Genomic DNA, 144,179 nt, shown 5'->3' with positions numbered 1-144,179 from the left:
AATAAAAAAATATTTTCTGTGTTTGTGTGCGCTTTAGCCGCACGTATATATCAATATAAAATAAATGGAGGAACAAACTTTCTCCGATAAAAATAAAATAGGGAAAGATCAAGAACCACTTCCTCCTAGTGCTGTTGCTGCTGCTGGGAGTTGTTCATCATCCCAGAGAGGAAGTAGGAACATCACTACTTTTACTAAACAATTGACCCTCCAACAGTCCCTAGCGATGAGGATGAAGTACGACAGCAGTCATCCTGAAGCAAAACGTATAACTGAGGCCTTGACTGCTATGTTGGTGTTAGACGTGCGTCCGGTATCCGCCATTAGTGCAGTGGGATTTAGACAATTGATGAAGGTAGTGTGTCCCCGGTTCCAAATCCCGTCTAGATTCCACCTGCATCCTCAAAGCAGCAGCGACAAGCGTGCGTCTGTCTGTTAAAGGATGGTGTAACCCTCAAAGTGCGCTCCCCAAACAATAAAAATATTCTTCTTCTTTTTTCTGTCTTTGTGAAATGTGTGGGCTGTTGCCGCACCAGCATCCTTAAAGCAGCAGTGACAAGCGTGTGTCTGTCTGTTAAAGGGTGGTGACACCCTCAAAGTGTGCTACACAAACAATTAAAATATTGTTCTTTTTTTTTCTGTCTTTGTGAAATGTGTGGGCTGTAGCCGCACCTGCATCCTTAAAGCAGCAGCGACAAGCGTGCGTCTGTCTGTTAAAGGGTGGTGACACCCTCAAAATGTGCTACACAAACAATAAAAATATTGTTCTTTTATTTCTGTCTTTGTGAAATGTGTGGGCTGTAGCCGCACCTGCATCCTTAAAGCAGCAGCGACAAGCGTGCGTCTGTCTGTAAAAGGGTGGTGACACCCTCAAAGTGTGCTACACAAACAATAAAAATATTCTTCTTTTTTCTGTCTTTGTGAATTGTGTGGGCTGTAGCCGCACTTGCATCCTCAAAGCAGCAGCAACAAACGTGCGTCTGTCTGTTAAAGGGTGGTGTAACCCTCAAAGTGCTCCACAAAATAAAAAACTATTTTTTTATGTGTTTGTGACTTGTGTGCAATGTAGCCGCACGTGCATCAACATAGTAGCAGCGCCAAGCGTGCGCCTGTGTCATAAGTCAAAGGCTGGTTTGGACATCTGGTCCGGACTGAAGGACGTGCCAACAATTTCTGACAAGTCTACTGTCACTGCATATGATACTGTCCTCAAAGCAGCAGCGACAAGCGTGCGTCTGTCTGTTAAAGGGTGGTGACACCCTCAAAGTGTGCTACACAAACAATAAAAATATTGTTCTTTTTTTTTCTGTCTTTGTGAAATGTGTGGGCTGTAGCCGCACCTGCATCCTTAAAGCAGCAGCGACAAGCGTGCGTCTGTCTGTTAAAGGGTGGTGACACCCTCAAAGTGTGCTACACAAACAATAAAAATATTGTTCCTTTTTTTTCTGTCTTTGTGAATTGTGTAGGCTGTAGCCGCACTTGCATCCTCAAAGCAGCAGCGACAAGCGTGCGTCTGTCTGTTAAAGGGTGTTGTAACTCTCAAAGTGCTCCAAAAAATAAAAAACTATTTTTTTTATGTGTTTGTGACTTGTGTGCGATGTAGCCGCACTTGCATCCTCAAAGCAGCAGCAACAAGCGTGTGTCTGTCTGTTAATGGGTGGTGACACCCTCAAAGTGTGCTACACAAACAATAAAAATATTATTTTTTTTTCTTTGTGAATTGTTTGGGCTGTAGCTACACTTGCATCCTCAAAACAGCAGCGACAAGCGTGCGTCCGTCTGTTAAAGGGTTGTGTAACCCTCAAAGTGCGCTCCACAAACAATAAAAATATTCTTCTTTTTTTTCTGTCTTTGTGAATTGTGTGGGCTGTAGCCGCACTTGCATCCTCAAAGCAGCAGCGACAAGCGTGCGTCTGTCTGTTAAAGGATTACATCAGTGACAGCATCCAAGTAGGCATGTCAGACAGTCCGTACCTGTACTGGCAGGAAAAAGGAGCAATTTGGAGGTCCATGTACAAACTGGCTCTATTTTACCTGAGTTGCCCCCCCTCCAGTGTGTACTCTGAAAGAGTGTTTAGTGCAGCCGGGAACCTTGTCAGTGAAAGGCGTAGGAGGTTGCTTCCACAAAATGTGGAGAAGATGATGTCCATAAAATGAATTATCAACTCTTCCAGGAAGACCAGCCTCCAGAATGTACAGAGGGACCTGTGGTTGTGGATTCCAGCGGGGACAAATTAATACTCTGTGAGGATGAGGATGTACACAACACTGAAGAGGGTGAGGAATCGGTGGATGAAGAGGATGAGGACGACATCTTGCCTCCGTAGAGCCAGTTTGTGCAGGGACAGATTAATTGCCAGCTTGTTTTGTGGGGGCCCAAATGAACCAATCATTTCAGCCACAGTCGTGTGGCAGACCCTGGCACTGAAATGTTTGGTTTGTTAAAGTGTGAATGTCCTGTTTATACAACATAAAGGTGGGTGGGAGGGCCCAAGGACAATTCCATCTTGCACCTCTTTTTTTTCTTTGCATCATGTATAGTTTGTGGCCTAGTTTTTCAAACTGCCATCCTGTCTGCCACTGTAGTGCCACTCCTAGATGGACCACGTGTTTGTGCCGCCCACTCGTATCTCTTAGCATAGTCATCCAGCTACCTCGGTGCAACATTTTGGACATAAAAACACTATTGTGAGGTGTGAGGTGTTCAGAATAGACTGGAAATGAGTGGAAATTAAGGTTATTGAGGTTAATATTAGCATAGGAGCAGAAAAACCCACAAATTCTGGATTTTAGCTGTTTTTATGCTTTCTTTCAAAAAAATACAGATCCAAAACACAAAACCCAGAACCCAAAACACGGAAGGGTGGTTTTGGCAAAACCAATCCAGATCCAAAACACGAAGAAAGATCCAGATCCAAAACCAAAACACAAAACACGAAAAGTGTCCGGTGCACACCCCTACTATGCATCCATACAAAATTACACTGCCAATATTGAATGGTTGTATGATGTTCTTACTGCTGTATTTGAGACATACTGGGACCCATTTTTTATTTTAAATGCCACTTTTGACTCATTTATCCATAGATTTTTTTTCCAATAACACATGTGGGTAATTAAGGTGGCTCTTGGAAAATGAGAAACAAGCATTTTTATACTTCTTGGGTGGCAGTGGTTTTTTTCTTATTATAATTTAAAAGCAAAACTAATCTGGACCTTTATCTCTATCTTCTTCTGTCATTTAGGAAGTTGCAGTTTATCTACATGATTATAAAATGAATGTATTGTGGAATGTATTCAAAACTCAAAACATGTTCCACTTGGTTAACTAACTGGCTGTTCTTCTTTTAGGGCCATCTGGTAGTCATTTGGATATCAAGTGACTTCTTTTGCTTTCAAGTGTTCTTCAGAAAAAAATAAAAAAATACATTTGTATGCCAAATGATGGTATATTAACCTCTTTTGTGCCAGTCACCTGTGATGGTCCTTCTGTTGTTTTATTTATTTACAATTCTGAGTACAAAAGAAGAAATTAGAATGGAATGATAGAGAATTTTAATCATATTTCTACCAAAAAGGTTTGAATTGTGCTGTTGAGATTCTAGTATTCAATATTTAAACATATGCTTATCTCATAATTATGAATAAATTGAATGTTATTCTTAGTAGCTTTAATACCATATAAGAAAAGTCTGCATAAATTACCATGTTATTTTGAATTGTTGTGACTGTCAAGCATTTGGCAGACGAGTCATTTCAATATCCTATAAAATATACTTTGTATAAAATGCCAGTACAAAGCAAAAAAAAGAATATAAAAAGCAATATTAAATGATAAGATTTCCTAATGATCTAATTCAAAATGTGTGATACCATATACTTTTGTTATTAGATATTTTGAATTATTTTTATTTTTTATTACTATAGTCTGTAGGTGCATATATATCTTGAGGATATGTTTTTCATATTTTTTTAGTTTGGTAATATTATAAATCTAAAAAGTTTTATTGGCAAATCAGTCATTAAGTTAAAATAAGTATACAGTAAGCTAAATAAAGACAATATAATAAGCGCAACTTTTCCTGACTTAATTTATAATATAACGAGGCTACCACAAGGAAGAACAGAGGTCTGATGATGTGAGAATTATCCTCCACAGATAATGGAAGGGAAAGGCTCTGAAGCATGACTGATGCATAAATATGCATGTTTATGCTAATTTTATCAAATTGGTTCTGTACTATCATTGGACCAATAAAGAGCAAGTGGCGGATAAGTATGGTTTAGGCAAAAGTTTGGAGTGCTTATTTACATGTGTATATACAGTGTGGTAGATTAATATTACCAGTGACCCTGGGTGTGCTGAAATCATGCTCACTCCCATACACAATTTTTATTCATGCTTGATCTCTTATTGAAATTTATATTCCTGATAACATTTTATTTTTAATGTTAATAATACAAAGCAAAGTACTAACCCCAAGTATGCTAATATGCATATCTTTCCTCTTACTCCTAGTATTTGGCAATAAACAACAAGAACATAGTGTTTTCCATGCACTTTCCTTTTGTTGAACAATACTCCATTAAATAGAGTACTGCTGAACATGCATTGTACAAAAGTAAATATAAAAAAATATACAAAATGCAGCAAAAGCTAAAAGTCTTTTCAGTCTGATTTAGTCTCTTTTTAATGAAATCATTTGTGTCTTGTACAGTAAGTGATGGCCTCTAGTCATCTTCCATACTTTGTTTAGAGACAAACCTCAGTTGTTATATATTCACTTGGTGTGGGGGTTCCAAATCAGAGTGTGCGGAATAATCCTATGAAACAATATGAGCTGGTAATTGTTTGTCTTTGTCTACTCAAAATGTCTCATAATTGGAGATTTCCAGCCTACTTATTGTCATCCCCAGATTTCAAACGATATTTGGAACAACACTTTCAAATAATGTAGATCATAATATTACACATTCGGATGACATTAATTTATTCTGGGCAGCCTCAAAACCCGTTTTACATGTCCACATTATAGCCTATATTTCCCACAAACAACAACATCTTACCTAGTGCTTTCAACAATTGAGTGTGGTTTTACCAAAATCATATCATTACCATGTTGAGGACTAACACTGATATTACTTGTCAGATTTATACTGACAACCAAGCAACTATATAACACTCTGTGTACTGAACATGATCAATATCATTTAGATTATCAGAAACATAGCTATTTCCACTGGGACAATAGGGTGAGTTAATTCTTGGCCAGTATTGTTTGTAACTCTTCCTGGTAGCTTCGTAATGCTTCTGACAAAGCGCCTACCTTTTTACTGTATTATGCTGATCTCTATGCACCCCAATAGATAACCTTGCTCTAAGTATACAGTTTCTTAGGGATTCATTAATGGCATAGGTGACTATGTAGATAATTTATGTCATTAAATAGTACTTGGCTAATAGGAAAATACCTGGTCATGATGGTCTCAGTGCCAAATAATATAAACTGTTATCACCACACGTACTTCCTTTTATTATTTAATCTTAGAGGGAAATGGTTCCCTTGTGGACTAATCAAGTTCGTATCATAATCTTGCCAAAACCAGGTAAGTACCCAATGTTGGTTCTATCCTATCATCCAATTTCTTTATTAAACCAATATTTATTGTAAAAATCATCACTAAAATCATTGCACAGTGTTTGCAGGTGGCTCTACTCCTATTTTAATTAACCTCTCTCAAACGGGATTTGTAAAGGATTGGATTTCAGATCACAATGTTCATACAGTGATTGCTGTCTTGTCCAAATCACATCAAACTCAAAATGTGTCTAAATACACAAAGTGCTAAATCACAAAGTGTATCAACAGAACAGTTAATCAAACAGTTGAACAAACATTGAAAAATATCTGAGAACAGGTCATTTCAACTTAAAAAAAATTAATTTCCTAAACTTCTGACCCTAAATAACTCATCTTTTACAATTTTTCATGAGCCACAAATGTATTTTCTTGATAACACTTCATTATGTTTCCACTCAGCTATAACATCCTTCACTCTCCCTGCATCTCACCCCTGTAGTCATTGCAGTCTTATTTATCCACTCCCCTATGATTAACACTCATAAGCTTTATTATTTTCTTCATACTGTACATTGACTATAACAACCTCATCATGTCACCATAAAAAGCTTTCACTCACCTCCTACAACTATATTTAACACTCTCTCCTTCTGCTTTAATTAGATGGTGACATATCATCAAATCCAAACAAAGCACACCTACAGGAGATTCACTATGAAATGAAAATCCTGCTAGCCCCATACACATCACGTCTCTCCCATCACCCTCCAAATCACTAAAATGTTTCTTCTGGAATGCACACTTTGTAACAAATTAACGCTATTATTTTTTTAAAAACTGTCCACCTTTCTGCAACATCTACTGTCACCAATTTATACATTCACTTCTCCTGAGACTGCAGTATTACACCTTAACCATACTTTAGAAATAGCCCTTGATGAATTGGATCCAGCTACCCATCAAATGCCAAGGAAACTGAGATGTCAACCATAGCATTCCAAAATAATAAGACACCTACAAAAACTGTCATGTAAAGTAGAATGCCACATTGTAGGAAGCCAAACCTACCAAATCCTAACCCTATGTCCCATGCTCACTGTCTACCCCATCTGTGTCACACTTGTCTGTCTACCCCTCCCCTTTAGAATGAAAGCTTTTACAAGCTGTGTCCTCTTCTCCATGTGCTTTTCCTACCCTTAATTTGCACAAACTTCACTATCTGCTACAGTACATCCGCCGGGTCGCTTACCTTGTTCCCAGCTTCATGATCTGGCTCCATGACAGACTTCCTCTAGCTACAGTTTCTTCTCATCTTCTGCAATCTTCCCAGTTTCCACATGCTGCATTCCCTCCAGTGTTTGTAGCTAGGCACAGCCATTACAGTCAAGATCAGGTGACCAGATATCCACCAACAGAAGACCAGTATGTGGTAACATGACACCTGTAGCCAATCCCTGCTCTTCCAGGGGTATATAAGGATTCTCCCTGCACACAGCACTTGCCAGTGCAATGTTGTATTCAGCCTTGCTGTAGTAGTATTAGAAAAAAAGGTCCCATGGATAGTCTATCCTACTCAGTGATTCCTGTGCAGATTTCAATCTTGCTGCACTCTTGGTTCAAGCATCTGGTTTCAACCCAGAGTCCCTGTAGCATTGGGTCCAGTCCATCAGTTCCAATCCGATATCTTCTACCATTGGTTCCAGTCCAATATTCTCTACTATTGGTTCTAGTACTATATTCCTATATTGTCTACCATTGGTTTCAGTCCAATATCCTTTACCATAATGTTCCAGTCCAATATTCTTTACCATCCGTTCCAATCTGATATCATCTACCATCAATTTAAGTCTGATATTCTATACCATTGGTTCCATTATGATATCGTCTAGTCCATTTCCTACCTGGAGATTTGGTCATCAGCTGCCAGTACAGGGAAACCCAAGCAGAGGACCGCAACCTGCATGTCGGGCACAGCTAAGACAAAACTCCCTTTTGGAGGTCCCTGGTGAAAATCACTGGCATGTTAGACTCTGCACCTCTGTTCAGGGTATCAGTCAGTTCCCCAGTACTGTTCAGCTCCCTTCAGCCTCAGACTACTTCACATGAGCAGTAACTATATTAGACCAGCCAGATTACAGACATCCACTTGAGAACCTACTCCTGTCAGACACTCGGGTCCGGATTCACAGACAAATCTGAACATGACAGGGGCACTTATACTATTACATACTCCTTACTCCCTACAGTGGCACCTAACCCTTGACTTATGCCACTTATGAAATCCTGCTACTGTGGCAGCAATGTTATATACCATGTACTTTTCTTTCAATGTATTGTACTGTAAAGCTGGGTACACATAAAATGAATTATGCATTGCCAGAGACTCTGATCCATATCATATGCTGAGTCCGGCAGTCTGCACTTCTACCAGGGTATCTTCCATTCCACCACCTGGAAAGACCTTCATGGAACCCAATCTGTGTAAATAACTTATTCTCTGGGCCCATGCTTACTAATTTTCCAGACATGTGGGAGCCAATGGTGGCTATCCTTGTAGTTTGATGGACAACCATTTGTTTTATCATGTGTAAAGTGTGCCCAACATGAGGTTTCATGTAAGAGTCCAGCAGGTCCTCTTCATCCTCTGTACATTCCAACTTGTCTGTGGACCCATCTGTCCTTGGACTTTGTGACTGATCTCCCAGCTTCTTGATGATACAATACGATCTGAGGTAATTGTAGACAGTTTCTCAAAAAATGGTCCATTTTGTCCTTCTGACCAGACTTTTTCTTCCCCCTCATCTGGCTCAATTATTATTTTCAGAAGTATTATATCTCAATGGACTTTCTACCGAAATCATTTCATACTGTGGAGTCCAATTTCTATCTAAATTTTGGAGGGCTCTCTGTTCATTGCTCCAAGTAAAGTTAAAATACTCCATGGGCTATCAACCCCAATCCAACAGGCGGACTGAACATGTGAATTAGGACTTGGAGAATTTTTTGTGCCTGTACATATCTTCCTCCCAGGATGACTGGGTGAATTTTCTGCCATGGTCAGAGTTCATCCATAATAACTCATATTTACTCTTCTATGCACTTAGTCATTTCCAGTCTGTCATGGCTGCCGACACTTGAGATTCCCGGAGGGAGGCAGGCCTACTAGGCACAATAAACTGGGGTGGTCTTAGGGTATACAATCGGGAAGCTGGCTGCCTTAATACCGACAGCCGGCTTCCTGACTGTCATATCCCGGCAAGGGTGAAATGCCGGGCATCTAGATGTAGACGCCTGACATTTTCCCGATGCCGGGAGACAGGTGCTCGGCATCCCAATTGAAGGGATGCCAGGAGCCATGAGTGGACAGCCATGTGGGGGGGGTTAGGATTGTACCAATTCCGGTCTTAGGAATGACCTTTCCATAAAACTCAGTAGCACAGGATAAAAATAAAATAGAAATTATTCACAAAAGAATGATAATCAGCAAGGTCTCAAATAAAGTCTCAAACAGCACAGAGGTTAACATATGCAATAATAATTATAGGAGAGAATTTCCAAATACATATATGCAGTCTTTAACATATAAGAACTAACATGGGAGGGAACCCCGAGTCCAGAATGAGGCCAACACCTCAGGATGACACTGAGGATCTTTGCCAGGGTAGAACCCTGTAGTAATGGAAATCTGGAGCAGAGCAGACCCTGCAGAATAATATAGTTCAAGGACAGGGCCGAGCCCTGTGGTGCAGTGAGAGATGAAGCAAAGTTGAGCCTTGTGGGGTAGTGAAGTTGGAGCAGGGTTAAGCCCTGTAAGGTGATGAGATTCCAGAACATGGTTGAGCCCTGCAGCATTGCTAGAGTTTGGAGCGAGTTTGAGCCCTGTGATGCAGAGAGGATTGTAGTGGGGTTGAGCCCCATGATGCAGAGAAGATTGTAGCGGGGCTGAGCCCTGTGATGCGGAGAAGATTGTAGCGGGGTTGAGCCCCGGGATGTGGAACAGATTTTAGCGGGGTTGAGCCCCGTATTGTGCTACGGTTTGGAGAGGGGTTGAGCCCTGTGATGTGGAGAAGATTGTAGCAGGGTTGAGCCCTGTGGTGTGGCTAGGGTTCGTAGAGGGGCTGAGCCCCTTGATGCGGAGAAGATTGTAGCAAGGTTGGGCCCTGTGGTGTAGCTAGGGTTTGGAGCGGGGTTGAGCCCCATGATGCAGAGATGACACTGTAACTGTGCAGTTGACAACTGTAACAAGGATGAGTTCAAAATCCACAGGAATGGAAAAACAACAGGCAAAGTAAATAGTTGAGCAAAATGGTGCAACTGCTGTGATGGAGCAATAAGCAATACTTAGGCAATAGGAATGCTGGGCCCTGTAGTGCAGCGGATGACTGACATCAGAAGTTCATCTGGAATATAACAAAGGGCCTGATTCAGAGCCGCTCATAAGCGGCCGCTCGTTTGCTCCAAGCGATGTTTGCCCAACTGCGCATGCGTTCGGATCGTAATACGCATGTGCGAATCAGTCAGTGAGGCCGAAAATCGTTTGTTCGCTAAATAGCGAATGCCTGCTATTTTGAGTGACAGAATGAGGTGTATATGGGTGGTAACATGGGAAGGTGCTTGAAAATATGGAGTGGAGATCCGAACGCAGGCGTGCTTAAAGGTCAAAACAGGCATTTTAAGGGTGTGCATAATTAATACAGCAGTGTCATTGACCACATCACTGGGTTATTTTATAGCCAGAACTGCTCGCAAAATTGTTGTAGCAAAAACAAACCACAAGAATAGCGAGCAGTTCATACCCTAGTCGATGTACTCGATTAATCTAATAAATAGCAGACATGACGTAGGATGCAAGCGGCCAGGGGGCGTATTTTTTCAAAAAACGACCGCAAGTTTTGTTTGCTTGTTCAGACATAGAGGCGTGAACAGACCGCAAAGAGCGAACGGTTCATTTGAATAGCCATCCCTATTTTCTGAACGAGCGAGTGCAAATAACGTCCAGCTCTGAATCAGGCCCAAAGTCCACAGCAATTCACAGGCACAACGGGGATCTGGCAGGAGTCCAAGAAAAGACCTGAAAACAACTTTGCACAGACATTGAGACACAGTTAGTAACAGGCTTTATACTAGAGGTCTGTGATCCATAGGAAGTTTCAGAACATGTGACCCAAATGGAATCAGGTTTGAAATAATGAGCAATCTAGGAATCCCACAACCAGACGACACCTGGGAAACAGATGATCGCTGTAACACTCTATCCTCTGAATGAGAAGCATGCCAGCAAGCAGGATAGCTCCTCCAATGACCACAATGGAACTTTGGCAAAAGTAGTCTATCTTTATGTACTAAAATAGTCGCAGTCCGGACATAGTCCCTTTCTACTTTCAATGTTCCACTGGCTAAAATTTCTCTTAAGAAGTTCATGAAGATTTGGAATATATATATATATATATATATATATATATATATATATATATAGTATATTCTGCACTGAAAGACATCTATTCATTATGAAAAAAAATTTCCGACAGGAAAAGAAGAGCTGCACATAACCTAAAAGTCAGAGACAGAGACTGGTTGTTAACATGCAACATACATTAATTGGACCTTTCTCCATCATTAAGGTCATCAAACCAGTTGCGTAAAGACTCAAGTTACCACTAACACTCCAAATTCCAAATTGTTTCCATATTTCACTTCTAAAGCATCTTATCCTCAATGGTTTCCAAGCTGCTCTTCTGAAATCTACTAAAGTCTGGACACATTGAGTATGGAATTAAAGGTTGAAAAGTCTCTTGATTCCCATATTTCCTATGGTTGCTTGCAATATTTGATAGACTGGAAAGGATACAGTTTCGAGGAAAGATCCTGGGTCTTCTTTGAAGATGTTCATGCTCCTTGGTTGGTCAGGAGCTTCCACTCTAAATATCCTCTCAAGTCCAAAAAGTGTCCAGCAGCCACTTCTAAAAAGGGTGTACTGTCACAAATCTGCTACAGCTGCAGGGTCACTTACCTGGTTCACCATTCCATGATTCAGCTCCATGATAGACTTCCTCCTGCTGTAGTTTCTTCTCATCTCCTGTAATTTATCCAGCTTTCACATGCACCATTCCCTTTAGTGCTGGGAGCATCCATGACAGTCTGTATCTGGTGACTTGATCTCTACCAACAGGGGGCCAGTATACAGTCACATCACACATTTAGCCAATCCCTGCTCCCCAGGGGTATATAAGCATTCTCTCTGCACACAGTGGACCTCATTCAGAGTCAGTTGTTGCGGCCACACGGTCGTACGGCCAACGACCGCAAATTCCGATTGTACGGCAGGTCGATCGTAAACAAAGTGACGCCCATTCATTAGCACAGCACCTCCTCTAGCTACCGACTGATCTGATCGAACGAATGAAACAATCATATTCAGGCGCTGTCAGTCGTTGTATGCTAATTATGTTCTGATGTTTGCGGCCGTATGTGTTGTTTTGATGGTCACATGTCATGTTTTCATGGACTGTCAATCAGCTTGTTATGAACTTGTTGTCAATTATCTAATTAAGAGTGTTTAACTCTTGCTGTTCTTTAAAACAAGTTTTTTATAATGTGTCAATAAACTTTATTGTTCATTTCGTGGCTGTTTTCTCCATTCTCTTTTTTTTCACACAATTTAAAAAACAAAGTAAGATTTATTATCTGTGAATGTACTGTTGATAAGTGTGTTAACTTTAAAAATACATGTGCATTCTGCATTAGGATCATTTGCACTCTTATGTTTGCAATTGCACACTGCGTGTTGTAGCCAATCAAATGTGACCTTATTTTTCGGGCCACGTGATTAAAGGATTGCCCAATATTGTTTTTTTTTTGGAAACTGTGTAAATATTTTAGCCAATCATCTTGTTTTTAGCCCATGTATATTTCATGTTTTCTGAAAAATCGGCCATTGCCATCATTAGAGCAACGGCCTTTACCAGGAGAGATTTGCTGATCCTGGTGAATATACTGGACAGGCGGATTATGTCTGCAGAGCCGCCCATTTCCAACCGCATAAAGTGGGCGGCCTATGTGGAGGTGAGGCGAGCCCTGAGAAGTGTGGGATACAGGCGCAATATTGCGCAATTAGAGAGGCGTTGGTCAGATCTGCGCCGCCGGTCACCTGGCCTTTTGATGAATTTGCGGGTGCAACTACGCAGATGTAAGTATTCGTTTGTATAAAAGTAATAATTAGTGGACTGTTAAATATGTATGTTCCTTTTCAAATTATTTTAGTAAATGTTAAAAAACCCTCCTGTATGTTGTCCCTATTGTCCTGAATGTGTAAAGTGTACTTGTATTGTGTAGGCGAAATTGAAAACTAATATTTTTTTTATTTTTATGTTTACGTTTTAGAAGCACAGCGGAGACAGAGAAGGGCACGCATAATTCAAAGAAATGCAGGTGCCAACCTGCGGCCCTCACCCTCACCTTCACCATCTGCTCAACCCAGCCCTCCCTCTCCACCACCATACTCCCCCAGTAACCCTCCCTCTCTCTTCCAATACTCCCCGAGTATTCCTCCTCCCCTGCCCACTCATCCCAAATATCCCAAATATCCCCTCCCTTGGATATTTCCAGCTCTATTTCCCCTCCCACCATTCCCCCAACTTCAGATTACTCACCATCTCTTGCAGCATCTCCGGCAACTTCGACATCTGGGGTTGTGCCAGACCACTCTGAGGGTATGTGTTTTGTAATATTTTTTAAATTTATTTTGGTGTTGTTGTTATCCATGTATTTGTAAACATTTTTGGGCTTTTTTTTTGGTAATTTCAGTATGGGTGTCAAAATCATTGCGCAGTAATGCTGTTTTTTAAAATTGCGACCTTATGTTTTGTGCCTGGGCCTTTTTTTTATTGGGTACCCCAAAAAGGTAGGTCTTTTGGGCTTTTAAAAATGTTTTTTATTTTTGGAAAAAAATTATTGCATTAGGATTAGTATTTTAGAATGTTAAAAAACATGTCACACAACTTGGCAAGGTGCTAGGAACCAGACTACCCTTGTTAATGTTGTGTACACTGTGTTTAAAATGTACTAAGATGTAACTTCATTAGGAAAAGTGATGTTTGCTATAGCAAACAAACACATTGTATTTTAGGATTATCAAGAACATTCTAGAAGTGAATACGTGCATTGTGTTTTAAGGATATGGCCATCATGACTTAAGAATACACCTCCCATTATTTTTAACATCATCATAGGGGTTTTTGGCTTATGCCACATAGTTAGGGTTTCCAATTATTTTTACACCATAAAAGTATAAACATATTAATAATGTTGTGTGGCAGAAACATTCAAACACACCCTAACATCATTTTGTTTACCCACTTTTGTTACATTGAATAATGTGTAATGTTCAAATGTTTGAAAATTTTATTAATTATTTAAACAAAAAAAATGTTTCTGTCCACAGATCTAACCCACATCCTGAGGCAAATAAGGGAGGAGCTGCGAAGCACAAGTGGACATTTAATGCAAGTCTACTGCTGCCTCCAATGAATTGTGAGGAGTTTGGAGGAATTTTAGGTTTTTTTTTCATATCTGTCCATTTTTCTCATTTATATTATCTTACATTAAAGTTTTTGTTCGTCAAACATTTGTCCTCTTTTTTTTGAAAATAGTAAAAGGTGTAATTCTGCATTTCAAATACTTTGTGAACAAAGCTGGGTGCCTTTCCATAGTGTAAGAACTGCAAAAATGTATTAGTAAACCTTAAGAACATTTGCAGTAATGTTGTATCATTTTATTTTAGGGGTTGGCATACATTATCCACCTCAAAATGGCTTTCATAAAAAAAAAAAATATTTGTATTTAATTGTAAAAATTTATTAAATAACAAACTTGTTGCTAACAGGCTTTCACTCGTAAAAAGAATTTCATAACAGAATCACACATAACAAATGTCCTCAGGGTTTTGCCAAGAAAACATCTGGCTTAGTCAGACATAAACAACAATAGTAAAAAACAAACAGATTTTTGAATGGAAAACATACAAATTAATAAAACAAAAGGCAAATTAACTAAACATGTTGGGGTATATCCGTGCAAAATTTGTTAGTTGTCCAAAAACATACAGGGTATTGCCATTGGGTTCCATTAGTTTTGCAGTGTTGTGATTTTGTTTGTAGGAAATGAAAAAAAATAGGTACACATTAAAATACATTTGCACTAAGTGTTAAAAAAAAAACAGGTAAATATTCTTACCTAAAAAAATGTGAAACAACATAATCGTGTCTGCCCCCCCCTGACAGCATCTCAACACCTTCCTCCGGGGGGCCATCCTCTGGCAAGGCCTCTTCTGGCTGCATGGGTACTCGACTCCTTATTGCAATGTTGTGTAAAATCCCACACAGGACCACAATGCGAGAAACCATATCCGGCGAGTATATGAGTGCACCACCAGAGTGATGGAGACACCAGAACCGCCCTTTAAAAGGCCGATACAGCGCTCGACCACCTACCTGGTGGCAGTAAATGCAGCATTATATTGAGTTTGTGGTCCTGGTGTGGGAGTCAAATATGGAGTCAGCAGCCATGGCGTGCAAAGATATGCACTGTCACCTGATGGAAATGGGACACCAAAAGATACATAAATTGACCATGAAAACATGTTTACAATATTACTATAGCTACATACTGGATTTTTACTTACCAAGAAGCCACGCATCACCAGCTTGCAGTGTGCTTAATTTTGGCCAAATTCCTGAATGCTGGATAATGTATGCATCATGGCTGCAGCCTGGGAATTTGGCATTCAGGGAGAGGATCTGGAGGGAGGCATCACATAGCACCATTACATTTAGGGAATGGAAATGTTCTCGGTTCCTATATATTTGTTCCCTGCATGCAGGGGGCTGAAGTGCTATGTGAGTGCCATCCACTACCCCTATGACGTGTGGAAAGCCTGCAATTTCAAAAAACCTCAGCTTTACCACATCAAGGGCTTCCGTATCCAAAGGCATACTAATAAAATGTGCTATATGATTGAAGAATGCATCTAGCACACGCCTCAGAATCTGTGAAAATGAGGGCTGGGAGAGGCCACCCACCAGCCCCACAGTGGTTTGGAAGGACCCTGAGGTGCAGAAATGTAACACCGCCAACAACTGTGTAAGTGGTGAGATTGCTGTTGGAATGTGAATCTGACTTTCTAGATCATTCTTTATTATTGAAAGAGTGTCTAGGATAATATCTGGAGGCAGGCGATAAGTGGTTACAACCACATCATCAGGCCTTCCAAAAAGGGTGACACATGTTCTATATATCTTGGCCATTGCATGCCTACTATGCCTACGCCCAGGAGGAGGCTGAGGAAGGTTGGTGGGGGGCAAAATGGACACTATTAGCTGTCCCACATCACTCTGTAAAGTTAAAATTTTTTTAAAAATTGGTTCTAGAGAATGGTTTTTGATTGTTTGTTCAAAAATACTTAGCTTTACAATAATAGTGCATATTCTTAGAGGGTCAGGCAGTGCAATCTTCGGAAATCCCTACAGGTGTATTTGTTGTACGGTTGATTTTTTAAGGGAAGAAAAAAATTGTTTTGAATTTTTTGTTCAAAACCACTATTACTACTATTATTGTTAAAACAAACCTTGACTTTTAAATTGGTCAATATTAATTGTTGTTAAATTTTGGAATTTACACTTCCCAAATACAAAAAAAGCATTATTAAATGATAAAAAAATAAAAAAAAACAATTAAAAAAACAAAATTTTTGGCTTGTATAATTAGACACTTACGTGATTCAAGTACAAAATGGACTGTGAAACACCTTTAAAAAATATAAAAAATAAAGATTACTTTTTTTAAAATAATGTAATTTTTTTAAGGTTTATAGAACAAAATTAAAATAAACAAAAAATGCAGTAGGCTGGCACACTTACTTGAGTCTTCTGATAATGCTGTTTTTTAAGGCTACAAAAACATGGCCACCCAAACACAAGTAACCAGGTCAAACACAACAAGTAACAGGGTTTTGTAAATGTCTGCACCAAACAAATTTGTAAACCAAAAACCCCACCAAAAAAAAAACTACAAACCCCCCCACCAAAAAAAAGGTACAAAAGAAAACACCACCAAAAAAAAGCTACAAAAAAACACCCACCAAAAAATAAAAACTAAATAAAACCACCACCAAAAAAAAAACTACAAAAAACCACCACCAAAAAAAAAACTAAAAAAAAAAAAAACACAAGACACAACCAACACTCAAACAACACACACAAGCACCTCTCAAACAACTCACACAAGCACCTCTCAAACAACTCACACAAGCACCTCTCAAACAACTCACACAAGCACCTCTCAAACAACTCCAAACAATGTAACCACTAACAATCCCTTCCTGCACCACAAATCACTCCAACTACAACCCACAAGTAAGGAAACATTTGGCTTTGCCTTGAATAAAGAAAAAAAAACACAATTATTAAATCATGCAGGAAAGGTGTGCATTTGTAGTTAGGCAAATAAGGATGCACGGGTAACCAATCCAGGGATGCGCTCACATCTAGCCCAACCCACGCAATGATTACGGAATGCAGGAAAGGTGTGCATTTGTAGTTAGGCAAATAAGGATGCACGGGTAACCAATCCAGGGATATGCTCACATCTAGCCCAACCCATGCAGTGATTACGGAATGCAGGAAAGGTGTGCATTTGTACTTAGGAAAATAAGGATGCACGGGTAACCAATCCAGGGATGCGCTCACATCTAGCCCAACCCATGCAGTGATTACGGAATGCAGGAAAGGTGTGCATTTGTACTTAGGCAAATAAGGATGCACGGGTAACCAATCCAGGGATGCGCTCACATCTAGCCCAACCCACGCAGTGATTACGGAATGCAGGAATATATGTGCATTTGTACTTAGGAAAATAAGGATGCACGGGTAACCAATCCAGGGATGCGCTCACATCTAGCCCAACCCACGCAGTGATTACGGAATGCAGGAAAGGTGTGCATTTGTACTTAGGCAAATAAGGATGCATGGGTAACAAATCCAGGGATGTGCTCACATCTATAAAATAAAGTCTGCACAAGCAGTATTCTGCATGCTCTCTCACAGGTTTGAAAAATGTCAAGCGAGGAGCATGGTGAGCAGAGGCCAACTGAGGCAGGTAAGTGCGAATCACATTTTTTAAACAACACAAGAACAGTTCATATTTCCAAAAATATACTTTTTTAATTTTATCTAATTTTAAAAATGTTGTAGGTGCTGGGAATCCAATTCCACCAGTAGAGGAGGAGAAGGCAGGCCCAAGCAGGCCAAGGCCAAGAAACCCTCCGTTTTCACGGATCGAGCTTGAGACATTGGTGACCATGACAATTGAGAACCTTGTCCATGCCCCAAGAAATATGGGGGCTGAAGCCAAAGACAGGATTTGGGAGGAGATATCCAGGGCTGTTAATGCTGTGGGGACAACCTACAGAAACATGAAAGTCGTTAAAAAATGGTAAGAAAATTATATTGTGAGTGTACTGAAGTCAAAAGCTTGATCTTATTTTAAAAAACTAACCCTTAAAAATTGCAAAATCACATTGACAGCTGGACAGATTTCAAGTACCAACTGAAGAGGAAGCTACGGAGTAGGGTGGACCATGCTGCGGGGACAGGTGTCAGAGACACAGGTCCAGATTCACAGACAAATCCAAACACAACAGTGGCGCTTATAGTATTATCTAGTCTATACTTCCTACCGGCGCTGTCGGTCGTAGCGGATCTCACGCATGCGCACGAGGGAGCCGGCTCCCTCGTGCGCATGCGCACTGGTAAAACATCGAGGAGGCCGTGCGGTGAGGTTAGTAATTCTAGAGAAAGGTCACAGCTTGTGCAAGTGAAACTGCATGCATTATCGCTATTGCAATTGCAGTTGCGATCAGTAATGAATCAGGCCCACAGTGCATACACAATGCAATTTTACCAATGACCAAATCATTCGATTGATAATGATATATTGTTTGCTTGCCAAAACACATCATGACCATCTTAAAGATTTCTGCTAAATTTAAAAATGTAAATTTAAATAGGGTCTGTACTATGAGACACAGATGCATGCACAGGTCAGTGAGATCAGGTGTACCTGTAGTACACCTGTAAAAAATATTAAAATAAATACAAGACACACACACCATGACAGTATAATTTTATGAAAACATACAGTCACACTCATGCATACTCACCTAGAATGTCACAAGGTCCTTGATTAAAACATATTAATACTAAACTGGGGATTTTATTTCAGGTCAACTCAATATGAAGTTTATGGGACACAGGGCCTGATTCAGAGCTGCTCGCAAAAAGCGAGCACTCGCTCTGAATCAGGGAGGCCGCTTTTTAAAAAAAAACCGGCCTCCTGGCTGCTCGCTAAGCTGTGGGTGACCACCCACAGCTTTAGCGAGTGGCCAGGTGATGGTCACAATGGTTGTGACCATCGCAACTATCGGGCTTGCGACGAGACCCTTGTGGTAGTGTCTCATCTGCCGCAAGCCCCAATGAGCTTCTGGCTCTAATAGAGCCGGAAGCTCACTACTGACATCACTGGTAATCCACACCACTGGTGATGTCAGTAGGGCTGCCCACAAATGGCAGGCGTTCCTTCAGGAACGCCTCCGATTGTCTTGCCACCCCCCCACCCCGCCTACAAAATGGGGTGAGCTGTCGAACAATATCGACAGCCACCCCATTTGTAGCGAGCCCCAGAGTGAGTGAATTTCTCACTCACTCTGGGGCTTGCACACACGCGCGCACTGCCTGGCCATCGACCCACTTGCGAGTGGGTCTGAATCAGGCCCATAGTCCCTTACCCTATATTTATTGTTGCCTAGAGTTTCTTATTTGTCTCATGTAGATTGGCTAGAAATGGCCATAAACAAAGAGAGTACAGCTTAAAATTATTTACTATTTTGCTCCCATATATACAGTCAGGTCCATAAATATTGGGACATTGACAGAATTTTCATATTTTGGCCTCTATTCACCACCACAATGGCTTTGAAATGAAACAAACACATATAGAAACCTACACCGTTCACTTGATTTGGATGTAATTACCCTCAAATTAAATCTGAAAGTCTGCAGTTAAAGCACATCTTGTTTGTTTCATTTCAAAGCAATTATGGTGGTGAATAGAGGCCAAAATATGAAAATTCTGCCTTCTCAGGTAAAGAGCACTCTTGGCTCTGCTGTCTACCTAATATTGTTGTATAATCAGTGGCGTAAATTCATCCCAGATGCCCAGAGGCAAGTTATAATTTGGTGCTCCCTAAAAAAATGGAAAATAAATATGGTGCATATCTATCTATTTATCTATCTATCTATCTATCTATCTATCTATCTATCTATCTATCTATCTATCTATTTCAGTGATTCCCAACCTCAGTCCTCAAGGCACACTAACAGTCCTGGTTTTAGTGATCTCCATGCTTAAGAACAGATGGTTAAATCAAAATAACTAAAGTACTAATAAAGTCACCTGTGCTCAACTATGGCTATCCTTAAAACCTGGACTGTTAGTGTGCCTTGAGGACCGTGGTTGGGAACCCCTGATCTGTCTATCTATATATCTGTACAAAAACATTCATATAGAATATGTGAATTTGTTTCTATTAGGCCTATTAACTATAGTAAATTTACAGGATATCCCCCCTTTTTCAGGTATATACATCTATGCATTAGTCATAGTTAGGATTGTGACCTGTATTGTGCTATTAGCATGAGGCTTTGAGTACTGATGGAGGCCAGAGCCATCTGATGTGGGGTGGGGAGCCCTCCTGATACCATTGTGGAGGGGAAAACCACCTGATCTGCTGCTTTGAGGACTGAGACCCTGATTCAGAGCCGGACCCTCTGACAGAGCGCTCGCTCTGAATCAGGGCCGTCCTTCTTGTTTTTCAGAGCGGCCGGGAGGCCACCCACAGCTATAGCGAGCGGCCAGGAAGATGGTCGCGATGGTCCAGACCATCATGACCATCGGGCTTGCGATGAGACCCTTGTGGTAGGGACTCGGTGCTGCAAGCCCCAGAGTGATTTTGGCTCTAACAGAGCTCAAAGCCCTCCCACTGACATCACTGAGATTTGCAGCCACGCTTATTCATGGACCCACCACACAGCTCCACAGCTAAAGCTACCACCAGGGAGGAGAGTGATGAGGAGTTGTAGGTGAGGGAGGTTGCCAGACTCACACTAGCATGAGAATCTGTTTAGGATTCGCGACATCGATGAGCGGGGATAGGCTATAGATAGATGTAAGTGGCATCTGATGGTCTGACACAGAGCCTGCCAATTGTATATGATTAGGGCAGATTCTCAGGTGTCGGGAAGAGGTGCTATGTATTGGGCAGCCATGACGGTACACTCTGGGTACATATTTATAGCCCTAAGTGGGGTCAAAATATTGTGGGCAATGGAGAAGGTACCCCTTCAGTGCAGGTGCAATGAAGATTGTTTCCCATATTTCTGCATCTGGGTATCATTTTGAATTGTTAACTTCGGCACAACCCCCATTTTAGTATCAGCCCTCACCTCACACCTGTGGTATCTTCTTAATTTGTTGGTAGTCAGTCACCCTTGTGATAAAGGTAATCCCTCCAAAAAGCTGAATGTATATGTGTGGTTACTATTACCCAATGTGTATTCACAGAACCATAACTAGGGGTCTGTGACAAGTGCCACCACACATAACAAATGTCTTTGTGGATGGCACTGACGCCATTCCACAGCTCTTGCTTCTGGCTAGCAGGGTGCCTGGAATGGCACCCTGCAGCAAGGATCACTGCTGCTGTGCCAACGGAGAGTACTGCTGACTCCAGCAACTCCATGTGATGTAATGATGTCATGTCCCCAAGTCATGATGTCGGGCGCTAAGGGGTCGACAGCACACATGGTGCCTGGTGTAGAGGTGTTTTCAGAACTCAAACTGTATCTCTGTTTAAAAATAAACTACACTTGCCGAGTTTCTGTTGTGGTTGCTGGAGTGTCCTTCCAGGCTGCTGGCGTTTGTCTCATCTAGTATGCAGAGAGTTAAAGTGATCTTCTGTTCCTTGGGCCTTGTCAGCTTGCTGGGTTCAGTGATTATCTGATCTCCCAAATCTGGTTCTTTGTGAATCACATGTTTTGAACTTCCAATGGATTACCTGCACTTGATATAAAAGTATGTTACTAACTGAGTATTATTGTCTGTGCAATGTTACATTCAGGTTTTCCTTGGACTCCTGCCAGATCTTCGCTGTGCCTGTCATATGCTGTTGCCTTTCCTATGCTTGTGCTTTTTCTGGCTCAACTTTTGTTACAGGTTCTCAGCTGCACTACAGAGCCAAGTGCTGCTTCTGGCTCTCTGCTACATTACAAAGCCTAACTCTGCTACTAGTTCTCCACTGCACTATTAGCCTAGCTTTGATACTGATTCATGGTCTCACCATGTTCATCTTAAACTACAGTTGTCAACTGCATCATTAAAGCTCGACTCCTCATACTGGACCTCTGTCCAGTATGAATTTCGGCCACGTCTCGGGGCTCAACCCCACACCTGTTTATTTTGTGCTATTTGAACTTTAGTTCTTCACGGGGCTTACCCCCGCATCTGCTAGTTGTGATACTATGAACTTTGTTTTGTGTGGACTTTATGTTTGAATATTTTGCAACACAGTTAATGTCCTTGAGTAAATCCTGTTAACTTTTAACATTGCATGCCGGTGCTATTTCATGAGAAGGTCATTCCTTAAATCACCTCAGTTTGTACTACCTGTTAAGCCTGCCCCTCCTCAGGAGTCCCAAGTGTCTGTAGCCATGACAGGTGTACACAGTTGGACACAAGCAGACAATGTTTTTAGTCTGCAAAAATGTCCAAGTCCCAATACACATGTGTCTTAATGGTTACTGCCAGGAGATGCAAAACAATTTTGGGTGCAAGGGCTCAGGATTTCAGTGGGCATTCCTGGGAGGTAACATGGGGTTGGCTATCCAGATGCTGGTATGTAGTAGTAGTGGTAGTAGTCACAGTCAGTGATTGCATATAAATAGGCAGTAGCTGCAACACAGGAGGCCAAATTCAGATTGTGAAATAGGACTGGTGCACACTTTGCTGTGGCAACCAATGGTGCACCTACAGATGTGCCCTGCTACATTTTTGCTGCATACACAGAAAATCATGCCATGCATGGCATGTGTCCACTAGCAGATACACACAGTGCTTTCACACCCATGCCCCCTTAGGAATGCATAGTGCAATCACAGTGCATGCCATAACATAGTGTATGCTGCTGCAGGTAATCACATGAGGACACATCTGTAAATACACAATAAGATGGAATAGTGCAGCTGCCAGTGGGTATCTAAGTAGGCTCAGAACCATTTGCGGCATTTGTATAAAGATGCAGAATTGGTTGCTGAAAAAAATTCAGTAGTGTCCACATCTGTGAACACTTCATAATCAGACCATGGTGTGCAGCCAATCTGGTGTTAAGTAAAGTTGATATACTGTAGGATCTTAAGTTGCATTGCATAATGGCTTTAACATATGGTTATATTATATTACATATAATATATTATACTCATTGTGCATATGATAAATACCTGCTAAGGTAAAGTTCCAAGAGAATTTGGGTAAGGGACTTTGATGATGAAGTCAGTTCAATAAAAAAATTGGTACCACATAAGTTCCAGAATAGAGTCTCAAAAAGACAGGAGAAGGTGGTGCACACACAGAACCAGATGACTTCTGAAAACGAGTGAGCTAATGATGAAATTGATAAAACTTTTAATAATTCATAGCAGGTACATAAGTGCCATAAGGATTCCATACAGTTTGTGAAATTTTAAAGAGAGATGTATCTAGTTTTGGAGAGAGTTAAAGTGGAGTAGTTAAATAAAAGTAATCAATCAACTTATACCTAAAATTTCAATGTCTGTGCTACATTATTGACAGTTAGAAGCTGATTGGCAAATTTGGACAACTTCTCCACTTCACACCCTCCAAGGCTTGATACCTATCCCCCTAAGTTAAATAATGACTCCAGTCCACTAAAATGGGAGACAGGCAAACTAAGGTCAGGAATCAATTTCTCAAGGGCTCGATTCTATTCTGCGCGATGTGAATAGCTCTGGGAATCAGCTACCGGAGCTATTAAATACACCGCGCAGCTAACCCCGACTAAGGGTTTCTTCTTGCACCCCTCCGGGGATGCGAGCAGAAATCCGACAAAAGTCCCGGCGTGAGGCTGTTTTCTGCTCTTAGCGCTGGGAAAACAGCATCGTGCTGGGAAGTTACATCGGGGAATGTCTATTCTCATGCCTAAACACCGTGTTTAAGGCGCGAGAATGAGCCTTCCCCGACCTAACATTGCGATGGATTCAATAGCTTCGGGAGCTATCTCCCGGCGCTATTTACATTGTGGTCAATTGAATTGACCCCAAAGAGATAAATTGCTTCTTGGCAAAACAGCTCTGGCATCTAATGACCACCCTGTCCCAAACTCCAGAAAGTCAACTAAGGCTCATGGAATTGATAAGAGAGAAGGCAGCAGGTTGGAATGACTGGAAAGTCAGTATCAGTCAGTAGATAGCACACTAAAGCATTCTTAAATTTAACCCATGGCTTTTCCCTGGTGGAAAAATCCCAATCTTGCAGATAAGAGAGGCTTTACTTAGGAAGTGATAATGGGTTTTTTAAAAGAACGATATGGGATTGGCCTGTTTTCAGGGGCTTACATTTTCACACATAAGAGGACAATGAAGATTAAAACTGTACAAGCTAGTTCTTGGGAAATAAATAAGAAATAATAATATGGAATAAATACTTAGTTTGGGGAGTAGCATCATTTTGTAAGCTGCCAGGCAACCCAGACAAGACATTTCAAATGAAAACAAACAGTATGTTGAGCTCCACAATCTATGTAATAATGTTTTGAAGTTAACCTAAAAAACAGTATAAAAAAGGAAGTATGTTTATAATTAGGTAAGATTTCAAAATATGTGTCAATATTTAATGTCACAAATATTCAATGTGTGATACTTTTAAGTAAAATGTTTTTATTTAGTATTATTGATTTAAAAATTAATATTTATGCATATTTGATCGAGTCTTAACAATTCTTACATCTCCGTCTGCCACCTCACATACCATGTCTATTTTCATTAGTGCAGAGTTCTATTGTTTGTCTTTTAGGGTTTGATCATTTGATGAGTATTCACAGGCTCATTAAGGTCTCTGCAGCTAGAACTATATGGTAACTTTACTAATAACAATTTATTCAATTTAAACCGATAAGCACCAGAGTTATTTGATTAATTGGTCAGATTTCAAAATATAACAAAATGTAGACTGCAATAAATCCAGGTTTGAAATGGAAAAAAGTGGTAGGTGTGGTTGACAAGCAACCTAGCATCAATCATTGAGTTTAACAATGGGTCTATAACTCTTACACTTAGCAGGCTTCACAATGATTACAACTTGGGCTTCTAACATTTTGGAAAGAAAGGAGCCTCTCTACAACATAGTTAAACAATTAAATAAGGGCTGGCACACGCTTTTTTTAAAATAATATAATATCAATTGATCACTTGATCAACTTCAGCTTCTGTGTAAAGCTGCATACACAAGTAAAGATTATCTGTCATACCAACCAACTAGTTGATTGGTTGGAATGAAAATCTGGTAACGTATGGGAGTAAATGACAATCAGCAATTTGCTCCTAAATGCCAGAAAACAGATGAAAATTGTCGTTCAGACAAGTTTGTTAAATGTTTGATCTAAACAATGTGTTCAAATAACAGTTTTTGTCCATTTTCTGGCGTTTGGGAGCAAATTGCTGATTGTCATTTGCTTTCATACCTTAGCAGATTTTCATTCCAACCAATCAACTATTTGGTTGGTTTGACAGATAATCTTTATGTGTGTATGCAGTTTAAGGAGTATTTAAAACAGCTATGTCTCTATAAGCAAGATATGGTAAATATAAGTAATTGAGGAAGGAGTTAACTGTAGTAGCCGTGGGTTGGAAAGTATCACTATTATCCTTTAGGTTATATATGTCATTCAGTCTTTTTCCACCATTCTTCTGTCTGTCACCTGTAATCTAGTGAGATTACCCTGGGACCTGTAACCTGTGAGCTCATGGCAGTAAAGTCCATAACTGTCATACTGTCATACAGAAGTTCCTAGTGGAGATCAGAATTCCCTTTACCATTGCACAGGGTTTAGCCAGCATCAGTCACTCATGTTATAGTGGATCTACATCTAGACTTGACAGTAACACAGTGACATTACAGAATACTGTATTAAAATATTTAATTGTGCAGATTTACTACATTACACAAAGTTCAAGTAAACATATTTTAGCTATAAGAGTTTTGTTTGAAAACAGTATGTCTTACATTCATTTTAAAAGTTTTCTTAGATTCTTTACATTATGACAGTTTGTAGCATTTGATGAAATATAAGTGCTCCAGATAACATACAAATAGTCACGATTTTCTCCAGTGGTATCAATTTAGATCTAAAGATAGGCATACAGGCTTTGAATCATTCTGTTAAGTGAGAAAAATTTTATTACTGCCACTACTTAAGTCTTTCATCATTTTACCATGAAAACAGAGAGTGACCCAGCCCTGTGACCCAGGCCATCATGTCATGTGACCCAACCCAGCATGTCACGTCCTCCCTACAATAAACAGGTGGACCACACATCTTGGTCTAACATAAAAATTTAGAATCGCTAACATGATACAATAGGCATAGCTATGGCACTTCATGCCCTTGCAGGCATCTGAAGCTTAAATATGCAATAGAATACCTGCAAACAAATGACATACTGTATTGACGGGCCATGGCTCGACTACAATAAATACTATTTAAAAATGCTACATCTTTATATACAATTCTATATTTCAGTTTTAATTTTTTTCTTAAATCACCACATTATATTGAAATAATAAATTAAATTGTTCCTTTTTTCTGTTTTCTATATTTTTGTTTTTGTTCTGCCATACTATTGGAATATACTGTAGTACAGTATGTCCACAATATGTTCCAATTAACATTTATCCTTGTACAACACTCATCCTGATGCTAGGCTTTAAAATCTGTTCAACACACACTTCAATACTTTATCTATCTGCTTCTACTAAAAAGGGAATAATTATCCAAATTAAATGGCCAGTCATGGATATCATTACCCTATGTTTCAGTATCAATCTATATTATATCATAAAACTTAACTAAACACTTTTAAATATATCTTGTTTGGCATGCCTGTTAATTTGCTTTCATGTATTTAAGATTGCTAAGCATTTGATGTATTTCATTTTTATATATCTTCATAAAGAGTAATCTGCTAATTGAAAATTACATGCAACATGTAAATTATTTAATATTTAAATATTGTTATTGGATCCTTTTCTTGCAGTCCTATTGAGTGCTAATAAGTCGCATATTTCAGTTCATTATTGATGTGATCCCTTTTGCAAATCATAAGAGCAAACTTAGGGCCGGAATCACTACAGATTGATATTGTGTTCGCAGCTGCAATTATTCACAGAGGTTTGCTGTTAAAATATGCTAATGAATGCAATTGCAAAGCAGTCGCACAGCCAGCATAGAGACGCCCAATACCGCCCAGTACCGCTATCTCACATCCATAATGCCTTGCAGTCCTGCATATGCATCGAGTAACATCAGCCCCTCATGCACACTTACAGCAGGTCTGACCTCGCTCAGAAATTGCTCAAGCTGTGTATGCCGTTGCAGTGGCTAATTTATGCATGCCCATGCAACAGCCTGCATTTCTCTGACCACTCTAATGTCACCCCCCCCAAACACTGACCTCCTGCTACTAACTCTATGTTGGCTTTCTGTCTGCATAAGTGATGGTAGAGCATTTACAATGCTAACTCACGTCTGTGCACTGTGATGCATACGCATGCACAGTACGCACCATCGACCAATCCTGCAGTTGTGATCTGTGATGAATCAGGCCCTTAGGACTGTTTCCAAAGATATATCAATTTTTATTTAGAGAATTTTTTTTCCACTGGATGTTAGTCTGTGTGAGGTATATATCAATTTTAAAATTTGCGAAGCAAGATCAGAGGTCATTTAGGACTGTATATAGTTATAGGGTACAGATGAGTAAAAGTGTTTAGTTTGCACAAATAATTTCACAATAAATCAGGCTAGTTCACACAATACAAACATTGAGTTCCACTTTTGCTTGGTCATTCTACTAAATGCCACATCACATCATATTTGTAAATGATGCAGTCTTCTGAGCTGCACTGAAGATACTGTAGTGTTAATTTATTCTGTTCTGTTGTGTAATTGGGTAATATTAATCTGTTCTGTTGTGTGATTGGGTAATATTAAGGAAGAATTAAAAATGAATTTTGCTTGTAAAACTCAAGCCTAAATTTCACCAGAAAAACAAAAGAAATTATGTTCCCAAAAATGGGATCAAACAAATATTCTGTGAAACAGTTTAAAACATTTCTCATCACTAGATCTCCAGTTAGGTTTCAAAAGACTGAGAGGGGTATTCGATATGAAACGTTAACTTCACTGTCGAAGTTAACGTTTCATATCAGAGTTTTTTTCTGCGTTAAGTCTGGTGCACGCTCCCGCTTATCCCTGTATTCAATATAAAATTAACGAAAACGGGAAACTCCGAAGTTGGATTTTCGTAAAGTTACATGGGGGAACACTATGGGTACCCCCGTTTTAGCCTTTAATTGAAAGTCGGGGATTTAAATAGCCGCAGCAGGTGCTTTTTTCCCGACATTGAAGAAGTGTTGCAGAAGAGCACTTAGGTTATTTTTTTCGTTTTTTAAAGTGGTCCCATCAAATTTGGGGTACATGAAAATGGGTACTAGCATATTTTGATGTCCCTAAAGTCAGTTTTTAAAAATTCTGCATTTGTGCACCTGCCGCTATAATTCTATTCTTCAAAACACCTGCTGCATACATGCAGAATAGCCCTGAACCTATTTCCCTATTGTTTAACAATTTTTCCCCATTTTTTTTGTGCACCCCAATTTTTTAGTTAATTTTTTGGGGTATCCCTATTTTTTTTTAAACTTTTTTTGACACAGTTATTTTTTAAATGTCATTCGCAGGGGTGCAGGCTATTTTTTTAGCCTGCACCCCTAAACCCCAATTCTGCACTTTTTTTCGACACCTATTCAATGGTGAAAACTTATCACCGTTTTTGAAATTGAATAGGGTGTAAAAGTAAAACCTGCGATAATTATGTCATAATTGCGATATTAGCGCAAAAACGATGTTATCGCACCCATATTGAATACCCCTGTTAAAACTAAATGTAAAAGAGTGTAACATTCTGAAACTGGCGACATTATAGTGAGTTAACACAGCAGTCAAATTTAAGATGGCAGTGTTTAGTTGGGCAAAACCATTACCATTTAAAATTTGACTGCTAAATCTCAGAAATTTCAGCAGTTTCAGAATCCCACACCCTATTACATTTGACCCTTAGATTACTGTAGATACTGAGCTAGGTTTTTGGATAGATTTAAATGAGATCTTGAGCTATGTATGTTGTTAGAGTTGGATTCATTCTAAATGGTAAACTTGGAAAAACATTTTAATCAGACTTTCTAGACTTGGATAAGATTTTTAATGAGGTTTGAAATTGGTTTATGGCTTGATGTGGATTAGTATTTGATCTAGGTTTATTGCTGCACTGGAATTAGAGTTGTATTGTTATTGGTATGAACAAACATTAAAATATAAAAAGTTTTAGCAAGCAATACACAGGAGGAAAATTAAACAGTGAGATAATTCAACTGAGTGTCAGTAATTAACAGTAACAATCAATGATCATTTACCCTGAGAGGGTAGATATAAAGGATCAAGAGATCAGAATTGTTGATTCTGTGTTACTCAATTTTCAAAATTGGTGATTGTTAGTGGGTAATGCACTGGAGACAGTGACAGTGCAGGGAGAAAACAAGAGAGAGTAGAAGACTTGGGAGCTGATTCAGACCCACTCGCTAGATGCTTTTGCTTGCTCCCAGTGTATGCAAATGTAATGCAAGCCCAGCAAGGCAGGCAATCATATGGAAAAACATTAGCACGCCCACTATGTCTTGGTGTGCGATCACTTTGTGTATGCAGATTCCTACCAGCCATTCATAAGATGCTCACTTGCGCACGTCATCTGCTGGAAGTGCATGAAAACATAGGTACATCAAACACCATTGGATGTGCTCGCAGGGCTTGAGGTTTACTATACCTTGCCGCAAGCACTGCGATCACTTCAGTGTGAAATACAACCAGGTGACATTTACTATGATGCTGCCTGTTAATTATGCATGCCTATGAAATGGCATTGAAATACTCAGGCATGCCTGCATTCGTACATCCACTCCCCCGTTTCTAGTTGCCTGCCCCTGTTACCACCCACAAATGTCCTCTCCTGTCACTCATCAAATGGAGCTGTCTATGCTGGGCGAGCGAGCGCTTCCTGATCTTTCGCAGTGGTTCGCACACTCGCATTGAGAAACATACGCATGCATAGATTGCAAATATTGGCCAGCTATGAGGGATCGCATCATAGCGAGCAGGTCTGAATCAGCTCCTCTGCTCATGAGAGCTTACAGTCTATGGGTTTGAGTCACTGTAGGTATTCCGTGTTGCAACTGACAAGAGTGAATATGTAAATATTAGAGATGTGTGGGTTCAGTTTTCAAAAAACCAAACCCATCTAACTTACCCAAGCTGAGTGGATCTGACCCAGGACTTGGATCTCGCCGCCATTTTTGGATTACATAACAAGGCACAACATAATCTTTCCAGCATCAGATCTCACATATTTTGGATATGATATAAGTCCCTCCTGTGGTGATTTTGGCACCATTTCACACAGGACCACCGGAGAGAGAGCAGTGTGAAAGAGCTGAGCTCAGTTGACCTTGACTATTTCACACAAGACTGCCTGAGAGAGTTGTTTGCTGAATTGAGCTGATCTAATTTAGTTCAGTTCAGATTGAGATATATACATTGTATATACATTAGGCTAGAGGTTATTATATATATTATGCAAGACTGCATCCAGTTTTCCCTTGCAGGACTGCCTCCCCATGTATTATGTGCAAGGACATCTGATTTGTGTGGGCTTATTATATATATTAATACTGTAAGTACCTGTGGTTTTGCTGCTATTCTTACCTGTTTTATGGTGTGTGCAAACTCAGACGCAAACACACATCTACACAACCTTCCTCCTAGGACTTTATATCTGAAGAAGGGATATATTACATTATTGTGGAGTGGACTGGAACCCAGTGTGCCACCCGTGAGTCATGGTAGTGTGTAAAAAATATTGGAAAAAATAAAACATTTTTAAGTGTGCTCAAAAAAAGCTTTATGCAGGCCATGATACTGTGTTTAATAAGATCAACAATGGTCAGTAAGGTCAAGGGCCACTGCCTTAATATTTGAGCAGTGTGTTGCAGTTGGTGAGCAGTTTTATATTATAAAAATGAAAAATATGATTTTTGTGTGTTCAAAAACCTTCAAGCAGGCCGTGATACAGTGATTAAGAACTCTAATGGTTAGTAGGTCAAGGGCTATTGTGTTAATATCAGGACTAAGTCCATATGGATCATGATGATCAATCGATAGAACAGCAGGAGCAGCAACCAAGTACTAGTGCTGCAGCTGCTGCCAAAGGTCACGATGACACTAGTCCCTCAACATCATATACTAAAGCCGGTGCTCATAGGTACAGAGGGTTTAAGTCAGGGCAGTTGAATTCAATAGTTTACATCACCTACATGCCCTATACCACACATGGTTGAAAGGAAAGGCTTAGGCCTTGGCCTTTATTTGTGAGGAGTGGTTCTGCAAATGCTGTCAGTCAAGCATCTTCTTCTACCTCACATGATGTGGCAAGACCTTCTCACTCAGCATCTAGAACAGGTGCAAAAAACCCCAGGAAAATCAGTGTTTAAAAAAAGCACTAAGGCAGAAGAACAAACTGTGAGTTCAGAAATGTCACAATCCCTGAGGAGAGTCTAATGGTGTCCATGACTGCTATGTGTGAGCCTGACCTTTCTGATACAGAACACATGGAGAAGCATCCTTCCACCATTTCTGAACCCTCTGCAAAATGTGGGGATGAGCAACACAAGTAAAGATGCTGATATAAAAAATTGAGGTTGCTATTGAGTGCAACAGGATGAGGGTGGTATTTGTGTATTATAGTTGACCCAATTATTAAGAATGTTAATGATAAGGATGTTGTTTGTGTAAGTGAGGCACCAGTTGAAGCAGTTTTTGCCCATGATAAGAGAAAGTCCATTGTTACGCCTGGGCATAAGACCAAAATATCCAACTCTTACTTGTGGAGTTATTTGTACCCAAATTCTGACAAGAGTTGTAAAGAAGTCTGTAGCATTTGTAAAGACACTGTAAGTAGAGGTAGTGACCTTAACCATCTAGGAGCCTCCTCCTGTAACATCATTTGCAGCGTGTTCATGAAAAGTTTTGGCAAAATCTGAAAATGCTGTTAAGTAATAACAAAAAGCAGTCCAGCATCAATAAGCTTCCATCTCTTAGCTAGATCCCAACACCTGCAATCTCCACCATCAACACCTTCATCTTTAATCTCCTCATTAATGATCACAGCTAGTCCTGCAACCAATTTGCTAAGACTAACTGAGTCCTCCTCTATCAAGGATTCCTCTGAAGACTCATTGAGCATTATGTCTGCTGCTGGTGGTGGATCTTCATCCTAGATGGGGACCAAAATACTAGTTGTAATTTCAAAACATTTTACTATTAAACAGTCCTTTCCAAGAGGAAGCAAGGATGACAGTTATTACCCAATAGCTCAGCGGATCACTGAAGACATGACAGATATGCTAATATTAGATCTGCATCCAATATCTGCAATTAATTCATCTGGTTTAGATAGTTAATTGGGGGCCTGTGTCCCTGCTACCAAATTCCATCTTGGTTCTATTTTACAAGAAAAGCAATTCCTTGTCTGTACCAAGACTTTTTAAAAAAAAAAAAACCTAATTATTAGCCTGCAAAATGCCATTGTTCCCACTGTCCACTTAATCACAGATACTGTATGTGGACAAGTATTACTGGGTAAATGAAAGATTACATGACTGTTACAGCCTACTGGGTGATCAACTAACTTTTCTACTTCTCCCTTTTTCTGTCCTTGTTTATCTTCATAACAGCAAATTGGAACTTTTAAAACATCAGAACATGATTTATTATAAATAATGTACTTTAAGCTATATAAAATTACTTTTAGAAACTAAACTTACTTAACAACAGGTTTAATTAGAAACCAATGGTACTTGGCACTGAATGATGGTTAAACTGTGAGCTAGTCGAAATACCAGAAGTAAGATCCGGTTATCAGGATGCCGGCCACTGAAACCTTACACCAGTCAGAATCCAGTTGCTGTTAACCACGGCGGTAAATATTAGGGTTACGAGAGAGATAGGAGTTAGTATTAGGCACTAGGGGGGAGGGTTAGGGTTAGGCATTAGGGGGGAGGGATTAGCTTAGACACAGGTGGGGCAGTTAGGTTTATGCACTGGGTAGGGTGTTTAACCCTGTTGAGATGCCAACATTGGGATTCTGACCACCAGAATCCTGAGTGCCAGCATCCTGTACCCAACCCAATTAAAACAAGTGAATTTACTAAAGGGCATTTCGAATCTACCACCCATACCTCTTGGTACCTAATATGCTAATCCCTAAGCAATTCCTCTGCCATTTAGAAGTGCTGCACAGACCCTTATGAATATATAATATAATATTAACTGAAAGCAGAAGGATCTCACAAACTGACACCACTTTGAAAGATTGTCCTTACAAAGAAACTCTCTTGACAGCAGTTGTCTTTGTCAGATGGCTTTTAACTAATGAAAATGTTACATCTTTACATTTCCAAAACAGCATAAGGCTCCCTGACACTAAGCTAACAACACCAGCCCTCTATCACTTGGCCGACTAATACAGCATCAGGAGCACCCTACCCCTGACTCCCAGAATGCTCTATGCTTCACAGAGACACACACCAATTAGATGTGGAGCAGCTGTGTTTTAAAGGGAATAATATATTTACACAGGGAATGAGTCATGTTCTTCATAGCAGATCATGGCAAAGAACCCTATTTCCCACTATATATAAATATATATATATATATATATATATATATATATTCCAAGGGTGAACCGGCACTCAAAAAATAATAGAGATATGTGCCAGGGTGCCTTCTGTAAGTGTCCAATATTCATGCAAAGAATCAGCGGCACTCCTGGACTGGTATCATAAGCAAAAAGAGGGTTTAATACATGCCAAACTGCCGACGTTTCAGAGCCAGACACAGCCCTTTTCTCAAGGCTGGCATAACAATATTAAATATATAAACAGCAGACATAAACACTGCTGAGTCTTACCTTTAAGTAGCGGTGTGTTTCCTGTGTGCCGGCGCCGGCCAGGACAGGCAGGGGGAGGGGTTGGCGCGCACGCGGCGGCTCCTGTCCTCCATTGATGACATCACTCCAAAGCTTGTTGGTTGTCATAGAGACAAACCTCAAGCCTGGTATACTGTCTGTCTGGCCAGCGTCGGCTACAAGGAGAGACAAAGAAACATTTTGTGTTACATACATGCAATAGAATTACATATAAATATCAGTCGATTAAGCTATTAACTCTGAAAAATACATACAGACTAACTACATATAACATATAACATAGACTAGAACAGCTATAATGATAAACTACAGGTAAGTCATCCTAACCACACTTTAAGTGGTTACTCAATACAAAGTAGTATCTGAAGCATAACGATTGTCTTTACAAAAATACATTAAGAGACAGTTTCTCATTAAGTCCCGCAGGATGGATCGTGTTTAATTTGTGTATCCAGGATGCTTCGAGACGCAGAAGTTTTTCGCCTCTATTTCCTCCCCTTAACGTGGTTGGAACATGATCAATTAAAATATGTTTCAAAGCAGACAAAGGGTGGTCAGCTAGCAAAAAGTGTCTCGCCACAGGTTGCTCAGCCACTTTTTTTAGTACGGCTGATTTAATGGCCGATCGATGTAAAGCCATCCGATCTCTCACTGTCCTGATGGTCTTACCGACATAATGGTACCCGCACGGGCACATTATCAAATAGACTACGTATGTTGAAGTACAGGTGAGGACATGTTTTAAATGATATATATGGTCACGATGGGGATGTTTAAATGTTGATCCTGTCATCATATATTGACACGTGGTACATTTTGTACATTTGTAGCAACCTGGTGCTTTTGCCCGTATAATTTGACCTTCCTGACTGGGATGCACGAATCCAGTTATATCCGTATGGACCACCATGTCCCTAATATTTCTGCCTCTTTTGAAGTACGCCATCGGTCGTTTGCCTGTGAAGCAAGGTAAATCTTTATCGGTTGAAACTATGGGCCATAATGCCCGTGTGACTCGCTGGATCACTGGAGTACTGGTTTGGTATTCAAGTTTCCAAGGGATAATATTACCTTTATCTTTATTTGTAGATTGTAATAACATGTCTCTTTGAAGTAGCAGGACCTCATCTCTTTGCTTCCTTAATTGAGTTAAAGAATATCCCCTTGTCACGAACTTTTCTATTATTTTTTCCAACTCTTGTCGAGTATGATCAAGGTCACTTGAAATACGTGCAATTCTCATCATTTGTGCTTTTGGAAGCCCTCTCACAAGTGATTTAGGATGATGGCTATTTGCCGCAAGTAGGGTATTACGATCCGTAGGTTTACTATATACCCCTGTTTTAATACTACCATTTTCGATAGTTACTTGAACGTCAAGATAATTCAATGTAGATGTACTACAGTTATAGGTCAATTTAATAGGTGAGTCACGGTTATTAATTTGTTGCATCAGCAACTCAAATGCCATTAAGCCACCAGTCCATAACATAAACAAATCGTCTATGTACCTCGTGTAGATAAGTATGTGTTTACTAATTTCTACATTAGAGAAGAACATATCGTATTCGCCACTAAACATATAGACGTTTGCGTAGCTCGGGGCTACGTTACTGCCCATGGCACAGCCGGACACCTGTTGATAAAACTTCCCATTGTATAGAAAATAATTGCGTGACAGCATAAGTTCTAATAGCTTTAAGAAAAATTATTTTATCCAGAACAGTCATTTGTTGTTGTACTATAAACGTTTTCATGATCTCTATTCCCTTGTTATGGGGGATAGATGTGTATAGACTTGAAACGTCCATCACGCAAATTAAGGTATCTGGTGGAACCATCGTTACCGGTTTCAATGCCAATAAAAAGGCTGTGGTGTCCTTAATATATGATGGCTGTATAGACACCAAAGGCTGGAGAATTGTGTCTAGAAACATGGAGATGGGCTGGTATAAGGAGTTCCTAGCCGATATAATCGGTCTTCCCGGGGGTGATTGTAGATTTTTATGAATTTTGGGGACCAAATACATTATAGGCACCACTGGGAACTCATGTATTAAGGACCGTTTCACCTTGTCACTAATTAAACCGTTATCTTCTGCTTGTATTAAGATCTGATCCAGCTCTTTTTTATAATCACCAGTGGGGTCCTTAGCCAATTTCTGGTAGGTGTTTATGTCGGCTAGTTGTCTTTAGATTTCTCTCATGTAGTCCTTCAGATCCTGGATCACAATCACACCCCCCTTATCGGCGGGGCGGATGATGATATCTCTGTATGCACTCAAATTATCTAAAGCTTCTTTTTCCTTACGTGTTAGATTGAAATGTTGAGTAGTCGATGCTTGAATATACCTAGAAACAGAATCATCCAAAAGACGGTTAAAAGTCTTTAACGATGTATTGGTGGATTGGGGGTCAAACGTGGAGGTGCTGCGTACTTGCAAAAATGATGAAAACGGGTTGTTGGATTCTGATGGTACCTTTGTTTGAAAAAATTATTTCAGTCTAAGGTTGCGAGAGAACCGATGTAAGTCTACCTGCCATGTCAAGTCCTTGTGAATGTTGGTGGGGACAAAGGTTAAACCTTTGTTAAGTACACTAACCTCCATATCCGTAAGAGTTCTAGATGATAAATTACAAATTAAGTTTTCTTTTTGGAGGATGGACCTTTTATACCTCGCGTTTTGACCCCCCCGGCGGGTGGCAGTCCTTTTATGGCACTCTCCCCTGTTGCCATAGCTGTTGAATCAAAGGGACTGATTGGCTATCCCCACTTTCATCTGAATCGCGAATTGCGAATTCACTGTCACTATTAGACGTGACAGTGTCTATTTGCTTATTTTCTCGTCTAACTCTCCACTCTTGGCACTGTTGTCTTTGCTTTTAAAAAGACTGAGATCTTGTGTCCCCACCTGTCAGCCAGCGGTACACGTGATTATTCTCATAATCATCGCACACCACCAGCTTTTTGTTACGCTTGAATTTAATTAATTCATGGCGATATGTCTCACTCTGTTTCTGTAATTTTTGGAGTAGTTCCACACTGCTTTCACTATCAAAGCTAGATTTAGATTTAGTAGCTAGAGCTTCAATTTTATCCCTGGTCTTAGCCAGTTCAAGCCCTGCTTCATGAATGACAAGCAGCATTAAGTCCATGCTGCATTTATTAACCACTCCTACCCATTTCCTACAAAAATCAGGGTTTTGCCTCCCAATGGTGGGAGTGTTTTTCACACGGAATCCCCATGGTATCATTTGATCCCTGTAGTATTCTGAAAGGGATATTCCGTGCAGGAGATATTCTGTTTCCCGTTTTTTCAATTTTAACATTTGGTGATAATAGTCTTTTGCATCGTCTTTATGGTCTGTAGAAGGCCAGTGTTCTTTAAACAAAATGTGTTCAGCTTCAGTATCAGTGAAGCTGTGTAGTATTCCCTTAGGTAAGGTGATACCTGAGAATCCAGCCGGATATTCCCCACCACTCTGTAGATTAGAGCTGTTTTGTTCCATGCTGTATATGTTACTCTCCAAACAGGTAACTGCCAGTAAAGAGTTGAATGGTGCCTTGATCCAAGCGGGACCTTGCAATCCCAAATGTATATATTCCAAGAGTGAACCGGCACTCAAAAAATAATAGAGATATGTGCTAGGGTGCCTTCTGTAAGTGTCCAATATTCATGCAAAGAATCAGCGGCACTCCTGGACTGGTATCATAAGCAAAAAGAGGGTTTAATACATGCCAAACTGCCGACGTTTCAGAGCCAGACACGGCCCTTTTCTCAAGGCTGGCATAACAATATTAAATATATAAACAGCAGACATAAACACTGCTGAGTCTTACCTTTAAGTAGCGGTGTGTTTCCTGTGTGCCGGCGCTGGCCAGGACTGGCAGGGGGAGGGGTTGGCGTAACAAAAAGCTGGTGGTGTGCGATGATTATGAGAATAATCTCGTGTACCGCTGGCTGACAGGTGGGGACACAAGATCTCAGTCTTTTCAAAAGCAAAGACAACAGCGCCAAGGGTGGAGAGTTAGACGAGTAAATTAGCAAATAGACACTGTCATGTCTAATAGTGACAGTGAATTTGCAATTCGCGATTCAGATGAAAGTGGGGATAGACAATCAGTCCCTTTAGATTCAATAGCTATGGCAACAGGGGAGAGTGCCATAAAAGGACTGCCACCCGCCGGGGGGGTCAAAACGCGAGGTATAAAAGGTCCATCCTCCAAAAAGAAAACTTAATTTGTAATTTATCATCTAGAACTCTTACGGATATGGAGGTTAGTGTACTTAACAAAGGTTTAACCTTTGTCCCCACCAACATTCACAAGGACTTGACATGGCAGGTAGACTTACATCGGTTCTCTCGCAACCTTAGACTGAAAGAATTTTTTCAAACAAAGGTACCATCGGAATCCAACAACCCGTTTTCATCATTTTTGCAAGTACGCAGCACCTCCACATTTGACCCCCAACCCACCAATACATCGTTAAAGACTTTTAACCGTCTTTTGGATGATTCTGTTTCTAGGTATATGCAAGCATCGACTACTCAACATTTCAATCTAACACGTAAGGAAAAAGAAGCTTTAGATAATTTGAGTGCATACAGAGATATCATCATCCGCCCCGCAGATAAGGGGGGTGCGATTGTGATCCAGGATCTGAAGGACTACATGAGTGAAATCGAAAGACAACTAGCCGACATAAACACCTACCAGAAATTGGCTAAGGACCCCACTGGTGATTATAAAAAAGAGCTGGATCAGATCTTAATACAAGCAGAAGATAACGGTTTAATCAGTGACAAGGTGAGACGGTCCTTAATACAAGAGTTCCCAGTGGTGCATATAATGTATTTGGTCCCCAAAATTCATAAAAATCTACAATCACCCCCGGGAAGACCAATTATATCGGCTAGGAACTCCGGATAACAGCCCATCTCCATGTTTCTAGACACAATTCTCCAGCCTTTGGTGTCTATACAGCCATCATATATTAAGGACACCACAGCCTTTTTATTGGCATTGAAAACGGTAATGATGGTTCCACCAGATACCTTAATTTGCGTGATGGACGTTTCAAGTCTATACACATCTATCCCCCATAACAAGGGAATAGAGATCATGAAAACATTTATAGTACAACAACAAATGACTGTTCTGGATAAAACCTTTTTCTTAAAGCTATTAGAACTTACGCTGTCACGCAATTATTTTCCATACAATGGGAAGTTTTATCAACAGGTGTCTGGCTGTGCCATGGGCAGTAACGTAGCCCCGAGCTACGCAAACGTCTATATGTTTAGTGAAGAATACGATATGTTCTTCTCTAATGTAGAAATTAGTAAACACATACTTATCTACACGAGGTACATAGACGATTTGTTTATGTTATGGACTGGTGGCTTAACGGCATTTGAGTTGCTGATGCAACAAATTAATAACCGTGACTCACCTATTAAATTGACCTATAACTGTAGTACATCTACATTGAATTATCTTGAAGTTCAAGTAACTATCGAAAATGGTAGTATTAAATCAGGGGTATATAGTAAACCTACGGATCATAATACCCTACTTGCGGCAAATAGCCATCATCCTAAATCACTTGTGAGAGGGCTTCCAAAAGCACAAATGATGAGAATTGCACGTATTTCAAGTGACCTTGATCATACTCAACAAGAGTTGGAAAAAATAATAGACAAGTTCGTGACAAGGGGATATTCTTTAACTCAATTAAGGAAGCAAAGAGATGAGGTCCTGCTACTTCAAAGAGACATGTTATTACAATCTACAAATAAAGATAAAGGTAATATTATCCCTTGGAAACTTGAATACCAAACCAGTACTCCAGTGATCCAGCGAGCCACACGGGCATTATGGCCCATAGTTTCAACCGATAAAGATTTACCTTGCTTCACAGGCAAACGACCGATGGCGTGCTTCAAAAGAGGCAGAAATATTAGGGACATGGTGGTCCATACGGATATAACTGGATTCGTGCATCCCAGTCAGGAAGGTCAAATTATACGGGCAAAAGCACCAGGTTGCTACAAATGTACAAAATGTACCACGTGTCAATATATGATGACAGGATCAACATTTAAACATCCCCATCGTGACCATATATATCATTTAAAACATGTCCTCACCTGTACTTCAACATACGTAGTCTATTTGATAATGTGCCTGTGCGGGTACCATTATGTCGGTAAGACCATCAGGACAGTGAGAGAACGGATGGCTTTACATCGATCGGCCATTAAATCAGCCCTACTAAAAAAAGTGGCTGAGCAACCTGTGGCGAGACACTTTTTGCTAGCTGACCACCCTTTGTCTGCTTTGAAACATATTTTAATTGATCATGTTCCAACCACGTTAAGGGGAGGAAATAGAGGCGAAAAACTTCTGCGTCTCGAAGCGTCCTGGATACACAAATTAAACACGATCCATCCTGCGGGACTTAATGAGAAACTGTCTCTTAATGTATTTTTGTAAAGACAATCGTTATGCTTCAGATACTACTTTGTATTGAGTAACCACTTAAAGTGTGGTTAGGATGACTTACCTGTAGTTTATCATTATAGCTGTTCTAGTCTATGTTATATGTTATATGTAGTTAGTCTGTATGTATTTTTCAGAGTTAATAGCTTAAGCGACTGATATTTATATGTAATTCTATTGCATGTATGTAACACAAAATGTTTCTTTGTGTCTCCTTGTAGCCGACGCGGGCCAGACAGACAGTATACCAGGCTTGAGGTTTGTCTCTATGACAACCAACAAGCTTTGGAGTGATGTCATCCATGGAGGACTGGAGCCGCCGCGTGCGCGCCAACCCCTCCCCCTGCCTGTCCTGGCCGGCATCGGCACACAGGAAACACACTGCTACTTAAAGGTAAGACTCAGCAGTGTTTATGTCTGCTGTTTATATATTTAATATTGTTATGCCAGCCTTGAGAAAAGGGCCGTGTCTGGCTCTGAAACGTCGGCAGTTTGGCATGTATTAAACCCTCTTTTTGCTTATGATACCAGTCCAGGAGTGCCGCTGATTCTTTGCATGAATATTGGACACTTACAGAAGGCACCCTAGCACATATCTCTATTATTTTTTGAGTGCCGGTTCACCCTTGGAATATATACATTTTTGATTGCAAGGTCCCGCTTGGATCAAGGCACCATTCAACTCTTTACTGGCAGTTACCTGTTTGGAGAGTAACATATACAGCATGGAACAAAACAGCTCTAATCTACAGAGTGGTGGGGAATATCCGGCTGGATTCTCAGGTATCACCTTACCTAAGGGAATACTACACAGCTTCACTGATACTGAAGCTGAACACATTTTGTTTAAAGAACACTGGCCTTCTACAGACCATAAAGACGATGCAAAAGACTATTATCACCAAATGTTAAAATTGAAAAAACGGGAAACAGAATATCTCCTGCACGGAATATCCCTTTCAGAATACTACAGGGATCAAATGATACTGTGGGGATTCCGTGTGAAAAACGCTCCCACCATTGGGAGGCAAAACCCTGATTTTTGTAGGAAATGGGTAGGAGTGGTTAATAAATGCAGCATGGACTTAATGCTGCTTGTCATTCATGAAGCAGGGCTTGAACTGGCTAAGACCAGGGATAAAATTGAAGCTCTAGCTACTAAATCTAAATCTAGCTTTGATAGTGAAAGCAGTGTGGAACTACTCCAAAAATTACAGAAACAGAATGAGACATATCGCCATTCTTTGAATGTATATATATATATATATATAAAACCAAATATGCGCTAAGACAGCATAAATTATTAATATTCAATTATAAGAAATTTGATTCAATTTTAATAAAGCCGTTATCCTCAAGTAAAGTCTTTCTGCCGGTAGAGACCAAAGGAAAAATTTCTATAAATAAAGGACCTGATGAGTGCTAAATGTTTTTTCTTTGTTTCTCACCAATATTTTGATGATCATTAAATACGGATAATAGGTACAAATGTAGAGTTGAGGAATGATTTACAAAGTATGCCAACTTGGTTATACAAATGTATTAAAATTAATAGTACATTTAAGAAATATACATTATGCATAAACCTGTTAGTACCCCATACCCTGGGGACATTTAATTGTAACTTTTAACTTGAATCTCAACAATTTTGTTTAGGGATAATCATACAACATGTTTCGTCAGTCACGACTTCTTCAGGGTTTTTTTAATCTCAAAACACAGAGGGTATTTTATTTATTTATTTATTATTTCTTTATTACCAGTTATTTATATAGTGCACACATATTCTGCAGCGCTTTTACAAAGATTATCTTACCATTTACATCTGTCCCTGCCCCAGTGGAGCTTACAATCTATATTCCCTATGACATGCACACGCACATACACATTATGGTAAATTTTTTGTGGGGAGCCAATTAACCTACCAGTATATTTTTGGAGTATGAGAGGAAACTGGAGCACCCGGAGGAAACCCACGCAAGCACAGGGAGAATATACAAACTCTGCACAGTTAGGGCCGTAGTGGGAATCAAACCTATGACCTAAGTGCTGTGAGGCAGTAATGCTAACCATTACACTGTCTGAGCTGTCCCATGCTAATGCTAATTCAGCATTTGTTTTAGGCTTGCATATGATAACATGGGGGCGCTTACAAATTGTTACATAAACACATTTAAAAACAAAGAATATTTTATAACATAAAATTAGAACATGTAAATATATTGATAAAGAGCAAATTATCACTTCAAAGTGGACACACCACCTGAATACATCTAACTCCAATATTGGTATTCATAAAGAAGCGTATTTGCAAAAATACTGTGGACTCAGTTTATATTATGGAGATTAATAGTTCTCCTATATATGTGCATAAATTGATTGGATAGAAAATATAACTTTTACTTCCCTTTGTAATGCAGAGTCTCTTCAATTAGCACTGGAAGCATTAGACCCACATATAGATGGAATAGACTGCAGAACATGTTGAGTGAAGCAGGGGCAGAACTATGGGAGACAATGGAGACGCCTGCCGCCAGGCTCTAGCTTGGAAGGGGGCACCTCCTCCATTGTCCCAACATATTCACCCGACTTAGGTCTGCAACTATGTACCCATAGTGTACCATCATGGCCGTCCAATACATGGCACCTCTACCAGGCACATGAGAAGCCACCATACACTAGTGGAGAACTCCGTGTCAGACCATCACCGAATGCCTTCGTCTATCTGTAGCCTGTCTACATGCGAATTGCTACATTACATTGTCAGTGGCTGTGACGGGGGCACCAAATTATAATTTGCCTCCGGGCATCTGGGATGAACTGAGAAGGGGCAGAACTTTGGGAGACAATGGAGGTGCCTGCCACCGGGCTCCAGCACTGAAGGGGCACCTCCTCCATTGCCGACAAAATATTCATCCCACTTAGCACTGTAACTATATACCCGGAGTGTACCGTTACGGCCGCCCAATACATGGCACCTCTTCCCGGCACCTGAGAAACCACCATAACCATGTATTATGAAATAGATGGAAAGATAGATATGAGATAGATAGATAGATAGATATGTAACAGTTAGATATATATGTTAGATATGCACCATTTATTTTTCCTTTTTTTTTAAAGGGGGGGCACCAAATTATAACTTGCCTCCGGGCATCTGGGATGAACTTACGCCACTGCAGTTAAGGGAATTGGGGTGATTGTTTCTATTATCTGATGTGAGCTGTGAGTAGTATTGTCGAGTTGCCTGTTGACTGTAATACTTGTTATTTGTTAGGTATCCATGGATTTAGATTTGTCAATTTAAATTAAACTTATGATTGTGTGGAAGTCCATTAATCATGTTGTTATGTCACAGGTTAGTAACCTGCCACTGAACTCCAAGTTTGGACATCACTTGACAGCTTGGTGTAAAAATTACTTGTGATCTCTAAGTGGATCAAATAGTGATTTTACTATTTGATCCACATAGAGATCACAAGGGAGGATGATTCACTTCTGTTCTTATGAATATTGGAAAGATATTATACAACAATTTAATGTGAGTTAACAACAACAAAACAGTTGTTTCATCAGTATCCAAATAAATATTACACCAGTTGTCAAGTGGTGTCCAAACTAGGATTCCAGTGGCAGGTCACTAACCTGTGAGACAACAAGATTAATTTGATCTTACCATCAAGTAATTTTAACATGATTCAAGTATAGTCCTAAATGAGGAGTCCGTGTACAGGCTGCAAGCCTACAATGAATTCTGAACTATCTGGAGAATACTATGTTTTGAGATAAAAAACCCTGAAGAAGTTGTGACTGATGGAACGTGTTGGGTGATTATTGCTAACCAAAATTGGGGAGATTGAAGTCACAAGTTACAATTAAATGTCCCTGGAGAATGGGGTACTAACAGGTTTATGCTCATGAAAAGAAATTTTATTTGTATAACATATATTTCTTAAATATAATATATATTTTAATAAATTTGTATAACCAAGTTGGCATACTTTGTAAATCATCCCTCACCTCTATATTGGTAGCTATTATCCATATTTAATGATCATCAATTTATTGGTGAGGAACCAAGAGAAAACATTAAGCACTCCTTAAGATATATATATATATATATATATATATATATATATATCATAAGGCCATAGTTGTGCCCTTATATTAAGGCTAAATCTAAAAAAATTAAATTCTCCCATAGAGAACTTCTAAGGGGGAGCATGGTATTTAAGGGGCTACACCTCAAAAGCTATTAAAGGTACCAAACTGAAATTAGGCATGGATGTGTAGAACTGTTGCTCGGTGGTGCATGACAAATTTCAGGGCAAAAACATAAAAAATTAGGTTTTGGGAATAGTGTAAATATCCAACTGTCAGTTTTTTCTGACACTCTCAAAAAGGACCACATTTCTGCTGTTCTCTATGGGGGATTTTTGGGAAAGCATAATTCAGAGTATGGGGCGAATTTAGACTTACAGTTTATTTTATTAGGTAGCTATTGTTCCAGGGTAGGTGCTTTTGGGGTTCAGGTACATTAAAAAATTACAGTTTTTAAACTTACCCCACAAATCTGCCAATATAGAGAAAGGAAGTTTTAATTTGTTGCACTGCCTCAGTTGGTGCCTTCAGCAGATGTACTCACTGTGGCTCCACTTGGGTGCACCAAGATGGCTGGCCAGTGTTGGTGGTAGTGGCTGTTGGCTTGGGGCAAGAAAGCTAATGGCTGAGAACCAGGGGAGGGTGGGGGTAGCGGGTGTTACTGCAGCCGGGATCCAGGGACAGTAGCAGGCATTAGTGGTGGCAGTGCAGGCAGCGGTGGTGCAGGCTGCAGGACCCAGTGAAGGTAGCAGCAGACAGATATAGGCTCAGATCTGGAAGATTATTATAATTAGCATAGGCTAATTAAGAGCAAGATATTCCTTTGTGGGGCACACTTTTAAGTTGTGATTATGTGTATAATAGATTAAGGTAAAATATAACTTTTAATAGTTCTTCCCGTTAAAAAGAGAGGGATATATTGACTCTTTTTAATAAGAAATATGTTAGAGTCATCCCTAAGGTGATAATTTAATAATGCATTCATTATTGTATTAAAAACAATGATAAGCAGTTAGCTCAAATGAAAAAATTGTGAAAATTGTTGTAAAAAATGATTAGTCACTTTATTGTGACAAATGGCAGGGTCGGTGTGGATCCCAAAAGCATAAATAATCAAATAGACAGCTTTATGGGCTATTGTGATTTTATGGATATCCTAAACACCTTGGTAGTGTATCCGGCTTTATTGTCAGCAATGATAATTTATTGGTCTCACTTTCTATTTATTGTTGAGAATAGCTTCATTATTTCTAAATAAGAAAACCTGTTGGAAAAATCCCCCTAATCTCACTTTCTGTTCAAAATACTGTCTTGGATGTCTTAGACAGAAAGATACATAGTTTACTATTATGCAATATGTTGCAATTGTGTTAGGTACCTCTTCTCAGATATTAGGTAACAAATGTCCTTTGGTCTTAGTTTGTACTGCTGTTTATCATTGCTGACACACCTGCAGCCTGCCCAGCAGCTATCTCTCCCTCTGCACCCCTAAAACACCTCCTGTGTGTTGTCTGCTCCACCACCCATGCTACTGTAACTATTTGTTGTCCTTCTGCCCTGCAGGTGGCCCGGTTTGCTTCTCAAAACCCTGATGGTTAATAAATTAAAAAGCAATGAAATTCCATAGAAAAAAAACCCTTACTGTTTCACATGTCCCAGTAAAGTTTCTTAGACATGATATGAAATTTCACAAAACCTACTGAATTTGTGCCACTCAGACAAAAAAAAGCAATTAAATTCTGATCATTAAGGCTGACGCCTTAATGGACATGTTCCTTGCGCAATACAGATATGGTATGCCATCACACCCTGTGGTTAACTGCAGAATCAGCACTCTCACAGAGTGAGATTGCTGTCACTCACAAAATGGTTTAGCTGCTAATTCACAGAATTGTGCGTTCATTGGAATACACACACGCAGTCTATGCAACTGAGGTCTGAGCAGTTATAAAGCACATACATCCCACTCATTGTCCACAATCTTCCCATTCATTCACCATAATGTTTTTTGTCTATGGCATATATATATATATATATATATATATATATATGATATGTCATTTGCTTGACTGTAACTCAAGCTTTGTGGTGTAGCAGATCTTATGCCCATGTGGAAAACTTATTTTGAGAAAACTGAGTGCAAGTTCAAAGAATGGATGTCAGCATATTTTTCTTTCATCTGGAATGCTTTGGTTGTACCAGTGGCTCTTCATTTTATGGAAAAGAAGCATCCACTAGTTAGTCTCCATTGAAGGATTATTTAACAAATCCCCCCTCTTTAAGAGGAGGTAATCAATCACTTAAAGTGCTACAATGTGAAGCAAGTTGGATAGACAGCTTGGATGTTTTTCACCTCAAGTGTCTTAACAATGCTTTATATGGATGCTTTCCATGATAATTATTTGTATATATTATTAATCTCTCAACTGATTGATAGTCCTGTAATAAGGTTCTTAAAATATATTATGTGCATGCTAAATTGGTATAAGGACTCTAGTAAAGTTTTATAGTAGTATTGTGTATTTGCATGAAAAGATCACACTAGTACTTCTAGCAATCTCTGTAAAACTAAATGTATTGTGCTTTTGTCCTTTAGATGCATTTTGGTACTATCATGATTGGGTACATGGACACTTCACAATCAGGTGAACTGTGCGATTAAATCATCAAGTAGCGACTGTGGGTGGGTGTGCAGTCCTGATCTGGGGAGTTTGCGTAGTGCACATGAGATTTGAGACTCTGTATAAAGGTATGTTCATGTTCGTTGTATCATTTATCCTAAAGACAGTTAAAGCATTGAAACATTGTTAAGAAAGCTCCAGTTCCTTGATTGATTTAGTTAAGTCTTGGGTGCTGCACATTTGGCTGCTGAAAAAGCAAATAAACGAAACAGCAGCACAGTCTAGTTTGCTTCCATCTTTTTCAATTGAAACTTCCTGATGAAACATTGAAGCAAACTTATTCGTGCTGCTGTTTTATTTATATGATGCTCTGAGTGCTGCACCCATGGATATATATATATATATATATATATATATATAGTTGGATATGTTTTGGGATGCACAGCTGAGCTGCACTAACATAAGGAGAGCAGCCTATGAGAATGTTCTAGGTCTACCCCAGACCTTAGTGGTAAAGCATATGAATTGTGGTGTGAAACTGATGGACAAGTATTGAAAATAAATCACTTAAAATTACATATATACCACTCCTATGTGGTTATAATTAGCATGTCAATGAACCGACCAGTGTCATAGATATCAAAAAATGCACATTTTATTATAATAAAGACAATGGTAAAATAAATTAATAAACCTTTGCCAGGGTGGCTGCTTTACCAGATAATCGGTTTAAACAGGCATTGGTGTTAGTATTTTGAAGACAGGTCGTCCAGATCACCTTAGTCCTCTCTGCCACTGCTTTAGCCATCCTGATCCACAGTCCCCTTTTTCCTCCTGGTTGCCAATGCGTTTCGGGACTCACTTGTCCCTTTTTCAAAAAGGGAAAAAGGGACAAGGGAGTCCCCAAACGCGTTGGTAACCAGGAGGAAAAAGGGGACTGTGGACCAGGACAGCTAAAGCAGTGGCAGAGAGGACTAAGGTGATCTGGACGACCTGTCTTCAAAATACAAACACCAATGCCTGTTTAAACCGATTATCTGGTAAAGCAGCCACCCTGGCAAAGTTTTATTCATTTATTTTACCATTGTCTTTGTTATAATAAAATGTGCATGTTTTGATATTTATGACACTGGTCGGTTCATTGACATGCTAAATATAACCACATAGGAGTGGTATATATGTAATTTTAAGTGATTTATTTTCAATACTTGTCCATCAGTTTCTAAGGTAGCGCCTAGTGACTACATTCACACCACAATTATATATATTTATATATATATATATATATATATATATATATATATAGTGATATCATGGGGTAATTAGCTCAGCAGAGGGTGGATTGGTGCAGTGTTTAGGTGTTTAATGAGGGTCCACACGCAGCTTTCCAGTAAATAGATGATGCTTTACTTTCCAGCATGGAAATTCAAGAAACAAACAGAAAATAATAAACAACCTAGCCCCTATTTAGAGCGTCTGACTACTTCTTGAACCCTCTCTATAAGGGTGCAGCTAATCAGCCAATAAAGTCTCTCACAGTCTCTGTGCCTTCCCTGTATCCTCCAGATATGCAGCAAATCCTGGCTTCCTCAGCCTGCAGACCTGCTGCTTCAATGTCACACATTCTGAGAGGTTTATGGTCCCCACTTGCCTCCTGAAAGGTCCAGACACAGACCTCCTGGCCCCCAATGGCTCTCTTAGCTTCACTGGGCTCTCTGGCTGCTACAGTCCCACATAGACTGTTTCCAGCAGCAGCCTGACTGGTCTGCCTTCACCTGAGCTCTCTCCACAAGGCAGCCATGAGGCATCTTCCCACAATGCTTTTCTACTCTGTTTGGGCGGATCTGTCCTGCCCCACACAGATTCAGCTGCTCACCAGTGCCATGTCTGGTGATACTGCCACATATCCTCCTCCCCAGCTTGAAACCCCTGGGTTCAGCTACACGGGACAAGGCATTCTCATTGCGAAATCCCTCTTCATTATTCTCAGAACCATCCACCGGATCCAAGATCATCCAGACTTTGGTCACTTCTGGGGGTCACGTCCTCCAAGTTCCAGAGGTAATTTTTCTCCTTACTTTTTTTCTAACTTTATAGTACCAATGGTGGTACTTGCTTTCTTTATGCAGTACTTGAGCTCACCCTTGGGTACTGCAACAGGCATTAAGAACTTGAAGTAACTTTTTCCTAAGCAACATACTTCATCTTTACTCTTGCTACTTAAACCTATTAAAAGCACATCTTTTGGCCAACTTCGACTTGTCACATCTTTAATCTTTAGCCTTATAGCCCTGTATTGGCTACTGGCATACTTCACTGATGGCCCTTTGAATGAAGAGGAGCTATCAGTACCTCAAGAGTCAACAGCATCACAAATTCTTGACCTTGGCCTTATGGCAACAGACAATGTACTGGCACTGTCACCCTCAGATTCCAGACTCCCGTGTCCACATAGGATACTTGAATATTTATTCCATTGATCCACATAACTTACCTCATGGCTTTGATGGCTATCTGCCACTTCATTAAGGCATAGATCTCTTGGAATTTCTTGTGCTCCCAATTTTTGAGCCTTGAAAATATAATGAACTTCCACATGTTCCACCAGCACAGGTTGAAGTTCACTTTCAAAAGATGTCTTTATTTTCCAATTCACTTTAGCTGGATATTTTGCTTCAAGCTTTGTAATTTGAGACAACTTCACTTCCTTACAGATAAATTCAACTGTATTGCAAGTTTTATCCTGGTTGCATGATGGCATTACTTCATATACATGAACATTAGTCTTCACAAGACTGTTACCATTAACTGCCTGTAAGGTTCTGTTTTCCACTGCAAAAATTCATGACTTGGGCACATTCACATCACTGTGCTCATATAGTGACATCAGAGTCTCATCTTTGCAAGCCATTAACATACTTGTAGACTTGTGTACATCTTGTACATTTGCCTCATGGGTTATGCGATCACCATCTGTATATGTTATTTCTTTATTGCCAATTTCAGACATGGTTTGGCAACCTGGACCGGTGTCCGTTTGGGAGGACTTCACACCCTCAGCTATTACTGTAAGCTGAAAGTCACTGCAAGGAATCTCATCCACTTTTCCAAGACAGACCTTTAGGGAATTTCCCAACTCTGATACTTCGGTCCCTTCTTGTACACCAGTAGCGTTAATGAGGACATCTCTATGATCACATTGCTGCTGAAAGACATCATTCTGGAACATCTTACTTAGATCCCGCAATTCACTGTTTGTCCACTGCTCATCACACAAGACACTCTGTACCGGAAACATATCACTCTGCACACCAGCCTTTTCAGGATCAACTTGAACCAATTGCTGCTTGTGGTTATGTACTTCTGCCACACTGGGTTCAGCAAAGACATCAGATGCCATTTTAGGCCCAGAATCCAACTTCAGAATGTTATTTAACTTCTTTCACTCTAATTTTTCCACTACCATGTGGAACGTTTTCTGAGACGCAGACAGTTGCTCTTTCAGATGGGCAATTTTCACCATGGCACTTTCCAACTTGCTCTTGGATTGCAGTAGATTGCGCTCCACGACTTCAAATTCAGCAACTCTCAACTTTTGTACAATTCTCAGCCATGTTTAATTCACATTGCAACTCCATTTCTTTGGTATTCCTCTCCACTTGGAATCTTTGCAACTGGTCCTGTGTTCTTAGCAGACACTTCTCAAGGTTCTCACTCTGTTCTTGCAACTTCCAAGCCCTGCCTACTGCTAATTTGAGGTCTGTCTCTTTAAAAACTTCAAGTCTTTTTTCTTCTTCTTGCACCACTGCTATTTTCAAAGACGACAATTCACTCTATAATATCTTCTCAATTTGCGCATGCAAAGCTTCTCTTTTGTAGACTTGTCCTCCAAGTCACTTATCTGGTCGCAATAGTGCATAAGTGTTTAATGCCAAACTTCACACAGAGAGTCAACTTTTTCCATGCTGACATAGTCCTCTCCTAGTGGACCTTGCACCATACACTGACCATACACAATGACATCTTTATATTTAGACTGTAAACTCCAGTCCGGGTTTTCCATCTCTCTAGACTGAGAATGAAACTTTGTAGCAAGAATTCTGCCTTTAGAATTTTTCTTTTTATTTCCCATGATTCTTGGCACAAAATACACAGGAACAACTTGTTTTTGTTTTCACTGTATCCCACTCTGCCTTCAAAAGTATTTTCAACACAGCAAAAGCATGTTTCTTCATGTGGTACTACAATTACCAGCATGTATCAAACAGTCTGAATAGCCTTTCAATAGGAACCTCTGCTCCCACAGTACCACAACTTGACTTAATGAGCATGAGCAATTCACCAGGATAAACCACACAATTTCTTTTAACCTTTCCAATGCTGAGGAAGTGCACATTTCTCTTCTCAGACAATATACTTGCACTTTTCACTTTTGCAAAACACTTGAATACTGTACATCTGTTTCTGGCAAACTTTGCCTATCCCATAAGCAAACAATTCTCCAGCAACTTGTGTAACACTTATTTTTCTTCCTTTCCAAGGAAAAGATGTACACTTGCAAACAATTTTTTTGTTTAAACAACACTACACAAAAAAACTTATCTTCACTCACCACCTTGACGAGCATTCCACCATGAAGGTGCCATAAGTCTCCTTTTGGCTTTCTAGGAGAGTTCAATTATGCAGTGCAATAAGCATTCATATTTCCATTTGTATTCTTGCATAGAATCTTCTACATATAATCTTTATGCCCGTATTCTCCACCATATGTGATATCTTGGGGTAATTAGCTCGGCAGAGAGTGGATTGGTGCAGTGTTTAGGTGCTTAATGAGGGTCCACACTCAGCTTTCAAGTAAATAAATGATGCTTTACTTTCCAGCATGGAAAGAAACAAACAGAAAATAATAAACAACCTAGCCCTTATTTAGGGCGTCTAAACACTTCTTTATCCCTCTCTATAAGGGTGCAGCTAATCTGCCAATAATGTATCTCACAGTCTCTGTGCCTTCTCTGTCTCCTCCAGGTATACAGTAGGTCCTGGCTTCCTCAGCCTGCAGCCCCACTGCTTCAATGTCACACAATCTGAACGGTGTATGGTCCCCCCTTGCCTCCTGAAAGGTCCAGACACAGGCCTCCTGGCCTCCAATGGCTCACTTAGCTTTACTGGGCTCTCTGGCTGCTACAGTCCCACATAGACTGTTTCCAGCAGCAGCCTGACTGGTCTGCCTTCTCATCTGCCCACACCTGAGCTCTCTCCACAAGGCAGCCATTAGGCTTTTTCCCACAATGCTTTTGTACTCTGTGTGAGTGGATCTGTCCTGCCCCATACAGAATCAGCTGCTCACCAGTGCCATCTCTGGTGATACTGCCACTATATATATATATATATATATATACACACAGTATATATATTTTAAAATGAATTTGGACCTCACCTCAAATGTAATTTGGTGCTCCAGTGCCCTCTGGAACAAAATCCACAGAAAAACAAGTACTAACAAGCAGCGGCACTAGGAGACTAATGAAAGTTCAAAAAAAATCACAAATGTGTATTTAATCCATACAGCCAATGTTTCAGGGCTTAACGCACCATTTTGTCAAGGTGATGGAAATGGAAATTGTTTCATAGCACCCAACTCGTTTCATCTCAGCAGGACTTCATCAAGGGGATGCTGTTCAAATGGGGTGTCTCTATATTTATATCCCTTTCAAAAGGGACTCATTGGACTCCATTTGAGTTTCACATCCAGTGCCAGCCTTCAAATGGTTAACTCTTATTTTTAAATCAGGCCAAAACCAAAGTTGCACTGAGGTCTTCAACTAAATAATAAAAGATGTGCAGAACCACTATGTGTGTTGTACTAATAGTATTAATGAGCCTCAATACATTTCCCAGGACCTTGTAATCATTACTTCTGGGTCTAAATGTCATTTCCACCAGTATGTATAATGTCTTTGCCCAGTCACATAGTTCCAGCTACAGCATATCTGCCCCCTGAGATAATGAAACTAGAGCCGGGACAATACTGCCTGGACTGGACATATCTTCAGCTCGATGTGTTCCTTCAATGTGTTCCAGCATGACATCACTTCAGCCCGGTCCTCACGACGCTTCATTTATTTCTGTGTGCCCAGGGTACTTCAGCCCATGCGTATCAGGACTCCCAACTCCTGTATTCACTTCACTCTGCACTGGTGATGTTTCAAATGCCATCTTTACTCTCATATGGTATAGATTGGATGGGACCTTTTTCATCCTGTTATTTCCTATAGCTGTATTTCCTTCTAGGGGTGCCATTTCCCCATTGGGGCCTTCCCACTTTTCTATATGCTGATTCCAAGTATAGTGTTTGTTGAATCTACTCCAATTTTTTATCTTATTCGATTCATAGTCATTTTTGTTCCTAATTAACTTTTTTCTTTGCCCTTCATGATAATTTCTTCTATGTTATGTGTCATAACCTTTTAATTTTCCTTATATTCTTCCTTGTCTTTAACCTTCTCCATTTGTTTTTCCTTATTGGTAATTTATTTTTCCAAGTTTGAGAGTACTACTGTTTTTTCCTGTATGATCAGTCTCATAAGCTCTAGTGAGCATTTATGTAATATGCTGTCCCATTTTCTTAGAAAATCTGGCTTGTCAACACCAAAAGTGGGATTCTTCAGAAGTCTAAGACCTCTTGGAATTCTGTTGACAGAAATGTAGTGTTCAAGGCCTTTAATGTCCCATAAGGCCTTGATTTCTATAGTGATTAATTTTTCCCTACCCCAGAACATGTTATCTATGTTCTCTGTAGGGACACTCACACTCGGTGCAGTATTGTTCTAATTAAATAGGGCACTAAATGCAACTAGTTGGCTGTTAGGAACAATATCGTTCTAGTGTTTGGCCAGCATAAGAGCAAGCATGCAGAATGCTGTCCAGTCAATTCAATACCATCACTTTTAGCTAAACATAGAAAATTTATAGGTATTGAATAATTCAGTTAAAAAATACATATAAATGCCAAGGTTTGAGACATATATAATAATTTTTAAACATTACAGGGACAGGGCTGGCAGCCTACAAATGTAACCAAAAGGATTGCAGAGATTAGTAACAGTAAACAATATACAAAATGGTTTAAGCAACAACAGGGTAGATCGAAGATTAATACAACAAAGTAAACTGGTATGAGTGAAGTTCCTTCAAACTATTGCATGGGTATTCAGGAATGCTGTATAAACTATCACAGCCAATTATATACTAAATGATATTTTTAGCAACAGATAATATATAATAATGAGCAAACTCCTGTTAATATTTGCACTAACTGCTATAGGGATGAAATCTACAGTAAGACAGCAAATGTGTTCCCCAAAACAGGCTGCAAGGTGGGATCGATTTGGCTGGTTTGCTGCCCAGGTCTTATGATCCTATAGAAAGTTAGCACCATAAAGATCCAAAATTTCTAGTATCAAATTTGTAGTTTATTTAGTGATCACTTAATATATTCTGTAGTTAGGATTTTAGTTTATTGTTTGATGGTCTTTGAATCCCCAATGTATATTATTTATTTATGTCAGAGGTTACTAATGGGATGTACTACCTCTTAGGTTTATGAATACAATACAATTACAAGAACTCAGAAAACAGATAAAACATAAGGCAATCTATCCATGAGTATTCAAAATACCCACAACTGATTATAACATACAATGAACTGTCTTGGCAACATACGCAGATGATAGTAATAGTACAGTAATTTTGTCTATTGATAAGTCTTTAAGCAAAATGTACTGATTTATTAATAAATGAAAGCATAAAAGGTAATTCAGCATTTTTCAAAAGAGACAGTAAATCTGACTCCAAGAAGAAAAACACTCTATTGATACCTAATTAACACATTCTTCCCAGGGCCATATATAGTTGTTCTGGGCCCTTGAACTTTAGAGGGGCATGGCCTAATGTAAGAAGGTGTGGCCCCTGGCTAGGATTGCTCCTCCTACAATGAATATTCTCTATAAAATAGTCGCTTAAATTCTTATAGCAATTTCGACAATAATATTTAGAATAATTGAATATATATAGCTGCAAGCACTCAGGAGTATCTGTGACCACACACCTAACTGAAATGGACTATCCAAACTAGAAAGACAACAGTCTAATGAAATGGTGCTGTGCTAATTTGACATATATGGTGCATTAGAGCTGAGGACACACATTCCAGGCCACACCAGATTTATATAAGTAAAAAATGCAATTTATTGCAACAATATGAATAAACATATACAGTATCTTTAGTAGTTACTCATATTTGACATATATGCAACATTATATACCATCAATATATGTGAAAAATTGTTGGCTCCTGTTAAAAACAACCTCCGTCTCTTTCAGGTGGAATAAAGTATAAAAAGAGCAAAGTGCACCTTATTGCAAAATAAATCCCTTTAAATACTTGCTCCTTCAATTTCTCCATCACTCCTATTAGTCACTTTTGTGCACACAGGTGTAGAATGTTATAGATCTTCTACATATGGATTATTTGTTCATTTAAAAAGTATTTTGTATTTCTAATGAGTTATACAAAACATAATTTCTAATATAATATATGTTACACTCATATCAATTAGGAGTGTGCACCGGCCACTTTTCGTGTTTTGTGTTTTGGTTTTGGATCTGGATCTTTCTTCGTGTTTTGGATCTGGATTGGTTTTGCCAAAAACACTCTTCCATGTTTTGGGTTCTGGGTTTTGTGTTTTGGATCTGGATTTTTTTGAAAAAAAGCATAAAAACAGCTAAAATCACATAATTTGTGGGTTTTTCTGCTCCTATGCTATTACTAACCTCAATAACCTTAATTTCCACTCATTTCCAGTGTATTCTGAACACCTCACACCTCACAATAGTGTATTAGTACATAATGCAAAGAAAAAAAAGTGGTGCAAGATGGAATTGTCCTTGGGCCCTCCCACCCACATTTATGTTGTATAAACAAGACATGCACACTTTAACAAACCAATCATTTCAGCACCAGGGTCTGCCACACAACTGTGGCTGAAATGCTTGGTTCGTTTGGGCCCCCACAAAACAAGCTGGCAATTAATCTGTCCCTTCACAAACTGGCTCTACGGAGGCAAGATGTCGTCCTCATCCTCCTCATCCACCGATTCCTCACCCTCTTCAGTGTTGTGTACATCCTCATCCTCACAGAGTATTAATTCGTCCCCGCTGGAATCCACAACCACAGGTCCCTCTGTACGTTCTGGAGGCTGGTCTCCCTGGAAGAGTTGATAATTAATTTTTATGAACATCATCTTCTCCACATTTTGTGGAAGCAACCTCCTACACCTTTCGCTGACAAGGTTCCCGGCTGCATTAAACACTCTTTCGGAGTACACACCGGAGGGGGGCAACTCAGGTAAAATAGAACCAGTTTGTACAGGGGCCTCCAAATTGCCTCTTTTTCCTGCCAGTACAGGTACGGACTGTCTGACATGCCTACTTGGATGCTGTCACCGATGTAATCCTTTAACAGACAGATGCACACTTGTCGCTGCTGCTTTGAGGATGCAGGTGCGGCTACTGCGCATACATTTCACACACAAACACAGAAAAAAAGATTATTTTATTTTTTGTGAAGCTCACTTTGAGGGTTACACCACCCTTTAACAGAGAGATGCACGCTTGTCGCTGCTGCTTTGAGGATGCAGGTGCAGCTACAGCACACACAATTCACAAAGACAGAAAAAAAAGGAGAATTTTTTATTTTTTGTGGAGCGCAGTTTGAGGGTTGCACCACCCTGTAACAGGCAGATGCACGCTTGTTGCTGCTGCTTTGAGGATGAAGGTGCTGCTACAGCCCACACAATTCACAAAGACTGAAAAAAATATATATATTTTTTATTTTTTTGGAGTACACTTTGAGGGTTACAGCACCCTTTAATGGACAAGCCATCCGACCCTTTACTTATGACACAGGTGCATGCTTGGTGCTGCTCCTTTGTTGATGCACATGCAGCCACAGTGCACACAATTCACAAACACATGTCAGAAATTGACATTGTTGGCACATCCTTTAGTCCGGACCAGATCTCCAAACCGGCCCTTGACTTATGACACAGGCGCACGCTTGGCGTTACTGCTGTGTTGATGCATGTGCGGCTAATGCGCATACATTTCGCACACAAACACAGAAAAAAAAGAATTGTTTATTATTTGTGGAGTGCACTTTGGGGGTTACACCACCCTTTAACAGACTTATGGGACACAGGTGCACGCTTGTCGCTACTCCTTTATTGATGCACATGCAGCCACAGTGCACACAATTCACAAACACGGAAAATATTTTTTTATTTTGTTTGGAGTGCACTTAGGGGGTTACACCACCCTTTAACAGATGATCCAGCTGGCCCTTTACTTATGACACAGGCACACGCTTGGCGCTACTTTGTTGATGCACGTGCGGCCACAGTTCACGCAATTCACAAACACAGAAAATTATTTTTTATTTTGTTTGGAGTGCACTTTGGGAGTTACAGCACCCTTTAACGGACAAGCCAGCTTGCCCTTTACTTATGGGACACAGGCGCACACTTGGCGCTGCTCCTTTGTTGATGCACATGCAGCCACAGTTCACACAATTCACAAACACAGAAAATAATTTTTTATTTTGTTTGGAGTGCACTTTGGGGGTTACAGCACCCTTTAATGGTCAAGCCAGCTGGCCCTTTACTTATGACACAGGCGCGCGCTTGACGCTACTTTGTTGATGCATGTGCGGCTACTGTGCACACAATTCACAAACACAAAAAAGTATATATTTTTTTGGTGTGCACTTTGGGGGTTACAGCACCCTTTAACAGATGAGCCAGCCAGCCCTTTATTTATGACACAGGCGCACGCTTGATGCTACTTTGTTGATGCACATGCGGCTACTGTGCACACAATTCACAAACACAAAAAAATATATATTTTTATTTTTTTTAAGTGCACTTTGGGGGTTACTGCACCCTTTAATGGTCAAGCCAGCCAGCCCTTTACTTATGACACAGGCGCACGGTTGGTGTTACTTTGTTGATGCACGTGCAGCTACAGAGCACACAATTCACAAGCACAGAAAAAAAAAAAATTTTTTGGAGTGCGCTTTGGAGAAGCACCCCTGATGCACAGATCACCCCCTGGACAACACTACAGCACCCCTCTATGACTACAGCCTTTATGGGACACTGCACAACACAGTCCAGCCAGCCCCTATAGACTTTGGAGTGGACACAGGCCCTATGACTGCAACTGACTGCACAACACAGCCTAACCAGCCCCTATGACAGCAGCACAACACAGCCCAGCCATCCCCTATGGACAACAGCAGCACAACACAGCCCAGTCAGCCCCTATGGACTGAGTGGTCACCGCCCCTATGGACAACAGCAGCACAACACAGCCCGGCCAGCCCTAGCTCCCACCCTCCCTCTTCACTGTCCACAGCTGGAGTGAGAAATGGCGCCGACACGGGGACCTTTTATAGAATCCAAAACCTGTGAGATCCAGAAGGCGGGATGATGACGTTTTGCCTCGATTTCAGTTCCGAGTCAGGTGGGAAAATTCGAGTTCAGAACTCAACTACAATTCATAAAATACAGATTATGCTTCAAACTCTGTGAACATAACAAAGTCAATTATAGAATATATATATTGTAAGTAAATAAAAAAAATGAATAAAAAATATATATTTAAAAATCACATATTATTTGGAATTCGAACCCCAAACCTACTGTATATTAAACAGGCTTCTTACCCAGACTCTATCTCTCTGCAATATTTTTTCCATATGGTGAATATGACTTTGTAATTTATACTCAAATAATTTATACTCTATACTCAAAGGACTAATAGACTTTCTTTACTTCTTAGTCACCTATAATTAGTTGATTTTGTTGTTGACTTGGATAGTGTAATCCAGGGGTGTATCTCTGGGTCCGAGCGCCCCTGGCAAAGTAAGGGATCGGCGCCCCCCCTCCTTTTTATAGGAATAATTATACTTTTGAATTATAAAACTTAAATATTTGCAAATAAAAACAAGTAAGTAATCAGTTTCGAAAGAACTAAAACTCTTTATGAAGCTATCTGGGGCTGTTATGAATAACAGGCACACAGGAAATGAACTACTGCACAAACTTCTTACCCTGTTACCCTCCTGCTCAGCCCCCTTACTACACTATGGGTGGTATTCAATTGTTATAGCGTGCCCAATCTCCTGACTAAAGTGACGGGAGATCGTGGGGCGCTATTCAATTGTTGCAGTTTTTCACGCTGATCGCACCCAAAGTGGTCGGGTTTAGCCGCGTAAAGCAGCTTCCCCCGACCAAAGTGCTCGGCGCGATTGCAAAAAGTGATGTTTGGGCGCCCAAACAGGTCACTTTTCTCACATTTCAACTTGTACCCCGCTGGGGCTGCGATGGGCGTAACCATTGAATACTGCCCTATATGGACAAAGCGGTCAGGTGCTACCCACTCCACTTACTTGGGTTGCAGATTACTGGCAGGTCTCTGGTGGGCTGGAAGACTGCTGCTCCCTGTCACTAGTAAGCAGGCTGCTGGGCTCCCTGGCTGGTGCTGTCTGCTGGGCTCCCTGGCTGGTGCTGGTTGTTGGTTTCCCTGGCTGGAAGGCTGCTTGTCTAATCAGATGCAATATATATACAAGAGGAATAGAAAAAAACTATTCCACTTGAGGGTGCGCGATATCATAGATTAACTAAGACACAGATGTAAAAAAATCATTAATATTTAATAATATAATATAAAAGTACCTAGTTCTTGGCTAGGCTTGCATAAAACCATACACCACACAATTCCAATAATACATATATATATATATATATATATATATAATTATAATGGAACAATATCCTGATATATCCCCACTTAACTATTGATAAACAATAACGTGCCTAGAAACCACTAGAGCAAGCAGCCGATCATATTCTTTCGCAATCTCACTCTAGGTAGCAATGCTACAATGCTGCAAGAATTGTTCATATATCTTATCCAATATCAATTGATTATCTCTTATTCATTTATGGAGAAAATATGAAAGGTCCTTTATCAAATGAGGAATAGAACCTCTTAAGTGGCTTCTTCTTGTGGAAAAAACAAAAAGCAGTTGGGTATAATGTGTTTAATCTTTTTAGCGTATACTGCCATTTGAATCAGGCAGAGAAACGTGTCAAGGACATTTATAGGGACATTGTTTGGACCAGTCCTGACCCATGGCATATGTGTGGATACTTACCGGATGGTATTCGTGGGGACTAGGATGTTGGATGTGATTCCCTTTATACACGCTATATGCTAAAAAGATTAAACACCGGAGCCAGCCAGGAGTGTTTGATAGAAGACTGTGAGTACGCCCATTATTATTCCATATGGGGCGATACATGACTTATGAATGATAGTAAATATCCATTACTCCTTGGCAAAATACTGTGGGTGTTGCGATAACAGCGGTGAAGACTGATGTTGGATTGAAAACGGGATACAGCCAGTGAGAGCTCTATTACATCGGAGTAGTTGATACCATTATGCCCAACTGCTTTTTGTTTTTTTCCACAAGAAGAAGCCACTTAAGAGGTTCTATTCCTCATTTGAGTGAGATTGCGAAAGAATATGGGCCCTCATTCAGAGCCGCTCGTTAGCGGCAGTACGCTCGTTCCGAGCGATGTTTGCACATCTGCGCATGCGTACGCTTTTTAGTACGCATGCGCGAACCAGTCAGTGCGGCCGAAAATCCTTTGTACGCTATATAGCGAGTGCCTGCTATTTTGAGTGACAGAATGAGGCGTATGTGGGTGGTAACAGGGGAAGGTGCTTGAAAATGGGGAGTGGAGATCCGAACGCAGGCGTGCTTAAAGGTCAAAACGGGCGTTTTATGGGTGTGTATATTTAAAACAGCAGCGTCATTGACCACGTTACTGGGTTATTTTATAGCCAGAACTGCACGCAAATTTGTGGTAGCAAACACCAACCACAAGAATAGCGAGCAGTTCATACGCTGGTCGATGTACTCGATTAATCTAATAAATAGCGGACATGACGTAGGATGCGTGCGGCCAGGGGGCGTTTTTAACAAATAAACGAGCGTATGTTTTGCTCGTTCGTTCAGACTTAGAGGTGTGAACAGACTGCAATGTGCGTACGGATCATTTAAATAGCCACCCCTTGATTTTAAACGAACGACCGCAAATAGCGTGCGGCTCTGAATGAGGGCCATGATTGGCTGCTTGCTCTAGTGGTTTCTAGGCACGTTATTGTTTATCAATAGTTAACTGGGGATATATCAGGATATTGTTCCATTATAATTATATATATATGTATTATTGGAATTGTGTGGTGTATGGTTTTATGCAAGCCTAGCCAAGAACTAGGTACTTTTATATTATATTATTAAATATTAATGATTTTTTACATCTGTGTCTTAGTTAATCTATGATATCGCGCACACTCAAGTGGAATAGTTTTTTCTATTCCTCTTGTATATATATAATCTCTAACCGTTAAGTAGTAACATATCTACTTTATTGGGGTGCAGCGTACTATAGATTATGATATTATTAACAATCTAACATCATCAGATTAATTTAATATTGCCTGGAGACTGAGTTTGTGGTTAAAGCTGGCCACACATCTAAAGATTATCTGTCCAACCAGCCAACTAGTTGATTGGTTGGAATGAAAGCCTGGTAAGGTATACAGTCAGCAATTTTCTCCCAAACGCTGGAAAATGGACCATAACTGTTGTTGGAAAAAATAGTTTAGATCAAACATTTAACAAACTTGTCTGAACGACCATTTTCATCTGTTTTCTGGCATTTAGGAGCAAATTGCTGATCATCATTTACTCCCATTCCTTACCAGATTTTCATTCCAACCAATCAACAAGTTGGCTGGTTGGATGTAAGTTGGTCTAGTGTGTGGCCAGCTTAACTCATTGTTGTTCTAATCAGATGCAGCATGCAGACTCTGCAAAGGGAAGTAGAATCCATTCACAGGTGGAACGCACAATTCCTAACTACTTCCCTTCCTGTCTACATACAGCAGAAGTCCAGTCACCTAATCCTACACAGGCAATCATTTGTCCAGTAGCCTGTCATTTAAAGTTTGTCCCACCCCCACCATTGGATCTTATCCAATGAGCGTGAGGTGTGGTGGACGGGTGACAGATAGGACTGAGACTGAGACAACTTCAAGTAATTTATATTTTTAACACTTTGCTGCCAGCCAAGTTGCTGCCTGTGACTGACAGAGAGCAGAAGCTGCCTCTTGCTTGTCTGCTAAATCAGTGAGCGCCGCAGCAGCAGTACACACACACACACCACAGAACAGGCAGGGAGGAGGAAGGACGGGCTTAGCCTGCTTAGCTCCAGGACAGCGTGTCCTGTCATGCTGCAGTTACATTGTTTCACATTTCCCTGACATGATAGAAGAGCTAACCAGCCGAAGGCTGTGTGTGTGATAGTGCTGGATGGTGCCCCCCCATAGGCTGGCACCCCTTGCAAGTGCCATCCCAGCCAATATGTAGATACGCCCCTGGTATAATCAAACAATCACAGAGATCCACAGAGGTATGACTAAATCACATATATATATATATTGTGTTCAAGACATGGTACAGCAAATTATATCATGTACTTTTATAGTGACACTTATACTATGCACGTAATATATTATTTTCAGGATGAACAAACATTTAGAATCATTCAGAAAAAAACAAGGAAGTTCTAGAGAATAGATCTAATCGAATAATATAGATTGTCATTTTTATAGTCGGATACATTCACGCATCCATATACAGAATGTAATGACTTACAAAACAAATTCTTGCAACAACCAGAGAAGTAATAAAACACCAAGATGAAACATATGGGAGAAGAAACAGTAAAATAGACTAGAGGAACAATCGTCAAAAGGCCTCTTGCTAAACTAAACACCATTTACTACAGTTTTTTTTCTATATTCCAACATCCGCTTGATTCACAGCATTGGGAAGATTAACTTGGACCCACTAAACCCAACACTTTGAATTGGGATCTAATTACAACACTGAATGTGAAATAATATTTGATATATGGACTATTAGGTATGAGCTCATACACATTTTTTGGGATATATGACATTTTTTTTATCTAATATAAAAGGTCACTAATATGTTCTAGCCACAGGATCAAGCTCCTTATTTCTACTTTTTATTTTTCACATATATTAATGGTATATAATGTTGCATGATTTTGGACACAGAGAGTAAAAGGATCCATGCTTGAGTAAGATGGTAAATTGCAAATCACCAGGAACCTTGAGGATTAAAGAGCAATGGAGTCAGGAACATGAAGTGCTGGCAAACCGGACATCAGCAAGATACACAAAGAATAATGCAAATGAGATGTCAAAAGGCAGCAGAGATCATGCATGGACAGTAAGGTAATTCAAGAGATAAAGGCTTACAGGATCAGTGTACACAGGAAAAGAAAACAAAGGTTAGAGACCTAATTGTCTGGCAACCAACAGATGTTACAAGGGAAGTAGATAAAAGTTGATGGGTGATGGTTAATACAAAGTTGATGTAAACCTGTCCTGAAATAAGCTAAACCTTTATTAACTGGATTGCCAAAGCGAAGTGTGACACTGTATCAATAGACTGAAGGTCCAACAATAATTGCTAAACCTGGAAAAGAAGGTCAGCTCTGATAAGAGGAGTATGCTACAACCACTGCAATATTCAGAGTAGAAATTACATAATTTTGCAAAGTCTAGGTACAGTCACCAAGCACTAGCTGGTACAGCTGTCATTTCTAACTGTAAACTTTCCTTAAGCTGCTCCCTCACCTAAATGTATTAAGGAGCTTGTCTGACAACAGTTGTGAAACCATTTTCCATCCCCCAAAATGTATACAATCTGAATTTAGAAATATAGCTTTTGTATTTTTTCTGTTATTTGAAATCTGCTCAATAAACTTATGTATCTCAAAAGTTCTACTGTAAATTGATATGTATTTTTAAAAGTTAAAAGTTAATGGATAATAGTGCACCAAAGAAAATGCATGGTTCTGTAGATGAGCATGACACAACAACATGTTATAAGCAGGATGATTAACCAAAATTCCAGTTTCCAAAGAATGGTGCACAAACAGGTCACAATAAATCTCTGTTACTGATAACAACAACTTTTGACTGATTGCTCCAAATCTTTTATGCTGCCTTCATGTTTCCTAATCATATGCTTTCTTACTTTTTTAATTAGAAAGATTTTGAGCCTTGGGTCAACAGTTGACATTATTGTTAATAAGATTAGAAATTAATTATTTGGAAATTTTGAAATGATCACCACGCAATGGATTGAATTAATCAACTATAGCTGTACATAGCAAGGCCACACTTTTGTAAATTTGAGGTGTAAAAGACTGACATGGGAGTTTCAAGTAGAAATGAGCATTTCGGTTTTTCTGAAAATCAAACACACCAAAGCTTTAGGGTTCTGAGATGAGCTGAGTCCCAGCTTGGATCACTTTATGGTTCCAAGTAGAATCAAGTCCCGACTTTGGTCCTCTCACAACTTCAGAACTCTGAAATAAAAACCGGATCTCACATTTTGGATTGCATTTAAGGCCCTCCCTCATGATTTCAGGTGCTGTGAGGTGGTCACAACTGACTGAAAATGAAAAGTTCTATTCCATATTTAGAAAAGTATCACAGGAGTGGTTCACTTGAGTATATTTATTACAACTATAGAGAAATACCACATATGATGCATCATGATTACCAAAATAGATTTATAATATATCTGATTTGTATCACATATTTCAATATAAATCCCCAAAATATGGATAGAGCACATTGTTGATGAAAATTCAATGGCCCTAAGCACGATTCCAGTTATGTCATAAAATAAATAACAAATATATATATAAAAGTAAAGTCAAGTTCCATAATAATATGAAAAGCTCACTGTACCATGTAAATGACAATCACAAAATTTTGCTTTGAAAAAGAAAAATAAGTATCATTATTACAAAATATCTAGTACTTTAAACTGATATCTGCCTAATAATTCTTAGCGAATAGCAAAGCTCTGTGATGTTAATAGTTACATATGTAATTACAACATATACATGTATTTTCATAAAATTATAAGTACTATCATATGTCCAATTGAAACTCAATAAAATGCTACATGGTGTTATGCAAAACTAATCTATACTGATCAAATAACAGTCAAAAATATCTAGATAAACTCAAACATTGACATTTCTAATGAAATTACTTATGTAGGCATGAACACATAGTCCTAATTATTTTATATCACCATATTTTATTAGACTCTGATAAATTACTTTTGCACCAGCACTTTAAGTTTATTACATACATATTATTTAATAATAACCTAATGACTGTCTAAACCATCAAGGCTGAGTAATATAATGCACATTAGAATCAGTTGGGCAAATCTAAAAAAAATATAGCTTGAAGCACTGTTAGTGGTGCTGTGAATAATGAATTTAGAAGAGACATGACAAGCATCTCTGTATATTAATCTGTCAGCATGACAGTACTCATTCTAGGCATCCACACTGAACCAATGGATGGTCCCTTGCTCTGTCTCTTGTCCATGTCATCATTACATCTGGAGTGTACTTGATAGTTCTGCTATTTTCTAAGATTTTAAATGACAAAGAATAATATCAGTTTAATGTGTGTAATATTGTCTAATACACTTTAATATTTGATAAAAAAGCACAATTTTACATTGTCATGCTATTATGAGTTTTTGCATATTATAACAGTTTGGGCACTGACTGGACAGGTTATTGACTGAAGTTTTATTATATTTCTTTTCATTTCATGACATTAATGAAATTGCATACTTAGGGCAAATTATGTAGTTTCAATGATGAGTACTCTACATTAATTTTTTTGTGCATTATGGTGACATCTGTAATATGAAATATGAAAATTCTACTTGTCAGAGTGCATATTCTGGATAGTTCCCTTTTTTCAATGTTTGTAACTAACTGTTAATTTTGTAAACATTGTGGATACGGATATATGTATTTTAGACGGTTAAGTGACTGAGCCTATCCCTTAGCAGCCTCATTTATAATGCTTTTGTTTTTTTCTGCAAAATTAATCTCTGCATCTATTATAAAGAAAGGATTGCACTTTGCTAGTTTTCCTCTTGCTGGAAGTGCACTCAGGTGAGATAAATATGTGCAAACTATAAGATTCCTGTGTATAGAAATCCTGTTTAAATTGAATCCAAACAAAAATTCAGGAAAACCTCTTTATCTCATTTTCTAGCTATACAGAATAGTTACTTGGAAGTCCAATGTGGATCTAAATATCTCTCTCAGTTTTTAGAAAGTACTTTATTTATTTTTGCAGTGTTATAGTACAAATTATCGTAATAAAGTTGAAGCACAAAAGTCAAGTGGGCACAAAATTGGTGTATGTGTGCAAAAACAGATGTCAGTCAAAACTAAGCAAGGGCATGGCAGATTGGTAGCTCAAGGGAAGAAGTTTTAAGCATATTGTAGGAAGATAATGATGGGCTGGAGGGTGGATGGATATCATGAAATCCAAAGTAAATATAATTAGTGGTGTGGGTGCAACTAGAAGATCACAAGAGAAACTGAAATGTGAAATATGGGGATGTAAATGGTGGATCTTTAAAGAGTGGGCAGGATAACAAGGAGAGGGAAAGCAAAAACAGAAAGCGGGGGACTTTAGAGTAAGGGAATGTAAACTACATGGTGCCAGAGAGGAGGATGCAGGAGTGAGAGTAGCAATGGCCCCATATAGCATGTCATTTATTGTGGTGCTTCTGAGGCTGGCAGTATATTTAATTTAAAGACAAACCAAACCAGTTCCTCTAGATATTTGGGAGGCACAGGAGGTTCAGGTTTCATCCAATTATGAGAAAATGAATACTTTGCTGCACAGGCAATATGTAGGGAGTATTTATTGCCATGACTTGTAAGCTACCTAGATGGTAACTGAACCATAAAAAATTCTGAGAATGAAGAAAAAGGGAGTGGGCACATTCAACAAGTGTTATTGAATAGTAGGCAGGCTAAAAGATGGGTATAGTCCTCTTTGTTTTATGGCGTATCCAGGACACAACTACTGCTTATCACATCTGTTTTTTCCAGGTCTGTGGACTAATGGCAGCATGTGGTAGTGGGGCATCGACCAATAATTAGTGGCAGAGGTGTAGGATTGCACAGGCCAGTGTGACAGCTGACAGATGCTAGGATGATTTAATTAAAGGACTGGAGATAGCACTCCAAATATGTCAATCATGTGTGATCATTGACTAATGAGAGAAGTGGGAAGAAAAGAGGCCCCTCTGCTCTGTCCTTCCCATTCCTACATAACTGTTCTGCTCTCTGAAACTGTTTGAAGTGATCCAGGGCACTTTGTCATCATCAGTGAGATACATTAACTGGCAATGGCAGATAATGTAAAGAGAGAAAGGCGGATATATGGTGAGAGATGGTAGGGGAAATAAGGGGGTGGGTGGATTTAGATAGCTGTTTGGTCAATAATCATGCCAAGGTCTGATTACAGACTGAAATGTCAAATTAGTAAACACTGAGCCACACTCCCTTCCCCCCTGGGCTTCAACCACTCTGGTGAAGCTAAGAAACTTTAAGATAAGCTCCCTGTCTCCCCCGCATCTATTTGTGCCATCCGTCCGGACACACAACTCTCTACTTTTTTCCAAAGTTCACCCTCTTCCTCCTCCTCCCCTAGCTTCACCATACAGTTGTTTGGAGGGTCAGGCCCAATAAACTTCCTGGAAAGAGCATCAGCATTGAAGAGCTATATCCCCGGATGATTGTGTACCTCAAATTTAAATGGCTGCAAAGACAAAAACCAGCGGGTTACACAAACATTCACATCTCCGTTTGTGTGCATGCACTGTAAAGGGGCATGATCTGTAACCAACAAAAATTCCCACCCCAACAAATAATATTTAAATTAGTCTACAGCCCACTTGATTGCCAAGCACTCTTGCTCCACAGTGGAGTACTTGCATTCCCTGGGCAGCAATTTCCGGCTGAGGTAGAAGATGGGTTTCTCTTCCCCTTCTACCACTTTGGAAAGGACTGCTCCCAATTCTGTACCTGAGACATCGGTCTGCAATATAAATTGCTTCTTGAAATCAGGAGCCTGCAAAACAGGTTCTGCACACAATGTGTGCCTCAAATCCTACCATGCAGCTTCTGCTGATCTAGACCACACTTTTTTGTCTGGGAACTGTTTTTTTAGACACTCAGTTAATGGTGCTGCCCTGGTGGCTATATCACAAATGAGTCTGCAGTAGTAACCCACTAGGCCAAGGAATGTTCTGAGCTGGGATTTACATTTGTGTTTAGGCCATGTGAGGACTGCCTCCACCTTACTGGGCTAAGGTTTTACCTGCCCTCTGCCTACAACATATCCCAAATATTTCACCTCCACCATTCCAATGGCACACTTCTCGGGATTAAGCAGTAAACCCATGTGCCCATAAAGATTGCAACACTGCTCCTACTCTTGGAAGGTGTGACTCCCAGTCGGGCCTATGTCATCCAGATATGCAGCTGCATATTCCTTGTGAGATTGCAGCAACCTGTTCGTAGCCCTCTGGAAGGGTGCCAGAGCCCCATGCAAACCAAATGGCAGAATTTTATACTGAAACAAACCTTCTGGGAAAGAGAAGGCTGTTTTGGCCTTATCAGTCTCAGTCAAAGGAATCTGCCAATACCCTTTTGTCAAATCTATGGTGGTGAGAGACTGGCTGTTTCCTAAATTTTCCTTCAGCGTGTCCAACTGGGGCATAGGGTAGGAATCAAACTGCAAAATTGTATTTAATTTGTGAAAATCATTGCAGAATCTTAAAGCACCTGAAGGCTTAGGCACCAAAACAATGGAATTATTCTATTTGCTATTTCATTCCTCTATTACTCCTAAGTGCAACATCTCCTCTACTTTCTTCTTGACCGCTGCCCGCTTTGCCTCGGGTATATGGTATGGCCTCTGTTTTATTACAACCCTGGGAGGAGTAACTATATCATGCTGGATAATTTGGGTTTTTTCCCCAGAATATCAGAGAACACATCTTGGTGTTGTGCTACCAAACTCACAACCTGTTGTTTCTGGTTATGATTACGGGTATTTTTAATGGGTACCTGACATTATGAGCTTTTCTTGGTGACCAAAAAGGGCTGACCAGTACTCTCTTTCCAGGGTTTTGCAACTGGGCATACATTTTGCTTTCACTGTTGGCACCAGAACCAATACCTTGTCTCCTGGCATAAAAGACCGATTAACTGCAGTTACGTCAGAATGACATTTTTGCCGCTGTTGTGCTCTTCCCATGTGCTTGTTCAGGAGTTGGGCAATTTGCCTTAAACAACCAAACAATTGGGCCACAAACATAATGATGTTAGGTTCTTGACATGACTGCTGTTCCCATCCCTCTTACAACAGATTTAAATTCCCTCTAGGTTGCCACCCATAGAGGACATCGAAAGGACTAAGGGCCTGATTCAGAGCCTCTTGTAAGCGGCTGCTTGTTTGCTCCGAATGATGTTCACACATCTGCGCATGCATATGGGTCGTAATGCGCATGCACTAACCAGTCAGTGCTTTCAGAAATCGTGTGTTCGCAAAATAGCGAGTGCCTGCTAATTTGAGTGACAGGATGAGGCGTTTGTGGGTGGTAACAGGGGAAGGTGCTTGAAAACAGGGAGTGGTGATCCGAACGCAGGTGTGCCAAACGGTCAAAATGGGCATTTTAAGGGAGTGCATAATTAACAAAGTAGCGTCATCAGCCACGTCACTTGGTTGTCTTTTAGCGTGAACTGTTTGCATGATTGCGGTAGGAAAATCCAACCACAAGCACTGCGAGCAGTTCAGACGCCTTTCAATGTACTCGATTAATCTAATAAATAGCGGAGATGACGTATGATGCGAACGGCCAGGGGGTGTCTTTACAAAATAGCGAGCGCATGTTTTGTTCGCTCGCTCAGACATAGAGGCGTCAACAGACCGCAAAGAGCGAGCGCTCAAATTAAATATCCGGCCCCTTTTTCTGAACAAGCGAGCGCAAATAGCGTCCGGCTCTGAATCAGGCCATAAATCCCGTAGAGGATTGGGGTACCTCTCGCACTGCAAAAATTAAATAGTCTAAGAGTAAGTCCCAAACTTCTTTTCCTCAGAATCAAAAAACACCATTTTTATAATTTGTTTAAAGGTCTGGTTAAAGCAATCGACTAGTCCATCTGTTTGCAGGTGGTAGACTGAGGTAGTAATCCTATCCATCTTAAACAGCCGGCACAAGTCTTTCATTAGTTTAGAGACCAAAGGGGTACTTTGGTATGCTAAGACCTCCTTTGGTATTCCTAAGCGGGTGTACAGTGGCGGGCAATGGTACTATATTTCGTATTTCGTAGTGGTATGGCCTCAGGGTATTGGGTGGCATAAATACTACTACCAGTATGTATTGATGCCCTTGGGCATATTTTTCCACTGGCCCTATCAGTTCCATGCCAATTCTCTCAAAAGCCACTGACAGGAAAGGGAACCAGGGGTGTAGTAAACCCTGGCCGGGGTGCTGTCTTCTGACATACTGGGCATGCCTGCCAAAATTTCTTTACTCCGGTATGAATGCCAGGCCAACAGAATCTTAGTTGTATGTGCTGGAGAGTTTTCTCCTCCCCAAAGTGGCCACCCCACAGATGCATTGTGCCGCACTTAATACCAACTGCTCATGTTTCCAGGGAACTAATAACTGATCTACCCTTTTACACTGCAAAGAAGTTACATGGTATAGCAAATAATTTTTCAAAATAAAGCATGGTACATCTTCTGGTGGCACAGCATCAACCAATTTGCCATTAATTTCTACCACATTTTCAAAGGCATTAACCAAATTTCTATCATTCTGTTGGTCTCTGCCAAAGTCCTTTAAAGACACTTGCTCACCAACAGGGGATTACTGGGCCTCAGTCTTTGTTTCCTCCTGTAGCTCACTGACTAAGGAAGCTTTCATGGTCACTAAGCTCTGGTCACCCATGGTCCTCAGCTCCTGGCTCACCACAGCTGCTGACCATTTGCCATGTAAGCACTGCCTGCATCAATGGGAAATCCAGGCCCAGAATAAGCAGATAAGGTGATCTATTTGTCACCGTGGCTACCACTATCAATGACTGGCCTTTTATTAAAAGTGGTAGATACACACTTGGGCACTCTTCAACATCCCCAAGAATACGCAACACCTTGACAGAGGGTAAAACATGGTCAGTCCCTGGAGGTACCAGGTCAGTGGCGAAAATGGTGAGGGCACTACCAGTAAAAGCTAGTGCCCAGATCTCCCAGCCATCCACTTGTACCATCTTACGGAATAGGGAGGTTTCTGCCGGAGAGATGGTCTCAGCAGCCATGCTGACCATAGGTCGGGTTGCTTTCCCCATGCTGCAATCCATTGATTCACCCTGTTTTGGACAGTCCCACCTCATATGACTGGAGTCACCACAGTTGAAACACACCACAGGAAATAGGGTTTTGTCCTTAGCAATGGGTACCTGAGTTCTGGGCTTCTGCACTGGTTGCCACTCTTGCTTAGTTTTGGTTCATTTTTCAAAAGTAGAGTGCAGCTCAACTACCACTGCTAACTCCTCAAATGTCTGTGGGTCAGCTTACAGGACCCAGTGTTGTACCCCATGGTCTAATACCCATAAAACATGGTCTAAGGCAACAATTTCTGCCATGCATAGTGCTGCATGTTTCTCTGGCTGTAACCATGCTTTACTCAGTCAGACTAGCTTAGCCAGTTGAACTCTGGGAGGATCAGAGGGGTTCAGCTGCAATTCATGGAACTCCTGGACTTTACTGGGACAGGTTACTCCAACCCTGCTAGGAATGGCCTGCTTTAGATGAGGGTAAGATCTAGCCTCTGCTACCATCAGGTTACTATATGCTCGCTGTGATTCCCCTGTGAGACAGGGAGCGAACCGGGCAGCCAATTCCTCATCTGGCCACTTTAATCGGGCAGCAGTACATTCAAAAGTGCCCAAGAATCCCTCACTATCATCTGAAGCTGTGAGCTTTTGTAAAACTTCATGATCCTGCCCACTTTTTCTTATTTCCTATAGCTCTCCAAGTAGTAGCTGGATTTGTGTTTGCTGCTCAGTAGCCAGTTTTTGTTGGCCTGCAGCCAATTCAGCAAACACTTTAAAAATGTATTCCATATATCATTGCTGATTGTACACAAATGTAACAGGTCGGACTATGCTGCTAGGGCAAGCAAGATACTCCAGCACACTATCCCTGCTGATTATCCTTAACACTGAAAATCATTCCCTGGGCAAAAAAGCACTATACACAGGAATTATGAGGTTACCACACAGTAGTACCCCTTATTCACATTACACCACACAGTTGTGCCCTTTATTCACCATGTGCCACACAGTAGTACCCCTTATAGAACCATTTACCTCCCAATGCATGGGCACAGCTTGAACATGGTAGGGTAGTAGGTATTACACAGAGTGGAGTCTTTGCCTCACTTTTATTTTATAGAATTACATCCACCTATTTAGCTATGTAGTTTATTATGCTAGACTACAGATGCCACATAATGCTAAACTACACATACATATAGCATAATATACTGAAAGTGTGTCTGTGTGTGTGGAGAACATGCTGTATTGCCCAGCACATTAGCAGAGAAAAGAGCAAAAACAGACACTCTCTCACTCACTCATTGGCCACATCCCCTACAGAAACAATTTGCAGCCAATTAGTGCCCCAGGCCATGTGCATTACACACCTCACTTCTGCCAGGACCAGAGACTGATTAAGGCTCTGAGGGGCCCTGGGGCAATTAAGACAATGGGGCCCCTATGGACTAAAATAAAGTAAATGCAGCCCTTGGTATTCAGCACCTGGGTGGGAACAGATAGCCCCTCCACACCTCCACCAGGTGTCTGGAACCTGTATCTTATATCTTAAGAATTGTACCTCCTCATATATATATATATATATATATATATATATTCCTAAAGCACATACATTAACCTCCCAGGATACAAATACTAGAAAGGGGATAGGGGGGTTGACAAAGACAAATGGGGAAGCAGAGGGGAGGTTTGGACATAGCACAGGAATACAAATAGGGGCACAGATGCCCATAAACCCCAGTGGACAGAGACAGGGGGTGTGAATAATACACACTGGGAGAGGAGGTTTACTAACACTACTAACACCTACCTATTCAATGACAGCAGCACTGGGAGGAGGTGGAGTAGAAGTTCAGGAAGTGCTAAACTAGGCAGCTGCTGCAAAGATCCTCACAGCATGCAGCCACATGAATCCCCGGGGGCATTTGCTAGCTGACTCGCAGGCAGCTGGTGCCTGGATGGAAATTTTCAATTTTCATTGCCATCTTCTATTCTCTGGCACAGGAAGTGAAGCACCCAGCTAGCCAGCAGAGGAGAGGTCAGGAGGAGTGGCATGCGCAAGTTATGTGACACCCACCAGAAGAGCTGTGCCTGTGCTGGTTGGTATATTTCTGTGCCCCCTGGAAAACAGAATGCAGTAGCCACATATTCCCTTTATGGGAACAAGTAGTATGTCATGTCCATCATCTCCTCTTTCATTGCAGATGCCGGGGCCAGTGCAAATTAGAATAGTTTAAAAAAAAAAAAGGCATATGCACTTGCCGCTGCCAGCGATTTACATAGACTGGGACTATCTAGCTCTGGGTTTGATACAGATGAGACAGAAGGGTTTAGTCTAACATGCCTGCTGTGCTCATCCCCTAATCCGACACTCTGGCCAGGACACTCCCACCCAGCACTCTCCCAGACTGATAGGGGAGATGTACTCAGAGCAGAATACTGAATGGCTCGTTCTGCTCATCACTCGTGGCAATGGTCACTCACCCTACTGAATAGGATGCTGGCAGGTTCCCTGGCCATGGGTGATACCACTGAGCAGCGTCCCCCCTTGGCCAGCGCCCCTGGCAAGTGTCATCCTGGCCAAGGGGTAGATACGCTCCTGACTGACTGTGATTTTTGGTTATATGTATAAGCTGAAATATGACTGTGATGCAGTAGCTATTGAATGAGTAATTCAGTGAGGATTTCATGTTATTTAAAGTGGTGAAAAGAGTTACATATGAGGAAAGATTTAAAAAGCATATGGACAATTACCAAGATCATCTAGGGTTAGTACTCAGGAACAAGAACAAGATCATAATTAAATATTTAATACTCAATATTTTGCCATTTAATGGACAAACTTTTAAAACAACACAATAATCTCCGTAGGTAATTTAAACATGGATTGATTAATGTAATCAAATGTAGTAGAAGTGCTCATTTAAATGATATTCTATAATAACATAAAATTGCATTAAAAAGTATTTATATCACTGACATTAAATATTTTCCTTATTAAGTGTCAGTCACACAGAAATTTTTTTTAATAAAAAAAAAAAAATCAATACAGTGATAATTTTTAATCTACTACACAGCAGGTTAAAAAAACAGCCTTATTGTGATAAAGCTGTAGGATTCAGGGACTAAAGGAAGAACTCAAGTCTGCTGAAGACTGTACTATGCTTGTTCCAAGATCAGCTTCCTCTAGATGTCATAATTTTACTGCTGTGCAGGTTGGAGGATGCCTACTGTACCTACTACAAATTACAGCTCAGGGAAATAATATGTGCCCTCTCTTTTATTGTATTAATGCTAGAAGTCATAGTGATTTTAATTTTTAGTATTTCTTCCTGTAGAGTCTAAAAATATATTCTAAACTGCATTTTCAAGTTTGGGAATATATTTCCCTTGTTAAAGCTACAGTATACTAACTACAAAGTGTGAGAAAAGCTAATATTTTATTTACTGTTTGTGTTTACATTTTAACTAGCTGTTGCCAGCGGCTTTGCCCACAACTAAATCGCTTTTGCCAACATTTTTATCATTTGAGATGTTCTAGTTGTATTGCTTGGTATGAAATCGGGAAGGGGTCGGGCCTAATCCCAACAGCTGGTTTCCCGACTGTCATATCCCGGCAAGGGTCTAAAGACAGGCATCGAAATGCTGATACCTGTCATTAGACATACACTGGGATCCCGATGCCTGGCATTCCGATCAAATGGACGCCGGGCACCGAGTTCGGACAGCTGCGAGGGGAGAGGGTTAGGTTTAGGGTTCCCTGGGGGGACTTAGGGTTAGACACTCCCCTGGGAGGTTAGGTTTAGGCTAGGAGAAGGGGGGGTTAGTGTTAGGCACCCCCGGGGGGGGACTTAGGGTTAGGCCCCCCCCGGATTTAGGCACTGGGGCGAAAGGTTGGGTTAGGCATCCCTAAGGGAGGGTTAGGGTTACATGGTAGAAACAGGTTAGTTAGTACTTACCTTAGGACGATCGGGATTTCCTCCTCTGTTGGGATGCCGCTATCGGGATTCCAACCGCCGTGCATGGGTCCAGCGATAAATCATACTGATTCCTATTGCTTTGCATAGGAGTGTCCTATGTGACCAGCAGTGCTACACAGACTGGTGGTGTCTTCACCCACCACTCACACCAATGTCATTTTGTGTTCTGTGCAGAGACTGCTATGTAGCCTATATAATTCAAGTGAACGTGGGCCCAAAGCACCTCTCCCCCTGCCCCTTACTGACCATGCACATAATTGTCTTTTGCATTGATGATGTCAATAAATTTTGTTTTTCCTCAGCTTTAAATTGACGGATCAAGGTGATACAAAGTGCAGGTTATTTCTAGGAGTTTCCACTACCAAATGATGCAGTGTTCATCAAACTAGATTCAGTAGTTTTTGCTCCTCCACAGTTTCTTTCACATTCCTACTCAGCGATTATCGGGAGACTTGCACCTAACCCACCAGCTGTTGCAATATGGCAATTTTATTCCTTACAACAAAGATAGTTAGCAGATCATAGATTCCTGCAAACTAGTGTTTTGATTTATAAGGTTGGGTAGTAATATGGTATAAAATGGACTGGTATTTCAACCTTGTTCTGTGTCTCTGTAGAAGATCCAGAGTTCCTTGGAATCAGTCCTGGGACATTCCCAGAGGGAGTTTTGGTCCCTTGCAGAATTGAGAGATCAAGTGAAACCAAACTCTGGAAGGGCAGACGGGGTAGACAAGAATGAACTGGGTCACCCTATATATTTTGATTTTGTGGAAGACCATCAAAAGCAATGCCAAAGGTGGGAAGGAGTGAGGAAAGAGAAGGTCAGTCCAGGGAAATTACATGGCATCCATGTGAGATGCTTCCTGAGTTCAAATCTTGGACACAAAGGTTGAAACCTGCACATTTGATGGGGTTGCAAACAAGTCTATATGTGGCTGATCAAAGGTCTTTACTATATTGAGAAAGATCTCTTAACACAGAGTTGCATGATCCAGAGTTATACTCTTTCTGGATAGGGAGTCAGTGAGCTTATTCAGTACCCCTGGAACGTATATAGCGGATAGGAGTATGGATTGGTGTATGGCCCAATTCCAATTATCTACTGCCTACTGACAGAGGGTGAGAGAGCAGATGCCTTCCATTTTGTTGAGGTAAGAACCTGCCATCCTGTTGTTGAGGTATAGCTGGGTGAAATTCCTGGCCACCCTCAACTCCAAGAGGATTATGTGGGCTGTGGACTCCTGTGTGGACCATCTCCCTCATACTGCTATGTCTCTTGTTAAAGCTCCCCAGCCTGCAAGGAACACATCAGAGGTAATGGAAATGTATGTGGGAGGGGGTAAAAGTGGTCTGGGAGGAGGAAATGGGAGGGTTATCCAGTCATTAATCTCCTTGTGAACTGTAGAGGTCAGGAGAATTTTGTCCGACCAGCCAAACCCCTGATGGATGAGAGCTGACAGAAGCTTCTGGGAATGTCTGCATAGAAGGGGACCAAAGAGAAATACTGGATACAATGCTCTCATTATCCCTATGACTGTGGCTAAATCTTTCAATGAGACTGAGAAAGAAGAACTTGTGCAACAAAATTCTGAATCTCTCTCCATTTGTCTGCCGCAATGGAGAAAGAAAAGGAATCCAAGAGGAACCCCAGGAAGACAATTGACTGGCAGGGAATCAGTATTGGTTTGGTGAGGTTTACGGTAAAACAGAGACACTGGAGAAGAGATAAAATTAAGTCCCTGTGAGATATAAGTACCTCCTGGTCCGAGTAAACCACTAGGAGGTTGTCTAAATAGATGATCCAATGCATGCCTCTGATAGAGGTGTGTGACTACTGCCTTTATGAGATGGGTGAATATGTAAGGAGCATTGGACAGACCAAACACCATGACAGTCCATTGGTAGAGGGTGTCATTCCACAGGAAGTGGAAGAACTCCTGTGAAGTGGATGAACTTGATTCATATGAATGCCCTCTTTCATGTAATTTTTGATACAGAAATAATTATTTGCTAACAGGAAAGGCATGTCGCCCAGACTCTCCATATGGAAATAACAAGGCTTTAAGCACTGGTTGAGGGATCTGATGTTTAAAACTGGTTTGTATGAACTGTATTGTTTCTTTACAGGAAATAAGTGACTGATCCAGCTTGTTTTGGATATAATCTACCCGCTCTACAGTATTTTTCCCTAATATAGAGCAAGAGACAAAACATTGTCTAGCAGAGGTCTGACATTCTTCGTGCACTGGAATACAGTATCTGTTGAGAAAACCTGTAGAGATGAAGGGACAGGCCTTTTTCTACAATCTTTAATAACCACCTTACTGTGGTAATCTGCCTCCAGGAAGCAATTGTATGAGAAAGACATGGAGAAGGGGGTGAGTAAAAGACACTTAACATATCTTCTGTCTTTCCTGGAGGGGTTGGTATTGCAAGACACAGCACCTCTTGTGACTCAGGTCCAATTAAAGCACCCCTTGGGTACCCTGGGGTTGCCTCACTGCTTTTAGGTTGAACTGCTAGCTATGAGTGAATGACCCTCCTGGTGATATGGGCACTTGGTAAGAAGGTGGCCCGTCAAGTCTGCAAAGTATTTGCAGGCCTTTATAATGGACCTTAGTCTCATCAATAAAGTCAGGCCCAAAGAGGTAAGAGATAGTCAGATTAGGGACATTTATGGGCCTGGGAGATAGATTAGTGAGACCTGCTCTAGCTAGCCAGTGAGTTCTGCAGGAGTTAGATATAAAGTCAAAGGTCTGGCCGATCATGAATATAGCCCTACTAATAGGTTTCAAAATTGCCATTTTAAAAGCTATGAGGGCATCTAGGGAGCTGCTAGAGAATTCTTCTTTATGTGCCTTGTCTAGGACAAACAGCAAATGGGCCAGCAACATCTGAGACTTCGTACTGTATTTTTCTCAGTAATTAATAGCATTTCTTTGAGTGAAGAAAGGGCTGGATCAACCTCTGGGGATCAAAGGGTAGGAATGTCCTGAATTATGGTATGGTTACAATGAACCATTTCACACTCCTTAATGAGGGCAGTTCAGAAGACTAATTGTGGGAAATTACACACCTGTCAGCATTCACTCAGTGCCCAATGTGAAGTATATAATTTAGAAGGGGGCATTCTGTTTTCAAGAGCCACTGGGCCCATTTACAGGTTGCTATACTTGCCCCTGCAGGAAGACAAACTAGTTCTAGTCACCTCCTCTGACTCCCAGTCCAGTGGTGTCAGCTTTGTATGAGCAGGATGGGGACAGCACGTGCTTTGGTGACATGTTTCTTTTTTGAAGTGTGTTTTCTCACCACTTTATGAGATTATGTTTGGTGGGGAAGGGGACTCAGCAGCCTGAGTAAGCTTACCTTCCTCTGATCTCTCCCTGCTGTCTTCTGACCTGACAGGGTTTAACAGCTATCTCCTTTTAAACATAATCTCCTCATCTGAAGAGGAACTACTCATATACTGTGGCAAGCCCTGCTTAGAGCACTGCCTGTAATTCCTTTTGCAGAGAAGTGGAGACAAAGTCAATGTTTTTGTAGCAGACACTGATATGTTGTCATCCATCTCAGTGCTCAGGTAAAATCTGGAAGGGGTGTAGCCAGCACACTTTTATGTTTGTGCACATGACCAGTGCACATTTGTATTTGTATTTATTTGTTATCATCGGCAAAACAAGTTTGACAGACGAAATTACGTTGCACAAAAACACGCTAAATAAATGATGAAATAGCAATACATGGTAGAGGTTATTACAGACAGTTACATAAAATAATGATGTTAAATTAACTAAGAGATACATTCATAGCATTTAGCATGCGCACAGCAGATGGAAGAAAACTAACCCTCAAGCGACTCGTACGTGCCCGAAGTACTCTGAACCACTTTAAAGACGGAAGCTTATCAAAAAATTCATGAAATGGATGGCTTGGATCCAATATGATACTCTTGGTTCTCTTTAGAACCCTAAGCCCATAATCATCATGGATAGTTGGCAACTGCAAGCCAATGATTTTGCTAGCAGTCCTAACAACCCGTTCCAGTGCACTCCTTTCACTCGCTGTGCAGTTGTCATACCAGATAATAATACCAAACTTCAGAATGCTCTCAATTGAGCATCTGTAAAGGTTTAACATGGTGACTTTACTAACTCCTGAAGCCCTCAAACGTCTTAGGAAAAACAAGCGCTGTTGCGCCTATTTAATTAGGGGCAGTGTGTTTAAAGACCATGTCAAATTTGACACAACCTGGATACCCAAAAATTAAAAAAACTCAACTGTCTCAACATCCTGATTGCTAATAGACACTGGCAATTTCTGTTCTAAACATCTCCTACGAAAATCAATTATCAGTTCTTTTGTCTTATCACCATTTAGGAGCAAGTGATTATCACCACTACAAGAAACCAATTTTTTGATCTCTTTTCTATAATGGGACTCATCATTCCCACTAATTAACCAAACGACTGCAATATCATCAGCAAATTTAATGATTTTCACAGAATCAGAAGTCGACACGGAGTCATGGGTAAATAGCGAGTATAATAGGGGCTGAGAACACAACCCTGGGGAACACCAGTCTTAATCAACACTTTCCCCAACACAGCACCTCCAATTCTAACTACTTGTGGTCTGTCAGTTAAATTTTTTTAAATCCAATTACAAATAAACCATGCTCAGCTGGGTGCAGGAGGGGCTACACCGCACACACATGACCAGCGGTCTCTGCAGCTGTCCCCTTTCCCCCTGGCTGGTGAGAAGGTAAGTGAAAGTTTATTTCTCTTTCCTTCTCAGTGATCATCAGGAGGCTTGCACCTAACCCACCAGCTGTTGCTAGGTGTCAAGCCTCGCAACAAACAAAACAATTGTTGCACAGCAAGGGCTGTAGGCAGTAAGGGGGTGAAGAAAATCATGCACTAAACTGAAAAAAGGAGGTATATTGATCATTAAACATGCTAAATCATATATCAAAAACCATCTATATATAAAATAAAGTGATGTTTCAGTTATCTGTTCAGGTTTCTGGCAAAGCACTTGACTATTGTATGTGAAAAAGTCAATGTTCATTTATCAGCTCAAGCACACAATTGTCATCAAGTATCGACATCCAACCAATGGCTACAATATTTTAAATGTCTTTGTTGTCCAGGATATGAACAAACTCTTTAGTGATTTCAGACTACCGGCCATGTAATGTTCCATCATTTCTGAAACTCAGCAGTGATGAACATTGTCAGACTTTATCAGCAATTATCTTTGACTGACCAGTACAAGAATATAGTAGTTTGCAAACTTAAAATTCATCTTCCTGATTTCTCACAGTAATGTCATCCTCAAATACATATTAAACAACATGAACTGCTTGATATAAGCACCAGGTGCTGAATGACTGTCAAAGGAATTGAACCAGACAAGGCTTCACTGATCAACCAATCATAACTGCTTATGATTGGATAAATGGTGAAGGCTTGTCCAGGTCAATTCAATTCAGTGTTACTATGTACCAGGTGCACATTGTGAGCAGTTCACATAGTTTAATCTGTTTTTTTTTATTCACTCTGGGTTTCAAAGCAAAAAGTTTCTTATTGCAGTACGAGAAAGATTTTATTTCTGTAAAGTGATAAAAGACGGATTATGATGCATTAATATGTGTGCATGTTGTATTTATTATAAATAATTTGTATAATGATGGGATGAGTCTTATTTATCCTAGTCACAGTTTACTGGGACAACTGAAGTGGCAAAGTTGTTACCACAGCTTCCAATTTTTTTTCTTTACCATAACCTTGAAACCCTAAAGCTGGTTACACACTTTGGCAACATGGCAATCTTGTGACAGATCAATATGATGTAATGAAATATTGTGTCCACGTACAGCAATGTATGTACAACATGATCTGCCATATGATGACACAATATATTATTACATGGTTAATTAACTGCACCACATTGTATGTCGCATCATCCTATCTGGTGTGCAGCACATCAGACTGGAAGAAGCATCCTCGTGATTCATCAAAAGATGTGTGTACGCACTACATGCTGGTCATGCAGAGAGGTCATAGAGACCACGACTCCACAAAAAATTGTGTAGTGTATACCCAGCTTTATCAATTAAGCACCTAGCCTCTTACTGACCCGGGTAGGTCCTGGTTCCATCTATGACATGAATGCATTCTGCAGGTTTCATAGCATGCTAAATCTAAAATCCAGCAACAATTAAATATTCTCAATATATTATACAAAGCAGCAGCTAATAATGGGACTCTCACAACCTGTATAAACTCAAAAATAAAAAGCACACATACAGTAGCATTGCCATGTAAACTTCTAGTAGATAAGTTTACTTTAGAAATGAGTACTATAAAGTTTTATAAATATCCAAGAGTTGAATCCACAGATGATTAACCTTAGCACATTCAGCTCTTAATAATCCTCTTTTCCAGACCAACATTATGCAAAGCTGTTATTAAGACCGATCTCATGCAGCACTAGGTTGGTGCTGCTCCCAGATATTCCAAGTAATTTATTGATGAGAGCACAAACAAGACTTAAATAGCCTTTTTGGGGTACACAAGTATGCCCCAAAAAGGCTATTTAAGTCTGGTTTGTGCTCTCTTGCATAAATGACTTTGATATTATAAAGTCGAAGCAAACCATTGATGATATTGTACAACTGTACAGCTGTTGGCTAAGTGATGGTTTGCTATGATTGGCCATTATGAGATTAAACATTTATTGTGGTCATAGCTTCTTAACCTTCGAAGAAATCACAAAACACTGTGGAGAAATGTCAAGGTATATTTCAGATTGTGTAATCCTTTAATTAGAGAAGCTCTATTGTATCAGAGACCAACTATTAGTGGAATACATCTGTTTGCGTTTCAAACTGGAGTACCACTCCACATATTTCAAGAACTTAATTACTATTGAACCTCTTCTATTCTCACAACCTACATCATAATAATTCATTCTCTAGCGGCTACTTGTAAGAACTTATTCGGGATTGTTTGCAGTTTATATATATCCACCTGCACATTGAAACTATTGTATAGAATACATTTATCTTCTGTAATGATGGAAACATTGTACTCTTGTGAGTTTTCTTTGCTACAGTGTAATCGTATATATGCTAATTATTTTTATTTTGAATTAGTTGTGCACAACTTTAGAATTATGTTATGATTTATAATACATATATTATGATTTCATTTTATATGCATATATTGTATTTTTTGTGACCTGTTTGTTTAGAGCTAACTAGTCCCAGTTTCATTGTGACTAGCCCAGCCTGTCTACCTTATTTAATGAAAGCTGATTTTTTACACTAAATTTAGAGCAGATAAGTGGCAGAAAAGAAAAAGAAATACTTTAAATCCTGTGGCAAAACACGCCAAATAACTATCAAATTTTGACTTTCCGAACAACATTAAATAAAACCATTAATGTTTTCAGAAACACATTGTACATGATGCAATGTGTTCCTTTCCCTTAAAATGCCACGGTGTATTACTGTACATAAATGGTAGCCTGATGCGACAAGTGTCACTTTAAAGCTTGCTTCTGTCCCAACAGCTGTGTCTTTCAACAGACCAACTGCTGCTAACACAAAAAACACTGTGTCTAGCAGGTGACCAAAAGTTTCTGTTAGTAAGAAATGTATCTGTGTCTAGTAGTGTAGATGATGATGATGTGTCTGTTGATGGACCAATATCAAATGAAAGTTACAGGACATGTGCAGTTCTAAATTTGCCACTTAATGTGAATATTTTGTAGGATGCAATTTATATTTTAAGAAAAAGTTATTTAAGGCAATTTTAAAAAATGTACAGAATTAAATGTAGTTTTATTTTTGCCATTTAATATTTTACATTCCTGACAGATTCAATCTAGAGAGTAGCCTGTTTTCATGGTCTAAATGTGGGAAACCTAAGTCACTTATTCTAATGATAGTATATAATTCTAACAGGAGATATATTGTTTTTCATATTTTAAATAAGGGCAGATGAAAATGAGCTACGTAATCCGGTCACAGAAGAAATTCCAGGAAGATGCAGAATAATTATTTCTTTATGTCTACGCTTATCCTTAGTTACTATATGTGTTATTTATGTAGCCTCATCTTTTTTAATAGATGTTATAGCTATTTACTTTGGGTGATTATCTTACATACATTAAGTGTTAGTATCTATATTTCAATTTAATTATATTGACTTTAGAACAAATGTAACTGTCACAGTCACTCGTACAGATTTCTCAAACATTATCCCAAAGGTAATACAACTTTATTTCATACTGTAAGTCTTACTCTGATTACCTCCAAATACAATTTGACCAATGATTACAAAGAGAATTATCTGTATTTGTTGAGATTTTTTTTTGGAATGAGTCTGGTGATATTCATATATACTGTGTATTTTGTATAATAAATAACTGAAGACACTCATTTTATTGTATTTTTTGCCAGGGCATTATAGAGTAACTCCAAAATTTTGCAACGCTTGATAAAGCTCCCTGAAGGAAGTGGAAACAGTTGACAAAAGGACAATAGTGTCCACAGACTGCATCCAGGCAATCCAGATATACCAGCTCTGTCACATTGTGTGAACCTGTACTACTTGGAGGACTTTATTTTTTACCAATGCCCATCAGTGTGCATCCAGTATCAAGTGGCTATTACCGGCTGTAACCAGAGGCAAGTGATCCCCATGGGATGTTACAAGTCCAGTCCAGGACTTGTCTCCTGCCAGTATTCTTCCTGCTCCTGACCATGCTTCTAGGTTGCCAGTTGCTAGGAAACCCAGACGTCAGAGGATTTCACATGTTTCCTCCTAGTGTAGCCTGATTGGCATCTGATCCTATTTGAACTTCCTGGACTGTCACCGCCCTGTTGGCTATAGAGTTTTCATGTGGAACTTTTGGTTATGCAAGCTGCTCTCTGTGCATCTAGACTTCCAGCTATATTTTCTACATGCTGCGTGTATTCTGCTCACCGGCTTTTAAGTGACCCAAGTACCCTGGGTCCAAGCATCGCTGTCTACAGAGCCTCCAGGTCATACAGCTATCCTGCTTCTATGCCACGGTTCAAGCATCGCTGTCTACTAAGCCCTACAGGCCATACAGCTATCTTGCTTCTATACCACGGTTCAAGCATCGCTGTTTACAGAGCCCTGCAGGCTATACAGCTATCCTGCTTCTAAACCATATTTCTAGCTACACTGTCTACTAGGCCCTTCAGGCCATACAGCAATCCTGCTTCAAAACCACGTTTCAAGCATTGCTGTCTACTAGGCCTCCTGGCCATTTAACAACTTTAGTTTGGACTGTAAACCTACAGTATATTCTATTGACTGTCCTATGGTTTCAGCTCCTTATTGCACCATTGACATGTTGTGTTTTCACTGGTCCATCATATAATTTATTTAGTAAACTGCCATGATTTAACTATACTTCTTGTGTTTGTTCTTCGATGTGCCACGTATCTCCAACACCTCCATCTTGGTCCTAGCAATTGCGAGAGGATCGTAACAGGGGAGGACCCGGTGCGATCAGTGCTGGGATACCACACCAGCCGCTGTAAACAGAAACACTGTGTTTCCCCAGACTCAGGAGGAGAACCATACAGCGGAGATGCACTGCCACCATCCTCCACAAGTTATACGGGGAGGCAGACACTGATTTTGAGTGAAAGCATTTCCTATGGATCCTGTACACTTAAGCTAAAGGAATCCCAATTAGTGCTTTTCAGCTTGCCGGTGAGCATTGCATACTATATGTATGCAAATAAACTTTGACTGTAACTAATTGCATTTCATTAGTGATGATTTATACTCATATTTATCATATACTCATACCTGGTTTCATATTTTACATCGTTTTATACAAGGACCGATTTAAGTCCAAGGGACACTATTTTATACATGTATGTTTTATTATGTGGTAGATTTGTTATATCTCCTATGTGTCAAAATTGCTAATTTTGATTATGTATATTAAATTTGTTATATTTTAATAAGAGAAGCCTTGTCTAAATATTTTGTTTCAAAGTCAAGTGGTTATTACATTGTAGTAAATTTTATTAAGCTTCACTCTGAAGCGCAATCCAACAATCTTTTGGGTCTATAAGGTCTGACCATACTCAGAAATTACTAACTTCAGTGCATGCTATGAAGCCTCAGGCTGCGTAGGGCATTGCAGTGGATAATTTATGCATGACCATGCAATGGCGTTCAAGCGCACTGGCACGCCTTTGTTTCACCTTCCTCCCCCTGTCACCACCCACAAATGGCACTTCCTGTCAATCACTCTGCGATGGGTCTGCATAGTCTCTGTGATCGCAGTTCCAAATGCAGTGACTGGTTCGCACAAGTGCACTGCGATGCATACACATGTGTAGTACACAACAATTGGCCGATTGTGTGCGTATTAGCAACTGTGATCCAAGCTGTTCCTTCAACAGAAAATGACTAAGTTAATAAAATAAAATACAATACAGTAAGTACATTTAACTAGGTTGTTGGTGTTAAAAAGTCAAATAATAAATACAAACACTTAAAATGGGAAAGATGGACCTGCAGTCATGCTAAAAAATGCAGCTTAGATCGATGTTTTATTAGATACATGGAGCCAAATATAATAGGGTGAGATTTTAGAAAATGTGAAAGTTTACCAGTAAACTCTCAAACTTTTTAAGCTCTGCAAATATAATAGAGTTCGAGAGCATGTAAACTTGCATGTTTTTCAGACTCAAAAAACTCTCACGATTAAACACTCGTCCAGATGTTTTCCAATTTTGAAGATAAAACTTGACCAAAGTAATAGTGTGAGAGTTTCCTGCTAAACACTCACATTTTCTATTCTCTCACCCTATTACATTTGGCCCATGATACTTTGATACTTTGAAAAAAGCACAGATGACAAAGTTTTAAAAAGACATTTGTTTTTTAATTCATTAAACACATAATGCTTCAGCTTATTTTTATATTTATTCTGATGTCAATTATCTCAATTATTTTATATTGTACGAATAAAAGTTAAATGTAATGTTGTCTTTTATTTTAGAGCACTTTTAAAATTACAATGCTTGTCTTTATCTCTTGTTTGATTAATAGGCACATAAGCTAAAATTAGTATTTCAAAGAATATTATCTACAGTACAGTGTACAACATAATAAATAGACATATTGATAAATGCACCCTAAAACCAATGAAAATAATTGATTATTTAAATCTAGAAAACAATCTCAGGTATCCAAAGCCATGGACTTGCTTCAATAACATGACCAATTTTGAATAAAACTGTTTTATTTATTTTTTTACTTTACGTGTGTGTTTCTCCCACAAAGTTACTGGCAAATAAACTCCAAAACTGTGCTGATCTTCTTACTCCTGGTTTCATCACTCTGGGGGCAAGCCTAGCACTCACCAGAGATGCCAGGCTACCACCAGAGACTCACCCTGCACTGTTGGCTCCTCTTCAATAACCAGCTGGGCCAGGGCTGTCTTAACAGCAGTGTGGGCCCTGGGCAAAGCAATGCACTTGGGCCTCTACCCACCCATGATATGGTATGTCAAAAGCAACCAATCACTGCCAACAGCATCTCCCAAACCAATCGCTGTTGCTGCGGACACAGAACCAGGGCTGCCATCAGGATGTTATGGCCCGGGACTGACTAAATAGGCAGGACCCCTGGGCCCCCCTCTCCCTTTTCCTGCTACCACTATGTCTCAGGAGTCATGACTTACCTTATCTCCTTGAAGAGTGCTTCTTTCTTCTGGCTTCTTCTCCTCCAGGTCTGGCTGGCACTGCTCCTCATGAGTCATGGCTCCTCTGATCTCTTCCTTCCAGCAGCTTTCTGTGACGTCATGAGGTCACGCGTGCCGAGTCCAAAGTGAAAAAAAAAGAATTATTGAATTATTGGGGGGAAAACACACATAAAAACACACACACACACACATATATATATAAATATTGGGGCATTGACAGAATTTTCACATTTTGGCCTCTATTCACCACCACAATGGTTTTGAATTGAAACAAACAAGATGTGCGTTAACTGCAGACTTTCAGATTTAATTTGAGGGTAATTACATCCAAATCAGGTGAACAGTGTAGGAATTACAACAGTTTCAATATGTGCCTCCCAGTTTTTAAGGGGCCAAAAGTAATGGGACTATCAACTCAAAAGCTATTTCATGGACAGGTGTGGGCGATTCCCTTGTTATTTCATTATCAATTAAGCAGGTAAAAGGTCTGGAGTTGATTCTAGGTGTGACATTTGCATTTGGAATCAGTTGCTGTCAACTCTCAATATGAGATCCAAAGAGCTGTCACTATCAGTGAAGCAAGTCATCATTAGGCTGAAAAATCAAAACAAACCGATCAGATAGATAGCAAAAACATTAGGTGTGGCCAAATGAACAGTTTGGAACATTCTTAAAAAGAAAGAATGCACTGGAGAGCTCAGCAACACCAAAAGACCCAGAAGACCATGGAAAATAACTGTGGTGGATGACAGAAGAATTATTTCCCTGGTGAAGAAAAACCCCTTCACAACAGTTGGCCAAATCATGAACACTCTCCAGGAGGTAGATGTATATGTGTCAAAGTCAACAATCAAGAGAAGACTTCACAAGAGTGAATATAGAGGGTTCACCACAAGATGCAAACCATTGGTGAGCCATAAAAACAGGAAGACCAGATTAGAGTTTGCCAAACAACATCTAAAAAAGCCATTACAGTTCTGGAACAACATCCTATGGACAGATGAGACAAAGATCAACTTGTACCAGAGTGATGGGAAGAGAAGAAAAGGAACTGCTCACGATCCAAAACATACCACCTCATCAATGAAGCATTGTGGTGGTAGTGTAGTGGCGTGGGCATGTATGGCTGCCAATGGAACTGGTTCCCTTGTATTTATTGATGATGTGACTGCTGACAAAAGCAGCAGAATGAATTCTGAAGTATTTCGGGCAATATTATATGCTCATATTCAGTCAAATGCTTCAGAACTCATTGGACGGCGCTTCACATTGCAGATGGACAATGACCCGTAGCATACTGCAAAAGCAACCAAAGAGTTTTTTAAGGCTAAAAAGTGGAATGTTATGCAATGGCCAAGTCAATCCCCTGACCTGAATCCAATTGAGCATGCATTTCACTTGATGAAGACAAAACTGAAGGGAAAATGCCCCAAGAACAAGCAGGAACTGAAGACATTTGCAGTAGAGGCCTGGTAGAGCATCACCAGGGATGAAACCCAGCATCTGGTGATGTCTATGAATTCCAGACTTCAGGCTGTAATTGCCTGCAAAGGATTTGCAACAAAGTATTAAAAAGTGAAAGTTAGATTTAGGATTGTTTCATTTGTCCCATTACTTTTGGCCCCTTAAAAAGTGAGAGGCACATATAGAAACTGTTGTAATTCCTACACCGTTCACCTGATTTGGATGTAATCACAATCACATGTAAATCACATGTAAATCACATCTTGTTTGTTTCATTTCAAAGCCATTGTGGTGGTGAATAGAGGACAAAATATGAAAATTCTGTCAATGTCCCAATATTTATGGACCTGACTGTATATATATATACACAGTATGTAATATGTATATAATATATATAACACACATATATACACATTAACCCATACACATATATACATGCTATATAACATATATGCAGTATACTCAAACTAACACATATATACACACTAGCATACATACACAGGTTTGGTATGAATAGCCAGCGGCTGAATAGACTCTGATTCAAATACCGACACAAGATGGCCAATCATCTACAATCCCGACAGGGACAGTAAGTACCTTAATCATCCCCCTCTCTCACCTAACCCCTCCCTTCATGGTGCCTAACCCCCCCTTCTTGCACCCAAAGCCTAACCGTCCCCAGGGGGTGACTAATCCTAACACCACCACCCCATGGCCTAACCCTCCCTGGGGTTGTGCCTAACCCTAATCTCCACCCAGGGGTATCTAAACCTAACCCCCCCATCCCAGGTTAAGTATCATACTTAACCGTATTCTTATCTTCGGGATGGCGGGGGTCGAGATGCCGATGTCAGTATCCTGATGTCTTCGGAATATCGTCTTCAGCATTATGCTGGGCAAGGGGAATTCGACGTCGGTATATCGACGTCCAGGATTCCGTCCGCCGGAATATTAAACATATACCATATACACATATATACACACTAACATACATAAACATACATACATGCACATATACACACACTAACACATATATACACACTGCATACAAATATATACACACTAACACATACATACAGATATATACACACTACAAACACATACATACACTTTAACACATACATACACATATATACACACTAACAAATACATACACATTAACACATACATACAGATATATACACACTACATACACATATATACACATTAATACATACATACACATATATATATATATATATATATATATATATATACACACTACATACACATATATACACACTAACACATACATACACATTAACACATACATACAGATATATACACACTACATACACATATATACACATTAACACATACATACACACTAACACATACATACATACTACATACACATATATACACACTAACACATACATACAGATATATGCACACTACATACATATATATACACATTAACACATACATACAGATATATACACACTACATACACATATATACACACTAACACATACATACAGATATATACACACTACATACACATATATACACAGTACTTACACATGTCTACACACTACATACATATATATACACACTACATACACATATATACACACTAACACATACATACAGATATATACACACTACATACACATACATACACACTAACACATACATACACATATATACACACTAACACATACATACACATATATACCCCCTACATACACACTAACACATACATACATACATACTACATACACATATATACACACTAACACATACATACAGATATATACACACTACATACATATATATATATATATATATATATATATATACACACTAACACATACATACAGATATATACACACTACATACACATATATACACAGTACTTACACATATCTACACACTACATACATATATATATATATACACACTACATACACATATATACACACTAACACATACATACAGATATATACACACTACATACACATACATACACACTAACACATACATACACATATATACACACAAACATATACATAAAGATATATACACACTACATACACATATATACACATTAACACTAGACACATACATACACATGCTAAAACACATACAATACATAATTATCACACTTAACAGCAGGATGCAACTCCCATGTCTAGGCTCTGCCCCCTCCATAATGGCACGATTCTTGGGTGTAAGGGGCAGGGCTTGTCACGTTGACTCCACCCTCATTGTGGTCAGCATCAGTGGCTGAGGAGAAAAATTGGCCAATCAGTCCATGGCGGGGTTCCCAGGTTAGAGGAGGCACATTCGTCCTCCTGTTAGTGTGGGCCGGCAGGCAGCAGTTGCAGGAGCGGCCCCCACTGATTCTGCCTGTGTCAGCGTCCCTGCACAGAACACACACAGGGCCTTATTCAGACCCGGGTGCAAGCACTGAGTGCTCACAACCAGGTCGATGTTTGCCCACTGGGCATGCGCACGTCGGAGCCGGCTCCGATGTGCGCATGGGCGAGACCCGGCTAGTGACGGGCGCTCCATCGCTACGGGTCTCGCACCAAAGGGGGCGAGCTGTCGATGGTGATTGACACCTAGCCCCATTTGGGAGGCGGGCTGGGGGGTGGCCGGCCAAACGGAGGCGTTCCCAAAAGAATGCTTGCCATTTGGGGCAGCCGCACTGACATCAGTAATGATGTCAGTTTGGGAGCTTCCTGCTCGATCAGATCAGGAAGCTCCCTGGGGCTTGCGCTTGCCAAGACCCAACCTTAGGGTCTCGTCGCAAGCCCCGATGGTTGTGATGGTCTTGACCATCCCGACCATCACCCTGGTCTGTCACTAAGCTGTGGGTGGTAACCCACAACTTAGCTAGCGACCAGGAGGCCGCACTATTAAAAAGAAGCGGCCGCCCTAATTCAGAGAGAGCGATCGCTTCTTGCGACCGCCTCTGAATGAGGGCCACAGTGCGTCCTCAAGCCTTGAGGCTCAAGGACCCGCTCTGTTTTAAAAAATGGCTGCAGGGGGTTGTTTTGGCAGGCCCCTATAACCTTCAGGTCCATGGGCATCTGCCCAAAAAGCCCAATGGAAGAGATGGCCCTGAGCAGGGTGCTGTACAGTGATGTTAGTGTGCAGTGCCCGGCTCCCTGTCACTGAGTTGGAATCTGCATTTTGGTGTCACCCTTCCTCAGGATGACACTTGGGGGTAAATGTTTTTAGAAGTGAGTTTTAGAAGAGATGTTGCCCATAGCAACCAATTAGATTCTACTTAACATTTAACTAACACCTTCTGAAAGATAAAAGCTAGAATCTGATTAGTTGCTATGGGCAACATCTCTTCTAAAACTCACTTCTAAAAGCCTCTCAATTTAGTAAACTTACCCCTTGGTGAGGTCCGCACCCCCCCGACTGATGCCACTGCTAGGGTCCATTGTGCACCTCACCATGCACCCATTATAGATACATCTACTGTATATGTGTTCTAATGACATATATGGTAATGTACAGCACTAATATAATTTGATAGCATTCTCTTTTTGTTGGAAAATATAGTCAATTTGTCACTATTAGATACTTATTGTACTGTATAATGCAAGTAATATTTAGGACAGTTCAGTTTCCACATTGATATTATTGAGCATTTGAACATCTAAAACCATTTAGTGAACTGTTTGAAAGCATGTCTTTATGAGCAGTGTTTAGATATACTGTACTGTATTTAGTTTTGCTTTTTTGTAGTCAAGGAGAATATCTTTAAATATGCAGCAATAACACTTTTGCATACATAGGCCCTCATTCAGAGCCACTCGCAAACAGCAGTATGCTCGTTGCGTTCCGATGTTGAATAACCGCGCATGCGTCGGTGTAACACTGCGCATGTGCGTACGGCAGATTGCGAGCTTTTTTGGTCTCGTTCGTCAAATAGCGTACAGGAAGTGACATGTCAAATGTGATTGACAGAACAGGGCATTTTTGGGTGTGGACGGGGGTGGAGATGGAAAAACGCAGGCGTGGCGAGGCGTTTTTGGGGCGTACATACATTAGCAGATGCGAGCGTAAAATGTGTTCGGACCGACTCATACGTCACTGGATGATCCACTTTCCCTTCAAAATGCTCGCACAGCTTAGGGTCTGGATTACTCGACCACATTGGCGATGGCCTTCTCCTCCGTCCCGGGACTCCACGATGTTGTTGCGATTAATCGCGGGAGGGCTGAAAAGCAATTAGTGTTGGATTGAAAACCGGCTTGGTATGTGTTTTGAAATCAGTTTTTTGGGATAGCACAAAACCGTACGCAGGTGGAAATCAGAGCTGCTAATGTCAGGATGACACAATCAATTTGCGTACATTTGTGGGGGTTTATTTTGCCCTCAATATGGTGGTTAGGGCCTATTGTAACAATAATGTCATCATGTTTTAATTTTCTCACCATTTTATTTTTGCCTCTTGAATTTGCCTCGTTATATGAATTTTTAAACGTTCCTTAAAGAGCCCATTTTTTTTACATTTTTTTTAATTTTTTTTTGCCAGTTTTTGCCTTTTGGTCCAGGATTAAATGTAACCCATTTGTACAATAATTTCACAATCCAATGTCAGATTTTTGGTGTCAATTTATTGCTCAAACAAAAAATAAATTAATAAAAAATTTGGGGACATCTTTTTTTGGCAAAGATCTGTCCCAAAATCAAACAAATTGGCCCAACATAACTGTTGACATAAACATACAACAAAAAATTAAAAACATTTCACAAGAAAGGAGAGGGAAGTTTTGACAAGAAAGGAATATGAGCCAAGCACAGAAGGATTGTGGGAAAAGTCACCATTGCTGTCACCGTTTTTTCACCCGTTTGGATGGGGGAGGGAGGGCGCCAGACCGGGTCCGGGATGTCATCGGGCTGGCCTGTCCAGAGGCAGATGTTGTGGCCTCTGGACTAGGCACAGGGCTAGGCACATTTGGAGGATTAGCTGATGTTGTGCCAGAGGTGGAGGATCCTGATGTTCCGGCAGGAAGGGAGGTCGGCTCCACCATGTGCTGGCAAACGAGCTGCTCCAGGGCATTGGCGATGCTGATGTTGGCCCTGGTATTTTCCGCCAGGGCCTGACCAATGGTCACGTTGGCCGCAGCATTTTGCTCCAGGGCCTCAGCCACCCGTAGCAGACTGGCGTCCATCCTCTGCAGAATCTCCGTATGGAAATCCGATTTGAAATTGAGTTCTGTGAGGAGGGACACTGCCTGCGAGGGGGATTGCCCTGGACTGGCTTCTGCAGGGTCCTCAGCCGGATGTACTGGTTCCTCCCCTGCCGAGCCAGCAGAAATTCGGCGACCAAGGCTCCCCTCTTGAGCAGACTCATCCGCCTGTGTCTCTGTTAGGAAAAAGAGAAAAGACTCACATTAGAATCTACATATTGGCACAATAACATTTCAGAGTTGGTGACATCAAAAGATTTACCTGGGACAACATGAGGAGCCGCAAAGTCTGGCATGTCCGTATCCATGTTGGACACGCCAAACACCTCCACAGGCTGCACACACCCCTGTGCCAGCTATTCTAAATCCGTCAACTCCAATGACACAGGGGTGGGACCCCCACCTGTCCCCCTTGCATGCCTAGCCCTGTCCGTGAGTTTTTGCTTTAGGCGATATTTGAAGTCGCCCCATCTGTGGGAAAAAGTGGAAGCCATTATCCTTTTGTTTAAAATGGTGTTTGTTTTTAGGGGGGGCAAGTGTTTACTTACCGCCGTTTGACATCCCGGGCTAGACGGACATAATCACCCACCCTATTGACAGCAACGGCTACCTCTTCCCACATTCTCCCCTTCTGGCTTAGACTCATATTCCTGTCTGCCTGTTGCAGGATGTCCACACACTTCTGTATCAAAACCTCCATCTCCTTTCTTGTGAAATGTGGCTGCCTTTTTTTTTTGGCAGCTTTGGCCGGAATACTGGGCCCAGCAGCCTCTTCCATGTCATCCTCCTCACCTATTTGTGTAAATATTCATATTTCGCAAAATCACAACTTGCCCAATCTTATGTTTCAAATTAATCATTGATACAAATGCATGAAAGACTTACCGCCTGACTCTTGGGCATTGTTTCCCTGGTCTGTCGCCATGTCTGAGGTCCAAACAAGAAATACACCAGAATTTTAATGTGTTTTCGTGACTTATTTATACATGCGTCCTTATTTTGCGGCCGCATCATTGATTGTGCGTTCCTATGATCCCTCCTTAATTTGTGCCGGAAACGAAACACTATTTATGGCTTGGTGTGTCTCGAGTCGAGGTGGCGTTTTTGGATTGTTGGAGGTCACCTTGGCTGGAGTTTCTTGTTTGCGGATAAAGGAGTTGGCGGTTGGAGTTTATTTTGTTTGGTAGATTTGCGTTTTTATTTTCCATTCTCTTTTTTGGTTTTTTTTTTTTTGGCCTCGTTTCTTGATTTGGTAAGTTTTGTGAAGTCTAACTTTTGATCAATTGTTGTCTCATTGTGTTTCTTCTTGTTTTTAATTTTTGGATCCATATTTTCATATATTTAACTTTTTATTATTTTCGGACCCAAAGACCTTTTGATTTGGACTCTTATATATTTGCTCTTGGTAAGTCCATTTTTTATCTTGTATTTGTGAACTAATTAGCGCATTTTTCTCAGTTTGTATAGTGACTTGTATTTGCGAACTAATTAGCGCATTTTTACTACTTACTATTGTGACTTGTATTTGCGAACTAATTAGCGCATTTTTACTACTTACTATTGTGACTTGTATTTGCGAACTAATTCGCGCATTTTTACTACTTACTATTGTGACTTGTATTTGCGAACTAATTAGCGCATTTTTACTACTTACTATTGTGACTTGCATTTGCGAACTAATTAGCGCATTTTTAAATGCTTATTAATCCGGTAAATTTTTTTGTGGTTGCCCTTTCGCTTTTTTGGCAAACATTTCAAACCATTTTGATGTACTGTGTGCAATGTCTTTTTGCTCTTTTGCCAAATGTGTGTTTTGCATATTTTAAGGTTTGTCTAGCACAAAATTTAGAAACAAAAATGCACAGAGTGAAATTTGTCAAATTATTTTTGTGATTAATTTCAGTTTGGACGTATCATGACAATACCCCGGCATGTAAGCAGCAATGGATGGTATCATCAAGCTAAGTTGTTTTTAATTTTCTTTTGGGGTGGGTCCAAAGCCTTACATTCCAATCTTGCCATTTCAGGTTGATCTTGGGCGGATTGTTCTGGCCATGCTCCCGGAAGCCGACCAACCTCAATCTCGTCCCAGGCGTAGGCATCGTAGGCGTGCAAGGCCCCAGATATTTCGAACACATGTCACCCTTTTTGGAATGCCCGATGATGAGGTTTTAAGATGCTACCGTCTTCCTCCCAAAATCATCATAGACACTCTCTCATTAATAGAGAGTGATCTTGAGCGGCAAATTGACAGTCCTACAGCAATACCACCACTTACGCAATTTATGGCGGTGTTACATTTCTGTGCCTCAGGATCGTTTCAAACAACGGTGGGAATAGTGGTGGGCATCTCACAATCCTCCTTTTCCCGGATCCTGAGTGCAGTGATGGAGGCACTTTTCAAGCACCTCCATCATTTTATTCAAATGCCTTTGGATATGGGTGCCCTTAGTGTGGCCAAGGCCAATTTTTACCAAATAGCTGGCTTCCCACACATCATAGGGGTTGTGGATGGTACTCACATACCACTTCAGCCTCCAGCACGGCTGGAGGCCATATTTCAAAATAGGAAACACTATCACTCCCTGAATGTAATGGTGGTATGTGATGCCTCCCTCCAGATCCTGTCCCTGAATGCAAAATTACCAGGAAGTGCACATGACTCCTTCGTCATCCGGCAATCAGGGATATGGCACAAATTAAACAACCTACAAGCTGGTGATGCATGGCTTCTGGGTAAGTGGAGACCTTTAGAACATAACAATGTTAAGCTTGATACACAGTGATCCTGATGTTGTCTATTCTTTTTCACAGGAGACAGTGGATACCCTTGCATGCCCTGGCTGCTCACTCCTTATTTGGCTCCCACACCAGGTCCACAAAGTGAGTTTAATACCGCACTTGCAGCCACCAGGCAAGTGGTGGATCACTGTATCGGCCTTTTAAAAGGCCGATTCAGATGCCTCCACCGCTCTGGTGGCGAGCTCATGTATTTGCCGGATATGGTTTCGAAAATTGTGGTCCTGTGTGGGATCTTTCACAACATCGCCATAAGGAGTGGTGTTCCAATGCAGCCAGAGGATGCCTTACCTGAGGATGGCCCCCCCGAGGTTGGTCAGAGGTCAGTATGAGGGGGGGCCATACGCGATGATGTGGTGGCCCGATATTTTAGGTAATTATTGATCAAACAACAGTGTGTATACCCAATGTGTTACGGTTTTTTAACGTTCATCTTTTTTTATCTTAATTCTTGCACCATCTTCTGTTTGTTTGCATAATCTTTGGCACTCCCACGATGACTACTTCCTGCTACCCTTCAAAAACCTTTCTGTTGAAACTTCGGGAATATATTCTGACACCAATATTGCAACGCCATATTTTTGAAATCATGTGGGCATGGACCTTCGTCAACCAGTTCTTGATTTGCTGTGTGTTTGTTTAGTGTTTTTGGTATGTGGTGTTTTTCTGATTATCACTGTGTATTTTGTTTGTGAGTGACCACTTTGTATTTTGATTTCTGTTGTGAATAAATATTTGGAGAGTGTAATTTGTTTCCTTTTTGGGCACGTTAGAAGCAAGTGTAAACAAACTCCCAAACGTTAATTTTACCTAAGGGGTAACCCAGTAATGAAGCAAGTGGAGCTAAAATGTAATATGTTTTCGGGGTACTAACCAACACAACAAGGAATCGTGTACAATCAGTTGCCTTCGTAAGATTGTCCTAAGCAGTTTGGCCCCCAAATAGGAACCTGAAAAATGGTGTAAACTATCATGTTGACCACCACAAAAAAGGAAAATGACATTGGTACTGGGAGGTGTTTCTTGTGCCTGTTTGCATTCAAAATACAACACACAATCTGTAGTGAGATTCTGTGGCAAACCTTGCTTGAAGAGTCTACTTATGTCAGTGTAAAGAATCTTGGATTTACTCCAAGCGCATGAGACAGAGCTTGATTTAAAACAGATTTATTAAGAAACAATTTGTAAAAAAAAAAAAAAAACTAATTCCTAAGGAGTACCAACAGATGGTCAAGGCCCTGCATAAGCCCGGTGACCTGCTCCCGCATACGGCCCACACAATTCACGATCTCTTCCTGACACCTCTGTTCCTCTGTGGGTGACAAAAGTTTGGGGATTAATAAATCGATAATGAAGCTACATTGTAAAAAAACACAAAACAAGCAAACCAAAACTTACAAGCTTGTGGGCCAAAAAAACATTACACGGATAAAACCCAGCACCCCAAAATGTCTAAGGGCAAAAATACAAGGGCCCTAAAAAAAGGCACACAGGTGTGATATGTGTATGGTGACATCAGCAGGAACAGGTAAAGACAACCCCCAAAAATACCCTAAGGCGACAAAAAGTTAAAAAAAATGGGGACGACACATGATTACATACAAACAGTTTGTGGTGTCCAAAATAAACTTTAAAAACATACCGTTCTCCAAAACGACAGAGCCAGAAGCCACTCCCTGGACCACCTCGGAGGTGGCTACATTCCCCAATCCGAGGGGCAAGGTGTTTTCGGGATACTGGGAGGGGGTATTTGCATGAGGGACAGATGGAGGAGAGGGGGAATTGGGCTGGAGGGGAAGTAGGCCTGAAATTTCGGCTACAGGGTCTGGGGAGGAGGGGGTAATAGAGGAATTGGGGGTTGGAGAGAGGGGCGGGACCGGCGTCTTGTGTGGCGATGCCGCCGTAGTGTTTGCTGTGCCCCTAAAAAATGACAAAAATATTGTGGTTAGTTTCAACAGGAAAAAAAAAAAAAAACACAATAGGACAGACATGAAAACATGCACATGCAGATATGACTGCAATGACTCAATAGGACAGACATGAAAACATGCACATGCAGATATGACTACAATGACTCAATAGGACAGACATGAAAACATGCACATGCAGATATGACTACAATGACTCAATAGGACAGACATGAAAACATGCACATGCAGATATGACTACAATGACTCAATAGGACAGACATGAAAACATGCACATGAAGATATGACTACAATGACTCAATAGGACAGACATGAAAACATGCACATGCAGATATGACTACAATGACTCAATAGGACAGACATGAAAACATGCACACGCAGATATGACTACAATGACTCAATAGGACAGACATGAAAACATGCACACGCAGTTAGGGCCCACAAGATAAACTTGAAAACCACAGTCCAGAACACTTACTTTCCGCAATCTGCATGCGAAAGCATGCCAGCAAGCGGGGCGTCCGCCGGTGCAGGTCCCACCACCTGCGCTCCAGCTGGCCAATATGTCGGCGTGAGCCGAAGGAGCGCAGGCGTCGACGTACCTCCCCATATGCGGAATGCTTGTGCCTATTGGAGATGGGTGGAGGCTGACTGGTGATCCTCCTGTCCATCACCTCCGTCAGCACCAGCAGTTCGCGCCTGGTGAATGCGGCGGATCTCATGATGGCAATGGTGTTTTTTTGTCAAAATAGTTTTAATAAAGCACCACAAAAAAATTTGATAGGCTAATGTATTTGGGAAATTAACAGGACAAATTCTATTGGTTAGTGTATGAGTCATGTGTTCGACAGGGCCCCAAATCTCTTGAGAGTTATGATAGGCTTGATGCAGTGACATGCGTAAGCAAATTTAAATAAAGAAATGATCCACAGAAAACTTGTGGGGAGACAACCAAATAGAACAATTGTTTAATTGGGGCTAACATGTCTTTTGAACAATAAAAGCGAAGGTTTCAGCCGTACGTATTCTGCGAGCAAATACAAACACGGACAAGATTAAAGTTTATTGCATTGTGTTGAAAAAAAAAAAACAATTAAGCTAATTGATACATTGATTGGCATGATACGATTGAGGGAGGTAGGCCGAAAAAACGAGCAGGTAATCGGAATCTGACAGTCCCACTTCCGGTTTGTACTTGTGCGTGCGTTCCCTTCAAGCCATTTCGGGGATGTACGCTCGCTATTTGGCACGCTCGTTAGTCAGAGGAGGGGTCGCCTGAGTTTGGGGCGGATTTTTAGCTGCGTAGGAAAATACGAGCGAGTGCTTGAATTTAAATATTTTTTTACGTACGCCGAACGTGCGTACGCCCACTTGCGAGTGGGTCTGAATCAGGGCCATAGTCAGCATTTATTGAAAGAGGAAACTTTTTACAGTACTTATTTTGTTTTCTGATATTCCCACAAGTGAAGGAAGTGCAGCATTTAGCAGAGCTGTGTGATTGTTTATCTTGATCAAAAACAGATTTTCATCATAACATATTACAATCTTGAAAATACAGAAACACACATGCAAAACTTTTTATGGCCCAATTTCATGAGCAGGGCATCCTTAAAGTGTGGTGGTTATGGTGGGAAGCACCACAAATCATTTAAACCCCCTCCAGTAAATATGTTGCTCCTTAAAACTTTTTATCTCATTAAAACATGCTCTATCTGTAAAAAGCCATTGCAATGATGATGTCTCACAAAACTATAAATGTTGTTTTGGGTAGAGTTCAATGAACTTATATAAGAAAAAAACATACTTATAGTAGCTACAAGCATTGTTCCCAGGTCCGTTGGGTCTTGAGATAGCAGTGATGTTCCAAAGTCACAATCATCTATACATTTATCATTGGATGTCAAAGCCTCCCCACTGTATGAACTTTCCATGCTTATGTATGAGAATAAATTAATGATCACAAAAACACACCTATCTGATGATGAATACAGTAATACCCCTTTCAGACATACGTGGCAAACCCGGGGCAGGCCAAATACCCAGGATTCTCGGTATGTCTGAAAGGGGTTTAACTGTTATTTATGTAAATCTACCTAATCAATGTGGACCCAGTAGTCTGGTCAGTCTTATATCTGCAACAAATGTGTGTTACACACAAATAGATACAGGATAAAACCAATTTTACAGCATACATTTAATAAATGTGAACAAAGACATCTCTATCAAGTTCAACCCTGTATATGTTATATCTAGGGGAAACTGACACAAAATGTGCAGTGAACCAATTTCAAAATGACCCTGCTTGCCTCTATGAAGAAGCCCGGTTAGAGAGGGATCTGCTAATCCCTCATCGGTGTGCTTGAGCTGATCACAATGCCCATCATAACTGTTCTGCTTTGCACAAAATGTGTGACCAGGAACCTGGATGTAAAGTTATAGCATTGCTATTGCTTTATTTTTTCACTCATTACAGAGGCAGGCTCTATTAGGAGCCAGCATCTTAGCAATGAATCCATCAAAAAGGGGCATAAAATGACATTTCATATATGCAGCATTAATGAATGTTCATTCTAGGGCATTAGCATAAATGATGGTAAATAGGCCCCCATGACTTAAATGTAATCTCTCTCACCACCTTTTATCTTAATCTTTCTCTTCTATCACTCTGTTTATGCATTGTATATGAGAATTGTCATAGGTCCTATTAGGAAGTGTAAAATACAGACTACATTACAATATTTCTGGCTGGAGAACTCCTCAGCATCAGCAACAGTGCTATCTTGTTGTACGTTTTGAAACCAGTACAGTATCTGAGCAACAAGAAAATACTCATATCCAATCCTGGAACAGGATTTTGGCCAATTACACCCTCCTTCTGGTGAGTTCATTGGACAAATCATCCTGAATATTATGATAATGTCTAGGGATAACCATCTCCATTAAATTTAAAGCTGCACCTGTAATATAGCTAAAAATAACATTTTATATGTTCTATTTCCATTATAAAAAATATATACTCTGTAGCTCTTGTTGTTGTAGCTCACAGAATGGAAATCATGGCGGCTCCCTGGTGCACAATACAATAGACTTCTAGTAAGTCTGTCAGTTTTGGATAACGAGAAGTTTTTGTGCTTGCTGTGTGCTGTTAAACTGAATTCCAAACAGAACTCATGATGTTTATTTTAGCCAAAAGTCTAATGTGTTCTTAAAAGATTTTCAGGTGGAGAGTCACACTTTCCCATAACCCATGCTGATATTTATTATTGTAGCTAAATTCTGTATGAAAAATTAAATGAAAAGTACGTTCAAGAGCACAGACATAAAGACAGAGATTATCTTTACAAATAATGCAAAGTCTTATATGTTGGAATAAACATCAAACAAAAAATACCTCACAGGCACAAAAATATTAGATAAACCAGTAGCTATATGGAGGTGTGTTAAGCCTAGAACCGCCACTGAGCACTATGGTGGTACATTAAAAAAATATAAATGATTCTTTCTGTGGATTTCAAAAAGAAAATATATGACACATTTTAATAAAAAAGATTCAAGCTTCAGACAGTAGTAAATGCAATAGATAAAATATTTTTTAGAAGCAGCAGGTATGAGAGACACTCTGTAGAATATTCAGACTTAAATGGTACAGTATCTCTTTAAAAGTGACCACTGTTCCATAGGTTTATCTCATGGTTTACATTTGCAAAATATGAAATGTACACACAATCATTAATAGTTTGCACTGCGCTGGATATGTCTGTGTACACTTCTAGTCTACTGTATATTATCTACATTTTATTAAAGGGATTATGCATTCTCTACTGTAATAGCACGTTTATTAGAATGTTAGTTGAAGATACTAAGGAGATACTGTATCTGATAATGTAAATTTCATGCACATATACCAACAATCTCTTGCCAGGAGATGGTCTCCAATAATGTGCGTCCTGTTGAAGAGCTGGAAGCAGTACGATAGCGTAATGCTATCACACTGCTTCCTTTTTGGGTCCCTGGCATACACTGCACATGTGCAAACCATCAGACGTCGCATGCATCACCAGGGGAGTGACAAAGAGGGATCTGGAGGCTCCCTCTCAATTGCAATTCATGAATTAGCAACCCATAGGAAAACATCATCATCATGAGTATGAGAAGTCGAATCTGCTATTGGAAATGGATATCTCTAAAATCTGCTGTAGTCCCTCCATAGTACTTTTGGGGGATAATTAATATTTGTGTGTATCTCCCAAAAATGTATGTTTTGGAGGAATATTCCGCAAATATAATGATATTTATGGGAATATCCAGCAAATATAATTTAATAAATAGACCAAAACAGAGACATTCTAAAATAACAAACTTAAGACACCAACTCAAAGAGCTCTTAACACACGCATTCATTTAGGACAGTGCTACCCAACCTGGGTTGTCCGCACTTCCAGGGTGTGTTAAATGACATTTCAGGGAGTGTGACAATGCTTGGATGGCTGTTGCTTGCCATGTGTGTCCCACAAGTTGTGCTGACTGAAGCTATCCAGCAGCGAGACATTATGTTTCAGTAAGCAATTGAACATGTGAAAGTGAGATGCATTGTCCAACTCTGTCCTGGTGTAATCGATGTCTTGCAATGTGCCGCCATTTAGTTAGTGTTTTAAATTGTGCTTTGAGAGTTATGTCATAATTTTAATTTTCTTTACTATTGTTTTGTTAACAACGTTTGGACATTAAATGGGCTTTATGATTAGGTCAATTAGCTCGTATATTTCCCTTTCTGATCTGCAGATTTCACTCCTTCTTCATGTCTAAAAGAAGGAGATGGAATGATGCATATTTATGGTTTCAGTTGCAAAACTGGAAATGATGGCATGCAAAAACCCCAGTGCATTCTTTGTAGGGTTGTGTTTTCCAACTCAAATCTGAAGCTGTCAAAGCTTCATGAACACTTCAATATATTCAATTAGGTGCAAGAAGCCACGTTTGATGAACTGCGTTAGCCAGTGCAAACTTTTTCATGCATATGTGCATATTGTGCTATGCAATTGCCGTAGGTTTTGCATGTGTGAAAACTCCATAGACAGAAACTGCCGAAAAGTTTCCACTATATCAGAGGCATGTGATAAAATTAGCAAAATCTCTATTTTTGGCAAAAAATGCGGGGACTTGGTTCAAAACCCTTTGGACTCCCCCCTAATGACTAATTAGGCAAAACAAATTAAAATGAGCTTAATTCCCATTAATAATGACATGTCATTTTTGGGGTAAAAATGTAAAAAGTGTTGGAAAATGGTTGTAAAGTACTGAGTCAGTCAGAAGCAGCGGCTGTGGGGTGACAGCGGTGCCGCCCACAGAGCCCTGCACTGAGTGTGTGTGTCACGGCTACAGACACTTGAGAGTCCTGGGAAGAGTCAGGCTTACTAGTTCTATGAACTGAGGTGGTTTTAGGAATGACCTTTTCATGAAATATCACCTGCACAAAATAAAAGTAAATATAATTTATTCAAGAACAAAAACTGTATAGCAAAGTTCCACATTAAATCTCAATAACACAAAGTTCATGACATGCACTAACACGTGCAGGGGTATACCCCTGTGAGAAACAAAGTTTGAAGTACACACTGAACTGGTGTGGGGTGAAACCCCAGGTCCGACATGAAGGTAGGGCCTCAGGACAGAATAGAGGTCAATAACAAGGTTGAGCCCTGTAGCGTGACGAAGGTCCGGAATAGGGTTGAGCCCTGAGATGTAACAAGATCCGGAATGAGGTTAAACCCTGAGACGTAATGAAGATCCAGAACAGGGTTGAGCCCTGAGACGTGATGAGGGTCCGGAACTGGATTGAACCCTGAGACATGATGAGGGTCTGGAACAGGGTTGTGCCCTGAGATGTGATGGAAATCAGGAACAGGGTTGAGCCCTGTGGCAGCAAGAAGGTCCAGAGCAGGGTTGAGCCCTGCGATGTGACGAAGGTCCGGAGCAGGGTTGAGCCCTTCAATGTGATGAAGGTCTGGAGCAGGGTTGAGCCCTGCAGCATAATGAAGGTCCGCAGCAGGTTTGAGCCCTGCGGCATAATGAAGGTCCGAAGCAGGGTTGAGCCATGCGGCGTAATGGGGTTCCGGTAAAGGTAGATTGTAACGGTGCAGTTGACAACTGTAGAAGAAGTAACCCCAGTGTCCATATGAGTCAATAATAACAAGTAACCCAAATAGTGTAGCATAGAATGGAGTAGTAGTAATAGAGCAGGATAACAATGGAAAGACAATGGCAATGCTGAGCTCTGTAGTGCAGCTGATAACCTGTATCAGAACTCGAACCAGAACATGAGCAGGATTGTAGCAAGGTCCACAGCATACACCAGGCACAGCAGGGATCTGGCAGGAGTCCAAGGAAGACCTGAAAGTTACTTTGCACAGACAATGAGGCATAGTTAGTAACAGGCTTTATACTAGAGGTCTGTGATCCATAGGAAGTTCAGAACATGTGAACCAAATAGATTCAGGTTTGGAATAATAAGCAATCAAGGAATCCAACAACCTGATGATACCTAAGAAACAGATGATCACTTTCACTCTCTGCACACTGCATGTGATGAATGCCAGCAACCAGGATAGATCCTCCAACAACCACAATGGAACTTTGGCAAGTGTAGTTTATCTTTATGTACTGAAATAGTCAAAGTCCTGACAGTGTGGTCGCATACTCCTAGTTATGGCCCTGGGAAATGCTGTCAGAAACATTTAATGGCTATTTTGCTGCTGAAGATTTGACAATGTCATAAGAATTGATTATGGATCTCTAGTCCTTCAATTTGGAGAAACTGTTAGATGATGAAGAGTTGGAGGAATATCTTATTGATTTGCAGACAGATCACACTCTTCTTGAAATGCAATTTGAAAGCAACACTTTGCAGGAGTTCTGTGTTCAGCACTAGACATGTTCCCAAGACTTGGTGGAATAGCTCTATGTGTCCTAATTCTATTTGCCATGAAATACTAAAGTGAATCTGGATTCAGTTCTCTTTTGTCAATCAAGACAAAATCCAGGATTATATGAAAATTATTCAAGTGCACACTTAACGATCCTGAAGAAGCCTTACGCAGGAGAAACACATTGAGCGTGGCGAGAATCAATCACTGTCAGTGTCTGCATAACATTGCACAGCTTATGCATGCAGACCGATTGGAAGTCTGCGGGCAAACCCTCATCTCACCCTCATTTAACAGCAACCTCTGATGGAGTCTGGGACAGTTAGGATACCTGCCCATCGAAGCCACCAGAGGAAGGTAGGAAGTCAGTACATGTTACCAGATACTACATGGTGGAGATAGCGGTATACAAATTCCATGAACTAATTACTGTTTTTTGGGGGATTCACACGGCCAGCCCGGTAAGCGCAGTGTGGTCTTTTGTTTTCAGTGACAGATCGGATACATGAATCTTTGGACCTTGTGATTTATTTATTGAATTTTTTAATTAGAGGTATGAATTCTTCCATACAGCCAGCTGATGTCTGACCAAAGAATATTCTTGAGGTAAGATATTCTGACAGGATCTATATATACTCCCATCATTTTTTTAACTGTTTATTTGAACACATCTTAAGTCTTGTATTGCTTTATGTGGTGAAGGGACTTTTTTTATTAATTGTTGTATACTGGTATTAGGTTGTATGACATAGGCCTCCTTTTATACCAAAATGTATTACACAAAAATTTAGTATTATTAATAAATCAAGATTTATTCATATACATATGTGTATTACATAATTAAAATCCTCAACTTTTTGTGTGCTCGAATAATTTGCATATACACGTCTTTTTGTGGATCCTGTAGAGCATCCACCTATTCTACTGTAGCAGCAACTTGTCAGAAAGGGTGGCCTAAGGGAGGATTAGCGCAGCCTCATACTAAACCTTTGTCTGTAAAATCCAGAATTAGACTGAATCCAGAGGCAGATCTGCACCTTACAATCAGTAAGAAAGTTAATCTTTTTGACAAAATCATGAATAACAAGCAGAAATAAAAAAGTAATTGTATTTAAAGTTCACAATTGTGATTGATTTCACTGTTTACCATTTTTTTGCAAATGCTCACTTTATATTTGCATTTTACAGTTTAGTCAGAGGTGTGTCCTTTACATTTCTGTCAAGCTGCAGATAACTGAAGAACCCAAATATTAGCAAGAATTATCACTTTGTTGCAAACTCATCTGCATATGATCTCTCTGTGTGGATTCAAGAGTTCCTCTTGTGTTTATTTATATGAAGTGTTTTGCATAAGTGGATGTTTTTATTTTTTGTTCACATTTAATTGTTTTTTAATTGTCTCACGCTTTTATTTGTTTCCCTAATTTTCTTAATAAATTGTAATTTTAATTTTTTTCATGAATTTGGTCATTTTGCCTTACAATTTAAATCACTATTAGATAAAGTTAAACACAATGGGACCGAGCGCTGCTGTGTGTGTAATTACTTTCTAGCTTTCTCTCTCTAACAGGTGGTGGCAGCCACCTTATAGCAGCTGCTGGTCATTTAAATTCCCTTTTCCCGTCTCCTCCTGCTCAGCGCTTAGGTTAACTACTTGGTTTAGTTAATGTGTTTTACAAGTATGTCATCTTCTACATGTTACACACATGTAGTTAACTATTATATGAATTTCATTAATTGTTTTTTAGCATTTTTAGCAGTTATCGGAGAAACACTGTAATGCTGATGATGATGTTGATTAGGGTGTCAACAGCACATTAATATGCTTAATAGAGTGTTTCGCTTATACACACACATGTATGCCTATATGATGTTACAGATGGATCTTATGCTCTAAATCTAATACATATAGGAGTTAATGCATTATTTTGCATGCAACTTTTTATAATGTAAATTTCTCCCATTTTTCCACCAACTGTGCATATGCCCTATTGTTTTATATTTGGAACACAGTATAAGCATCCTGCTCATTTGTATAAGCTATTAGAGCAAGCTGCCTCACTTGTAATAAGTTGACCTCACGTCTTTATACATAATGGGCCTGATTCTTTGCTCCAAAAAAGCCTACACAGAATAAATGTGTACAGTCACCTTTATGCAGAGTAGTATGCGACTACCTCTGATTTGCTACTAACCATCAGCAGCAGCCTGCTTTTGCACCTGCCATATACTATGCCGTAATTTAACGTAATTGTCTATTTTAAGATTGAGACTGTGGCCATCCCTATTTATGATTATGACAAAATAAAGGGGGAAACTAACTAAAGGTCTTTTTGTATGTTGTGTTTTATGGGCAAAATTGCACATTTCCTAAAATTTTAAAATCAATCTAAAAAATTATCTGTTAGTAAATATGTGATTTAGCCATTGAAACACAACTTCGATTTAGATGAATTTAAAATTGATCAAAATCAACCTTTAGTAAATGTACCCCATTGTCTCAGATGCTGAATGCTTTGTTCAATTGTGTGATTTTATATATTCTCTAAAACGGAGGTTGCAACCTGAATTTATTTTTTTTACTGGTACTGTTATTGATAATATTATAATAAATTGTCCTGTTTCACGGTTTATTAATTAACCATTTTTTTCTGACAGCTCCCAGCAATGCAAATTCCTTCTTTTTTTTCTTTAGTGCCATTGATTGATGCTGACAACTTTGTTTTTTTGTAGCAGCAGGATTTGTCTTATATCTATTATTTATATTTGTACATGTAAACTTTTAGCACATCTATTGTTCCCAGAGGGACATTTATTTTCTATCTTAGTATACTTAACAACAGCCACACTGTTTACAATTTTGGTTATTAGCCAGTTAGTGACAGGAGTGTTTAAACCATCATGGTCAGGATGATGCCAGTTTAGTTACATCGTCGTAATACAAATGTGACAATAGCCATGGCAGAATGTAATGATCAGAGTCAGGATTCAGCCGAAATAGCAATAAAAAAACCTAAAGAAAAAAGCACACCCGGTACATACACTACATAAACAGGGAACATCTATAAAAGTAAGGCAGGGACAGGCCTCACATACTGTATGTGTCTGCATACCCCAAACCTGAAATTATGCCAAATAGCCCCATTTGCTGTACCATGAAATTGGTGACTATGACACAGCATGGGCGTGATTCATAGGTGATGCAGAAGAGCACACAGCAGCTTCTATTGGTGATCACCCATCTGTGACTTTATGCAAATGCCACCACAATCTCCTTCCCCTACACACACATGCAGCCAAATGTGGAAGAACTTACAGCCCACTTTCAGCACCTGTACATGCAGTTATATCAATTGGTGCATCCTTAGATGCCACCATCAGTTACACCATTGAAACTTGCACCAGCACTATGGCAGGTGCAGTTTTTCCTTCTGACTATGAACCCACAAGACATAACACACCAGTTTCATGGACAACATTTGGATGCTTTTCTAGCCACCTAACAGTCATCACCCAGGAATGGCCATCATTTATCCACAACATTGCTAACACAGTGCATCGCATTTGCAGCAGTGTCTTTGTTCTCACACTCTGTGTAATGCATGCACCATATGAGTTTCTATGAATTATCATGCATTCTTAATTGCAAGAAATTGCTCAACTACATGAACATTGGCTTTGAGTGTGGCTCTGAATCAGGCTCCATGTGTCTTTTTTGCTCAATAATTTACTCAATTTGCTTCTTTTCACACTTTGTGATAAAAGCACAAGTTACATATACAGGGGTATTCAATTTGGAGTGAAAATTTCGGAATCGCCGATAAATTATCGCTGATGACATAATTTTCGCTGATTTCAATCATCCCCGTACTCAATCTCAAAGACTTTTCGCAGGTTCGAAAAGTCTTTGAAAAAAACCAGGGAAAACTTTTCACCACTGAATAGGTGGCGAAAATAAGTGCAGAATTAGGGTTTAGGGGTGCAGGCTTAAAAAAAAATAGCCTGTAACCCTGAGAATGTCATTTTAAAAATAACTGTCAAAAAAAGTAAAAAAAAAATAGGGACACCCCAAAAAATTAATGTAAAAATTTCGATGAAAAAAAAAAAAAAGTGTTTAAAAATAGGGAAATAGGTTCAGGGCTATTCTGCAAGTAGGCGGCAGATGTTTTCTAGAATAGGCAATTAGCGGCAGGTGCATTTTTGCAGAATTTTCTAAAAATTACTTTAGGGACATAAAAATATGCTAGTACCCATATTCATGTACCCCAAATTTGAAGGGACCACTTAAAAAAAATGAAAAAAATAACCTAAGTGCTCTTCTTCAATGTCGGAAAAAAAACACCTGCCTCGGCTATTTAAAACCCTGACTTTCATTTGCAGGCTAAAAAGGGGGTACCCATAGTGATCCCCCATGTTTTTACAGCTTTAGGGGGTCCTACAATTTATTCTAGGTAAATCCCGTTTTTTTTTGCCGATCCTATTTCGCCGGCTCCTGTTTTCGTAACTTTTAAATTGAATACGGGGAGAAAGCGGGCACGCGCCTGATACTTTATCCCAGGAAAAGCTCCGATGTTGAATACCCCTCAATCTCTGTATATCACTACTGGATTTGCATGGTATAGCAGGCCCAAAAATACTCTAAACTGAGACAAAAGGCAAGAGACCAGGGACTGATATAGCTGAGCCACACCGTGCATTCCGCTACACTGTATCGTGCAAATCAGATTTATCAGATTTATCTGGATCTCCTCAGGAGATTAAAACTGTGACTCAGATCTGTCTGGCTTCATGAAATTCAGTTGGATTTGGATTTCAGGAGAACTGAACCTCACATCTCAAGTGCACAGTATTTATTTGGACAAAGACAGAGGGAATTGCCTGTTTGGGGACAAAGAGAGGCTGATTCATAGTTGCATGCCAGTACATTTTGAGTGGCTTTATGAGCTTACATGCAGAATGGTGTATTGTGGTTGTTTAGGCTATACAGAGGTGAGTGTACTGATCTCCATAACCAGGTATAGGGTTGGTGCAAATACTGATCATAATGGCACTGTAGCTATTATTAATACAGCAAGTGAATTAATAGGGGTGGTGTGACCACAGAGTTGTCACCAACTCTGAATACAGAGGAGCTTCGCATATATTTACAGTAGTAGCATGCAATGCAGCCTCATATTGTATGTGGTAAAAACCAACCAATGACCACTGCGCTAATAAACCATAAAAAATATATACAGTTGATTAAGTGCTTCTTTGTCCTCCCACTTTACAAGTGGAGGTAATATAACAATCAGATGCAAATCTAAACTCCAGGAACTGTGATTCCCTAGTAAAAACAAAAATGCAAATAACCAAACAAAACTGCACTAATTGGAAACACACCACTAGACTGTAAGATGGCAGAAATATATAACAACAGTCTGGGCCAGTGGTGTAACTAGGGTATTCGGAGCCCAGGGCAAATTTGAAAAGGGAGGCCCCCCCCCGGCTCTTGCAGTGGGTGCTGCAGCAGTCAATGAGAGTCTATCTGACTCTCATTGGCTGCTGTTTAACACACACATCGCCGCCAGCGCTGGTGGCGATGCGTGTGTTATGCACAGCCTGAGCCCACCTCCTGGCGCTATTGGGCAAGTGCTCAGGGGGAGGGAATGGGCTCAGCTGTGCAGAACAGGACTGGTGCTGGAAGCCTAGTGCCGGTCCTGTGTAAATGTGTATCACTGACTGCACTCACTGCGGTCGGTGCTACACTGGCTAACTAGGGCGGGCCGAACCGTGGCCGGTGGCGGCCCCCCCAGCCGCTGGTCCCATGGCGCCCAGGGCATGTACCCCGCTCGCCCTGTCCTAGTTACGCCACTGGTCTGGGCTTCTTATATGCAAAAATTAATAATTTAATCACATTTGATATATTTGACCACACATCACATTCATTTAAAAATAACAATGTAGCTAATAATATCCACGGTTACATAGGTATCTCAATAATAATGTCCTAATAAGGTACTTTGTAAGGCCTTCTGCAATAGATACATATATAGCTGGCCATACACCTGCATGATTTTGGGACGATTGCCCGATTTTTGACAAGTCATATGATGGATCTTGTGAAAATTGTGTATTTTTTAGTAAGATACAATCCAATTCGCGCTCCCGCAGCTCCTTAAATCGGATCTTATGATCAGATGCGCAGCTCATATTTCCATCCTATCATGTGCAGATCGTGCTGTTTTTTTGTTCATGCGATCCATCGTGTGGCAATTCAAGTAATTTCAATGACTGTTTCCCTAATGAGCGCGTGAGGCACACGATCAATCATACGACTGATCGTGTGCTTTGAAATACAACAAACATGCCGCCGGGACTGCCAGGGAGCTCTGGGGAGTCGGAAGGTGAATCGGATCTGATGCTGGTCATGCAGGTGTATGGCCAACATAAGACTCTAATAGGCTGGTGTTTGATACAAAAAGAAATGAGTCCAAAGGTAAGTGGAAATCCGTGTGGGATGGAATATAAACAAAGCATACAGTTCCTTTTAAGAGAAATAATGAGCTGACATAAATAATCTTATCCCAAATCCTGTATAATTACCATGCATGGGTCCATTTTAAGTTATCCGGAGTTAAGTGAGCGGCGTTCTGAACTGGGATATGCTGCACCAGCAGTCTCTCTGTCTCCCGTTCTTGAACAGCTGATAAGGCCATGTGTGTGTATCCGGAATAAAATAACAGCCCAGTGGGATTGGAGTAACAACTTGCCATATCTTTTCAGTCTAAGTCCAGAAAATATTCCAGCACTCCAGTGCACTTGACACACTTGGGGGTGCTGATATTCAGGGTTCCTCTGACATGTTTCACCACTTCACATAGAGGCTTTTTCAAAGCCGACGTATCCCGGCTCAGAACGCCGCTCACTTAACTCCGGATAACTTAAATGGACCCAAGCATGGTAATTATACAGGATTTAGGATAAGACTTTTTATATCAGCTCATTAATTCTGTCTTAAAAGGAACTGTATGCTTCACTTATATTCCATTCCACACAGATTTCCACTTACCTTTGGACTCATTTATTTATGGATCAAACACCTGCCTAATAGATTCATATATGTATCTATTCCAGAAGGCCCTACAAAGTACCTTATTAGGTCATTATTATTGAGATACAGTAGCTATATAACCATGGATATTATTAGTTACATTGTTATTTATAAATGAATGTGATGTATGGTCAAATATATCAAATGTGATTCAATTATTCTTTTTTGCATATAAGAAGCCCTGACTGTTACTAATGTTATATATTTCTGCCATCTTACAGTCTAGTAGTGTGTTTCCAATTAGCACAGTCTTGTTTGGTTATTTTCATATGGTATGTGGGCAACTTGCCTACAACTCTGAATAGCTCCAGAATGTATACCTTCACCTCAAAATGCCAATGGTTCATTTTTGGGGTGTGGGTCCCCCTGGATTGCTTTGGTTGATCTGTTTCAGGGCACATAACACATTTTTCTTTTATAACACATTTTAACCCTTCACTGTTTGTTTATTAAACATGTACGTCACTTTTTTATTTTCATTATTTATATGCAGCTGTGACTGCTCTTAACTATCTCTTTACACTGCACTTTTCTTACTATGGTGGTGCCCTGGGGCAGCTTAGCTGGGCTAGTTTGGGGGTGTCCTGCATTCTGGATTTGAACCCTAGTATGTTAGGGACCTACCATAAAGAGGTTACCTGGATATAGTGGGTACCCCCATAACCTTGGCCATGATTATGCTAAAAACCTCTATTGATTGCAAAATGTTATTGCATTTATATATTATTAGTAATTTGGAGTTGTGCACCTGAGATTTGTCTGTTTCTGAGTCCCAGGATGTATACCTTCACCTCCCAATGCCAAAGTGGATAAAAGTCAATAGTTAACATGGCCTAGTTGCTAAATTTGCCTCTCAAATAAAAATCTTCATTACACAATTGTGGTCTACATGAATTTGTTTTAGACTAAAGCATGTGAAATTTCCTGATTATGTCATTGTCATAATAACATTTTATTCCTTATCCTCAGCAACTGCAACCTATTTATTTAATTCTCTTGTGAAACAAAAACAATTTCTTAATGTACTTGTAATAGCATATTTGTGTCATCTCTTATGTATAATTTTCTTTTTACACTGATAAAAACCATTGTTTTACACTACAACACATCCTGGTTTGCTAAAGACAGCTTCTATTTGTAATGCATAGGAGTTCTATATTTAGTTCAAGATTATGTGCATCTTGAAAGGTATAATTACAGTGCAGCAGTGAGATAACAAATGGTTGTGCATGAACTCTTGACTGGAAAAGACCCCAGGGATTATGTTCCAGCGTAGTTTTAGTTTCTCTCAATTTTTTCATTTAATTGTTGATCAACATTTTGCATCTCTATTTAGAACATTAATGTGTTAATATTTTATTGGGTATGCTTATATGTAAAATTCCTGCTTCCTGGCTATATTAAGTAATTTATAAGGTACATTATAACAATGAAATATGTTAGAGAGGTCGAAATCTTTTTCCTTCAGATATTGCTTATTAAAATCTAACCTTTCCATTCTGGTTCAGTTCTGTGATTACATTAGAACTATGCAGTGCATTGTGCTTTAAAGTAAATCATGGACTGTTTTTAATGAGGAGCATCTATTATGTGGGCTTGTGTATGTAGAGCTGAATATACTATACTAGTCTATCACAGTTTAAGGAACATAGTTACAGGGAGATTTACAATAACTAATCCTTAGTTGTTTTTCTATAAATGTAGTATATGTTTTGCAGAGCTAATTTTGCTTAGCAAAACAAATGTACATTTTGATACTGTTTTGATGGAGAGAAATTTGATATCTGATACTCAGTACAGCAAAACACTTCACTGAAGATCATGACCACCTGACTGTCATAATCAAGAATTAGAGATGTGCTTTGGTTTTGGTTTCAGATCTGGATTAATCTATGTCTTGTTTCTTGTCTTCATGTGTTTTGGTTTTAGGTTTGGATCATTTTTTTTTTTAATTATAAAAAGTTTTTAAAAACAGTTAAAATCATGTAATTTTTGCAATCCACAACCTGAAATTCAGATTTAATGTCTGAATTTCAAACTGGGAAGATCAGAATCACGATTCTGATCTGTCCAGATTCACAAAAGTCGGGTGGACTCTGGAGAACCAAATCACTTATCTCTATCAATAATATATCTTACATTGTACCCCCAAATTCCAAAATGCAGTTTTCACAATTTCGAAATATATATATTAGAGGTGTGCTGTTCGGTTTTCTAAATAACGAATATACCAGAATTTAGGGCTTATGAGTCAATTGAGTCCCAGCTTGGATCACTTTTGGGGTTCTGAGTAGAACCTGAGATTAGAAGAATTGGTTTATAAATCCAAGTTCTGAACTTACAGCAGACCCAAGCCTGGACTCTACTTGAATCCCCAAAAATAATCTGAGCTGGGACTCAATTCACGAAGACTTACCTGTCACAACACAAATTTGGACATCATACTGGACAGTAATGTACTTTATTTTGGAAAGGGAATCATCAAGCATTTAGCTTTCTTAGATTAGGTCAAGTTTTATCAAATAAATCTTAAAAGAGATTAATTTTGACATTTCTCATAACTATACATTTTCAGATAGCAAGAAGTCTTAATGATCAGATTTGATATATTGGAACCATTTGAATTGATTACACTATGGAGATTTTCAATACTATACCCACAATAAATTTGTTCATATGATCCCATAGGCAATAGGAGATTCTTCTAACACATCTAACCTAAGATTTTCCTTTCCTTATTAAGGAAATAGTGATAAAATCATTGTCAATTTACCACCTACACTGAGATCTGAAGTTGTAGATCTTTTCCCTAATACATTGACTCATAGAAAATAACTGAATTTGTCTCTAAGATTTGAGGAGCCTAGCAACTATCATATCTCTTAGGTATTTTAGAAACCAATATAATCAGTAATTAAACGTAAAGAAATATTTATTTATCACAGGTGGTTATGAAGCAAGAACTCCATTTTGATGGTGGGTCATGTGGAATGCATCCTGGGTTGCATGCCTCTCAGAGATGCATCCATCAACTTCAAATGATTTGTCCTTTTCTCATATTTTATAATGTTACATTCTTGGCAGTAGATTATTTGCCTGTGCCTGTAATAATATTAGGACATTTTTAAATACTTTAAAGTCATATGGGGGAAATGGTTAAAAGTCAGAACACTGTCACTGCATCCAGTGAAAGAGATTTTATTTTCATAGCAAAATCACACATGCACACCAGGGCCTCTGACACTTTAGGTGGGCTTGAGTGCTGTGGAGTGTGACAACTGGAGGGGACTTGGATGTTTCCTCTCATTGTGTAAGCACTGAGTGATATGATTGTGGGATTGTGAGCTGTAGGCTTAAGCCTACCCTGCACTCCAATCCCCCACAGAGGCTTGATCTTGGGTAAGCCATACCCCCTCCCCATCCTCTTAGTGTCACTGGTGCACACACTACTATCAGAGGCATCCTTTCATTGGACAATTTATGTCAGCAGGTGTAATGCGACAGGAAGATTTTCTTTAAGCCAGGGAAAAAACCTAGCTCAGCCCCACATCCAAACAACTATTGCATCTTGATGAATTAATTTTAAAAGGACATATGTTTCCACATACCAATACACTTCCCTATATGCTCCTTATATAACCCACATATCTCCCTACAGAGTTCTCCTGTCTCATGTTAAAGTAAATTCTTCTTCTAGACAGCGTGTGGTTAAAGCAAAGGTACATTTATTTAAAGGGTCCCACCATAAATTTGTGCACCCAGACATGTACAATGTACAATGACATATCAGGAAGATATTCTAATTCTACAACAATTCACATTACAATTTATACACTACAATAACAAATTATTAATGAAAAGGGTGTGAATAATTACATTGCAATATATCATAATACAGAAACATGATTCATGGAAACATTATCGAATGGATTAACAGGGGCAGGGATATGGATGATGAGGGGAGTTCTCGAGAGTGGCCGTGTCTCTTAAGTCCATGAAAAAGTACAGTGATAAGTGCTGATATTTGCAGAGTATTCACTTTTAGGGGTAATAAAGGATTTTGATTATAGTTTTTAAAAGTCTCTGTCAACAGATCCGTGGTCCATCTTGATTTGAGGTGGTATGATGGCGTTATCTTATAATGAAGTCCGTAATCAATCTTGTATTAAAGAAAACTTTCTATTTTTTCTCCAATACTCATAGCCATCTGCCAACAGGTCCAGGTCTCACCATAGTGCAACATTAAACATAAGGTTTGCGTCTTTACTGCTTAACCCTTCCAAAAGATCTGGTGGTCACTACAAGAGTTAGCTTCAGAAAGTTTAATGTATTCATATAAATACACAATCAATGAGACAATAGTCTTCATGAGTCTTATAAAAGTTACAGTAGCACACATACAGTCAGAAACACAGAAAAGCAGTACACATTCAGATGGGCCCAGCTAGTTTGTTGCTCATAACACACCATTCAGACCTCTGCGTCACAGCATGGAACGTTACGTGATGGCTGGACTTTGGCGTACCATGGTATTCTTCAACGAAAGATATGCTATAGCATGTAATACAGCGCTTAACCACTGGGTGGCGAGTGCTCCACTGTACTGAATACCATACTGTTAAATTGGATGGATATCACATTCACGCACTGTATTTGTATGTTCGCACAACCAATCATTTTAATATCACATAAGCTCTTAGAACCAGATGCAAATCAGTACACATACAGTACTCTACATAACTGTACAGTAGTGTAGTTGCCATGTTGTTATGATGTTATAACCGATATTGTAGATTAATTAGATGCACACACAGCTTTCAATGAGATGGGATGAATTATTCTCTAATGGTGGGGTACTGTGTATATGTGTACTAGTATAATATTTTGAAAGGAAGAAACATTTTTTTATTATTAAAAACAGCAGTGGGTGGGTGGGGTGCACAAGGATGAGCCTACTATGTGCGGTTCTTGATATAGCTTGTATGTGGGCTAGAGGCTAGGTGATCGCTTTGCAACAGTGCTTGTCCCAGGTTTGAGCCCTGGAAACAAATATTTTTTTTTTTCACTGTCGGCACCGTCCCAGACTTAGACACTATAGTGAAACTAGTAGTAGACTGTTTAGAAGTGAGGCATTACAAACTGCGCATTTTAAAATGCACACTTGTGGCACTGTCGGCACCCGGCGCTGTGGTGGCTGTCAGATCTGGGGGCTGCAATGGGATCTATGGCACATTCCCAGTGAGCTGCTCCATATGCCAGTTACGCTATGCAGTGGCGTGTGGAGGATCATAGTACTACGCATGCCCAGTGGGTCGGGAGTCACACACAGTGCATCCCAGACTTACAGTAAACATTATAGTGATTTCATGACTTTAGGAACTACTGTAGTAGCGGGCTGTTTGAAATAGGGATCTCTGTATTACAAACTAACTATGCAGTTGAAGTTGCACACTTGCAGTACTGTCTGCACTGTCCCAGACACTACAATGATTTCATGATTTCATAAACTGGTAGTGGGCTATGTTTGAAAGAGGAGTCTCTGTATTATAAACTGATTGCACATTTTAAAGTGCAAACTTGCAGCACAACACTGTTTTTTATCACATTTTATGTATATATATTATAGAGTGGCAGGGTGCCTATTAGTGAAATGGAAACTTTTGCGTGTGTCTCCACTGTGTGCTCCATAAAAGGGGGCATGTCCACTCAAACAGGAGGTGTGTGTTTTGAGAAACGCAGCCTGTAGGGTCATTCCACGGTAACTTATGTTGCATGGTGACATGGTTAGTATGTGCATGGTTGTCAACAGCAACAGTTTGTGTGAGGTTGTTTTTGTTTGCTGAGAAAGTGATGAGACAGGTCATGCTTTGGAAGACTGTATACAGGAGTTCCTGATTGTTTGCTATGTAACTTTGTAACGTGAGTTACCATAGAATTACCCAGTAGTAATAGAGGCTGTGTCGCTAGGTACAGAACCTGTACGCAGTCAAAGATAAAAAATCAAAAAGCAGGAGGGCACCTTAATCAGTCCCACAGCAATAAAGTGCGGAATATGTGTGCGCTATATAAATAACTTGTAATAAATAAATAAAGGGTCATAGAGGAGGGCACAGTCCTCCAGCAACAGGGTCAGTCAGGGAGTAGGTGCAGAAAATAAACCCATTTACAGTAGCAGCTGGCAGCAGAGAAATAAGCATCAGTACCTGAGGCAGTCTAAGGAGGTCAGGCTGAGGAGGTCCGGTTCAGCAGCGATGGGCCCTCAGGGAGGAACAATGCACAGGGAGATCTCGGGATGAGAAAGAGAGAGCCAATCCGTGCCTGACCAGGAACCACCAGCAGAGAAAATCCCAACAACACAGCAACTGCACACAGCAGACGCAAAATAATCAGAGCAGCAGGCGGCACTAGGCAGCCAGGAGAGCAGTGGCAGATACCAGAGCCAGAGGAAAGGGAGGTCACTAGCAGAGAGGAAGGAAGCATTGGGGACTTGAGTGGATTGGGAGCAAAAGGGATGGCTCTTCTCCTCCTGCCGGACAGCATCCCTTCTGTGCTATGGTCTGCAGCGGGCCCCTTCATTGCGGCGGGTCCTAGATCAAGTGAAGCCCAGGGAGAGAATTTATTTTGGTGCTCCCCAACTGCTTACTGCCCCAAGAGACTCAAACACTGCCCCTCACAGATCACACTGCCCCCTCATACAGCACCCCCTTGCAGATCACACTGCCCCCTCATACAGTACCCCCTTAAAGATCACACTGCCCCCTCATTCAGTACCTCCTTACAGATCACACTGCCCCATTTCACAATCAAACTGCCCCCCCTTACAGCTCACACGGCCCCCTCACAGATCACACTGGCCCCTCATACAGCACCCCCTTACAGATCACACTGGCCCCTCATACAGCACCTCCTTACAGATCACACTGGCCCCTCATACAGCATCCCCTTACAGATCACACTACCCCCTCATATAGCACTCCCTTACAGATCATACAGCCCCCTCATACAGCACCCCCTTACAGATCACACTGCCCCCTCATACAGCACCCCCTTACACAGATTACACTGCCCCGACAGACCCTTCTCACATATCACACTGACCCTTCCCCACTTATAGATTGCACTGCCTCTTCAGAGAACACACAGTTTCCCCTGACATATTGCAATTGCCCCCCTGACAGATTACACTGGCTCCCACATCAGATCTCACAAACCCCCCCTCTCAGATTGCACTGCACCAAGCACTGACATCTCCTGTCTGCAGAGTGCAGATACCTTCCTTCTCACAGATTCTCTGCCTCTCTCACTGGCTGCACAGTGTCTTCCTTACACTGTCCACACAGTGCAGCCTGCACACTGTGCTGCACCCACCCTCGGCTCTACAGAGTTTAGTAAGAAAAAAAGGGGCCAACCAGTGTGCCCCGTGCTGCTGCTGGCTCCCATGGCAATGCAAACAAGGCACCGACCGTGAGCCAATCACAGCTCACAAAACGACAGCCAGCCAATCTGGAGCGGCCACTCCTGATTGGCTGCCATTCCGTGAGCTGTGATTGGCTCACAGCCAGCACTGTTTCTCTAGGATAGCATGCAGGTTGCAGCGCAGCAGACGCCGGCCCCAATGAAATAGTTACCACTGCCTACATTAAATATGGTGAATCTGGCTAATGGGTAGTTTCGGTGCACTAGCAAAACAGGCAGTGTATGAGCTACAGGGAGTGGAAAGAAACAGATTCACATGGATCAGGCCAGGAAAGTCTGCTATTACATGGCTGACATGAAACTGGCACAAAGTACTCTGGAGCAGACTATTTTAGTTGGGCTGGTCATTCTTTTATGATTCAGCATGTGCAACACCCAATTATACATTGGCATTAACATACACAAATAAATGAAAAACACTGTCATTTACATACAGGCAGAGCAATCAGAATAATGAAAAACACTCATTTACATACAGACAGAGAGCAAGTCAGACAGGAAACTACCCAACAAACACAGGATACACAATGGGAGTTCACAGTCACTAGGAAAAAGCAGGTCTACTGGCAACTCGTAATAGTGGCAGAAAACACTTGGTAAATACCATGGAAATATGCAGGTCTGCTGAATGCTGTAAAGCAAAGCTGAGCAAGAGTTTAAGATAGCATTGGTTGAAGTATTCAGGTATGCTGACTTCTGTGGAGCAATGCTGAGCAATATTTCAGGATAGCACTGGAAAAAGACATGTCATATCTGACACAGAGATTCAGCCACAAAGAGTCCAAACACAGAGAGTCCAACTCAGGCAGAAAAATTAATGACCAGCAACTCACTGTGTCAGAGACAGGAGTTAAATACCTTATGCACAGATGTAACTAGTGAGTGAAAGTAAACTCCTTAAAGGCAAATCCCCACCAGTCAAGAAAGCTAGGCCCAGACTGCAGAGCCCAGTGGATAACCACATGAACTGCAGCAACTGAGATTTATTTTTGTGGTTACAACTTTCTGAGAACTTACAGCCCCAAGCTGTCCAGTTTGGTGTAGATATATATTATGGCAGGGGGATCTCCTAATATGCATCTCTCTGCTATAGTGTAAGTCCCTGGCTGGATCAGCCCATTGCTGGTTACTGGATAAACGGGGGTACTGGTTTTTCCCCAAATGTTCAAGTACCAGACTTGGGTTAAGGGTCCAGGACTGGTAATGAAATTTGTTTTATTATTAACTTTTTCTTTACACTTTACTACACCAAAGCCTGCACATATCATACATATACTGTATGTGCAGTTCTTTAAATCCTTTGCAGACTGTCAGAAGATTCATAGTTCTATTTGACTGCAGAGTCTATCTTAAGGGAGGCAATCCGATTGAAATCCCACATGGAAGAATCCGATAATTATCACCATTAGATCTAAATACTGTAGATAGTCAAATATAAAGCATAGAAAATTTGTGAATTAGAACTTCTCAACTTTCGGCAATGTCCAGCAGTTTGGTTTAGAAGTCTTAATAAATTTTTCTCATGGAACCAATTGATGTCTCTTTAAAAATACAAGCATAAGCCAAATATTCACAAATTTTTGGTATGACACCATCCACATACTTAATTGCACACTTTGGTGATTTAAAAAAAAAATATTTTGCACAAAAAGTGCTTCTAATCTATCTTCGGAGAGTATAGGCACTTAGGACAAGTGTTTTTTGGAGTCAAGCAGCCTAGTTTAAAGAGGACATTATTGTTTTGGTTTGTTATATGATTAGTGTAATTAGACTGTTCAAAAACTTTGGATATATTATTTAGGTCTTACTTATTAATTTTTACACAAACACAGTGGGGTATATTTACTACAGTGGGAGGTTTTAGAAGTGGAGATGTTGCCCATAGCAACCAGTCAGATTCTAGATATTATCAACTAGAAGGTGCTAGTTAAATGTTAAGTAGAATCTGATTGGTTGCTATGGGCATCATCTCCATTCTAAAATATCTCACTTTAGTAAATATACCCCAATGTGTTTTATGTGTATTCTTTTCTTTGTTTTAACTTTACTCTAATGCAGATCTTGCACATACTGTAGATAAGACAAATGGATATAAATATATTCTAATATTAACAGTAGTATATTAATGCATTGTTTTTATTTTAATTATGCAAAATTAGTTTAAATTAATGTTATGGTTAAAATGTTAAAATGGAGAAATTAACTTTTTTATGCAAAACGGGCAGAAAGCAGCACCTGGACTGGGGATACTGAAGACTCCAGTAGGGTAGATTCAGCCTAACCCATGTATTGGTGGGAAGAGCACCTCAAGATTTAAAGGCAAATAAAGACTGCTACCATTCTTTCCTGCCACAAATAAAGCTGACACCAAACCAAACAAAAACAAATGGGATGGTGCCTGGGAAAATCCTTGGCAGAAAGAGACCCTACCAAAATGGAACTCACACTATCAAACTAAAATAACCCTTAAACCTTCCCCTATTCACAAGACAGAGGATGGCCTCACCTCAGACCAACCTAAAGAACACCAGGAGCAGTCCAACACAGACTAGGGGTTTAATTTCATAAAATGCAATCTATCTCTCATATAAGACACAGAAGTAATAGGAGCAGCCCCTAAAAAATCATGGAAACATAAGATGAACAAAATAAATTTCCCCACAGAAAGTGCCCTGGTTTGAATCAAACTGATGTCCTAGCACTGTGAAGCAGCAATGCTAACCACTATGCCTTAGTGATGAAAGTCAGCAATGCTAACCACTTTGCCACCATCCCACACATATCATACACATATGCAATAAAATAATGTATACATGAAGCAACTATATGTTAATATTATATCTTTGCATGCTTATATAAGTAGAAGTGTACTCTCAACAATCGATGTTGCAGAGACTTCTTTCCCTCGGAAGCAGTAGCAATAATCAGGTTTACATTCTCTAACTCATGCTGTTCCCAACAGAGATACAGATAATTTATTTGATAACAGAATAAGAAAACTACAAGTAGGAGTTGGAGACATGACTGTGCTTAAAGATGATTAGTTTCTATCATGTCCCCCCTTTCCCTTCTCTATTCCAAACTATACATATTAAGATCTTTTAGTCTATTCGGGTAAGTTCTGTGCTGTAAGCCATGCATCATTTTAGTTGACCTTCTTTGTACCATCTCTAATGTGTCTATATCCTTCTGGAGATATGGCCTCCAGAACTGAACACAGTATTCTAGATGAGGCCATACCAAGGACCTATACAGTGGCATTATCACTTCTTTTTTCCTGCTACTGATTCCTCTCCCTATGCAACCAAGCATCTGACTTGCCTTCCTCAATGCTTTGGTGCATTGCTTGCCTGCCTTTAAGTAATTTGAAATGGAGACTCCTAAATCCCTTTCCTCCTCTGTATTTTCCATTACAGTGTCCTTGATACTATAGTTAGGCTTTAGGTTATTGAGATCTACCCAAGCGCATGATTTTGCATTTTTTTACATTAAACTGTAGTTGCCATGTTCTTGCCCATTCCTCTTGTCTACCCAGATCCTCAGTCATTTGTTTTAGCCCTCCTGGTGTGTCTATCCTGTTGCATACTTTTGTGTCATCTGCAAAAGGTATACTTTCCCTTCAATATTTGAAAGTTAGAGCCAAACACATTTAGACATCTTCTGTAACTTCACAAACACTGCATTCACCCTCTGAGTCTAGATTTTAGCCATTACAACTAAAACATGCAAACAAATGCAAAAAAAGAACACCAATGGTTAAATGTAATAAAGTGCAAAGTTTTGACATTGGCGAGTCCTGTGTAAGACTGCTCAATGTTTTAATGCAGCAGTTATTTAACAGGTAAAATCAACTTGGTTTTGCCTATTAAATGACTACTGCTTTACAACATCAGGCAGGCTTGTAGAGGACTCGCCGATGTCAGAACTCTGCACCATATTACATGTAACCCACAGGCTGAAGAACAAACTATGTGTTTGAAAAATTATCAGATTCCGTGAGTGCTATGTGTGAGTATGACATTTTTTCTTCTGACATTGTAATCCTAGAGAAGCCTACTTTCACCATTTATGAAACTTATGCAAATGTGAGGATGCGTAGTAATAACAGTAATGATAATGATGGTTTAGACATAGAAGTTTATGATGGTACTTTGGATGTACAAAACAAATTCTGTAACTGACACTAATGAGGATGTTGATGTTGAATGTGTTATACCAGCACATACAATCTACACTGCCAACCTCTTTATTATCAACTTCCTCATTAGCGATAGTAGGTCAACCTTATTCCAATTTGAAAGGTAAACTGACTACTACACTATCCAGGATACCCAAGAAGAATACTTTTGTGATATGTCTTCTGCTGGGGGTGAGTCTTCATCACAGAAGGGGCCATAGATGAAGACTAGTGTTTCACACAACAATTGTCTATGAAATAATATTTCGTAAGTGGAACCATGTATGACAGCTGCAATCCTGTTGCACAGCAGATCACTAAAGCCATGATGCCTATGTTAGCAATAGATCTGAATCCAGTGTCTGTTATCAATGCAGCTAGTTTTAGATAATTAGTTGAAGTCATATGTCCATGCTACCAAATTACATCTCAATTTACCAGAACAGCCATTCATCACTTGTACAAACAAAAAGTTATTCTTTGAATAGAAAATGCCAATGTACCCAATAATCAAATAACTACAGAAATATGGACAAGGAGTACTATAACTAAACTAAAGATTATATGATTGTGATAGTCCACTGGGTTGTTGTATCACCTTCAGCAAAAGCAGTAACACACAATGCCAGCTTTCTCACTGGCAGGCTACTCTCTCACTGGCTTTACTAATAGGCAAACCATTGTCAATATGTTGGAAAAACTTAGTGATGTTATAGCAAAATGCTGTACTCCACTAAGTCTCTCCTCAGGATTTATCATTTCCAATAATGCAAGTAACATTGTACTAACTGAGCATACCATGACTTGCACACACACACACACTATACTTTGTAGATCAGAATTTCTTTAAAAATAATAGTTATGTGTAGAAGATGCAGTCTATGGCCTGTAAAATATCTGGGCATTTTTGCCATACAGGAACCACATGTGGAAGATTGCAGCAGTTGAAAAACAGTTTAATTTGCCATGTCACTTACTAAAGCAAAAAGTAGTATCCAGGTGTAATTCCAACCTTTATATGCTTCATTGACTAGAGGAACAGCAACAAGCCATCCAAACGTATACATCAAGCCTTAAATATGGATAGGGATGACATGTTACCTTACTGTAGCACACTGGCGAATACTCTTGGTTTTATGCAAGCTACTGAATCCATTTAAAATTGCAACTAATGAAGTTAATGCAGGCACTGCCAGCCTGAGTCAGGTCATACCCTCAATTAAAGTGCTGGAAAAGTAGCTAGAGAAGCTAAAAGAGGAAATTAAACTACAGTAAGTAATTCTGCTAAGTATGATCAAATTCGTTATTTGCTTTGTCGGGTCCAAAGAGTTTGCAACATCTGGCAAATTGATCACTACATTTTGGCAAGCATGCTTGTTCCTACATTACTGTCATACGTTATGTCTTTTTTTCCAACTGGCACAAATCTTGTCAAGTAGTCAGCTGAAGTAGCACATGACTAGATGATGTCTCATTCAGTCTCTCCTGCTGTTGCCAGGAAAAACAGAGACCCACTGGTGATGATGATAATTCAACTTAATGCATGAAAGTGAAACATTATAACATCTGGTCAGGCTAAAAATGATTGCATATCTATCTATCTATCCTAAGCCCCAGGGGGTGGATTTAACAGACTCCTATATTTAATGCACAGGGAAACTTATAGGTTCCAGGACTTTGCACAGAATCTGTGGGTTAGCACACATTAACCCAGGGTTTAACGCATGGTTAAAATGTAGAATAATTGAATAGCTCTGGGCACAAAACACAGAGCATTTCCCCATGCCTTATTGAAATCTCCCTTGACTTAACCTTCTTTCATCTATGTGAGACAGAAACATATACACATTTATGGGAATTTACCCTGTTTATTTTGGCTGCAATTATTTAAAAGGCAAAAACCAGTTTGTTTTTACCTTTTGAATGTTTGTTGCATTTTTGGGCTAACTTGCACCTGTGCCTGCATCTTATAGACTGTTACATACAGCCCCTAGCCTTCTCTAAAATGTGCCTGGTTTGGCAGAGACAATCAAAATAAATATCCTACTTAAGATTTTATGTTAACCAGATGGTTCAAATATTAGTCTTTTATTTTACTGACCTTCCAAAAGTGGTTACTGACTTTGTATGGAGGATTAATGGTCATGGTTTATTCTTTTCAGATACAAGAATTAAGTTGGTATTTAACGTATTGGGTAATTACCTGGTAACTATGCTTTATAAGGTGATGGAGTAGAAAAGATAACACTAAATAATGGGATTATATTGATGGTGTAGATTCCACTCCCCAATTCATTTACTAATAAGGTTCCATAAGATTCATGTTAAACCCACCCAACAGTTGGAACTATACTGCTTTGATGGCAGAGAGTACTGTACATTTAGAAATATCTCAATAGTATTATTGTCTTTAACTCACAATGAAGATGTGTCTTCCACATATACACTGTTGCAACAAATAGCCACTCTGAGTGAGCCAGGTCCTGAGCTACTCGATCAAATAACTTTCTCATTCAAAATGTGTGAATATGCTTATTTGCATAAATAAGAGTGAGAAAAAGATTTTGCTAGATTACTCTTTGATGTACAACATTTGTATTTTAGTGTGTGACTGAGTCTGAGTCTGTTTAAGAAGTGCTCCAATGCATGCCAAGTTCTTTTGTGTTTCATCTATTACTTTATATGTGTTTAAAATGTATTCCTGTGTGGTTAAAATTGCAGCTTTGCATCTCTAGTACGCTGTGAATGTTGTTTAGCTGCATATGCAATGCGATAAGGCACAACATTTAAAAGAAATATGGTGCTCTACTCCTCTTGGATCATTCTAAATATGCCGGGTGACTCATGCCATATGACATATAGATGCTAGGTATATAAGGACACATCTCAGTTGCACCAGGAATATCACAAAATATGGCATATAGATAGATGCTACATGAGAACATATATGTGCATATAACCATTACTTTCCCCCAGGGCTCCATCTGGCCTCTTTACCAGGTTGTGCCAAAGTGGGCAAAGCCAGATGAAGTTACTTAGTTCATCTGGATTCATTCCAAACTTTTTGATCACACGGTGTAGACAAAGAGCACTGGAGATACTGTGAACTGTGCTCATTGCTTCAAGCATGTAATAAGCCCTTATACAAGTTTTAAGACTCTCTGCTCAAACTCAGATTCTCCTCAGTAATCAATTTCCACCATTTGTAGAGGCATAGGAGAGGGATCTATATCTACAACCTATAGTTTAGAATAAGGTTACCTCATTACCTCTTCTCTGACCTTCCCTCTCTCTGTCGGGGAAATGTACCATTCTTATGCTGCAAAATTCCAACATTCCATTGGATAACCCCATGGATTTTGTTGCATTAAAGTTGCTCTTTGTAAGTCCCACCTTTGAACTCATCCAATGGAACTCCCTCTTCATACTCCTGTAGACACTTCTTGGATTTAACTTTCACCCACTGTTTTAAACTCTCACTACTAGCTTCTCCAAAATTATTACCACCATCTTCTATATTTTGACTTTTCTCTCACTCCTTCCATAACCCTGCACTCTTAAGGTTACCCTTAGCAAATGTAACCTCAATACCAGTTTTCTTACCCAGTTTTCTTACCCTTTTTCTGGCACCCTCCTATCATAAATCTGCACTCTCACTTGGGTTATTTGTGGTATTTAATGAAGACCAAGAACCATATCTGACTGTCTTCCTCTTTACCTTTAGTTATTATCTATTTAGATATAAAAGAAGTTTTTTTTGTTTGTTTGTTTACTGGTGAATATCTTCTGAGACTTCCATTGGATTGATGAGAATGACAACTTCACAGAGGAGTTGAAAATGGTCTGGGATGCTTAAAGGAGTGGCTGGGGTCCCAGTCTGCACTCATGGCAGAGTGCCCCAGGCAGAACTTTGACCCAGGGAGCCACTTTGGATCCAGGGATACTGTTCTAAGCCTTCCACTGGATAGATTTGGAGAAAAACTTCACAGTGGTAACATTGTATCCCTGAAAACATACTAGGGTGTTGAAGTCTCAGCTGGAGCTCCTGTTGGTGTACGCTGGGAAGAACTTCGACACGAGAATGCTGAGCAGAACTTTAACCTTAGGAGCCTTTTCTGGGCCTTCCACTGGTTGGATTTGGATGAAAACTTCACAGAGGGCTTACAATTGGTTGGGAATGTCTAATGGAGTGGTTGCCGTCCCAGTCAGACCTCATGGTGGAGTGTACCAGGCAGGACTTTGATATATGGAGCCACATTGGACACGGGGAGCCCGTTCTGTGCCTTCCACTGGATGGATTTATATGAAAACTTTACATAGTGGTAACATTGGATCCCAAAAGACAAACTATGGGGTTGAGATCCTGGTTGGACCTTCTGTAGGTGTATGCTGGGAAGAACTTTGACTGAGGGAGCCTGTTCTTTGCCTTCCAGTGGATGGATTTGGATGAAAACTTCACAGAGGTGTGGCAATTGGTCTAGGATGCATAATAAAGTGGTTGGGGACCTGGTTGGACATCACAGTGTAGTGCGCTGGGAATAACTTTGACCCAGGGAGCCTGTTTGTATTCATGGAACCTGTTCTGACCCTTCCACAGGATGGATTTGGACAACATATTTACCAAGTGGTAACATTGGATCCCAGAAGACAAACTAGGGTGTTATGAACCTCCTGTAGGTGTATGCTGGGCATAACTTTGACTGAGAGAGCCTGTTCTGGGCCTTTCACTGGATGGATTCAGATTAAAATGTCACATATGAATGGGAATTGGTTGGGATACCTAATGGAGTCCCTAGTTGGACCTCACAGTGGCATGTGCTGGACAGAACTTTGACCCAGGGAGCCTGCTCTGGGCCTTCTGCTGAAGGGATTTGGACAACATCACATAATAAAACTTAATACCTTGAAGATTTTAATCAGCTAGTTGTTTATAAAAGCTAAAATAATTTCCTTTTTCATTTATATTATGTTCAATGTCTTTTTCATGTGTCCATAAATATGGAAACCAGAATATTCTGTTGAAAAACACTCCATGAAGAAAATTAATCTCTAAATGGATTTTTCATAGATTTGTGATTTTGCATATGGTATTGTACAAGATTCTTAGCGCCTTTTTGGTTTGCACTCCACCTGTGTAAATTGGTTTAATTGAGTTGTTCATGTTTATTATGTAAAAAACATAAACACAGGTAAGGATAATTTTAGGCCCTCAGTAATAATTGGACACTGGATAGGACCACCTGGAGAGATACAGGCATATATGCATGTACAAGCCTAGACTAAAGAAAGCACTAACTATCCTCTCCTGATTGACTAATTTCTTATTTGTCTCTGAAGTTGAAGTAAATTGCATCTAATATATATATATATCCAAAAGTATTAGGCTCATTCTTCATTACAGTTGTTGAATGATCACATGTGCTCCTTTTCTGTGTCCAAAAGTATTTAAAATGACCGAGTAAATTATACATACAGTACAAGTTGCATCAAATGTATTGGTACATTAACAGTTGTTATTAACTTCCTCTCTTAAGAGAACAAACTAATCCCAATGAATTTTAAATATTTTTTTCTAGCCTAAAATAGAGAGAACCAGGGCAGAACCACTAAGTGCATCTGCAAAGAAATTGTCTAGAGAGTATGCCACTAGAGACATTTATATAATAGGTTAATTGTATTGCAGAGTTTAGACAGCAGAGGTGTTAATGTACTAAGAGAATCTATGCTAGAATGTGTGCCACTAGAGACAATAATACAGGAATTTGATTGCATTGCAGAGTGTAATACCAAAGGTGATAATATACTAAGATGAACTAAAGTAGAGGTTAACTACACTAGAGACATTAATTTAATAAATTTACTATATTGCAGAGTTTAATACTGGAGGTGTTAACGTATTTAAAGGAACTGGACTGCAGACTATATATATCTATATATATATACTAGTAGATGTACAGGAGAGCACTCACTAGACTTCTTAGATTGTATCAAAAAAAGTTAAAACATTTTTATTAATTCCATCTTTAAAGTCGATGTTTCGGCTTAAACAAAGCCTTTGTCAAGACTGACTAGATTAACCACCAACCATAGCAAAACATGTTTAGATGTTTTGCTATGGTTGGTGGTTAATCTAGTCAGTCTTGACAAAGGCTTTGCTTAAGCCTTTGTCACCTCTATATATAGAGGTGTGGCACTGTCAATAATAAATTCAAGCAACATCAATGTGTACTAATCAACGTTTCGGTATTTTATATACCATCTTCAGGGTTACAAAATTATTAAAAACATCTGACCTTAAATACATGCTGCACTCTGTGTGAAAACCGTGTTGACAACAGGACCATGCACCCGGCTTTTGGCAGTGATTGATGATGTCATCGCACCTAGTGTGATCATCAGAACAAGAAAACAAACACCAGAGGGTGCTACAGACAAATATACAAATACATATGGTCAAATATCAATGCAAGTACAATGGTAGACAGGGCTAAACATATGAAAGATCCAAGATGAAATATGCACATATTATCAAAAAACATTAATAGAAACATTAATATAGACAATTCAAAAACAGGATAGAGAAGCAGATTCATTTAAGCCATGAGGTGAGGTCACATCTAACCGATGAATCCACCTAGCCTCACATTGCAAAAGCAGGTGATTTCTATTGCCACCCTTGACCGGCTGGGGGATATGGTCAATCTTTAGATAACGTAACCACGCCAAACTGTGATTGAATTCTGCAAATGGTGTGCTCCAGGCTGTTCACTGGTAACACATGATAATGCTGCTCTAATACTAGAGCAATGCATTGCCATGCATTCCTTAAATTGAATTGGGTCTTCCCGATGTAAGATAACCCACACGGCCATACAATCTGATAAACAATGTATGTGCTATTGCATGTAAGATGATGCAGAATTTGACATTTCTTCCCAGTATGGGGATGGTTAAAGGTATTCCCAGATATAAATACCTGCAGGTAACACAGGAGTATTTGAAGCATACCATTTTTTTACGAGATTAGAAATTAAATTTTTTAGGTGTTATCCCCCTATTGGTAATATCTGATTTTACAATTATATCCCGTAAGTTTCTCCCTCTAAAGTAGCAGGGCATAATATCAGTGTCAGATAAAGCTAAAGAGTCATCAGATTTTATGATCGACCAGTGTTTCTTAGCTACTTTATTGATAGCTGGTGATAAAACATTAAACTGGTTGACCCATGGGACTATTTTCCTCTTACAAGACTCCGAGCCTGATTCAGAGTTGGGAATAAAGAGAGATATCTCTCTCAACTGATCATTTTGTTGAAACCATGCTACACTGCAGGTGGGGCAGATTTAAAATGTGCGGATAGATTTAGATTTGGGAGGGAGGTGTCCAAACTGACATGTAAATTGTAGAGTAATAATAAAGCTGTGCAGTATTTGTGGGCTACATGTAACATCAGCCAGTATTTACCCTACAAGCAAAAATAATAATAATTATTATTTACACTCCTTGCATTGCAAAATGGTTTGTCCAGGTACACAGTTAAGAGCTATCTCTCTCTCTATTCCCAACTCTGAATCAGGCCCGCTGTTCTTTTCTTAAGCAAATCCCATCTATCTAATGCCATGACTTTATTCTTAGTTTCAAGCAAGTGGTTACGATAATAGCCAGGTTGAGCAAATCTCTCAATTAAATGATCAATTTGTACACTTGCATTATGTTCATCACTATTGATCCTCCTTATTCTCAAAATTTGAGAATAAGGGAGACCCATTTTCAGGTTCCTAGGATGACAACTATGCATATGTAGCATGGTGTTCCGATCAGAAGGTTTGAGGTACACTGAAGTGCTCAATACTTGATCTTTTTTAGAGATTAAAACATCAAGAAAGTCAATGCATTCTTGGTGCATTCTGACAGTAAATTTTACTGGGCAAGCTGTTTCATTGTCACTATTAATAATGTTCATAAATGTACAATCACTATCCAACCAAATCATAAATACATCATTATTATTATCCTTTATTTACATGGCACCACAAGGGTTATGCAGCACCTAACAAGTACAAAAACAAAGTACAGAAACAGAACATAAAAACAGTTGAACAGAAAAAGAAAACACTGACATACAGTATAAGACATTGCAGGACAAGTACATGGTATATAAACATTGCTGCCTCAGTAGCAGGATGGCAAAAGTCAAGGGTTAGGTGTTGTTATAAGGAGTATAGAGTAGATAACAATATAGGTAAAGGAAGGAATAGCACATGAGGGAAGAGGGCCCTGCTCGTGAGAGCTTACATTCTAAAGGAAAAGGGCATAAATACAGGGGTGACACAGATGGGGTAGACAGTGAGCATGGAACAGAGGGTCAGAATGACAGATAGGTGGATTCCTGTTTTACATTATGTGAGCAAGTAAGATGGAGTAAGATTTACACGTCTGACATTATACTTTACGTTTTTGTAGGTGTCTGTGGAAAGCCATGGTTCTTACTATATGGTTAAGGTATGAACCAGCAGTCTCAGGTAAATGTAGAAATTGGTGAAAGTAGTTGTTGTAAAGTGATGTTCAGATGTAAAATAATAATAAGTTGTAATAGAGTTTGAATTCCATAAGGCACATTTATTGATTTGGAGGGTGATGGGGAACACATGGGGTTTGCAGGGTATTTATTCCATATTAAAACCACTGTGTGTATGTGGGGCCTGGATTTGGTGATATGTCACCAAATAAAAAAAGCAGAAGGATAGAGAAGTAGATATAGTTGTAGGAGGTGTGTAAAAGTTTTTTTATAGTGACACAATGAGATTGTAATAGTCAATGTATGATGAAAAGAAAGCTCATGAGTTTTAGGAGGAGGGGAGTGAATCAATACAGCTGCAGTGAGCACAGAGAGGTGAGATGCAGATAAGGATGTTATATCCTTAGAGAAAATATAAAGAATAGTTTTGATGAAAATAAATTATTTAGTACATGGTGAGTATTAGGTTTGTTACTTTACAAAACTGATTTCCTTAAAATGTATCTAAATCTGAAATGACCTTAGATATTGGTCAAAGTTTGTTCAACTGTTTGATTAACTGTTATGTTATCACACTTTGTGCCTTTAACTCCAGCTGCCAAACAACCCCAGCTGCCCCTATACTGAATATAAATGATTGGTATCCTTGATTAAAACAGGATACATCTGACTCAATTGGTCTGCTGATCAAAGGAGATAACTTGTTCTGAGTTGGAGAAAAAACCTTGCCAGATATATACCATAAACTATGCCTCACTGAACAATATAGACTATACATGTAAAAGCAAATCAAGAGAGGAAATATCACATACATTTAAAACTGCACATGATTGCATGAAGGTTTATGCAGAGTATATATGCAGTAGGCAGGATGAGAGAGGAAATATCACATACTGTACATTTAAAACTGCACATGGTTGCATGAAGGTCTATGCAGAGTATACTGTATATGCAGTAGGCAGGATGAGAGAGTAAATATTACATACATTTAAAACTGCACATGATTGCATGAAGGTCTATGCATCTATTAATCTGGTATAAAAAAGGATTTTAGATGAGATAAATGAATTAGCATAGAAAATTTCATGTTCAAGTTCGAACATATAATTATTAGCATAGACAGGGGCCACTGCCAAGCCCATTGCGCAGCCCATAAACTGCAAATAATAAGCCCCATCAAACATGAAATAATTATTTGAAAGAAAAAAATCCAATATTATACACAAAAATCAATAAATCCTTCATCATACAGACTAGACCAGGTTAGTAAATTATTGAAGGCTCTCAGGCCCTCACCATGTGGGATCACTGTATTAAGACTTGTGACGTCTGCACAGATCATCCAAGCCTCCATAGGGATAACCCCAAAATCATTTATTTTATTGAGAAACATGGTGGTGTCTAAGAGAAAATTTGGATGGGTCTTGATTAGTGGCTGTAGAATAGACTCTAAATCTTTAATCTGCAGTATGTAGCTAGATCGCTCAATTGTCGTTGGATCTCATTTTTATAGTTACATAAATCCTGAAGCACCACTGCTCCACCCTTATCCACGAGGTGAATTATCAGATTAGAGTTATCTGTTAGTGTCTTTATTGCAACTCTCTCTGATGGTGTTAATATGGGATGGACAGAATGAGGCATCTTTTTAATGTTGAACACTCCCTGTTCCAAAATGCGAATATAGGTTTTTATACTGACGTTTGTAGAATTAGGCTCAAAATTAGAGCATTATATTTTTTGCAATAAAATTGGTATAAAGTCACTCATAGAATCCTTCTGATTCTCTGGCTTGTTGAAGAACTCTTTCAATTTTATTTGACAAATGAATTGATGCTACTCAATCTGCCATTTGAAATCATCAAAAGGTACATTTGGGAAAAAAGAGTTGTTGTTCTGACTACGATAGCTCATAAGATGAAAAATTAAACACTACTTCTTCTATTGTAGGGGTGGTCTTCCACGACCACTGCTTTTTATTTTGCCCCTTTCTCCATGTAAATCGACTACTGGATTTGTAACTTTTGATTTTGTAACTTTCCCTAAAGGTACACTTTGGCTGACCGATGGTTCAGTGTCACTGGCAGTACTCACTGCCTACTGTGATCAATTTGTATCAACTCTAGATTTGGGATACTTCTGTCCAAAAAATGGACGTCTCTGAGAATTTTGAATTTGCCACCACTTAACCATTGGAATACATTGTGTTGTTCATAGTCCATTTCTACTTTACTCAATTTTTCTTTTTTGAGTTGAAGAAAATCACGCTTGTATTCTGATTATTTAGCTCACTTAACCAATCCGTCTTACTACCAGACAATAAGACAGGTAATTGTATACCCTCAAAGATTACAATCTTATCTTTAACAACCATAAGCTCTTTTCTAGATTGCTCAATTGCAAGTAACATTAAGTCAAAAGAACATTTGTTCAAAATAGCAATCCACTTTTTACGGAACTGTGGGTCATACCAAACTATAGTTGGACAATTATTCATCCTAAAACCCCTTGGGATAATTTTTGCCCTATAGTAGTTGCTTAAGCATATACCATGAAACTGAAGTCTATCTTTTTTTTTCAATTTTAAGAGTTCTCTGTAAATAGTTTCAACAGATAAAGCATCTGATCCAACAAGCATTCTTTTTCCAATATAATTTCACATCTGATTCTGAATATCTGAAAATTTCTCCCACAGAATATAACAGCAGATTAAATGGCAATTTTTGATCCAAGTCATGCTTTTCAGACATGATAGCTAACAAACAGATCACATCACAACAAATATTCAAAAAACTTTAGAAATGGTGTGACCATAGACTAGTCTTCCAGATATGCCTCACATATGGTAATTTATTCATTCAAAAAACACCCACATGAAACATAAACAAGTCAATCCTCAGAGTAAAGAATGAAAAAACATTTAAAAGCTGGGTGCCTTGACAATAAGATCCACCACATGAGTCCTAGGCATATAGATATACAGGAGGTCCGGCACTCCCAACAACAACTGGCAGAGGTGCCCTCACAGAAAAAATATAGACATCCAGAGATGTGCACTCTCAATAATAAATTCAAGCAACACCAATTTGTACAAATCAATGTTTCGGTATTCAATATACCATCTTCAGGATTACAAAATTATTAAAAACATCATACCTTAAATACAAGCTGCACCCTGTGTGAAAACCATGCTGATAACAGGACCGTGTAGCCGGCCAGTGGCAGTGATTGATGACATCATCGTACCTAGCATGATTGTCAGAACATTGTGTCCAACACCATGGTTAACAAGAAAACAAACACCACAACCAGAAGCACAACCATCATCAGGCTTTTCAGAACCAGTCCTGGTTTCCAAAATATGGGGGAACTATTATGTAGGGGTCCCCCATATTCATCGCAAACTGCACTGGGTTCTGAGCCGGTCCTGGTTCTGGAAATACAGGAGTAAATAATGCAGAGGGTCACCCTGTATTTAGCAGAACCAGCAGTGGGGGAGTGATACCACAGCCAGGGGAGCCCTTTCACTGGGCCCCCCAGCCAAAGCATCTCCCTTGACTGGGGAGCCCTTTCACCGGGCCCCCCAGCCAAAGCATCACCCTTGACCACTAGACAGCCCAGGCTGGGGATCCCTGTGGAACTGGGGAAACCCCAATAAAGGGATTTCCCTCTCCAGGGCACCCCAGGCTTATAGCCTGGGTCTATCCCTGGCACCCCTAGCTGGTGGGTGCCAGGTTGATTATGTGAAGTATGGTGCAAGTAAAGAGTTAAATTATTGTCTTTTGCTGTGGAAATACAGTTCCCTGAAAGCCTTCCCCACATGTTGGTACTTGGAGAACCACAAGTACAAGCATGCGGGACATTACAGGCCTGCTGGTACCTGTGGTTTAACAGCAAAAGCAATATTAAAAAACCACAGAACACACACTCTGTAGAAAGTAAAATGTTATTAAAACATAATACAGTGTGCACACACACATGTACACACACTATCACACATACTCACCTATGTATCCCTGTAGCCCAATGGTCCTGTTCTCCATGTAGATGATCCAATGGTGTACCTGTAATGAAAAATCCATACTCACTCACCTCCTATGCATGGACCATGTCCTCTTTATTGCAGAGTAGGCAATCCAATGTCTAGGCAACCAAAAAATGCAAATACCCAGACCCACGTACATTTATAATGTCCTCTAAGGACAGTACTAGCTGAATGACACTAGAGAAATCCTGATGTGGAGCAATCATTGACTGTGGGAGGCAAGCTTTCTGCCTCTCAGCCAATGAGCGGATCTCACCATTGACTTCAATGGTGAGAACCGCGTGTGTTCCCATTTCAAAAATGGCACCTTCTGTGCAGATGCATGGAAAACAGTGGTGCAGTTGCAGGGTAGATTGAGTGGCACAGTTTGGGAGAAGAGAGCAATGTGGATGGGGGTACACAGTGGCTTGGATGCGGGAAGACAAAGCAGCGCATATGGGTAAATATAGATTGGTATGGATGAGGGAATACAGACTAGCACAATGGGAGATTACACATCAGTAGAGATTGGGAAAGACAAATTGGTGCAGATAGGGGGGAAGACAGAGTTGGGGGAGGCAGAGTGGTGCAGATGGAGGAAGAAAGAGTGGCACAGATGAGTGGAAGATAAAGTGGTGTCACTAGGGGGAAGGTGGTGGTGCAGATTGAAGGAAACAGAGTGGCATGGATGCAGGAAGACAGGGCAGCATGGATGGGGAAAGAAAGACTGGTGCGGATGAGGGAAGGAAAAACTAGCAAAGTTAGGAGACCACACAGCTGTAGGGAATGGGGAAGTTATAGCAGCATGGAAGTGAAGATAGTGTACATGCATAGACAGAGTATGATAGTTTTAGAAATTAGGGAGCTGAATGTGTATTCTGAATGAGATAGATGTATGGAGTGAGAAGCATGTTGGAACCCAGTGGGATTGTTATGGTGAATGAATGGGAAGATTGTTGGCACTGAGTGGGATGTGTGTGCCACATAACTGCTCAGACCTCAGTTGCATAAACTGCATGTGTGTATTCCAATGAGCACACAATTCTGTGAATTAGCAGCTCCACCATTTTGTGAGTGAGAGCAATCTCACTCTGTGAGAGTGCTGAATCTACATGTAACCACAGGATGTTATGGCAAAAGGAACACACCCATAAAGGCATCAGCCTTAGTGATCGGAATTTCATTGCTTTTTTTTTTTGAGTGGCACAAATTCAGTAGGTTTTGTGAAATTTAGGTCATGTCTAAGAAGCCTTAATGGGACATGTGAAACCGTAAGGTTTTTTGTCTATGGAATATATATATATTGTGATAACTTGGGATAATTGGCTCAGTAGATTGGGTCAGTGGAGCAGTGATTAGGTGCAGAATTAGAGTCCAAACATGGCATTCCAGTAAAATAAATGAAAATGGTGCTTTTACTTCCAGGATGCAAACCAGGGAAAATAAATAGAAAATAATAAACAACCTAGCTCCTTTTTAGGGCATCTACATCACTTCTTGAACCCTCTCTATCGTGGTGCAGCTAGTCTGCCAACACAGTCTCTGCCTGCTTCTCTGCAGTTCTATCGCCAGCACCAGCCTGGCTTGGCTTGGCTGCCATAGCTACACAAACACAGTTAGTCTTGGTGGCCTTCCCTGTATCATACAGATATAGGCTTTGGCTTCCTCAGCCTACAACTTCACTGCTTTATTGTCACACAGTCTGAGAGTTTGGGGTCCCCCCTGCCTCCTGCAGGTACAGACCCAGGCCTCCTGTCCCCCCCAATGGTTTGCTCAGCTTCACTGGAATCTCTGGCTGCCACAGTCCCACATAAACTTTCTCCAACAGCAGTCTGACTGGTCTGCCTCCTCATCAGCCCACACCTGAGCTCTCTCAACAAGGCAGCCCTACACATCTTCCCAGAATCCTTTTCTTCTCTGTGTGGATGGATCTCTCTTGCCCCACACAGAATCTGCTGCTCACCAGTGCCATCTCTAGTTATACTGCCACATATCCCCCTCCCCAGCTTGAAACCCCTGGGTTCAGCGACATGGGATGAGGAATTCTCATGACAATGTCCCTCTTCACTCTCCTCATGAGGGAAATCCACGGTCATATAAACTCTTGCAATCTTCGGGGGTCTCATCCTCCAGATTCCTGAATTTATTTTCCTCTGAACTTTTTTCCTCACTTTATGGTTGCTTTTTTATGCAGTACTTGAGGCTCATCCCTGGGTACCACGTCAGGCATCAATAACTTGAAGTTACTTTTCTCAAAGGGAAATACTTCATGTTTACTTTTGCCACCTACATCACAATCCAGCAAGTTGTTTTCCTCAGAAACTTCTGATTCAGACCAAGAACAGCTTTTTGTTTGTTTGTTTTTCAAAGAACAAAGGTTCCTGTTGCTCAAACCTCTAAAAGGCACACTTTTCAGCCAACTTCTACTTGTTATATCTTTACCCTTCAGCCTTAAAGCCCTGTATTGGCTACTGGCATATTCACTGATACCTCCTCTTATTTCAAGGTGTCAGCAGTATCCTGAGAGTCAGCAGCATCACAACTTCTGGACCTTGGATTTATGTCAACCGACTATGTACTGGCACTGCCACCCTCAGATTCCAGACTCTCATGTCCACATAAGATACTTGAGTAGTTACTTCATTGATTCACAGCATTTATCTAATGGCTTTGATGGTTATATGCCACTTCATTTAGGCATAGATCTCTTGGACTTTCTTGTGCTCTCGATTTTTGAGCCTTGAAAATCTGATGAACAATTTCAACATATTCCACCAGCGCAGGTTGAAGTTCACTCTCCACAGAGGTCTTCATTTTCAAATACTGTCTAGCTGGACTACTTGCTTCAAGCTTTATCATGTGAGACCACTCCACTTCCTCATAGACAAATCAAGCAGCACTGCAAATTCCATCCTGCTTGCATGAAGGCATTGTTTCACATAAATGAGTATTATTCTTCACAAGACTCTCAGAATTAACTTTCTCAAAGGTTCTGCTTTGCCCTGCAAAACTGTGTGATGGAGTCACATTCTCATCACTCTGAACACCCGGCAAAAAGACAGTCTCATCCTTTAATGCCATCGCTATCTTTATAGAATTTTGTATATCCTGTACCTTTAGTTCACAGGTCATGTGATCACCATCTGTATATGTCAATTCTTTATTATCAACTTCAGACAGTTTTGAAATCTTGACCTGTGCCCCTTTTGGAGGACTTCATACCCTCAGCTATCACTGTAAGCTGAAAGTTACTGCAAGGAATCTGTCAGAGTTCAGCCGGGGATCGGCCGTCCATTACCATCCCGCCGGCTTCCTCTGACTTCCCGGGCAGTCGGGCAGCTGGTGCGGCGACGTGGGAGGTGCTGAGCATTCTCCCTGTTGCTGGTGTCTCGGGTGGCCTGGTGCACTGGGATCGGAGTTCCTGTCATGGGCGCCGCCATGACACTTCCTTCTCTGACTATCCTTCCTTCCCTGACAGTCTGGCCGGGCAGCAGACGCTGTGTACCAATCAGTGGGCTTCCAGGTGTATATATCCGTCTCCTGTGTATCAGGTAGTTGCCTGAACAACCATTGTCACTGCTAGTGTTACTAGTGGTCTCTCGTTCCAGGTTCCCTTGCTTCCAGTGATCTATTCCTGTGTGCAGCTATATCATCCATCTCACCAGTGCTTTACCATCTCAGCCTGTGTGCAGCTATACCATTCATCTCATCAGTGCTTTACCATCTCAGCCTGTGTGCAGCTATACCATTCATCTCATCAGTGCTTTACCATCTCTGCCTGTGAGCAGCTATATCATTCATCACATCAGTGCTTTACCATCTCAGCCTGTGTACAGCTATATCATTCATCTCACCAGTGCTTTACCACCTCGCCTGTGTGCAGCTATATCATTCATCTCATCAGTGTGTTACCACCTCGCCTGTGTGCAGTATACCTCCATTCCACCAGTGCGTTACCACCACCGCCTCTGTGCAGTATACTATCCATTTCACCAGTGCTTTACCATCACAGCCTGAGAGTAGTTATACGTACCCACCTCTCCAGCATCATAATCTCTGGCTGGCTCCAGTACCACTACCCACCTCGTTACTGGACTCTGTGGTCCCTACCTATGTGTTACAGTATTGCACCGTGGTACACTCTTTCTAACCGGCAACCCGGTAGAGTGTGTCCGCAGTGCACACTTCCTTGTACCTCAAGTACAGTGTCCCTACATGCCCCTTACTGGCACAGACCCTTTTGGCCACGAGTGTTCGTCCCTCCTTTTTCCCACAGGATTTGGTCACCTAGTCAAAGGACCGTGACCTGCTTATGAGGTGCAGCTCAAGCCCATATCCCGATTGGTGGGGTCACTGGTGAACACCATCTCGTGGGTTAGATTCCGCACCTTTGACTAGGTCTTGCCAACGACCAAGACCCGTGGATGTGGAGGTCGTACATTCAGGCCCCTCGCCTCCGTTTCCTCCTGCAGCCTCAGGCCTCAGCTTCCTGAAAACCGCCTCCCAGCATGACAGTTTGTTCAGGCCCAATGGAAGCTACAGGCTCCCCAGGTACTGTGAATTTCCAGGAGCTAATGGCTCGCATGGATAACCAAGAGGCGGCACAGCAGCAAGTGGCCCAGTACCTACAGGAATTATCTGGTCAGCTCCTGTCTATTCAGAACACTCTGGTAGCTATGTCTCATGCTCCACCTTCTGTCGCTTCTACGGTTTCTCCTGTATTACCTTTGGGGGTCATTCCTCAAAAATCCTGTTTGCACTTGGCTACTCCCGAGAGGTTCGATTGTACTCCTCAATGATGTCATGGTTTCATAAACCAGTGTGAGATCCAGTTTGAATGTCTACCCCAGAATTTCCCTACCTCCCGGTCTAAGGTGGCCTATGTAATTTCATTACTAACCGGGGCAGCTCTGGATTGGGTCTCCCCCTTGTGGGAATGAGCAGATCCGCTCGTATCAAGATATGAAGAGTTCATGGCAGCTTTCAAAAGAATCTTCGATGAACCCGGGAGATCTGTCTCTGCTTCTTCAGATTTGCTTTGTGTCCATCAGGGTACCTGCCTGTCGGGCAATATGTAGTACAATTTCAAACCCTGGCGTCCAAACTAAAATGGAACGAGGAAGCACTTAAGGCAGCCTTCCTACATGGCTTATCTAAGAGGATGAAGGATGAACTGGCATCAAGGGATTTACCTCCCACCTTCTCGGATGTTATATCCCTCTGTATAAAAATTGACCTTCGCCATAGAGAGCGGTGGGAAAATAGGGGGCGTGGAGATCGTCCTCGAGATCGCCCATCCTTGGGAGGTCATTCCTCTCCTTCCTTCTCTAGCAGTGAGGAGCCGATGCAAATTAACAGATCCCGGTTAAGTACTGCCGAATGGAACCGGTGTTTTCAAAATAAATTGTGATTGTATTGTGCTGCTCCGGAGCACATATTAAGGAATTTTTCTGTATTGACGGGAAATGCAAAACACTAATTGATGTTGGGAGCGTGCAATTGGGGGTTATTTCTGACTCCTCCCAAAAAAATGAACGTTTATTGCCTGTGTCGCTCTCCTACCAGTCCAGGACAAGGATGGTTAAAGGCCTGGGGCTGCCGGCAGTTTTATTTCTAAATCACTGGTTCAGACCCTAGGCATTCTGATGGTTCCATTGCCAAACAGATTACTGCTCTCTGGTGTAGATGGCAAGACCTTGCTAGGGAGATCCATTTCCTCAAAAACCCTGCCAGTGTTCCTCCGGATTGGATGTCTGCACCAGGAGACTATTGAATTTTTTGTTCTTCCCGACTCAATCTATGAACTAGTTTGAGGTCTCCCCTGGCTACAAAAGCACAATCCTACATTTGAGTGGTACAGTATGCAGATTTTATCGTTGGGTCCAAGTTGTTTCCATGGAGGTCTCATCCAAGTACCCCCTGTCCGCACTAACGCGGTGTCCTCCAGTGGAAATATAAGCTTCCCCCCGTCTGACAAGCCCAAGTGTTCCTCTGTTCCCGGCCTACCAGCAGCTTATCAAGATTTTGCCCATGTATTTTGCGAACAGGCTGCGGATAAACTTCCACCTCATTGTTCCTGGGAATGTGATATTGAGCTCTTGCCAGGGAAGAACCCTCCTCGGGATCAAACCTACCCATTATCAGTTGGGTTTATCCGTCCCTCCACTTCTCCAGCAGGGGCGGGGTTTTTTTTTTTGTTAGCAAGAAGGACGGCGGGCTTCGGCCTTGTATTGACTACCGGGGTCTCAACCAGATTACAGTAAAGAATGGATATCCTCTGCCTCTGATTCCGGAGCTTTTTGATAAAGTTCGCGGGGCCTCTTTGTTCACCAAACTTGATCTGCGGGGTGCGTATAATTTAATATGTATTAATGCTGGAGATGAGTGGAAGACCACTTTTTACACCAGAGACGGCCACTTGAAATATCTCGTAATGCCCTTCAGACTGCAATGCCCCAGCGATATTTCAGGGTTATGTGAACGAGATCTTCCGGGATGTCCTCTACAGTTTTGTTATAGTCTATTTGGATGATATTCTAATTTTTTCCAAAAATTTGCAAGATCATCACCAGCATGTCCGCGAAGTCTTGTCACGCCTCTGGAAGTATCATCTTTATGGAAAAATATCCAAGTGCCTTTTCGAACAAACCTCGGTACCCTTCCTAGGGCACATCATTTCTGGGAAGACCCTCCGGATGGATCCGGAGAAGTTAAAAGCCATTTCTGACTGGCCGTCACCAAAATCCTCGAAGGCTACTCAACGCTTCTTGGGTTTTTCAAATTATTACCGGCGGTTTATACCAAAATTCTCCACACTGGTGTCTCCTATCACAAATCTCACAAAGAAGGGTGCCAATCCCATTCGCTGGCCAGATACTGCCATCCAAGCCTTCCAAAAATTAAAAGAAGCCTTCTTCACTGCACCTATCCTGTGCAAACCCCAATTGGACAAACTTTAACAGTTGAGGTAGATGCTTCTTCAGTAGGGGTAGGGGCAGTACTGTCTCAAATCTCAAGTGATGGAAAGTACCATCCCTGTGGGTATTTTTCT

The sequence above is a fragment of the Taudactylus pleione genome, unplaced genomic scaffold, assembly GCF_031769625.1.
Source record: "Taudactylus pleione unplaced genomic scaffold, aTauple2 ptg000064l, whole genome shotgun sequence".
NCBI classification, from domain to species: Eukaryota; Metazoa; Chordata; class Amphibia; order Anura; family Myobatrachidae; genus Taudactylus; species Taudactylus pleione.
Note: the sequence above shows the minus strand (reverse complement) of the source record.